Consider the following 138,696-nt stretch of genomic DNA (forward strand, 5'->3'; position numbering starts at 1 on the left):
CACTATAATGACTTAGAATGTGTTTGACAATAATTTTAAAAAATATTTTTAATTTTTTTAATAATTAAAAAATAAAGTTTTTTAAATATATAAAGATTAGAAACACTTTTTAAAATTACTATCAAATACATTTTTACAATTAAATTTCAATAGCACTCAACTTTGGAGTTTGATCCGATAGATGATAGCTTAGCATTTTTCAAAGTAATATATTGTTTTAAAGAGGCCCCCCTTTGGTCATCTTTTTGGGTGTGGATTTGTATCCATGCCTCATTTGTATCATGGCATCTTATCGACATTAAATTTTTATATAAATAAACTTAAGAACAAAAACGAATAAAATAAGAAGCGATACTTCTCTGAAAAGCAAACAATAGTAGATGGGTTTGAGGAGGGCCTACAAGAGTTGTTACAGGGTGGGTGTCTGATGTATATAATAAAACTGGACTATAGTTTCTGCTTTCTTCTAAATCTTAAATCAAAATCGAGGATTCGAGCGCAATGGAGAAAAAAGGAGGAGACAGGGGACATGGGAAAGTAAACCAAAACCCATGTGTGTCTGTTGCTGAGTGGCACAGAGAGGGTCCAATCAGCGACTTGCTGGCTACTACTACCAAGTACTCATCTAGTCACCCTCTAAAAGCATAATCACCATACAGGGCCCATCCCCGTGTAACTGTGCCCACTTTTTCCTTGGATCCAAACATTAATATCTCACCCTCTCCCATTCCTGTGATAGTGGTGAATCATTTTCCATGATTCAGATGAGAATGTCTCGTTAGTGGATCAAGGATGAAGGCACATTCATTTTCATTTTCATGGTTATGGCGATCTGATGTCCCAAAAATCCAAATCATGGAGTCAACTGGCGCAAGGGAGGTCAAGGGGGTCAACCACTAGAGATGACTGAGACGGGGTTGCATGGGGGAGGTGAGCCCCATCGCCGTCTCTCAATGTCTATTAGTTCCTTTTGGCTGCTCCAATTCTACCATTATCCATATTCCATCCTACACCATCCAAAGTTGGTATTGGCATGAAGACCAGAGGTCAATCTCTTTACACACTTGCAGAATAATAAAAGGAAGCAAAATCATTGGAATCTACCAAGTTGGAGTCAACATGAAAATCTGTTTATACAGCCATCAATAGGCAGAGCAACAGCAGCAGTGGCAGCCGTGATTTTATTAGCAGATATACCAGTCCTTCTAACCCATATCCTAATTTTCAAACAATTGGAATATGCAAACTGTGAAGAAGAGATCAAATTAGTTCTCAGTAATAGGCAAATGGTAAAATCTTTGCTAACAATTAACTCATGCTTATACTTCAAAACTGTTCTCCAACGTTATGAGATACATTATACTGTATCCTTGACTATGCAGCTAGTTTTCTATTTTGTAAATTTTTTTTTAGCTTAGAGAGAGCAAGGAATTTTCTGGCAGCTTGTAGTTCCTCTTAGAAACAAAATGAAGAACTTCACCACCCAAACAAAATGAGTAGCAAAAAAAACGAAAACAAACTTCACCCTGTTGTCACGAGTATTTTGATTGTTGATTTCATGAGAGTTTGTGCAGTCCAATGTTCAGATCAGAAGATATCGAAATGAGAAGGGGGAGAGAATGGTGCCATATAGCTTTGAAGACTCGTTTTTGATGAGCTTTAATTGATTGTGAAGGTTTGTGAGCATAAGACCTTATATCAAAGATATGGATCACAGGGTCTACTGAACCAGAGGTGATGTATAAACCATCAGGAGACCATGTCTGATTTATCAGGGCTGACAGGGAGTCACTGCTTTCTTGTTTCCACCCAAATGCATGGAGTTCTGTTTGCCTCAATCTAATATCAAACAATCGGAGCTGCTTCCCAGGAGTCCTGCACAAGCGACATGTTATAACTAGAAAACTTGAGCAGTAAACCTGGATTAAGAAACTACAAACAGAAGGAAAGATCATGTGTTCATTGAGAATAATCAAAATATAGTAATGAACAAAAGAAACCATAAATTGAAAAACTTATCCATCCTATAATCAAATTCAGCTCCCATCTCAAGCAGTAAAATCTAAAATTACATATCAGCTATCGTTCTGAAGAATTACCTTATGCACCTTCCAAAGCCATGTGTCATGGACTTAGGTGTTTCCTAAGTACCTGTATGACAGATAATTCAAGACACTTAAAGTTGCTAGGTGACCCTTTCCTGAACTTAACTTTTTACTATAGCTACACAACACAGAAGATAGCAATTAACAAAACAAGCAACACTTGGAATTGAAAAAATGGAAGCTTTATTAATCAAGAACACTTTACAATGCTCTCTCAAGTACTTGGAGCCTTCGCCAAATGAGGTCATCACAGATTTAGTCACTAAGAGAACTCTCAAAGGATTGATGGTTCTCCACAAATCTAGTATATTCTATGTACAACCTATGTATAAGTCCTTTCACCAGAGTTCTCAAAAGCTTTCTAGAATACTCCATAAAACTCCATTATTTCTCATTCATTTATGGAGTTCATTCATGGAGATGTGTAGATGTCTCTAAAGGCTTCCTGCCCCCGGTGAGGGATCATTTGATTAGGGTGTGACACATAAGATACATAATTGCCACTTAGTTGTCAAACTTACATTTCAATTACCAAAATCCTATAACCACTATTTTTTATTGTCTTTTGCAGCTTGAAGCAGAGTCCTTGCAGCATGATTTTGTAGAATCAGAATTATTCATGTGATTCAGGTTCCGTCCAACACAAAGAGAAAAAGAAAAGAAAAGAGAAATCTCTTGGAGAACATGTAAGAGTTTGATTTGTCAGTAAATGCTATGTGTATCCAAGACAAATAGTTGCTATGTAGCAACTTTACAATTCTAGAATAACATATGCTTTTTTAACTTTCTTATCCTGATATAGTGTCAATAAAAGGCAAATATAGTTAATAAAAGAGAATTGAGGAGCAATACTGATAATCATGGCAAGCAGATTCCGGCTGCAAATTCTAAATGTTTCTTACCCTGCCTGAACCATATATAAATTGAAATCACATGGATTAGGGACAATGCTCATGCATTTGCTATCAATCTGATGCTTGAAATCTGTTCTTCCTGTATGTAAATCAAGCCCAATAATTCTCTTGTCCGCACCAACAGACAATACAATCTGCTTTTGCTGCATCCCAGCAACTCCCATGACAGCAGAAGAGTGCATATTCCTGTGCAACGCCTTTGGTTTCCATAATTTCTCCTCGTCTTTCTCATTCCAAAGTACAACAGCGTGATCACTACCACCAGTAACAAAACATGGATTTTCCCAGGGCATGAAACTTATACTGTTGATGATGCCTTTAACATGAGGCTTCTCCTCTAGGAAAGTCACGCGTGCTCCCTGCTGGTGCACAAAAACAAAAATCATAATAAATGTTGTCTAAAATGTTCACTCCTTTAGACATGAAGACATATACTAGTGCAGTAAAATACAAAAATTATCATCTAAAGATGACCACTACTTTAAACATGGAAGAAGTATACTGGTGTGATAAGATTCATGGAGAGTGTAACTATAGTTTGCTGGCATGGCACCAGGACATGTTACTGGCATGAGAGGAAATTTTTGTTATTGTAATCTTCACAAATTATTGGGCACCTTTAATGGGCAGAAGACACGTGTGATGCGCAGCAAGCAAAGAAAATTAATGTGCAACTACTCCACAGCAGTTTTAGCTAAAGGTGGTTGATTCAAATAATCACTTTCACCACTCCTTGAGAGAAACAAAAGTACAAAACTGCTAAGAAATTTGCTGGTTCTCTTCTTAAATACTAGAAAATAACTAAGAAAGGGCTCTGAAATAAGCACAGGTTCAATTTGACAAAAGACTGCACTATTCTTCTTATGATGTTGTTTTAAGAAATTTAATAAGAAAATAAACGTCTAATTAAGTGTCCTTTGGATACACTTCCTCTCATTTGTTTTAAAAATCAGAAACTTCAATATAAAAGTAGAACATCTTGTAAAAAAAATATAGATTTACCTTACATCTTTAAGAATCACTTCCAAAAATTTTAAAATTTGAGGTATAAATTTTTTTTTTTTGATATCTCAACTTTTTTAAACAAATTTTAAAACCATTACTTTTTCAATGTAAGCCTCTAAGAATTCTTGTTTCTTATATAAAAGTTACTACTATTTTTTAGTTATAAAACAGAAAACAGAAACTATATCCAAATGGACACTGAGCTTGTTACTTAATGCAGACAAAATTTCCCCTTTTTGTTTCACTATCAGAAAATGAACCTAAAACTTCAGCTAAAAGAGTTGGACAAAATTTATTTTTTTTGATAGGCAAACAATAAAATTGTATGAAAAGCACCTGTACAAAAATTTACAATAATTCTTAGCTATATTTTCAGTAAACATTTGAATATTTTAATATAATCAAACTAGATATAGATAACATGCATCCATGCCCCACTCCAGGGGTGCTCCAAGGAAAGACTTTTTTTTTTTTCTTTTTTTCTAAAGGCTGTCCCAAAGAAAACCTTCCTAGCTCTGCCCTTGTACATGCATAAATATATACCTAAAACATATATACAAGAATCAGAATAAAGTGGCAATTATTTATTAATCTCCAGTAATCAATTTCAAGCAAAGCCCTTACCCCTTTTGTTCTATTCAGATTTAGGACTGATATCTGAGAATCCCCATCATCAGCGTTGTATACAGAAAATATGCTGTTTCCTTCTGGGTGCCAGGCCATATCTTCTGGCCATCTCCTTTGCTTTTGTGATAAACAATCAGTAGCACTAAGTAGAGAGGCCCCTGATCTGCAATTTCAGTATCAGAAGCAGAGGCACAAAAGTTGAGCAACTTTAAATCACAAAGATGAAAATGACCTATTGAAACTCAACTAATGAAAAAGAAACAAATTTGTCTTTTCAAATATGATCAGAAGGGTTGGTAACTGAGCATCCTTTCTTTTGAAGACTTAAACATTCAATATATTCTCACTTCCTTTATCAAAGAGTTGGAAAGTGTACTCAATTTCCATATTCCTTTCCAAACATTCTATTGCTAATGGGGAACACAAAACAAAATAGTACATGGAGGACTGTTATACCTTGTAACATTCTTAAAGACTAAACCGGTTAAACTTTGACAGGATATTAACACCTCAAACATCAACATGTTACCTATTCAATGCTGATTTACATGCCAGGCACCATTCTCAGCCTTACTGTTCTCCTTTCTTTCATTCTGGTAACAGAAGTGCAGAGGAAGTTTAAGGCTGATAAATCCCCTATGTTCCACTATTTGATATGTAAGTGTATTTAGTTCTTACCTTTGTCATGCAGGATATCGCATCAATGTATATTTCGTATGTTTGCCAGTCTCTTGACTGTAGGTAGAAACACAGACCTAGACATATTAAAAAGTAGTCACTAGTTTGTGTATTAATTTCTGAAGAGGGAGAAATCAGAAAGGTTAACAGTGCAAGGGTTGCATAATTTTCTTCAGTTGAAGAGAGATGGAGATTGTATTGTGGGATCCAATCCTACATATTCTCTCAAACTTCAACAAGGGACCAATTCATCACACAAGACAGTGCCCACCACATGACTCAGAAACTAGAAAGGTTTGAAAGTGTTCAATTGATTCATTCTGTCCTTAAGAAACCAAAAGAGTTTGAAACGTAGCTTTTTCATCAAGAAAAGCCAAAACGATACTACAGATGCTATCCCTTCTCTGATAGTGGCTATAGATTTTCCAACACCAAGCTTGGACCAAACTGTTTATAGGTGAAAGCTCGATATCAATAGTTGATTTTATCGATTGGTTGGGTTCAGTTTGAGGGAGGGAGTAGTTTTTTGTTTTCCCTTTCCTTTTCGTGGCCCATATTGGCAGCTACTGTATACATTGTGTGCACTTCAGTGCGCCCCTTTTGGCGCTTCTCAATACTAATTTTATTTACTTACCAAAAAAAAAAAGAACAAAAAAAAAGGAATTTCCAACACCAAGACCAATGACTAACAGCATCGGGCACTGCACATGAGTGTTATTTATGAATATCATGAACATAAAAAACAAGAGGTTAAATTTTTCATGAGTGCATCTTTTAAGCAGAATACTGCTTCAACAAATTCAACCAGAACGTCCAGTAATTCTTTGGCACTTCACAGAGGGAAGAGAAGGGGATGTGGAAAAAAATTATTTGGCAATTAAATTCTGCTGAGACAGTCCTGTCTTTGTATTTTCTTTCTAGTGGTTGATATGCAATCTACAGTTTAATTACTCACAAGGTGGAAAAGATTAGTAATTGAGCCATTTTTACCCCTATTCTTACAGGAAGTTTCAATGAGTGGGCAACTGACAACAAATGCACTTCATTTTGTTAATGCAAACCCTAATTTCTGTCAGTCTTACCCCTGAATGTGGAACTTGATTCTTAATAAAATTTTAAGGTGGTCCCAGATTTAGCATAACAAGTAACAATATCCCTATACATCAGCTAAGCTCATAAGATGAGGTTTACTGTGCAAAATTTGTGAGCTCTGTGAGAACATTAAGGAGCAGTTATGGACCAGAAGTGAATTAAAGGGCATCTAACAAAAGGGAGTACAACCCATGTACACCGGAAGTATACAATGAGCCCCATAAAGAAAAGAAAAAGGAAAACGGAACCAAACAAGACAAGGGTTATCCTAACCTGACCCCAAGATATCAACAAAATCCAACAGGGAGCAGTTCACAATTCTTAAGGGAACCCTAGAGTCTAGACCAATCTAAGAGAGACTTGAGAAAGAACTCCTTCAAATTTTGATAAAAAAATTCCTCTCTAAAAACTCAATCATTCCACACTATCTCCAGATGCACCAAACTGAAGTCATCTTCCATACTTTATCTGCTGTTTGAACAAACCTGATCATGCCACCCTAGCAGAAGTTCCTTAAAAGACCAAGGAAATACCCACTAGAATCCAAATAGGGTTAGCAAGAGATCCTGCAACACCCAAGCTTTGGCACAACAAATAAAAACCTTTTCATGTGTTGGTCTATCATTTAGAATCTTTTCCAAACAATTTCCAAAGCCAAAGAACACACTCATAGAAGAGCACTAGAACCTCTCACCTCCTTAGCAGGAAACTAAATCAAACCCACAGATGATAGGGAGTCATAAAAAGACGTTACCAAGAAGTGTCCCTTCTTCAATCTCACACGACCATGTCCTCATCCTCCACTTGCAAACAAATTGAGTCAATGCACTTCATGAAACCTATTCCCAATCTCAAGTTTCAACCTCCCAATCATAGAAAGCTTTTTGAAAAAAACGATTCTGGTGCCCCTGATTTCCCTCCACCATAAATCTTCCACTCTAGCGGATTTTAATGTAACAAGGTTAACAAATGGAGGAATACTTTTTTCTAAGGTCATCCCCACACCAACTATCCAACCAAAACTTTGTCTTGAGTCCTTTCCCACTGCTATGTAGGTTCTGAGTTTGAACTCCTATCCCATGAAACTCCATAACATAGGCCTCCACCACCTCTCCCATCCATCCCAAACTTAACCCTAATGACCCTCCTCCAAAGGTTGTCTTGCTGACCAGAAAACCTCCACAACCATTTGCCAAGCAGAGCTCTATTTAAGATGGAAAGCCTCCTAATACCAAAACCAAAGCACCATAAGTTTTATCCAAGCACACAGACAACCAATTCATAAAATGCATCTTCTTTCCTTCTTTGAAATACATCATAAAGTGTCTTTTTAAAATTTAAATCTTTTCCAAGATCATAATTTTCCCAAGAATAACAAAGACATGAAAAACATCAAAAAATATTGATTTTGATAGGAATAGTCTTCCACCCATAGGCAAATTTTGAATCTTCCAAGAACCCAACCTTCTCTAGATCCTCGCCCTTATTGAGTCCCATACAGAACATGATTTAAAAGAAGCACCAAATGATAGGCCTAAATGTGTAGGTGGCACGCAACCCTCTCTGCAACATAACAAAAAATTCAATCGATCCACCTCCATCACCTATCATACCAGTAGATAAGAAGTCATCTAAGCACATGGTGGACCACATTCTCATCATTCAGTTTCGGTACCACAGGTGTGGGCCATTGATAAAGGGTCTGTATTAACCAATGATGTGCACACACGAATATCTCTGATAAGCATGCTTTATATGATGTGACCATTTGGTAATCAACGAACTACCTAATAGAGAAATGCATCAACCATGTTTTACCATACACCAGGCTTGGCATAACTCTATCAAACAATGCAATGCATATACTTCTGTACATCCTAAGTTAAGTTGTATGGCACGATCTGTTATTCACTTTACACCACAATGTCATTCACCGAAATTTCATGCAAGAAAAATATGGAAAACAAGTAAATAGGAAGGGATAATATGTAAATGTACCCTCTGGCCTGAATTTGCCACAAGTTGACTATTCCATCCAAAGCACTGCAAAATGTTTCATTGGAGTAGCAAGAGTTAGATCTTGTAAAAGCTATATTAGACAAATAATTAGTTGATTGTTTCAGTATGTTAAAAAGTGGAACGATAAAAGAAGATCGTGGAACAACAAAAAATATCTGAGTATAAAAGGTTTCAGCTTGATCTAATTTTCTCTCCATGGCCTGCAACAAATATGTGCATCTTGTTTCCATAAGTTCATTTCTAACTGATTCATTAGTGACATAGTGACATAAATAAAACCAAAAACAGTGAGGATAAGCATCCCTGAGTAAAATATATATTTTGAGGCATCACATGCAACAGTACTTAGAAACAATAGTTCCTAATAAATATTTTTCACTTTTAAAAAAGAAAACTTTAAACTGATGCCGATGAATCATATATTCAGACACAGCCACAATTGGGTAGAGATTGTTGGTTAAGATGCTTTGACCATGTGTAATAAATATCAATATGAAAGGAGTAAATTTACAAAGACAAGGGAAGTTAAACTTGGATCTTTCACCAAAACAACAGCGTCCATGCCAAAACAATATGAAATATGAGGATTTTTTTTTTTAACTGTCTATAGTTTTTGATAACAAATTTTTAGGTTGATTAGGAATATATGCCCATCTGAAATCTATGGGTCATCTAAAAATGGTTAGAAGACAGAGCTAATATTCTTTCATAAAATTCCAAATATACATGAACTTTTATGCTATTGTCTTTCAAGCTTATCATTCCCTGTTTATCTTTTTATGAGTCAACATTTACTATATTAGCTATGATAATGGAACACATCAGGATATACATGCTCATATCTCTGCATGACAACTCTGAAACAAATTGACATGCTACACTCAATTCTTGTGCCAGGCATGCTAATTTAGATAAGAAAAACACTATGACCAAGAATTGCCAAAACTATTTTCTGTGAATACAGACATGAGTGTTTCATTTTGATATCAACACCAGGCGTCAAGCACAGTAACTGTGGAAAATCTAGAACGACATTGTGACATATTTGTATTTCTTTCAATTCATCATACTGAATACATTTGTACATGTTTGAGCTTAGAAATCTATGTGCCAGAACCATGGAAAGTCAAATAATAAAGAATGCAATCACTTTATATCAGTTTCTCTAGCATAAAGCTGTAACATACTTGTTCTTCTTTAAATTATTGAAATTGAGGATGCTTTTATAAGTGTCAGGTGTTGGGCACAGGAGACAACAGTGTGTGACAACAATTGTCTGGCAGACCAAATTTCATTACAGACAAGTGTCCTCAATTTTTATTTTTTATTTTTTGATAAGTAAAAATTACATTTCTTTTTTTGGAAAATTCTTTTTTTTTTTTTTTTAAGTGACAAGTGTCCTCAATATCATCAGTGATGGGCTTAATATAATCAGACAAGAATAGGATGCGAAGTAGCCCAGGACATGCTAGCTTATGGTTAAAAAAAAAGAGGTACGGAATGAAACCATTACATAGGAAAGTGTTACAGGACTTGCCTTTTAAAGGTTCAAAGGCTCAAAGCTTGAAGGAAGCATAAATAAACACATATGGACACACATAATAAAAAGGCTTATCACATGACAACTCAGTGAAAATACCAATGAATATTTGTAAGAAAAAAATCTCAAATAGAAACTATAAATGTAGAAAAACAATTATGTTTTATGTGAAGAATAGTTACATGACAACTCTTTTTCTCAAGGTATCAAAAGTTGAACAAGAAAGGAATTATTTTATTTTTCTCATGCTGAATTTTGGTTTCTTACACCTCTTTCTTTCCCTTAATTTAAACCACTCATAAGAAAAGAACAAAATGAGCTTCTTGATACCTTCTTTTAATCTCAAGTTAGTTCAAGATTCTATCATGATATTATGGGGATATAGAAAAGGGACTGCACATCTTACATCAGGCCCCCAAAAAAGTGCAAAGTCACATGAATTCAATATAGGGCAGATTTCACCACAAAGCCAAAGAAGACAAAATTGGAAAAGTAAAGGAAAGATAGAATTCTGGAATACAATGGAAAAAACCTTAAAAAATAGTTAAGCGAGGAACATTTGATTCTTTCACATCTTTGTATTGTTATTGTGTCTCTTAGTTGTGGTTCTAAGAACCCCGAAACCCTGATTTCTAGATTTTGTGCAGATGTTCCATTTCTTCTTTTTTTTTAACTTGAATTATACATCATATGAATCTTATCCATATGTTTAAAAGGGTGAAAGAGAGAGAGAGAGAGAGAGAGAGAGAGAGAGAGAGAGAGAGAGATAGACTGCATTTGTCATTTAAGAAATACAAGAAAATGGTTTTATAGAACAACTTTCTCAAACTCAGAGCAAAAGGAAACCCACTGGATAGTCTAAATTCTCCAAGATAAAATAATTGGATTCCATTTTTTTCTTAATCTGCCTATGGGTGATTCATCTATCAAATATTATGCATTACCTAATAACAGCATACCACAATACCATCATAATGCACCACTGCTCATCCAATGTAAACAGAAATCGTTTTCCAGATTTTATTTTCCATTAGCAAACATTCTACACAAAAAATACATACATACCCACTAACAAGAATTCGGTAATATTTAAAAACCTTTTTCGGGTAATAGCAACATTTATGAACCACAGTGTTTCCTTATAAGGCTGTGTAGGTGAGCATGCTATTACCAGCACCCACCAAGGAAACCTAATTCCCTCTCCTACAGTACCCTGTTTTACTTGCCTGTGTTCCTGAAAGTAAATATGCTAATAATTCAGTCCAAGACCAGGCTCATATTACTTTCCAACAAAAAGATGATTACAAACATCTTAATCTCACAAGAAGGGAAGGGAAGGGAAGGCATCTAAATTGAAATCTCCATTTCATTTGAGTACTGTGACTGCCTCCTCCAATGTGCATGTGTGATTGTGTATTAGTTCCATTGATCAGCAATGCTTATCTACCACGATCATTTCATCATCAAGGTTCTGCCAAGGGGTTCAACAGCTGCTTAACTATAAAAATATATAATTTTCAAAAATTGGTGAAAACCTAGGAGCAGTATGTTGAAATCATAAGCCAGAAACTCCGTAAATCATGCCACGGAAACATGAATTTCAATAGTTGATGGAAGAAATGTCTCTCTGAGAAATCCAACATGGGAAAGCTACCTGGTAGCGAAAAGCTGATTGTTAACTGGACACAGAACAAGACTTCTCAACTTTCTCTTATGCTGACTGGAGATGTGAGAGCTCGAATAACAGCGGACAATAACTGGAGAAGAAGAGGTAGCTATGGATGTAATCAATTCTTTGTGCTCTTTTGGTTCTGAAATACACAGAGAACAATGATGAGTTGATGTCTAATAAGCCCCGACAACAATAAAAGGATCCATGACTACGAGAAAATAAACACACTTACATGATGCAAAATGCAGTGGCAAGCATGTTCTTTACACACACAACATCAGAAGAAAAAAAAAACTAAACAATGGCAGTCTGTTCAACAGGTGAGAAAGTTACCAAACTTCCTTTTTGTCCCTTTATCTTGCACTTCAACCATTTCCCGCTCAGATGAGCTTCCATGAGACTTTTCCCATTTCACTTTTCCCACACTATGAGCATGATTGGGAGTCGGTGATCTAGCTCGAGTGCCAGCATCCGCCAATTTTACAGGTTGGGAAATTTTTGGATTCACAGCAGGAATTAAAAGTTCTGGCCTTGATTGAAGTTGCAGAGGACTAGTTGATCTACGCTCCACTTTCACTTTTTTAGTTCCATTATCCAGAGGGCTCCTAGACGATACCAGATTGTCTTTTGATCGCAGTCGACCCAACTGAGCTTGTGAATCAAGTAACTTCTTTTCTGCTTCTTGAAGCTGGTTACCATTTCCAATGATCCAATTAGCATATAAATTCTCAACAAAATCAATCAAAAAATCAAATTATTAGATAAAAACCATTTCCCATGCATATCTTACTAAATTGTAAAATCCAGCATGCAAATCAACAAAAGAGCAACCGATACTCATCCTCCTATACACAACTTCTCACTTTGTCAAGAGTCATAAAAATATACCAAAGACAAATTCCCCTTTCCAGATTCATAGAACACAATCCATCACTCGGTCAAAAATGAACCGCAAGCGAAAATCCTCATCTTTACCAAGCTCGTTCACTATAACCGAATCTGAACTACACTCAAATCGATGTTCACTTATACATGAACTAATGCATCGAAAAAAAATAGAAGTAGAAGTACTGGAGCAACGGAAAAAATAAAATCGTAAGCAAAAGGACCTCAAGAAAGAAGAAAAAAATGAGTAGTTTTAATTTAGGGGAATAGTATGAAAAGAGAAAGAATTGAGAGAAGAGTAAGGAGAAGAAGGAGGAGACCTGAGATTGGTAATAGGTTATGCGCTTGCGGATATGTTCGACTTCTTTGGTGCGGTGCTCGATCAGAGCCACCAATGCTTCTTCTTGCTCGTCTCTGGAGTTTTCTTCGCCGTCCTCTTCCGTCGTGATCCGATCATCTACCTCCACCTTGGGCTTCCTCGCATTCATTTCTCTCTGTGCGTTTGTGTATTTGTGTTCGTTCTGCGTCTCCGTCGAGCTGTTGAGGGCAAATGAAAGAAATCGACAGGAGGACTGAAGCGTCCTTTCACATGAACTCTTGGCTAATTTTAATTAGTTTTAGAAATTAAATTTATAGTAACCATTATTGTTAAAGCCCTCTCGGAGTATTTTAATTTTAGTTAAAATGCTTTTAATTTATTTTTTTATAGCTAGATATAATTTTTTTTTTTTTTAAAAAAAAGTATTTTGATAGTATGTTTAATATGACAAATAAATGATTTTTGAACCACAAATCACTTCAAGTGATTCTTTAAATTTTCAAAAATGATTTTAAAATTTTCAAATAAGTGGTTTCAAGCATTAGAAAGTATTTCTAATGCTCTTAAAATCACTGGCAAAGGAAATCTGTGCAGAAAAAGGCATTTTTTATGTTAGCTTTTTGGCTTTTATCTCATATTTTCTTCAATTAAAAGTATCTAAATAGAAATTTCAACCGCTCTTCTCTAACACTATTACATGATGAACTCGAATTTTGATGGAGCACGGACACACATTATCCTTCTGCACTGAACAAATAAATTCTTATTTAATTAAAACTTTTACAACTATTATGATTATTTTTCATCTTCAATTAAAAAAAAAAAGGTTATAAAGTTTTTTTTAATTATTAAATGCAATAGTTAAATTGTACTTTAATCAAAAAAAAATATTAGCCTAGGTTTAGGCTCAATCCTTGTCCAAAATCATTTTGGAATGTGAGTTTAGCTAAGGAATTTGATATGCCACTTATCAAGAAAGGAAAGACCCATATTTGTTAATCATAGCCCGGAAACCTTTGTCTTTTCTATTATTGCTATTATTATTTTTTTAAAATCATATTTCTAAATGATTTTGTAGTTTTTAGTTATAACGCTATGGAGACTGTAATGGGAGATGGAATAGACACAAGTTCAAACAATCACTACATTATTCATCCAGACCAAGTAGTGCAAACCTCCAAATCTGGAATTCTATGTGAGAAGAGATCAACAAGCTTAGCTAACTACTGAAGAAAAGATAAATTTTCAAAGCTTAAGAACTCATACCCCAGTTAGCAGTAGGGCTCTAAGAAATCAACCACCAGGCTAACCATAAGTTGTGCTATTCGAGATAGGCGAAGCCATGGAGGCAAATATAATAATAGTTATATAACAACACAATTAAGTAGCTTCAAAGATTCAAGAACTGGCAAGGAACTATGGTAATACCAACAAAAAAGGGTATTCATTTAACAGTAAGCAAGAGCACTTCCAAAATTTCCACGACCAGAACATTTGTCTGCTGTGTAATGTCTCCCTCTCCCCTCTTTCAAGTAATCACACCCCCTTGTCCAGGCCAAAAACAGAAACCCCACCAAGGACTCGAAAACTTTCCCAGAAAAGAAGGAATTACAGAGAATTGTTGTGATTGGGAAAAAAAAAAAAATATTTAAGGCCGAGAAGACCCCCTGAATCTTACCTCCCTCAGAAACTCCTGTACATTGTATATTACTCACAACCCAAAATCCTGAGCCTCTGTTAAGCCAGTCACTGTACTCGTGATCAAACCCAATACAAATTTTTACATAACCGAAGAAAACTGTGAGGTAAACTCCCTTCGATTTTGGTGATGCATTCTGGTCACCAAAATTTTTAATGGGGCATCTCTATAGTGAAAACTATTCCGTCAGGCCACCCCAGAAATACAGAACTGGGATGGATATGATATGATTTTTGTAGTTGATATAGGGTCTTACAGTTAGTGCTCTGGAAAGCAGTTTGCTTAATCTGAGTCCTTGGCAGAACCCAACAAAGTGACTGCTCCATTGGAAGATTCCTCTCCATTTGCAGAAGTTGTTGGGCTCCCTTGATGCTGACTCTCCTCACCCCCACTAGTTCGAGCTTTGCCTGGTCTTGATCGTATATTGCTACCCATGGGGAATGGCTCCTAGCCACACAAGAAAAAGAGGTCAGTTCTGTTTATGTACGATTTTCAGAAAAATTACCAAAAAAGGGAAAAGCATGATCTAGGAGAGTCTTTGGCCTATAAGTTATTAGAACTCAATTGAAACCAAGAAAAATACAAAGTCAATAGCCGGAAAAATATTCCAATTGGCACATCCCAGAATTTACCGGCTTTAACTTTTTACAATCTTGACTCTACATTTTACCACACATTTCTCCTATTTAAATAATGCAATGACAAAAAAAAACTGTCAAGGACAGAATCACAACCAATATAACATTGGCAGGAATGGATATACTCATTCAAAGCAGTCTTAGTCCATCAATTTGGACCCAGTGCCCTTTTTTAGTGGTTACAAACAGATTCAATTAGTGGGCATTAAACTTCAATGATAAAGATGGCACACTCAAGGGGAAACTGAGCCCAGGTCAGTGAGATGATCGCCAATGGAAACCATACCAGCTGAGTGATAGGCATTTGCACATTGTGAATTATAGTAAAAAAATTTAGTCTAACTTAACATCACTGTGCATAATAATATAATATTTTATAAACCTTCCTCAGCAGGGACGATATCAAGGAAAGGAATACAAGTAATCATACATTAATAGTCATTACCAATTAGAATAAAGAATATTCTTAAACAGGTTTACATCCGAGATCCAACAACAAAATAGAGAACATACTTTATGTCAGATGTCCTACCTGATCACCTGCATTTGGACCATCAGTATGAAATAGAATAGGGCGGCAACGTTTATCCTCATTCATCAAGCTCGAGTTTTGGAAATGAGCAATAAGAGCAGTTTTTCCTTGAATTCGAGCATATGCAAGAGATGCCACCTTCTCACTGTTGAACTTCTCCCACTTTTTACCATTGAATGCCTGTGAAATATATGATACATTCTGATTAGCAGTTCTCAGTCCATATCAGTTGCAGACCTTATGAAATTCTGTAGACAAGAAGCTTTCCTTTGAAAGCCGAAAAAAGTATTAAGTATAATTATATTACAATGCATGGATTCTAACCTGATGGAATGGAACAATATGAAGAGGATCAATCATGTTGACAAAAGCATAGCCCACATTGCATTTGTTCTGCAAAACAGAATTTGCAAAAAGGCGAATCAGATATGTGCATATGTCATATGTGATTTTCTTCCCCAAAGAAATTCAATCCATGCAAGATTTACTTACTTTGAAGTCAATTGGCAAATAAATAAAATCATAAGTTCCTCGATGATGTTCATCAATTGCAGCAAGAAGCATTTTTGAAGTATACCTACAATTACCATTATATCAAATCAAAAGGCAGAAATAACAGAGGATGCAACAGGAATCTGAGCAATTATGGTGTGTAAAACCACAAATAGAAATGAATGGGGAAATGGTTATTAACATGAGATGGTATGCGATAAATACTTTGGTTTGGAATGCTAAACTGGAACAAATTGGACAACCAAGAGCACAGAGCATCATACAACCAAACAGCTTGATAAAAATGATCTAAATCATCCTGTCAGGCTGATGTTTGTGCTTAGACACTCAAAAAGCTGACTCCATAATTAAATAGTGAAGTTTCAGGGAAGGAGGGGTAACAAAATCACATTGTAGCAACAAACAGAAAAGGTAAAAACAGCAAGGACAATTATTCACATACTTGTTGGGAATGTTCTTTATCATCAGTGTCGTTCGGCAGTCTTCCCCACGTAATATACGATCAATGTCAAGTTCATACTGTTTCTTATCAGTATGGTTGGAATTGGCTTCAGTTCTACGGTGTGAGAGGTTTCTCACACGCTCCATAGGCAAATCAAAAGAAGAGGGAATTGAAAGCATTGAATTCCTTCCAGGGAATACATGGCAAATCTGCTGAGGAGAGCGCAGCCCGACATTTGCAGATATGTCCATGCAATTTCCACCAACATGGGGAAAGATGTGAGAAGCCATTTCCAAGGGATGCAATGGAGAACTTCCTGGAAAACCCACACTCCCAAGAGAACCCAAGTGAAAACCAGAAGTTTCAGGAGATTCTCCACTGTAGGCATGCCGTCTATCCCAAAGGGAGGGATTAACAGCTGGTGCTGATCCAACATGATGGTGGTGCACAGGTGAAACAATGTTCAGCATATGAGGTGGAGGTCTAGGAAATCCGGGTACTTGTGTGGGCCGTTGAGCATGAACACCATTACTAAATGATGGAGAATTTGGCCAGATCATGGGACTTGAAGAATGATGCTGATACGAGCTGGAGTTTCCCCATGCACGATGAAGTCCATGAACAGGGCAACTCCCATTTCCAGATGAGCCAAAAGCTACAGGATTTTTTCAGTTCCATAATTGCAGAAAAATAAATAAATAAATAAAATTTAAACCAAGTCAATCTACTGAGATCCTAAAAGAACAAGACTTTTTCACTCAAAAGGAGATTTTCAGCGCTATGAAAAACAGTGTGGCTCAGTTCAAACGACATGAGCAAGATTCCCCAAATATCCCAGATCCATGTCCAAAAGGTGTGTGATATACTTTGTGTTGGCCATGAACATACCAAAAGATAATGTAAATGGGAGAGGAACAAAACTCTACCAGGAAAGGAATGGACCTATCCACTAAAAGTACAAGTTTCCAGTTATGTCAACAAAAAATGCAAATAAGAATAAGCCAAAAGTTGAGGCAGGTTAAAAGTTTCATACATGTCAATAGGAACTGAAATGCACAGCACCATCTAATTTGGAGTACTATAGATAGGGTTAGGCTTAGAGGGTGTTTAATAAAACTTAATTCTTAAGTCATTGAATTGATTTAACATACTTAATATGCTTAATAACTTAAACTTAAGTCATTAAGTCAATAAGTTGATTTATCAAACACCATGTTACATATATTCAAATTTAAATTGGACTGTTGATGTATCAAAACACATGATTTCTCCACCCTATTAGTAAAAGATTTACCAATTGTCATGAAAATTTTCTCCATTGCTTCATTTAGTGTTTTCAAACATATTTCCATTGGATCACTAGACTATTAGAGCATGATGGCTTACACTTTAAGAGTACACATAAGTTGTTCTAATTGATACTAGTATTTGGGAGTTGATGTTAGGTTCCATCCTGCTAACTAAAAGAATGCAAAAACAGCTAATTCAAAATCCAAAAAAAGCATTTAAACATATTCGCTAATCATTTTAGGAAAGAGAATAAAAAGAAGACAAATTTTTCCAATGTCTACATTTAATGTACAAGAACAAAATGCAATTGAAACTTAGAGATCTTTACCACAGACAGCAAAATAGCGGCTGTTTTTCATGATGACCCAGCTTCAAACCACATAACAATCAGAGAAAGATAATTAAGACCAATTTTATGATTCCTGTTTAGTCCATAAACCTTAATCTGAATGGTTCACCATGTATATTCAAACGTCAAAATTTGTAGTTCAGACCTTCAGATAGGAATAAATGATTGAAATATTTGTGAAGCCTAATGAGTATTTATACTTTCTTATAATAGTAGGCACTAAATGCATAATACTGTAATTAAACAGCCCATGATCAACATTGACCTGAACCTTAAATACTCACTTCAAAATATGTTCAGCTACCTAATGACATATCCTAATGGCAATCAATCAGTTCTCACTTCTAAAAGAAATGGAAGGAAAGCAAAAGGAGTTGAACAGGATAACTGCAGAAAATGATCCACTACACTTACCCCCTCCATTAAGTTCAATCGGGTGCCCATTTGAACCCACTCTGTGGATGTGCCTGTTGTCAATTCCCTCTGTTATTCTCGGACCAACATGACCAGTCATGTCCCCAATTGTGCTAGAAGAGTTGTATCTAATAGCATTGGCTAAATTATCATGATACTCAGGGAGGGAATGAGGATGGTAATTAGGAAAACTTTGGTTGCCAAACTTCATCTGATCCAATGTGTTGCTGGTTTCACCAAGACCAAATTCATTGATGATGGATACCACTCTCATCGGTGAGGGCAAGGTGTTTGGAACACTAGAACTCCCATGGGAAGTGGCATTTTCAACAAATGAACCAATAGGCATTCGAACTGCAGAATGCAAGTCCTGGATAGATACATTATCCATGCAGCTAGATGTCTTTATTCCAGGAGAAACCGCTGTTGCAAAAGTTTTCATGTAAGGATAGGAAAAGCATTTTGTACTACTGAGATGACAACATGCTAATTTAATATGCAGAAATTTTTGTCAGGCAGAAACATACCCATGCAACCAGATGATAAGTTGTCATCAGGGCTTTGACACAAAATGGATTCATCTTGCTCCAGTTCAGAAGAGCACAGTTGCATCAAACTATCAAAAAAAATCTACATAAGATTACTAGTAACAAGGGAGAAAGATCAAACATGATATGTTGACATTCAGACACTGGAGCAAGGTGAATCATAAACACAGTGCCACTCATGAACCATGGTGGTCAAAAATTGAAAGCAATAACTCCATTCATTTTGGTTTAGATTATATTGCCACAATTAAGAAAAAGCACCCCAGAGAAAAGGAAAAGGAATAGGTTTCTGATCTCAGTCAGAAGTTAATGTCCATCTTAATCAGGCCAGTAACAACTAGAAGGAAATGAATGTGCATGGACATACCACCGTCTTGAACCCCCTGGACGGCTTGGTTCAAGCTTGATCCGTTTCCCAGCAATATCACTCCTGTTCAATGCACGAAGAGCAGCTTCTGCAGCTCTAACATCAAAAAATTCAATGAATTTGTGATGCCGCTTGTGTGGAGTTTCCCGGATCTGTAAGCCATCAATAAGAGTTATGTAATTTGTAATGTTTCACACATCTGTTCAGTAAGTACAGAGTACAATAAACAGCTTACTTCCTTAATTTCTCCATAAATGCCAAAAATTTGACGAAGATCATCATTGGAAACAGATGAATCAAGGTTAAATACCACAAGGGTACCCTGGTTGATATCTTTCTCCGAAGGATTGTCCTAACATAACACCGAGTTAAAAAGAACATCAAACAACAAAGCATCACCTTGACATGCAGAACCATTTCAATAAACACAAACCCAAATAGCATCCAAAGCATTGTCAATGATAATGCTAACACAAAACACTGAATATGATAACTGTAAAACAATATCATGTGTGCAGCAAGATTTTTTGAACATGCTCAACATACCTTTGGAATTGAATAATGAATATCAAGTTTCCTCCGTCTCAGTGGCTTATTCTGAAGGGCTCTCATTGCATTTCTGGCTGCCCTTATATCATAATAAGAAATCATAACAAACCCGCGATGCTTGCAAGCTGTGTAAAGTGTTCGGATGTCTCCATATTGCTGAAAGAATGGAACATATGTGTTAATTGAACTTCCAAGAAGCTTTGATGACAAGCTTGCAGAGACTCCCAAGTCAAACACTTCAAGGGATAAAGAAATAATATACGTACCTCAAAAAGATCCCTTAATTCTGAATCTTCAACATTGCTGTTGATATTTCGCACAAAAAGTGTTCTGGAAGGGTGTTCACCATAAGGGTGTTCACTTGCAAGTGAGCCATTAGAACCTCCTTGACTGTTGGGAATTCCCCCATTAAAATCAGAATGTCTTTGGCTGATACACAAATGATCATCCCCTTCTAGTTCCATGCCTCCACCACTGCTAAACAGATCAAAATCTTCAAAATCATCACCATTATTTGCATGAGCATTATACCCCATGTCATCAACCACTCCCGAAAATAGCTCATCTTCATCAGGAAGGAGATTTCCGAGGGTTTGAACCTCAATTTCTTCAAGGGATTTAAAGAGCTTCTCTTCCTCAGAGTGAGGAGCAACAGTGCCAGCAGACTGATGAGATAGAACATCACTGGTCGATACTCTCACTGTGCAGGAAATGCCAAAGGTTAGAGGGGAAAATAAAACTTGTGCAGAATCCAATAAAAAATAAAAAATAAAATTATGCAAATGCTTCAGTAACTAGCAAAAACAACAACAACAATAATAATAAAGTGAAAAATAGCAGAAAAAAATGTGAAACATGCAGGTAAAACTAGTTAAAGAAAATTGTGGACCGAGTTAATAAACAAGTGGCATTTTTCTGCCAAATTGAAAAACCAACTTTTATAGGTGTGCTTAGCATGATCTATGACAAATTAATGCAACCATCAATCCAGTTATAGTGTGGCACAGTAATTTAAGCATTCATCAGTCTAGCAAAACAGATGGCAAAGATACATACATGCAAATATGGATGAGCATCTTGATTAAGAAATGAAAACTTACACTTCCTATTAAATATTTCAGACAATGAGCTTGAAAAGAGACTGCTCTCATATAGGGCTCCATTGATACTAGTCTTTTTTACTTCCACGTAAGAGGAAGCAGGCTGCACGTACAAATTTGACCATGTTTTTGAATTGTGATCCACAGTTCTCCATGGAGTCCTAGACAAATTAGCAGTTCCCTCTTCTCTGTTTACCTGCAGTTTTTCTTTCTGGTCTCTAGCCAGATAGGACTCTGGTCCTTCCGAGTAATCCACTGACTTTGATCCAACTGGTAAAAGTTTTTCCAAGGGCGATGAAGTAACCGACTTGCTGCCAGGTATTCGTGCTACTCCATCTCCTTCTGCTGAAGGACAACATTTACTCATCAATAAGATAAAAGATTCACCCCTCATTTACATCTTGCAATCAATTTATCAACTCTGTACAACATTACAAATGGTGCAATAAAAAAAGTAGACAAGGAGATCATGATGCTCAAGATGCGCAAAAAAGCACTAAGCATGTTTTAGTTTACTTGAATTTGAATCTAAAGACAAATAAATATTAATCAAGAAGCACTCCAGTAAAAAAACAACCATTCTAAACCAGCTAGAGAACTGCAAGTTACACATAGGAAATATAAAACATAATAAACCCTTAGTGCCACCATATAACAATAACGATATCATGCAAAATGACATGCAAGGGGTAATATAAGTATGTTAAGAAAATTAACGACAATAAAAAAGACAATTTTTACCAGGGAATAAAGTTATTATTTCAAGAGAACTACCTATTCACTCGTTTCTCTAGATAAAAGGAACTTTAATTTCTAGTTGGCCAGTTGTTGAATATGCCATATTAACTAAATCAAGATCTTGTGGGTGCTAAAAACAAATGGTTTGGCTGTGCTGGATTCTGTACAAATGTTTTCAACCGGTAGCTCATTTGTGATGATAATTCATGGTAAATATCAACTGGTAAACCCTTGCTAATAACTAAGGTGCCCCTGCCATTCTGGTGATGAGACCTCAGGGACATTGGCAGATCATTCATATCTGTAATACTTCTAGAAATTACAACCACATTTGGTACAATATTTTCAAAGAAATATATTACTAAAGAGTCGTAAACCATTAATGAGGAAGCAATTTGTGTGGAAGATTTGTCTAAACAAGATCATTTAGCAGAAAGCATCAGTTCAGATTAGGCACAAATTGAACGTTGACTTAGTAGACTAAATTAAACATATTCCAATGCTTTACTAGCTGGGATTTGAGGAGATTTGGACATCCTGGCACACTTTTTTATAAAATAAATGAAAAAAATAAAACCCTCGATGTATAAAAATAAAGATGCTCACCATGGTGATCAGACATGATTTTGGGCTTCCAAAATCCAACTTGTCTCTGTCCAATGGAGGGGCACAGCAAATCAAAAAATATGATCAATATTTAGAAAAAACAAAAAAAAAAGACATGAAAACTTGATATCATACAGTGCCTTTCCAAACCATAAACAAATGATTGAAAAATTTTGAAGGTATGTGGAGGAAAAACACCTCAGCAGGAAAACAGATGTCATCAAACAAGGGGGACGATGCAGATACACCCCTCGGGTCCATGACTTCAAATGGCATTGTGCAACTGGAAAACCCAAATGTCTAAACCGCTAGAAAGAAAGAAAAAAAAAACACTCGAGAGTTTTTCACTGTTGGATCCGTCTAAGCTTCATAGATGACAAACCTTCTGCAGTGAAATCCAAAACCAAACAAAAGAAATTAAAATCAAATGCATTGTAGGAATGTCAGAGTCAGGCGATCAAAAACACTAATTAATGTCGAGGGATCACAAAATCAGAACACCGCAACAGAAAATGTAGGTGGTTTTCGAGATGCATTTGCAACTGAAAGAGGAAAAAAATACAGTAAGATCCTGAATCTGAACGGGCATAACCTGTGCAAGACCTAAGAGGGTTGAGATTAAAAAAAAAGGAATTTTTTTTCCCTTGCCATTTAAAAGACACTGAAATAAAATAGTAGAGTGAAAATGAAAACCAGTGGCTTACCTACCAACGACCAAACAATCAAGGTGCCGTTTGGCAGATGAGTAAACAAAATGATTTTTGAATAATTGTGTTTTACATTACACACAACCTGAGAAAACAAAGAGCACCACCTAACTCAGCCAAACACAACAATTTAGCCCGGCTGGAGCAAGCTTCTCACTGTTTCAGTTTTAATCGGCAACCAAACAGATAAAGACGCTAAGAAAACCAAAGAATGGACTGAAACCGGATCAAAAAGGAAAAAAAAAAACGCATTCCTGGAACTCAATTCGGAACTGGAAAGCTCCAGAAGGCTTATTCCAGATCGATTGAAGAGGATCAACAGAGAGAACAAGTACAAACATCTAAATCGAAAAACCGACAAAGATCGGCGCGAAACAGAAGCACAAAAAAAAAGGCACAATTCAACAATCCGATCTTCTCCAACGCCACAAAATTGAACGAAACACCGTCAAGAGCTAAAATCACACCTTTTGAAGGATCATAAACCTACAGCGAACCTCGCTCATTCCAAAAGCTGGGCAATTTTACAATGATTGGGGAGGATAAGGAGATGGAGGAGGAGGCATTTAAGAAGAAGAGAAAAGGGAATGAATTAGGAGAGAAGGCATGGGGGAAGAGAAAGGGATCTCAGAATATGTGCCTTGTAGCCAGCTGCCTACCAAGCTTCGATACCCTCTCTCCCCTTTTCCCTGCATTGCAAGCTATGAAACTTTCAGAAATGGAGAGAGAGAGAGAATATTTTCCTTTTGTTAGCTTTTTTTTTTTATTTATCAAAAGAGAAAAAGACAAAGAGCGATAGGTGCTGGTGGTGGTCGTGTCGGAAGTGGGTGGCTCTCCCGGCCGGCGATCATGGCATGTGACGGAGGAGCGAGATGCCGCTGGGGTGTCGCTCGCTCCTCTGAGAGAAAAAGAGAGAAAGGGACAGAGAAGATAGAGAGAGAAAGGTAAGTTCGGTTGGAGGCTTTGAAAAGAGAGAGACATGGAAGAAATAGGCGGGGTTTCTGGATTAACGGTTGCGATTTACCATCATTTCTATCAAATTTTTTATCAAATATTCGATGTTATCGTAATTATTAATTATATTATAAAACAAAATTTTTACTAAATATATTTTATTTTTAAAAAAAAATCCATTCTAATACGAAATTATACTGAAATCTCCTTAAAATTTTCATAAAAGTCTTTTTTTTTTTTTTCTCGGAATGATTCTTTGTCGAGGATAAAAGCAGTGTTTAAAACACTTTATACGGCACTTTATTCATCTTTAATAAACAAAAAAAAAACAAGAAAACACGTATAATTTTTTAAGGTAAATTATAAGAATGATACTTTTAAGATTAAGAACTTATTTCTTAAATTTGTTTTTAAATAATTCATTTTGTTTTAAAGTCTGTAGAAAATGTTTTTATTCTAAAAAAATATGAAAAACCATTTTATAATATTGAAAATCACTTTTAGAGTGGTATGAAGAATCATTTAACAAATAATTCTCTTATTATATGGATGTTTTTTTATCAAAATTTGAGAGAGAAAAGAAAAAATGAATGAAAGAGGAGGGGGGGTGTGGCGAAAAATGGGTGGATTTGGTATAATAGCTAAGAAAGGCATTAGGTGCGTGAAAGAAATCGGTGATGAGAGCAAGGGCTTAGGGGGGGCTGCGGAGGGAGGGAGTGTGTCTCGAGATGGGTGTCGTGTACGAAAGGTGTATGGATTTGTGAACAATCCATTCCTCCTCACTCCTCTCCTATTTATTACAATATTAATTATTTCTATGGATAAGATTTTGTTTAAAAACTTAAATCTAAAAGATAGCTTTTTTTTACCTATTTTTGGTAAACATACTCATATGCGTATGATATAAATATTTTTAAAACATTCTTCTTATTCTCCATTTAAAAAATATCCAAAAATAACTCAAATTTAAAAAATCACAATTAATTACTATGATTTTAAACTTAAATTTAAAACTAAAGTCATCAACTACAATTTTATGTTTAAAAGGATTTCAAAACCATAATTACTAACAACATTTTTGTAACAAAAAATTAAAAATCTTAGACCACATGGATGATGTCTGAGATACATCAGTTTAAAAATTAATTTGATACGAGGTTTAGTTTGTGGATTTTATTTTTTAAATGTATTATATTTATAAAAAAAATAGATAAGAAGAAATACAAATCATTCTTGTTATAAAAAAATTTATATTATACATAAAAAAATAACATGAAATAACCTATAAAAATACTTTAATTCTTTAATAGGAAAACAATATTTAATAAAAAATAATTGAAGGGCATTGATTAAAAAACCATGGTGATTTGTATGCGACTTGTAATCAGTGAGTGGTTGTGGTCTTATCACACATTATAAATTTTTTATTAGGGCATTGGATCATTTTCCCTTATTTTTGAATTTTTATAAGCTTGAGCTCCCATCAATGATCAACCCCTCGCCCACTAAAGCCAAGCTTTGGAAAAATAAAATATGCAAGTATGGGTCCAAATGAAAGGTTTATTGAATATCATCACTGAATTATGAGGTCCACATTGACCACCTTTTTAATATATATATTGCTGGGGTAAATTACATGGTTGAATCTTGTCTGTAACCCCCCGATTGATTCATCCTATAAAAGCTTTCTTCCTTTTTTTTGGTGCAATTATCATCAATTCCCAATAATGCCAGACTAAAAACACGTTGGGACAGCCAAAGTCTCTAATATGGAAAGCTTGAAACACGTTGGATACAAACCTCCTCAGATTTCCCCAATATCAATTAAATTATTTTATAATATAAAAAAAAAAGGTGTTATTTTGCAAAACGAGCATATAAAAAAAATAAAAAAATCGATATATAATAATAAATTTATGATATATGAATAGATAATCCTTCTTCGAGAAGAACTTTTGCAGATAGAACTCAGTGAAGGTCCAACATTTTGAAGTACTTGCATATAAATTAAAATGAAAACAACATTCTAATATTATCATTAATAGTACATTACATAATAAAAATAATAGTTGAAATAATGAACTTTTAAAGTGATTGCTCAAGTATTTTCATATTTTCAAAAAGATTTCAAATACTTAAATTTTGTAAGAGATTACTTTAAATATCGAGGGATATTTTAAACTTATAATTATCATTATAAAAAGATGAAAAAAAAAAAACTAAAAGTAGGAATATATGTATTTATTTATTGGTTAAATACTTAAATCAAGTCTTAACTTAGAATTTTGGTTAATGTGAAAGAAGCATTTAAGTGGAGGAAGACACTTCCAAGCTTTTAGGGCCACCCATTGAGATACCATTCATACCAAAGCCCCTAAACGAGCTTTTACATATTTCAAATAACCAGTAGATTATTTATTTATTTTGTGGGGGAGGAATTCAGTGGAGACACCATATGATTAAGATACTGGTTCTTGCTTTTCTCAATGTAATCATTGCAAACCCTCTTTGGCAATGATTCATATAAATGTAAATTAAGATTTTTGGCAACCCCAACATATGATAACTCCGAGACTTAATAAAAATGGCATGACACCTTCATTTTATTCATGATTTCGTTATTTTATATATTAATTTTATTTTTTATATGTTCCAAATATCATCATATATTGGAATCATTGATATTTCCAAATAATCACCCATGTAATAAATCCAAAGGTATTTGTAGAGTCTAGACCCCAGATTGATAAGAGGGCATGCATGCATCATCTGCCATGTGACCCCACAAAGTAAATCCAAAGGACAGCTAAAGATAAATCACTTAAAAAAAAAAGAAGGTGATGTGGCATATTGGGTATTAGATAATTTCGGATAATTTTACTTCGGATAGAGGCATTCAAGGGGTTCCATTTTTTAGTAAACAACGACTTAGGGGACACTTTTTGTCATATTCTTTTTAAAATTTCACATATTCTCAAGTTAAAAAAATATATTTAACAATTTTTTTAAGATACCAAAATCATAATGTTTTTAGGAATCAATTTGAGCTATTTTTTCTATTTTTATTTAAAGTACTTTAAAAAACAATTAATAAATAGAAGGAAAAAAAAAAAAGGAAAAAAGGGATTTGCACTAGTGAAAAGGGTGTGGGAGGGTTCTTTGGAAAAGGAAACGGGGGGAGGTGGAGATGGAGACGGAGACGGTTGAGGATAAAGGTTCACGTGGTTAAGGTGGAGGCTAGGCCGTTGGATTCACAGTTGTTGTATGTGAGACAGCGACTGGGAATGGGGCTTTATTTATGTGGCATCGACAACAGCACAATTTTTTTTACAACTCTCTTTATTTTTTAGCTACGTGTCATGCCTTTAAAGCTCCAAAGACCAAGAAAGAGGTATGGGTCATGGTTCAAACTCCCAACTTCATACTCATCCACTGCCACAACTGCTAGTTACTCAGACAAAAATGCTGAGACAATACGTCCATTATCCATTTCTTTTCCCTGAATTTAAAAAATAATTTGTTTGAAATTACTAATTTTTTTCAATGATATTAATGACAGAAGGACAAACCCAAATTCAACTAAGTAATTAATTCATGACCAGGATTTCAGAAAAAGTAAGCATCATTTCATTTGATTTCAAGTGAGGAATGATGAGAACAGACCTCGGACAATGCAGACATTACAGAGAGATGTAAATACTAAATAGTCATTCAAGTGAACATCTAACCTAAAGGAATAAGAGGGACTAAGAACCCATTGTAATTTGGGGTGATGTCCTGTTTCTAAATTGTTTTTCAATGTAGAAAACAGATTTTTGTTTTTAAAAATAGAAATTCACATTATTTATTTTTAATATTTTATAAAACAAAAATCTATTCAAAAATTTAAAATATTTGTAATGTTTATATACATATACTTATTATTTTTTTAGAATAAATTTTAAATAGTTTTAGTTATTTTTTTTATGGAGTATTTTGAATAACATATGAAAATAATTATGATATTTAAATTTTTAGTAAAAAAAAGATATATAGTATAGACTAAAACAATTAACTATTTTATTTTTATATTTAAGTTACTAAATATAAAAGAAAAACAATTGAAATGGACCATCTTTAAATTTAAGAAAGGGTTAATTTCATTAATCTTGCTTGAGATTTTGATTATATACCGTAATTTGAGCTTTGGTCAAATATATGTGTTTAATGAAATTTCAAGTAGGGTAGCAAATATGTGTTGAATGAAGTTTCAAAAAGGGATGGGGTGAAATTAATTCAGTTCAGAAAACGATGGAAGAGAGACACCAAGGATATGAGGCCCCATTTGAAGGTGGAAATCATAATGGAGAGAGAAGGTAAATGGAGTTGGAACTTGGAAGAAGGTAGCTGAGGCTGCACAATCCGTGGAGCATTGAGCATTCCCAATGGTTGCTACAAATCCCACTACACCTTGTTGCACACCTGAATCCAAGTAAAGCCAAAAAGCTCCCATTCTTTCATATTGGTTCAAAGTCCAACAACCCCTTATCCATAGCCAGTTCGGCACAAGGCAGTGAAGACCCACCCTCAATCCTCATCCCTAATCCCTAATGCCTAATCCATGGAAGGAATAGACCCATCATATGGGCCATGTGGTAGTGGATGGTTGAATGCCCGGCAACTGGGTCCCTACCTGTCACCACCTCAAGAAATTCAACCCCCAATTATTTACTTTCCAAAACTCCCTCTCTAGATTAAAGGCTCTTAGTTTTTGTGCAGTGGGTATATATGGATTGATATTTTTTTTTTCTTTATAGAAAGCCAGACATCATTGGAATATGGGTGCGCTTTTGAAACATTTATTCAATTTACTATATGATAATCCTTTGTTTTTTTAATTAATTTAAGACCCATTTGAAAGATACGGTTTTTGTGAAGTCCTAACAAAAAAAAAAAAAAAAGGAAAACAATCCTAGTTTTCAAACATAGTTTTTGTATACATGCTAAAACTTCAGTTTGAAAATATGATTTCTAGATTTATCAAAACTAGTTTTTTTTTGCAAATCAAAATATAATTACATAAGAAAAAAAAATGCTATTTTGATCCATTGATTCAAAAGACACCCAACTCATATATTTTGATGACCAAAAGAGGGAATTTGACCGAATGGAGGAGGTTGAGACTTGAGACAGAGGTGGGAGGGGCAGGGAGTGAGAGAAAGGGGGTTCACAAAACTCCAATGTGGGGGTGGTGGGACCCTATCGGGCCTATTGTATTCCCCTGACTGAATCTACTCTCATCTAAGAACCTGACAACACAAAAGGTAACCCAGAATTTCATCATCCTTGTCCTTGTCCCACCCATAATATTCCAAGGAAAAGGAAAAAAAAAAGGGCCAATTCTCAAAAGAAATCAAAACACACCTTCCCGCCCTTTTTTTACCTCTGGAGTAAGTAATACACTCTCAGACTATGTTCCCAAAGGCACCTCTCTCACCCAAACTCTAATCCACTCCAAGTTTGTTGTACTTGTACCATATAATGAAATTTTCATGGGGGAGCAGTTCACAGTTCACACCACCTATTTACCCTTGGAATACCTCATTTGCTTTATTGGACAAATCTATGGTAGAGGTATTTGTTGAAATTTTTTGTTTGTATCATTCAAAGTATATGATAAAATCTGGATCATTAAATAATTATATAAATATATAAGATAATGATACGAGTAAATGACATCAAGTTACACAATAATAAGATTAAAATACAAAACAATAAAATCAAGAATAAAATAATAAGACCTTGGTAACATGTATCACACTCTCCGATGAGTATAGAAAAGAAACCCTTCATTACCATGACCGGACCTCTCCCAGAAAGATCATCTCACAACCTTTCTCCACTTCCCTCAAGTTAGTTGTACCATAAAATAAAATTTTCATCTGGAAATACCTCTGGGGGAGCAGTTCAAACTTCAAACAACCTCAGCTTTGGTTCCCTCATTTTCTTAATCTAATGATTGAGCCCCTTGGCCCTTTCTAATAACAAATCACAAAAACTAATTGCCCTCCAAAAGGTATCATCACATGTGCCCAACTTTTACTCCCACTAGTAAAATAGAAATTACCCAATACGTCTCTACCTAAAGTAAGTCCACTTTTTATCACTTTTGCACCCTTTCGTCACTTTTTCAGCACCCCCCTCTTGATTGAAAAATTTTCAACTGTTTCACCCAGGCTTTGCTTACTAAGGATCGGTCTCCAGGGACTTTCACGTGAAAGTTGAAGCTCCCCATGAAATTTGAGACGGTGGGAGAATGGGCCTCTGAATAAAAGCACTCTCAAATCTCAATGCAGAGTCTTTAACTTCCAATCCATAATACCAAACCAACCAAGGGAAAGCAAGAGTCTCCATGAAAGTCGGTGATATACTCCCCTAACACTCACCTAACTAGATGGAAACTCAATGAAAGAAGAAAAAAAGAAACAACTTTCCACTTGCCAAACTAATGCCCAACATGCCTCATTCCCTCTCAACACTCTTCTGTAGTTTAGAAAAAAGCCTTGGCACCTCTCATCCTCACCACCCCCATCCTAATCACAACCCTACTGTTTACAATTTGCACTGACTCAGTTATTTCTCTTTCTTCTTTTTAGTTGGTTTGTTTTAGAAGGCAACACTAGGCTAAAGGAAGATACAGAGGACATTTTCCTGTCTTTCATTCATTAAGCTCTACAAAGCACTGATTAAGACTTGCCCAAATTGATTGAGCCCAAAAGTCTATCAGATTCAGATCCTTGTTGAATCTTCAAATCCAAATCTGATGTCAAGTTCACATTTATCAAAATAAGTTTTGGGTCGCAATCCAAACATTAACAACCCAACTTTTTAGTATCCAAATCAATTCTCTCACATGCCAGTGTCAGAACCCAGAACAACCTCAACCACATAGCAGCTTTACCTGGAAAACTAACATGGATATCAAAATCACAAAGAAACATGCACGAAAAACCGGCAATTTATTAAAAGAACAATCAACTCCTGATGCATCCAGCATTATAAAGCTGGTTTTGATAGCCCATATGGCAGCAGCGATAGAATAAAAGTTAATTCAAGCCCTGGCCAGATATACACATTTTTTTTACAAACCTATTAGCTCGAATATATGGAAAGGAACCAAGCTTCATACTAGAAAAATCAATAACTTAAACCTATTAGATCCCCACTTGGTACAGGTCACCAGGTATTGGATTGAGCTGATGAAAAATACTCACTCAAAGGCCAAATTGGGCTGGACAACATTGTGAAATGAGGTCGGGTCAGATATGGATCCCAATATAAGTATGTACTGTTCCATGTCTTCTTGGGATTGAGTGGTTGTTTTGAGTCTTGACATAGATTTCCATCACTTTTAGGAGTTATTCAGTGTCACCGTTTTAATTTCTGCACCCAGCCTATTGAAGAAACAGATCAACAAAAAATGTGATCTGAATCCGGAACTTGGTCTGAATTGGAAACTCTGACTTTCACTGGTATTAGCCCTCTGAAACAATTTGTCAGTGCCACACATGGAGATTTAAAATGAAAGTAGATATAAAGAAGCAACAAGACAGCGTAATTTGGTGTAACTGAAATACTCATTCAACTTCAGCATGAGTTATCTAGGTTATGCATTTAATGAGGATTGTTTGGTAGTCAAGCATTGCAGGGAAAGTGTTGGCTCCGACCCCCTTATACTGTACAATTTACCAAAAGGTGATCCTGAAATCTGTATAATAATAGGAAGTCGAATTGAATATTAGTTTTCCCTCAATTATCAATATTTAATTTGCCTTGAGTACTCATTAGGCAATGGCCATGGGGAAACCCTCAGTTAGAGATCTGGAATATGGACCACGCTGGTGGAAGCTTTGTCCTCCTTTCTTGATGCTTTCTTCCGCTTCCTCTCAGATGGGATTTCTTTTGCTTTGAGATCATTGCAGAAGGACCTCAAGGAGGAGGCTAAATGTTTGTTTCTATGTGCTGAAACCAAATGGAAGGAATTTTATACTGCCAACCTAAAAGTTTGAAATGGAACAATATGTCTCATGCAATAACAAGACTAGTCATGGAGGGATTAAGCCCATGTACAAGTGGATGCAAAGAATCATATCTATTCATCTTAATATATCACAATGTAAGACAAACCTTACTGCTGGTCAAAATCAGAGATATAGAAGCAAGAATTAATCTGCAATAGATGATTATTTAAAAAAAAAAAAAAGAATCGCCCTGCATGGACTATAAATTACTTGGCAAGCTTTAGAGCCCCAACTCCAGCTGAAGATGCTAAAGACAGGTACCAGACATAAGAAAATGATAATATCATTTGGTTTCAGAGATGTTGATAGTCCTTGGAAACTCAAATGATGATATAAACTCACCAGAGAGGATGACATCTTCCATGTTGACAGTCTTACGACCCGCATGCTGAGAAAATAACTCAAGGTCCTTTGCCAACTGTTCTGCTTTTCAAAATATTAACATTTTTCAGCAGTTCAACACTCTTTACCAAACTAAAACCAATAGTCCAGCAGGGAGAAACAAAACTAGAAATGAAAAGAATTGTGCATATTACACTATGAACCTAAAATTTCCAGCATTAAGCAGGCTCACAGTAAACTAAACTGTTAATTCTATTCAGACAGCATATTGTTGTTTTTGCAATTTCACTTCAGTAGTTGCTTGCTTTCATGTCAAATGTTGTGATAGTTGGAGGACAAAATTCAACAAACAGAAAATTTCTTCAATCCTTGTTTCTCTTTACCTATTTGTTTCTCCATTAACAAAATCAAGTAAATTGACCCTCAAACCAACAGAAATCTAAATGTAATTTAATTGATCAGTACTGGTACATGTTCAATTGTTGAATTTTGAGTAAATAGAACAACTCAACATCTCCTAGAATTGAGGTTTTTTCCCCTGCCGCAATTACACATGTAGGTATAAAAAAGGGTGGTAAACCTGTAACCAATCAGAAAGCTAAAAATGATGCTTTCCAACTCACTCTTGGGTGGACCAAGAACTTCTTTGCCCCTCTCATTTTTCAATCAAAATCCTACTTTCACGGTAGGATGGCAGATTGGCACCCATAATGCTATTGGTACGAAATTTGAAAAGGAAAAATGTTAAGGCCCCACAAAAACCCTTTTTCAAAAAATTTAGAGAGAATGGGATGAACTTTTGCGGGAATTCATTTTTCGACTAAATTCCTCTAGAATTCAATCACGAAGCAAGCGCAGCAATATGTACTAGGTTTTTTTTTTTTTTGGGTTGTGTGTACATAAACCTGAGCTCCCAATTTTCTTTTGATGTGCATTTTTTATAACTTCTAAATGTTTTTCATAATCTTTTAACCAAAACTGCTAAAGACCGAACAAACTGCATAATAAAAAAATTTAACAATCTCATCCACTAGTTTAATACTTAAATTCAAGTGTAAGAAGCACAGCTCCGCTGAATTCCACTCAGATGTAAAATCACGAAAAAAAAAGAAAAATCAGAAGTCTGAGTAATTCAAATGCTGTGGAATTACCTGTATACTTGAAGGCCAAATCGGAAATGCAGGCCACAATCGGCTCCGAGATTTCCATATCGCTTTTCTTCGCTGCTCAATCAATCAATAGAACGCAACCGTTAAAATTGATATTCAATGTCCTTATTTTCTCGGTATCCAAACAGAGGAAAGGATGGAACCTTGAGCTTCCACAATTGAGATGGTGGAGAGTCGGAATCGGTCCCTTAGAAGCTCGGTAGCCTCTTCATCTTCTTCTCTCTCCAATTCGCTTCTCGCTTCTTCCATTACCAAAACTCGCCTAGGGTTCTCTTTAGTCCTTTTCTTCGATCAAAAACAATAAAATCGCGCGGGAAAAATATATCACTTTTCTTTTTCCCTTTCCTTCTCTCCCCGTTCCGCAGGGAAAATATATATTTAAAAATAAAAATAAAGCTTTAAAAGCGGGCCCTCACAAATGGGCCCTGAGGGTGATACATACAACTATACAAGTGAACCAAAATCAACGTCCCATCTAGATTTAAAGCCAGGCCCGAGAGCAGTCTATTGAGATACAGCTAGTTGAGACTTGAGATGTGAATTAGAGAGATGATGTTTATTTATTATTATTTTTTATATTATTATTTATTTTTTTCTCAACTTGATTAGGTAGAAAAACCCAATTAGGCCAAAGACTTAATTAATTAATAATTTAAGAAAGATAAGCCATGAACATTAAGAGAGGTGACCCATCACCTACTATGTGCTGGATCTGTCCATTCTATTATTTTTATACCATAGTCCAAACCCTAATATACTTTGGAACCCCTACCCAAAGTCTCACCATTTTAATTAAACCAAAGAAAAATCTATGGTATCAATTCGATATCATATCAATCTTTTGATTCAAATGTATTGTGAAATTAATACGGTTGAATGATGATAGAAAATATATATATATATATGAGAGATATAAAGCTATAAGGGTTGGATATAAAGGAATGAGATAAAGCTGTATACATGACACCGTTTGATTGATGGAAAGTTTTCTATATAATATCAAAAAGATTTAGTTTAGTGAGATAGTTTTTACCCTCAAAACTAAATCTATAAATTAAAACCAAAAGATTTTGACAGCTTTTGGGTTGATTTTTACCACTTGGGCCTTTGACCCCATATAGATACCATAATCCCAAATTCATTGCTCATAACCTTCTATATCCCAAATTAAGTATATCTGAGGGGAACATACCCTATATATTCTCATATTCCTTCTGAATTCTCATTGCTTCAAATCCAAAAGCCCCATGGTGCCCAAAAGGGCCAAAACTTAATGGGTGATTCTAGGAGTTCCTAATACAGCAGAATGGGAGCTGTCATATCTAATTCATTGCTGAGTTTAGGGCTGAAGAGGGTAAGAATGCTTGATCTTGCACCCAAAGAAATGGCCTGGTTTGGACACTTGAGAGGAGGGTGGGGTACCCTTGTATGGAAAAATGGAAGAGAGCCCTTAAAATGAAGAAGGAGATTTTTTCTTTTCTTTTTAAATTTTTTATGGGGTTTTGATTTTAGAGTCTGAAAGGAGAAAGTGATGCCTTTGTTTGGACACTCTATTACATATGGTAGGAAAAAAAACTTGGTACACACATAGTATGAACAACACATCAAATGGCCCCTCAAAAGACCATTGGAGATTAGGCTCTAAACCAATGCTCAGCCAGACACTCATTTTCCCATTTCCTCTCCCTCTTTCTTCGTCTTTGTCATCTCATGCAATGTGTTGATGGCGCCGGAGCATAGCGACGTGCATGAGAATGCTGTGGGGGTGGGGGTGGGGGTGTCCAATGGGATTGATGGAGGTGATGATAAGAATAAAGTAGCCAGGCATCCTCGGTGGACCAGACAGGAAACGTTTGTCCTCATTCAAGGGAAGAAGATTGCAGAGAATCGGGTTAGGAGGGGGAGGAGATCCTCTTCTGCTTTTGGGTCCGACCAGGTGGAACCCAAGTGGGATTCAGTCTCATCTTATTGCAGAAGGCATGGTGTCAACAGGGGTCCTGTCCAGTGCCGGAAGAGGTGGAGCAATCTCGTTGGGGACTTCAAGAAGATCAAAACATGGGAGTCTGAGGTCAGGGAGGATGCTGAATCGTTCTGGGTGTTGAGGAATGATTTGAGGAGGGAGAGGAAGTTGCCGGGCTTCTTTGATAGGGAGGTTTACGATGTCTTGGATGGAAGGGCGTTTAGTGCAACAGCCTTCCCGCTGGCGCTGGTCTCTGCAATGCCAGATGTGAAGAGCAGCGATGGAATGGAGCCTGTGGCAGTGGCTGTGGAGGCAGAGGAGGAGGAGGGGGAGGAGGAAGAGGAGGAGGAGGAAGCAGTTTTCGACAGCGGTAGACAGGCTGCAGCAGAAGACGGTCTGTTTTCGGATTCTGAACAGTTGGGGCAGGAGGAAGCCAGTGGGAGTTTGGAGAAGGAAACCACTGCTGCTACAGAGAGTCCTACACAGACAACCCCTATACCATTGCCTATTTCAGGTAATCGAAGTTTCACATTGACGCTCTCTTTTCCTATTTCCTTCTTGTCAGCATGATCCTGGACATTTGGGTTCACATAGAATTTTCCTTGAATTTTCCCTCTTCACTTTTTTTTTTCCTTGCTGGTAATGTTCTAAGACATTGTTTGCATCTGTGACTTCACGTTTAATATGCAGAGAGGAAGTTTCAAAAGTTCTATCAGGGATGCACCTCTCAAGGTAAGGCCAATCTGTCTGAACCTGCAAATAATTTGAATTCTTTTACGCTTTCGTTTGATCCAGTCCATTGAGTTTCCAAGATCAAATCTGAGATGTTTTCTTGGTGCGAAGTAATTGGATTTGGTTACTAGTTCTAGATTTAATATGTTTCAGGAGTTCATTGAGGTGCTATACCAAACGAATCTTTGATATTTTGCAGCCAGAAGGGCTGAGAACACCCTAAGGACCTACTTCTTTTCCCTCTATCATGCAGGAAAACAGAAAGGAAAACAACACTGCTCAGATGCTTGGACAGGACCTATGTCTGAGGAGAGGTGGAAGCGAAGGCGGGTTTCGGTGGACGGGTGTGCGGAAACTAACATGGAAGAGCAGCTGATCAAAGTTCTGGAAAGAAATAGTAAAAGGCTCAATGCACAACTTGAAGCTCAGAATGTAAACTCTCAACTGGATAGGGATCAGAGGAAGGATCATGCCAACAGTTTAGTTGCTGCTCTGAGTAAGCTCACAGATGCTATAGTAAGAATTGCTGATAAATTATAGCCAAGGACCATGGGAATCTAGAAGATCATGGAGAATTAGCAAGGAATTTAGCAGGTAAGAGTTTATATGACAGATGTCACACCTCATACTTCCTCTCAACCCATTTACAGATAAGCAGCATTGATGCTGCCTTTATAGTCTTTCACTTAGGTGATATATTGCGATTGAACATTTAATCTGCTCAAATAAAAGTTTCAGATGTCTTGTAGTCATATTTTGTTGTCATTTCATTGTTCACATGCCAACCCCAGGTGATCTTTTAGCCCTAAGATTTCACTGTTATATAATGCCCCGTTCAATCAATGAATCTGGGATCATTGGGACTGATGGTTGTGTTTGTTTACCTGGAAAAAGGCTACCATTCTAGGGCATGAAATCTTGCCCTGGGATCAACAAAATGGAACAGGGAAATGACTAACCATTAAATGATATCAAGGACATATAATGGAAGTTTGAAGTAAACAGCCAACAAAATTTCGCTTGAAAATTAGGAATTCAATACATTAACACCTAATATAGACTATATACTGATCACAACATAGAGTGGCAGCAATGTAGGTAAAAAAGAAAAAATTAAGGCTTCACAGAATCCGAGAAACTTTCCAACCATATCTGGAAGCAGTGAGAATCAGGCAAAAATCCGAAGCTAAACTCTCTTCTTCTCTAAGCAGGGACAGCCTCAACTAGCTTTGCAAAGTAAAACTGTGTAGTGATTAGGCCTCTCTTCCTTATCCTCCAACCCACCTTCTGCAACGCCCTCTCCACGTCTGCCTCAGCATGGAGATAAGCCCTCGTTGCCTTTGAAGGCCCTGGGAACAACTCGCCTACCCTCTTCAACAGATCATAATAGAATGTCTTGGGTGCAAAGCTTAGAATTAGCCGCTTCTCAGCCAAGGAAGCAAGGTGTGCGATCATCCCATCAGCCTTACTCTGTGGATAATGAATCAAAACATCCAGGCAAACAACTGTGTGGTATTTCCCATCCAAACTTTCTAAATCCTTCACTTCAAATTTTGGCATCACTGGTGCTGGCAGGCCATCATCCCTCCCACTAAGAAGCTCTTCCCTAGCCTGCATAAAATTTACAACACAACTAAGTTCATAAATTCTACACAAATTGAATATTGTATTGAATCCATGGCATTTGTTTGATCAAATTTTAAGGGTTACGCCTAAGTTAGATCAGTTTGCTTGATTTAGTTGTAAGTTGTGAAGCATTACTGAATGGGAGAAAAAAGAAACTGTAAGCTTTAGAAGTATCTAAAGCTACAATCACCTAAATTCACGCTTCTTTTTGGCAGAATTGGGATTGTAATTCAAACCAAACATGGGAAGATGAATGCTACTTTGTTTTGCTCTACATACTTCAATGGTGTGCTTTCAAAATGCCCAAAAAATGGCAGAAATCTTCACATTTGTTAAATTTCTCAGGTCAATTTCCTTTTCTTCCATTCATGATACTAAAACAAAATTGCTAGGAATACAAGTTCCTTTCCCTTGAAACCCATGTCTTCATCAATCTTAGGGTTGAAATAGGATGGAATGAAGGTGAATTATGATACCAAGTAGAGCAGAGGAATTGGGAATGAAGGTAAATTATGATACCGTGTAGAAGTAAACAATCTAAACACATTTAAAAAATGAATTCATTTCCCATTCTCATTCTCTATTCTATCTATTCTATCACTCCAAACATCCATGCAATTTCCCACGCACCAAACACATCCCTATAGTCTTTATCCCAAGAATTCACATTTCAAACAAGAACGCCAACCAAAGCAATTTGCTTTGGCAAGCCGTTATGACAGTTAAGACGGCAGTTAGGAGTAAAGCTGACCTGTTTCTCAGCTTCAGCAACCATGGCAGCAGAGATATCACTGGCCGTCACAATGGCACCCTGTTTGGCCAAAGGAATAGAGAGACAGCCCGTGCCACACCCAGCGTCACATACAGTAACCCCTTCGAGCGACCTTTCGTCCGTCAACATCTTCATCACATTCTCCACAGTCTTGGAGTGGCCTAGCCGAATATCCAGCTGAACCTTGTTCACATCGTCGGTTTCTCCATAGATCTTCTTCCACCTCTGAAACCCCGAGTTGTTGAAATACTCCTTCACAACCTCCTTGTCCCCGCCTCCCACCTCCTCCGCCTGCAGCTGCCGCCGCCTCTCCGGGTCAGTGAGCGACAGAACCGCGGCGAGGGCGGCCACCGAGCCGCCTCCGATGACTGCAAGAGTGGTTCCATCAAATGGCACGGCCACAGCGGAGAGGTCGGCCGCGGTGGAGATTGGGGGAATAGCGGAGAGGGTTTGGGTTGGGGTCTTGGTAGTGGGTTTGTGGAATTTGGGGGTGTTTGGAGAGAACGTAGTGTTTTTCTTGAAACAAACAGGGGGTGAGAAAGTCGGAGACAGCGCCATGCTCGGAGGTTTGAGCCGGCAAAGAGAGCGTGGTGCTGATATCGTAATCTAGGATAAGATAGAATACTGGTGCTTTGATTCTCCTGGGTCCCACCCCCTTTGAGGCCTGTTTGGTTGCTTCAACTTTTAATTGACTCGGGTGTGACTTGTTGTATTATTTATAATCTCCATAAACTTGAATTTGTCTCAAATTAATTTTTATTTAAATAAAATAAAATATTTAGAATAAAGCTTAATTTAAAAGACAACACTTATTTACATTTTTATCTCTAATATATTAATGATTGATTTAGATTTAATTTTGACACAAATTGGAAGAAGCCTTTGCTAAAAGTTGTAAAAGCACAATATGACATGCATACAATTTGTTAAGATGTTTTGAATACTATAAAAATTTGAAATAATTTTAATATAGAAGTTAAAAAAATGTCGTGATGATGAAAATATATAAGAATAAGGCATTATACGTATTAATGACATAATATTTTGTGATAGGTTGACACCTTTTCAATCAAAAATGTGTTTTTAATTAGAAATTCATCAAATTAAATGCATTAAATACAATAAATTAAAAAAATATTATCATTAAATAATTTTCTTGAAAAACTATCCGTTGCTTGTTTAGCGGTCAATCGCTGAGACTTGAGAGCGGAGTGGCAGCTGGCAGAGTGTGGATGATATTATCAATAGACAACGTGCAAACGTGGAATAGGCAAAAGAGATTTGGTTTACATATTTACCGCTATGTTCCAACAATTAGGAAAGAAAAATAGTTAAACTCTTTTCTATATATCTTCATGAAAACGCAAACAGTTTATTTATTTATTTTTTAATTATTCTGAAAATAAATTATTTAAAAATTTTAAATTATTTTTCATTTTAAAAATAATCAAAATATGAATAATATTTTATTAACTTAGTTATTATATATATTTGAAAAATCCTTTAATAACTTCTAAATATTTTTAAAGGAATATTTTTAATATTATAAAAATGGGGCGAAACACAAGTTTCCCTTCTGAAAACATGTTTCTAATGACAAAAGCGCTTAAGAACGACTTCGAATGGGTTAATCAAAAAAATTTTTAATAGTATTTATTTATTCATACGAAGGTCTTATATTCCGTACTTAAATTTCACTGTATAAATGTAATTTCATTATTGAATGGTGGATATTTAAAGCTGGTTAGACTGATGCTTTAGATTTTATCTAGTCATCTTAATTTGCCCCATTTTTTTTCGGACAACCAATCCAAATGCCCGAACTTCCAAAGATCTTTTGCCATTAACACGATCCCGTGATTCTGGATTGATTTCTTCTCACCACGTGGGAATAAATTTTATTCAAGGAAAATGAATCTTTTCAGTATATCCAAACACTCAGCATCGGGCCAATTCATGTCTGCTTTTCTTCAATTTTCTCACTGAATCACATCCCATTCCCAAGTCCACCCATCTCCATGGCTGCACATCCACTGTCTCTGCTGCTGATTCTGTTACTGGGTGTTCTTCTTCCATGTGGGGATTCCAAGTTCATTGCCTACAACACGTCCCATGGCGTTGTTCCAGGGAAGCTCAACGTCCATCTGGTTCCTCACAGCCACGATGATGTGGGATGGTTGAAGACTATTGATCAGTACTACGTTGGCTCCAACAACTCCATCCAAGGGGCCTGTGTGGAGAATGTGCTTGATTCTCTCGTCACTGCCTTGCTCTCTAACCCCGACCGCAAATTCATCTACGTTGAGCAGGTCCCCCTCCTTCTCTATTTTTTTCCCCAGAAAATATGGATGGTGGTTTGATTTGATTTGATTTTATTTGAATTCCTCTGTCAATGCAGGCGTTTTTCCAGCGGTGGTGGGGAGACCAGAGCGAGATAATCCAGGGTCTGGTTAGAAAGTTTATCAGCTCTGGTCAGCTAGAGCTCATGTACCAATGCCAAATCACATCTAAAACTCTTTTTCATTCAATTGGGTGTCTCAAGAAACCATTCCCCAATGGCTTTAAGCTCCCAAAATTTTCTTTCTTTTGATTATTTGATTGAGTATTCATCTGGGCTTGATTGTGGAATGCAGAAATGGGGGTATGTGTATGCATGATGAGGCCACCTCGCATTACATCGACATGATCGATCAGACAACTCTTGGGCACCGGTTTATCAAGAATGAATTCAATCTCACCCCCAGAATTGGCTGGCAAATCGACCCCTTTGGCCATTCTGCAGTTCAGGCCTACCTGTTGGGGGCAGAGGTCTGATCTCAAGAACAAACTGCTAATCTTCCTACCTACCCAAATCAATCAAAATTTATTCAAACACTCCCATTTCAGGTTGGGTTTGACTCCATTTTCTTTGCACGAATCGACTACCAAGATCGAGCTAAGCGAAAGGATGAGAAGAGCCTCGAGGTTATCTGGCAGGGGTCCAGGACTTTTGGCTCCTCCTCACAGGTAATGTTTCTGTTTGGCAGTCCATACAATTGTAGCTTTCATTTTGCTCGATTCGTCAGCTGACCAACTTGTTTTTGTAGATTTTTGCTGGTGCATTCCCGGAGAATTACGAACCACCCCCTGGTGGTTTCTACTATGAAGTTAATGATGATTCCCCTATTGTCCAGGTAAACCCTTGATCAGAAATTAGTACCATGCTTTCAAATGTTTCTTCATGTTTTATGATTATGTCTCCGTTATGAATTGAAGGACAACATCAAGTTGTTTGACTACAATGTCCCTGATCGAGTTAACGCTTTTGTAGAAGCTGCAATAGCACAAGTAAGCTGAGTATTACTATTTGGAGTCACCTTGTTTTCATACTGGATCATGAATGATTCTATTGATGTTAAATTTCATTATTTTTCTCCCGTTTTCCAGGCTAACATAACTCGCACAAATCATATAATGTGGACAATGGGGACAGACTTCAAGTATCAATATGCAAATTCATGGTTCCGGCAGATGGACAAACTTATTCATTATGTCAATCTAGTTAGTGTCCTCCAAAATCATAATTACACAAGCTTTTGCAGCTAATATTGTATTACTTTTCTGTCCATGTGAACTTTCCGTAGGAATCTCATTATAATTTTCTTGCATTCAAATTTCTTGTGGTTTCTCTGTTAATGTAAGTCTCGTCTGGAATGCTTATAGGATGGGCGTGTCAACGCCTTGTACTCGACTCCGTCGATTTACACTGATGCAAAGCATGCAGCAAGTGAGTCATGGCCACTCAAAACCGACGACTACTTCCCGTGAGTCTAGATGTTTTTGCAAATTGGAATTTGAACTCATGTTATTCCTCTTAAGATCTTCCCTTTTCTAAGAATTGATTTATGCTTGTATCAGATATGCAGACCGTATCAATGCCTACTGGACAGGATATTTTACAAGTAGAGCAGGCTTAAAAGGCTATGTTAGGATGATGAGCAGTTACTATTTGGTAAACATGATGTGTTTGTTAGATTCTTAGCAGAATTTCAAATTTGTTGATGCTCATTGAACCCCACTGCATGATCAGGCAGCAAGGCAATTGGAATTCTTTAAAGGGAGAAATGAATCAGGGCCGACTACAGACTCTTTGGCTGATGCTTTGGCGATTGTTCAGCATCATGATGCAGTTACTGGTACGGAGAAGCAGCATGTGTCTGATGATTATGCAAAACGGCTGTCCATAGGATACAAGGAGGTGTGCATTTGATCTTGGTGCAGTCACCTTCCCTTATGCTAGCATGCTAGCCTTGGTTTCTTCCAATTAACCTAATATTTCTTGCAGGCTGAGGAAGTAGTTGCAGCTTCAATCTCTTGCATCACAGGGTCAGGTTGTGGAAGTTCAATAACGAAGTTTGAACAGGCAAAAAATCATCAACCTTTATGCTAAATTTCTGTTTTTTTGTTTGATTTGTTTCCTTACTTTTTCCTTGCTTTTACCTTGTTTTTTCTCAGTGCCCACTTCTGAATATAAGTTACTGTCCTCCATCAGAAATTGATCTGTCCCAAGGGAAAAACCTGGTATGGAGCATTCTACCATAACGCTTCATCTCTTGTTTGTTATGCAGAAATGTAGTGAATAAAAATTTCATTCCACCCAATATAGATTATTTTGGGATGTTCATTTATGTAGGTTGTCGTAGTCTACAATTCTCTGGGATGGAAAAGAGAGGATGTAGTAAGAATTCCTGTGAGTATATTTCATATGTTTTTTCCATGATCTTCATCAAAGGGTCATATAGACATTTTGTCACTGCTACATCATCTCTCATTACCAAACTTGCTACAGGTTCTCAGTGAGAATGTTGTTGTTCGGGATTCCAGTGGAAAAGAAATTGAGTCACAGATTCTACCTTTAGCTAATGCCTATGTGGGCATAAGAAACTATTATGTCATGGCACATTTGGGTAAAATTCCAGCTGTGACTCCTCAGTATTGGCTTGCATTTTCAGCATCTGTACCGCCTCTTGGTCTCAGCACTTACTTCATCTCAAAAGCCAATCGAAAAGGTTATCCATATAATTTCTATATCTTGAAAAATATTGATGGAAACTGGGGTGTTGACACAGATTTGTATGTTTATGTTCTACTTTACACTTGCAGCTTCCACCTCAATGCAAACATTGTTCAAGGCAACCGGGTCTGCAACTGATACAATAGCAGTTGGGCCGGGAAATCTGAAACTTATTTATTCTGAGAATGAAGGAAAACTTGTTGGCTACATTAACACCAGAAGCAGGGTATGGTAGTTGTCTGATAACATTCCCCCCCCCCCCCACCCCCCCACCTTTTTTTTATCCATCTCTACAAGTTCTTTTTTTCCATCTAATTTGGTATTTGTTGAAATTTGAAGATCAATGCATCTATGGAACAATCATATAGGTATTATACTGGAAATGATGGAAGTGCAGACAAAAAAGTAATTCCTCAGGTATGGCCTTTTCTTTTTCATATGATTTCATTTTCCCATCATTTTCTCACCATATGGGAAAATAATAAAAGAAATGCATTTCTCTTGAAGGCCTCTGGAGCTTATGTCTTTCGGCCAAATGGTTCATACCCCATTAAATCTGAAGAACAGGTATGTATCATCCTCCAAGACCCCTAACTCATCCATGATTTATTACCAATGGGCAACAGAAAATAAGGAGCTGTTACTATAAATTGCAGGGTGCTTTTACTGTTTTGCGTGGACCGGTATTGGATGAAGTACATCAAAGAATCAATTCATGGATATCTCAGGTGCTTTACCATACCTATTATTGTTTAAGTCTTCCATTGTTTGAGGCATCACTGACCTACCATTGATTTCATGCTTGAGCAGATCACCAGAGTATACAAGGGAAAAGAGCATGCTGAAGTTGAGTTTACAGTAAGTTCATCACTTCTGTTTTGAGTTTACAGTAAGTTCATCACTTCTGTTTTTGTTCCTCTGTGAGCTTAATTGGAGCTGTGTTTCTCAATGGCATACTGGATTTCAGATCGGGCCGATACCTATTGATGATGGGCAGGGCAAAGAAGTTGTAGCTGATATCACAACCGCCATGAAGAGCAACAAAACATTTTATACAGATTCCAGCGGGCGGGATTTCATTGAGAGGGTATGTTGCATGCTTGTGTGAGTTTTAGTTTTACATTGTCCTAAACAATGTATTATATCTGCAGATTCGAGATTATAGAAAGGACTGGCACCTGGAAGTGAACCAACCTGTGGCAGGAAATTACTACCCAGTATGTCTTACTTTTTCTTTTCTTTTTTTCAAGTCTTTTTTCTCTTGTTTAGGCCTCACATTGGAAAATCTGATTTGCTTCTGTTGCAGCTTAATCTTGGGATTTTTATGAAAGACGACAGCACAGAGCTCTCAATGTTGGTTGACCGAGCTGTGGGAGGATCCAGCATTGTGGATGGCCAACTGGAGCTCATGCTCCACCGGTTTGTTCCTTTTCCCTTTTTCTAGTTTGTTTGCTCCATGTCACATAGCTTCAAAATACATTACATGGATTTCCCTTGTGGTATAGGAGGTTGGTTCATGATGACTCTAGAGGTGTTGCAGAGGCACTAAACGAAACTGTTTGTGCATTTGATAAATGCGCAGGATTGACTGTAAGCCCATACAGAATGAGTCTTTTTGTTAGACATTTTCCATATTCTGACATATCTTTTACAGGTCCAAGGAAAGTTTTTCCTAAGAATTGATCCATTGGGAGAGGGTGCTAAATGGCGTCGGTCATTTGGGCAGGAGATATACTCTCCTTTCCTCTTAGCCTTCACTGAGCAGGTGAAAGAAAGACCTTGAGCTATCGCTGTTGTCGATGAAGTCAACCCCATTGGCCTTAATTTCTCAGTTACCTTCTCTGCAGGATGGAAAGGAATGGACAAGCCCACGTGTGTCCACCTTCTCAGGGTTGGATCCCTCCTACAGTTTACCTGATAATGTTGCAATGATAACCCTTCAGGAGCTGGAAGATGGGAAAGTTCTGCTTCGTTTGGCTCACCTCTACGAGGTATTCTCCATGTTTCCTCTTCAAATTTATTGACTTTAAAGAGTTGTTTAAGCCTTTTTCATGTTAGGATTAACTCATGAAATGGCATTTCTGCTTGGTATTTGGCTGCCAGGTTGGTGAGGACAAGGATCTCTCAGTTATGGCAAGTGTGGAACTGAAAAAACTCTTCCCAAATAAGAAGGTAAAGGCCCTATAATCTCTATGGTAACGAACCGTCTCCTAATTATTATAACCAATCAATTGCTCATATCACTTGTCCGGCTGTCCATGCCATTCAGATAAGTAGTGCAGAGGAGATGTCCCTATCTGCCAATCAAGGAAGAGCCGAGATGGAGAAGAAAAGACTGGTGTGGAAAGCAGAAGGCTCTCCCCAAGGAGCCAAGGCGGCAAGGGGAGGAGCTGTTGATCCAGCAGGGCTGGTGGTGGAACTCGGCCCTATGGAAATTCGTACCTTTGTTATCAGCTTCCTTTAACTTCCGATCTCTGACAGGTAAAGAAATGCAGTTGAAGCTCTTGTGTGTTTGAAAAACCTTCTGATTTGTTCCTCTCATGGTTTTGATCCTGCAGCCAGCTACCCGCCTACATGAATAAAAACCTTGTTTCTCATAATAAAATGCCAGAAAGCTTCTCTCGCAGTCTGCTCAAAATAAAGATCATCAGAATTCGGGCACATCATCCCACCAACTTGGATTTTCAATTCATGAGATACCATTTTTTGACTTGATTCTTAGTTTTTCACTCTGTGGTACATGACTTTGCAATGTTTTTGTATGGTCAAGCTACATGCCTACAAGAAGTTCATTACTAGTCACTTGGGAGCATATATATATGCATTGTCGATCCAAATTCCAAAAATTAGTAACTCAATATGTATAAGAAATCTGGTTAATTAGAGATATGATTTTGTCTCCCACCATTACTGTCTGGTAGTGGCGGGCGGAGGTAGGAAATGAACCGTGGGAGGGACTAGGGAGGAATACAAGAATGAATATATTTGGGAGAGGCATAGATGAATGATATTTTTTTCCGTTCCTTAGTTAAGTGGTTCAAATACAAATTTTGGTAATAATATTTCTAGTCACGTGCTCTCACAGCCAAATATGTGAGTAGAAATGAATATAGGTAATGGAATCAGTATTCTCAACTCAAAGGTCTAATATTCTTTTCTACTACAATTTGTTTGGGAAGAATTTAAGCATATGAGAGCAAATATGTAAAAATCATTTAATTTCTTTTTTTCATTTTCCCTCTTTGAAGACATTAAAATTGTTGAATAATCAATTTTTTAAAAAACATTGGGTTCACGAAAGAGGGAAACAAACGTGCAAATTATGCTGCAAGGGAATTGCAAAGAGGGAAGAGAAACCAAATGAGAAAATAAACATGCAAATTGCATCAAGTTTTGATACCATATTAAATAACCAATTTTTCTAAATCCTTAACCTTATACTATTTAAATTTAATATGCATATCATATTGCTTAAAATAATAATAATAATGATTTATTTATTTTCATATGATTAAAGTTAAAAAAAAAACTTAAATTGGTGAGATTAACCGATGGATGCCCCTCCTCAACAAGGATTTTTAGAGCTAACGCAAGATACAGTGTTAATACTCGTATAATATTATTTATTTATCTCATAAAATGATACTTTTTATAAAAAGATGATGAAATATAATTAGTATTTTTTTCAACTTTTAATTATAACTTGTTAGTGGGTTTATTATTTTCATTTAGTTGTTAAGTTAATTTTTTAATATTGAAACTTTAGTTTGGAGTAACTATTTATGTGAACTTAGCAATATATTTTATAAATTTAATATAATTGTTTTATTTATTTGCATATGCTATTTCTAATTACGGTTTAAAATATTGGTTTTTCCTTTTTTGTATTTGGATAATTGATTTAGCGATGTTTTATTAGGAAAAAACAAAAGAAAAAGAACGAACGACAGATAACGTGGACGCAGGCTAATGGGGTTGGGTAAAAATTCATTCTGGCCCATTCCTAGTGGGCCAGACCAAACCCAACTCTGCCCTACCCAAAAAAAAAACGAACGACTGCATCCTGCGCACTGCCTTGGCGGCGTCTCATCTTCTACCTCTGCTTCGGCCCAGCCGCTTCGGTGAACTCGCCGGAATATTCCTCTATTCTCCCAAACCCTAAATCCAGGTATGTGCAGAACTCTTTTGTTATGCAGATTCATAGATCTATTCTGAATCGTACTCTCTATTGATTAACGATGATGATCTGGTCTCCTTCAGGACTAATGGGGAAAGAAAACCAAGTGTCTGATATGCAAATCGACGATCAAAAATCGAATTCCGATCATGCCAACCCCAAATTCTCAATCAATGGTTTTCTTTTTTTTCTCGAACTTTTGTTTTCTTTGTATCGTTCTGGTTGGTTGGTGAGAAGTGAGGGAAAGAATGGGATTTGAAGTTTTGCGTTTTTATGATGTTTTGGTCTGTTAAGAATTTGAGATTTGAAAATTTAGCTTATTTCTTCTCCCTCATTTTCTCAGCTGCCAAACACACTTTGAATTTTTTAATTTTGGGTACTTTTTTATATTGTTGGCCTTTTGTGCGTCCAGTGCTGCAGCTCTTGAAGTCTGCGCAAATGCAGCATGGATTACGACATGGTGATTACACGCGCTACCGGTAAATTCATTTATACATATTTTTTAATAATGTTTTTAAAATTTGATTGATTCTTATCATTCAAACTTTGAAGTTCTGCAAAAGATAAAATGAGGGAAAGGAAAAAATAGCTTGAGAATCCTCTCAATTGGCTCTATCTTTTCCAAGATCAAGACAGAGGATCAATGTATTGTGATATAGTGTTGAGTGAATTGAGCTGAACCTTTAAAGTTTTTGAATTCAGGAGGTATTGCACTGCTCGATTGAGGCGGTTGTACAAGTCTCTGAAATTTACTCATGGTCGTGGTAAATACACCCGAAGATCCATTACCGAATCTACTGTGACAGAAGTGAGGTGTGTTTCTTGCTCATTATCCCTCTTGTTTTGTTACTTTGTGTAGAATGGAAATGTGTTGAATCCACATACTTCAAGCTTTTAAATTTGCGTCTGCATGTCAATATCATATTCCCTCATACAGATCGTTTTCTTTCTGCACTCTTCATTTGATTGCTAGTAAAAACGTGGCAGAAGGGAAAAAAAAATTTAAAGTCTTGGATAGACTTCTCATTATATGGAGCCCAGAAAAGGCAAATCCTCCATTTTCACTAAACTTAGAGTGCGTTTGGCAATGATTCTCAGAAGTGTTTTTAATATTTCAAACACTTGAAAATATTTATTTTTCAAGTATTAAAAATGTTAGAAACACTTCCCATAATCACTGCCAAACACACTATTAATACCACTAGTAACTTGGTTGAGGTGAGGATTTGTTTTTAGAAACCCAAACAACATAAAACATAAATTATAAGAGTTTACCTGTATTTTCCTCTATTTTCAAATTGATATTTTGAAGTTCTTGTGAGTTTAGGAAGCAAAGAAGTTACCAAAAACGTATCTCTGAACTTCACATCAGAACTAGGAAGTAAAAGATGCCTCTTCTGTTACCCCTATAAATGAGGAATTTATTTTGAAATCTTAATATCGGACTTATTGATTGCTGATTTTATTATGACTAGGAATCCCTTTCTCTTTGATTGTTAACATATATAGATTTCCAGTACTGAAGAAACTAGTGAGATTCACGTTCCTCATAATCTGTCACAATTTTAACCTTTTCGATTTGTATTTGGATCCAAAGCAGGTTTCTGCATCTCATTCTATATACAGCAGAAAGAGCTTGGAGCCATGCCATGGAGAAAAGACAGCTTCCAGATGGTCCAAATGCACGTCAACGGATCTACCTGATTGGTAGGCTGAGGAAGGCAGTAAAATGGGCTACTCTATTTTCACAATTGTGTGCAATTAAGGGAGATTCCAAAACATCTTTAGAAGCTGAGGTTGGGTCTCTTATTATGGTGTGGATGTTGCTTTTCATATCTATAGGGCCTCTTTGGTAGTGGAAAAGAAAATTGGTTCCTTTAGATACATTTTAATTTTTATAAATGAAAAAATATTTCACAAAACTTTTTTTTTTTTTCATATTCTACACTTTATCATTTTTTTTTAAAAAAAAAAAAAAATCTATTATGATTATCTAATATGTATATTATTAAAACCAAGCGTATTGGCTCCTAGGATACTCTTCATCTTTTTTGTTTTATTTTATTTTATTTTTTTGTAGTTTTTTATCAGAAGGCTACTCGTTATCTGTTACTGAATGAATTTCTACATAACTTGTTCCATTTTCAATTTCCAATTTGTAGGCCTATGCCTCCTATATGAAAGGGACTTTGTTGTTTGAACAAGACCAGAATTGGGATATGGCACTAAAACTTTTTAAGAGTTCCAGGTACTTCCTAGTTTCTTTATTGCAGTGTTGTTTATAGCTACTCAGTGTATCTCTTTAATCATTAAATTGCCTAGTTAGTTGTTTGTGTTGGGAAGTAAACTTGATTTTTTCCTCCTCCTTTTGACTATGTCAATATTGTGAGTACTAACCATGTGAATGCTGTAGAGCTGTCTATGAGGAACTTGGGAAATACGGAGACCTGGAGAATCAAGTTTTGTGCCGTGAACGTGTTGAGGAGCTAGAACCAAGTATTCGATATTGCCTCCATAAAATAGGTGCATCAAATTCACTAACTCCTGAACTCCTACACATGGAAGGGCCTGCACTGGATCTTTTCAGAGCTAAATTGGAGGTGAGTTAGATTTCAAACAATAATCCAGGCATGCAATATGAAGCGGAAAAAAGTGATCAGATTTGCTGTCTGCCGCTTTATTAAGGAAAACCAACACCTTCAAACAACATTCTAGCATTGCATTATATGATGTAGGAAGATTGCGTGCAAATGTGTTTCTAACTTGCTTTTTGTCTGAAAACTTAATCGATTTTGATAAGAATGTTGCCTCATGATCGATCAAGCTTCTATTTTTCTATCAGTCCAAACAAACGGATCCTGCATCATATTTCAATCATGCAATATGGACTTGCATTATTTTTTTTTTGATAAGTAAAAGAAGTATATTAAACGAAAAGAGGAAACACCAAAAACCGGTGCCCTCTAAGTATACAGGGAGTATACACACCACCTTCCCTAACTAGGAGCCTATCCAGTCTACAAAACTTACAAGAGAATAATGACTCTCTGCTAGGGAACCCCTGACCCAAAACCAAAGATTACATACAAAAGAATATTTCAACCTTTGAAGCGAAAGGTCCTCATCCCCAAACGCTAACCTATTTCTCTTCTTCCAAACTGACCAAAAAATACATAAAGGCGCCATTTGCCAAGCCTTCTTGCGTCTTTTTCTCACAAACCCTCTATTATTATTATTATTATTATTTAGTTTTATTTTGTATTTCAGTATAAATTTGGATTCAAGATTTTGTTACTTCTTGATTTGCAGGCTGTTATGGCAGAGGCAAGGTCTCAACAGGCTGCATCTATGACAGAGTTTCATTGGCTTGGTCACAGATTTCCAATTTCTAATGCGAAAACTCGGGTTTCCATTTTGAAAGGTCAGTGGTCAATCTTTTAATACGAGAACAAACAGGTCATATATCCATCATAAATCAATATATTGTTAACCATTTATGAACATCTCTTGTGACTTTGTCCTCATTGAATGCATTTGTTTCATGTGGTAGTACCTCAGATTTTCTGATTGGTTGTTTATGCTAACAGCTGCACATCTCTCTCTTGCTCTCACACACAAAACTAGGATTGCTTGCAAGTTTTTAAGTCTAGTTGAGCAGCTTGTGATCTTTCAGTTAAAAGTTACAGTTCAGAGGACATAGTGACTTTGTGGATGCTGATTTAGGCAAAGCTATAAGCAATAAATCAAGAAAAATTGTGGTCACCAACCCAAATTGTCTTAAAAATAGACTGAAATGTGTTGTATCTGACATGTAACTACTGCAATAGTGAACTGCTAGAACCACAAGCGGGCTGCATGTGATTTTTGTCAGACTGACTGAAGAAGAAGTGTCTATTCTTCAAGGACAACTTTTGGTGTTGATTCCAATTTGGAAAAAAATATGTACATTGTATGAAGTTGAACCTACCAGTGAATAACTAGTAGGCACCAACTTGGATAGAAGTCTGGCATGGATATGAGGTGGCTAAAACTCACCTGAAGTTCTATGCGACTATGGTTGTGCTGGTGGTTGTCATACAAAATCTTTAGGATTTATTTTTTAAATGCTTTTCTATGTATTGGAACAAGGTTCATGTTGGGGCCCTTTGGGGGTTTTTGGTATTTGTAGTCTTGTGATGCGGCCAGATCATGGACAATTTTTACAAACCTTTGCTAGGCGCTGTTTAATATATGTCTATTTGCCTATCAAAAAATCAGAGAATTTTTTCTTCTTCCTTGGGTTTTGGAATAAACAAAGACATCTGTAATGTGGAAAATTTGTCTGTATTACTATAATGGATCATCATCATCGCTTTCCAGCTGGTTGTCATCTGGGTTCAACCCTGTGGTTAAATTTATATTCTTCCTCATTTTTGTCTGGCATATTAATTCCAGTCATTGGGTTCGGTAATCCATTGAGCCAATAATTGAGTCAATGTCTCAACTTGGCTTTGCAAAAACTCTATTTCACCTTGTGACTGTTGGATTAAGGGTTCAGTTCGAGTAGGCACTTGGAGATGTTTGGAAAGAAGTCTACAAAGTTATGGAATGTAATTTCTAAGTGAAATGCTAGAACTTTCTTTGGCTGTTTAGGTCAGAAGGAATCAGATTTGGTTTCCTTCCTTTCTTGTTGACTGCTGATTCAAAACTAATCTAGGTACCAAATCTGTAAACCATCTAAGGTTCAACTCATAACTACCTGTCATTTAAAAAAAAATAACAATAGTTTCTCAGTTTGTTGTATCCATCCCTTTTCCTCTTTAGTCAAAATAAATGGATCAGAATAAGTTTTATGGTTAGGAAGCATTTCTTGGTATATTCAAGTGCCTTAAAGATTGTGTTATAAATTATTCATGCCTCTTGTGAAATGTAAATCACATTGTCTTCTTTTGACTTGTGTGCATCGGGCTTTTTTGTTCTTTTTCTTTTTACCTTTCTATGAAATTTTTGTGGTTCATTTTTTGCTTGGTCTATGTCATAAATTTGATCAGCTCAAGATTTGGAGAAAGATCTTCATGGTCCAGCAGCAGACTCACTTCCAGCAGAGAAAAAACTTGGCATTTTTGACAAAATTTTTACTGCATATCATGAGGCCAGGAGTTCCATCCGCAATGACTTGGTATGGAGTGTTCTCTGTATAATATGCCTTTCATTTGCATATTTTGACACTGCTGTTCCTGATGTTCTGTGTACTTTAGGTCACTGCAGGCAGTGCTGGAAACATGAAAGATGACTTAAATGGCCTTGATAAGGCTGTTAGTGCTGTCTTAGGCGAAAGAACCATTGAACGGAACCAGTTGTTGATTCGCATTGCTAAAAGTAAACTCACTAAGCAAGAAAAAAATGAGAAAGCGACAAAGCCTGAAGAGCTTGTTCGGTTGTATGATCTTTTATTACAGGTTAAGAATCACTTCATAGTCTTGTGTTTTTTACATGCCTTTCATGTCAGTTTAGATGGAAAAGTTTTAGCAAATACTCTTCTTACTATTGGCAGAATGTTGCTGATCTCTCTGATTTAGTTAGTTCTGGAAGAGACAGAAAACCAGAAGAAGTGTCATTTACTGAGGAGTGTGCTCTTAAAAGTTTAGCTTTCCGAGCAGAAAGGTTGTGTATTTTGTCTTTTCTTTTACTGCATTGTGCCTGTCTTAAAGTGGACAAACAAGAAATGATGATTTGGTTTACTTAACCCATGGGCCTGTCCCATGGCCACAAACACCCAGGAAAAAACAATAAAGGAATGGGGAAAAAAGAAAAGAAAATAAAAGCAAAAACCCACCATGCATACCCACATAAAAATAATAACACTCCTTATTTTTCTAACCATCAGGAGTTAAGGCTACATGAAGAATTGTCCGAAACATAGCTCCATCTTGGATCATGCCTTGCATTTAATTTAAAGACTAAAGCATCTTACATATTTTTCAGCAAACCAACATTTACCTGCATGTCATTTGTGTAGCTTTTCATTTACCATTTGAAATATATTTTGGATGCTGTATTGTTGTACTATGGTTTCTTGTGGTGGCAATTACATTGGTTTGAGATCCTAACAGTTCATGATGTGTTCCTGCTTCTTAAAATGATCACAATAATTCTGGCTTTAAAGATTTCTACTAAATGATGCTATTTCAATTGACATTTAGGTGTAAAGTGGCTATTATCATATTAAATTCATTAAAAAGGGCTTTTTTTTTGTTGGCAGGTGCTTTTACTTGGCAAAGTCATACAGTTTGGCTGGAAAGAGGACAGAAGCATATGCATTATATAGCCATGCCCGCTCTCTTGCAGATGATGCCCTGCAAAAACTTCAAGCTTCAAGTAACAATGATCAGGTGTGTATTAGGCTTCCTTTGTGGCAACTGAGGATTGCTTTGTCTGTAATAGCTGAATGGTTATGCAATCGCGTTCATTTATATTCTTCCTTATTTACATGCTTCTAAGGAATTTACTATCTTTATTTTTCAAATTATTCTTTAATGTCATTATCTCACTCTGCAAATAACCATTTGTACAGGATGCATTCCTGATGATCCTTTGCTTTAAAGTGTATGATAAAAGCTTCTTTCAGGATGAATTAAATTTCCATGCTTGATTTTGACCTTGATAACCTATATAATAATTGAAAAACTGTACTTTGGAGTTTGGACTGCTTCTAACTTTTCTTTGTTTTTCCAGACTCTGATCAAGGGGTTGAAGATGTTATATAATGACTGTAGATCAAACAGTTGTATAGAGCATGCCACGGTGATTATGGAGGAGGAGAAGGCTCCAGAGAATCTCTCACAGAAAATTTCTAATATATCATTGGCTGGAGCTCACAAAAAGGTACTAGTTTGGGTTTTGTATCTGTTCCTGGTAAAATAAACAGAACTCCACATGAGAATCACTTGCATAACTTTCATTGTCAGAGATGCATCTTGAACACAAAACTATTTCATAAACATACATACCATAGAATTGGTGGTGCATCAGTTACAATCATGTGCAGTATCTGCCATTTGGAGGCAATGGCCCTTTCTGTCTTTCCCTTTTTGGTATGCCTTCATATTTTCATTAATCCACGTAAGTAGGATTGTCATTTCCCCAAATCTTTTCCTTGCTCTCCTTGTATACCCCATTGGGTTTGCTTTTTCTTTTTCAGCTTTTCTTTTCTTTCTTTTTTCAAGTTACAATTGCATTACTGCTTTTGGTTTGGACACCCATTTGATCCTTTGATGGAACACACCTTGAAAATGAATCAGAAATGCAAGGCTAAAATAAGATTTAGGATTAAGGAGTAATTTTCTTCCTGCTTTTCTTTTGTTCATCTTGAGCTTATGTGGCATGCTGATTGGATTCATTTCAGGTGGAGACGTCTCTGATGGAGAAACTGGATGTCTACGAGTCTCTGGTGGGTGCATCAAACGTGAAAAGTGTTCCTCGCATTGAAGCCTTCCCACCAGCCTTCCAAACGATCCCTCGCAACCCCATTGTTTTGGACATTGCCTACAATTTTGTTGATTTCCCATCCCTAGAAAACAGGATGAAGAAAGACAAGAAGGGCTTCATTAGTCGGCTTTGGCGATGAGGACTGGCAGTGGGTGGGTATTCACACCTCACGTCCCATACTTCATTATACAGAAATATGAGGAAGTCTTGTAACAGTGTCCATTGATTAGTGCTTGGTATTCGGTTTTTGAATTTTGGATTACTCGTGCTGAGAAAAAAGTAAGAGTAAAATTTACATTTTTCTGGATATAGATAAGCTTTTGGCCTTTTGGCTTTACTATCTTAGTTGTTGAAATGAGCATGCAATAACCTTCCCAGTTGCCACCCAATTTTTATTTATTTATTTTGTTTGTTGCTGAGAATTTGGATGTAGGAGACCAAATTTTTCTTAAGAATGGGATAAAAGAGAAAATAGGGAGCTATGGTGTATCCTCAAAAGTCAAAACCCTCCATAAAGAGAGAGGTTCTCTTTTGCTTTTCGCTTTCCTTTATTTATGGCAATCAAATTCGGTTGATATCGAAAAATGTGATCATGTATACATTCTGTTTCAATTGCTTTGTCAAATTTTATGGTATTACTTTAATTTTATGGTTTTTTTATATAAAATTTTTATTACCATTTTCCATTTTTAAAAATCAAAACAGGCAAAGTGTTTATTTATATTTTTCAAAATAATGGTATCGCTTCAATTATTGGTATGTGGTATGCCAAGTGTCACATTTTTTTACTTGACCAATCCCCATCTATTATGATTGTATGGACACAAATAACTTATGTTGATTGGATTGAAGCTGTTGTGGAATGGTATATTTCTTCTCTAAATTTAAAATAGCCCCCTTCCAAGATCTTATATTAATTTTTTTCTCTAGTCATAAATTATTTTATTAAAATGATATGTTTTTTTTAACAAAAAAATAAATAAAAAATGATACTTATGTTGATACAGTCATTTTATTTATTTTTAACTTAATATTTTCTCAATTTTCATATTTAGGATATAATAATTTTGTACGTTAATGTGTTTAGTTTTTGGAGAATATCATGAAACAAAAAGATATAAAAAATGATTTTAAAAATAAAGAAAAGACACTAATTAGGTAGAGAGAGAGAGAGAGTGTGTTAAATGATGTCTCTGTTCATTTTCCTTAAAGAAAAAAGAAAGGAAAAATATATATTCCTCTTTGATTTAATTTTATTTTCATCCATTTTATATATAAATAAAATTAATTAAAAACTTATATATTTTTTAATTGTTAGATGCGCAAAAATAATTAAAATGAATTTTTTTCAAAAAAAAATATAAAAATATATTTTTTCCCTCCGTCTGCTACATTTTCCCACGGGCCAAACAGTTGGCGGCAACCAAGATGGCTCAAGCTACTTTTACACTCTAAAATTAAAACATCTGCGAAATCCTTTTCTAGCGAAGGAAGTGGAAACAAAAATTGTAATTCTAACGACAGACAAGAAAAATCGCTGAACACCTCCACTACAGTCGTTTACAGCCATTTCCGCCTTCAATTCCGGAACAAACCAACACAAAATTATATTAAAAAAATTAAATGAAAGAAAAAAGGAAAAAGAAAAAGTACCACGAATGGATCATTCCATTTTGACGTACGGAAAATTCACAAGTTGGCGGAGATGAGATTTGATTGAACACAAGGAAAAAAACAGGGAGAGAGAATTTACCCGACACCATATTGTGTTCAGGAAGAAAGCAAAAAATGCAGCTGGCCAAACTTGACGATTCTCCCATGCTTCGCAACCAAGTAGCGTTGATAATATTAATGTTTGGTGTTTTAGGTTGAAGGCCATGTTGGTTTATTGATATGTATTCTTGTGGGGTTGAAACAGATTGAGTGCTTGGAGGAGAATGCTGAGTCATTGAAGGAAAGAACAATGAAGTTCTACAAAGGCTGCCGAAAGTACGCGTATGTCTCCATTTTTACCTTTTCCATCTTTTTCTTAATTCCTCCCCACCCTTTTTTTTTTCCTTTTTGTTAAACTTCCTTGATATATATATTTTTTTGTATGGGTTTGTTGTAATTCTAATGATTATAAGAGAAAGGGGTTTTTCAATAAGGTTGAGTGTCTTGTGATGGATGGGAAGAAAGTTTGAGCAATGGACAATGGGGTTTTGAATATCAAGAATTGTTGGGGAAATAATTCAGGGGATCACGTAGGGGGAGTTATTATTTTGATCTACATTGTTGTTTGATTTTTCAACCGGTAGTGGTGAGAGAATTAGCTTCTGGCATGATAAGTGATATGGGGATTGAACTCTTCAACTAGAGTCTTCAGATTTTTATGCTTTTGTAGTCAACTAATGGGCTTAAATCTCTGAATGTAGACCAATGTCAGGTGGCTCAAGTTTTTGTGGCCTTATCTTTCCAGCATAATCTCCAAAGTTATGAAGTGGACATTTATGGGAATTTAGTGGCTGTTGGGGGTGCAAAAATGCCTTTTAAGTCCGGGATGGGTCATCCAAACAATGACTCTTAGAATAGGACCATAGGGTGTGATTTCGAATGTCATAAAATGTTTGACCAACCTTTATTGAATACTAGTTTGTTTTCAGATGAAATGGTTAAAACTGGACTGGATCGCCCAAATGATGACTCTTAAAACAGGCAAATAAAGATAGAATGTTGACTGTCATAAAATGTTTGACCTACCTTCATTGGATACTAATTGGTTTTTAGATGGAATGATCAAAGCTCGATTCAAGAGTGGCATATTGTATAACTGCTTTACCATATATATTAAATTTGTTTGGAATTTGAAAATGTTTTAAACTCCTTTTGAATCTGTGCATGCATGTGTATTCTTTCTTCTTGGACAAGTTTCATATGGTGGATCTATCACAGCTCTTATATAGGAAATCCAAAATTGACACTTGATCTTATCTTCCATTGGCCTTTTAAATCTTGGACAGATATGGATCATAGGTATTGGAAGCCATGTGTTTTGTTGCTAATTCTTGAGTTGCCTGTAAGGAAATAGATGCATGGAAGGAATATCATGAAATTAGTTCTGTTCCCGTGTGTTTGAGGGTGCCTATTGGCTAAGCACTGTCTTGGATCATCTTCCACTTTTTCGTATTCATTGGAAGTCTCTTTTATGGTGTATCGAGTAATGCTCTTTCTTTTGTGTGGTTTTTTGTACCTCCTTTGATCATGTCATTTTATGTAATCTAGTTTGCCTTGCCCATCAAATAAAATGGATGAAAGACAGATGACACAGTGAGTACACATTCTAGGCAGTTGGGTTTCAAAATTCAACATTACCCAAAATATTCATCTTTCCATTTTCCATCAGTAGGATGAGAGAAAAAATGGATAGAAGTAGTGATTGTTTTTTTTTTTTTTTGGTTTGTATAATCATTGGAAAATGTTAGAATATTTCAACATAAACTATAAGGAGTCAACTCACACTCCTGACCCTTCCACTGACCAAAATCAATTGGAGTGTTTTCATTTGCCTAGTTTTGTTTGAAAGATTTTATATGCTGAACTTTCTTCAATTCTCAGAGAAGGACTTGGAGAGGGATACAATGGAGATGTTGCTTTTGCAAACGCCCTTGAAGCCTTTGGAGGCTGCCATAATGATCCTCTTAGTGTTGCTTTTGGGGGTAAACCTTTTGGCTTCTTTTCCTCTAATCAAAATTTGCAGTTGAAATTTATATTTATTTTGAAGAATCATAATTTAGAGAAATCCAATGGAATTTTTATTCACTTAATGAGATTGTCCATGATACCAGGGTGTTAGAGATGGATTTATTTTGTCTTTCCTTTTCTTTATTGATTTATTTTATTCTTTCTCGTGCCATTATGGCAGGTACTATTAGAAAGGTGAAAGGCTTTTTTCAGTGGGATCTGGTTGACCTTTCTGCTTTTATAATTGCACATACCCCTGTATTTGAAACAGTGGCTTATGATATTAACTATACAATTCTTCACCATTTCAGTTTTGACGTATAATTGAGGAAGAAAACCACCAGAAGGGAATACCTTATATTGATCTGGATACTTTGGCTCAATTTTCCATATGAAATGTATATCCCCATATATTTGTGTACGCAAGAACATGGTAATAGTATTTTTCATTAGAGGGAGTCAATGAACAAAGTGTAGCCTAGCAGAATAGCTAGCTGACGCTCAAATGAATATTCGAGTTCGGATGGAACTTGAGTGCAGCTTAGTGAAAAAATTGAGCTCGGTTGGGCTCATCTCATTTGATCAGCATCTTATTCAGCTTCCAAAGGGTCTTGAATTCAAAATATTTGGTTTCCAGTGAGTATTGATAGGAGTGTTTAGTTTGTTGGTTTTCAAGGGCATTACAATTTACAAGAATAATTCCCACAAAATAAATTAGAAGCATAAAAAATATGATAAATTAGGATGACAAATTGAGCTGAGCCTAACTGAATCATGCTTTTGTTGCTTGAGCTAGCTTCCTTAAGCAAGTGAGCTTGTGGATTTTGGCTTGGTCTTGGCATGTTATGGTTGGTTCATGAGCTTTGAGGAGCTCTTAAAGTTGTAGTTGCTCCTTCTCAATTTGGCTTTTGCATCCTCATTTAAGAGAAATCCTCCAATATAATATAATAAATAGTCCAACATGTTTGTTTTGTGTCAATATAGATAAAATTTATCTTTGTTTCTCAGACTCTGTTGTCAAAAAATTCACAGGTGCTTTGAGAGAAATTGGGACATACAAGGAAACCCTTCGGGCAGAGGTGAAAATTCTCTTACTGTTGCAACCATAATGCTGTACCTATGTTTCTATATTGTTGGGTATCCTGCATCAAAGTACAGCCTTTTGATGTGAACCATTTTGTTCATGTTGTAAATATTTCTCTCCTTAAAAATGCTAAGTCCATTTGGCAATTGTATGATATTTTATTTCAGTAGTTTCACTGCACAATGACATATGCACATTGCTGCTTAAGTGATATGTTTGGGTTTTCTGTTGCATTAGGGCTTGTAACTGGTTTCCTCTGCTGACTTTATCTAATTGGTTTTATCAGGTAGAGCACGTTCTAACTGATAGGTTGCTACACTTTGTTGATGTTGATCTGCATGATGTCAAGGTACTGTGTATTGCTAACAAATTTTGTCTAGCTGTCTTGCTAGTGTTGCAGAGCATGAAGTGTTTTTAGAAACAATATCTGATACTGGAACTTTGCTTCTAGTTTACATTTTGAAACCACAATACCATAGGTTGAATTTGTTTCTATTTGTTTTGCTTTCATCATTTTTCACCATTTCTTGATTTTCAAAATTGACATTGAATGGTGGATATTTTACTTACATTTCCCACCCATTTATATGTTTCTGTTTTGTTTTATTTTTCATATATGAGTAACTTCCATTTTTCTGCTGAAAGGAATCTTCTGTTGGTGTAGGAAGCCCGAAAACGTTTTGACAAGGCTATCCCTATGTATGACCAGGTGAGATTCAAAATTTAACTTTTACATCTCATAATGTTTCATTCTTCCATATTGAGAATAACGTCACCTCAAAGTTTCCCTATCCATTGTTTAGTACTTGTACTTACACATTCATCTTTCAGTAAAGCTTCAACAAACTGTTGCATTATCCAAAACCTATGTAGCCTAGCATAACTATCTATGTTTTTTTGCCATCATATGTTATATCGTGTCCCAACAAATTCTAAAAAATCAATTTGAGGGAAGGAATACAGCATATGTTGCATAGTACATGAAATTAGAAAAAGAAAGTGTTACTGGGGATACTAGTTGATTTGATTTGTCAGAACATATGTTAACATCTCCTTAATGTTAAGGATCTCAACAATATGTTGATTAAGTATCCATATATACTCCTGACTATTGGATATGCCAACAGATTCAACATTTTGATAGACACTTTCACATTGGTCACTCATCAGAATGAAAGGAGAGTAAGAAAGATAGACACATTTCTGATCCAAATCTCTCTCTGTATTCTTTTGCATTAAGGAATAGAATGGCTTGATTTCTAACCCACTTGTGTCCAGAAAATTACAAAATGAATTTAATGTTATCTGAAGTTTTAAAAAGTATCCTCGTGATAGTGACATGGAATGTCAATGGCTGTTCTTTGCTGCAGGCACGTGAGAAATTTCTATCATTAAGGAAAAGTACTAGAATGGATATAGCTCAAGCCACAGAGGAGGTATATCCTATAGTAGTTATGCTCTAACTTGAACTGGTGTTTATTCTGGTGGATAAATTGATTAGAGAATGTGTTGTGGGTATTTTTTAAATTCTAATTTGGTAGAGAGACGTTCCAGGAACTTCACAATGCAAGGTCCATATTTGAGCAAGCCCGGTTCAATCTGGTAAGTTAATACCATGAGGATATATCAATTCAGATAAAAAGCAATAATGTAACAGTTAGGCTTTCAAAATTTGGCACACGTTTCCTTCCAGGTCAGTGCTATCTCTAATGTCGAGGCAAAAAAGAGGTTTGAGTTTTTGGAGGCTGTCAGTGTAACAATGGCTGCACATCTTCGTTTCTTCAGACAGGTATATAATATAATAATAACTCATAAAATTTCCAGCTTACCATACTGGATTATGCTGCTCCTGATTTTTTTCTTGATGCAGGGATATGAGCTATTGAATCAGATGGAGCCTTATATTAACCAGGTTTGTCAGTGTCACTCTTATTTTAGTCTGGCAGTAAATAAGGTTCAGTTTCCTAGGTCCTCTCACAAAGAGCTATAACCAACATTTCATACCCCAACCATGAACAAACAAGGGCCACATTTCCAAAGCAGACAACAAATGCATGAGAAGATGTTTTTCTGAATCTTCAGCTAAGCAACATCTGATACACTTTTAAGACTAAGCCAATCCACCTTAAGGACTCCTCTCCAGAATTGCTGTGCCCACAAAGAAAGAGAGTTTAGAAGAGGCATGTGGACCATCAAGACTGGGAAAACCTCATACAAACTTCACTCCCTGGTTGGGAATCCACATCTTGCCAAGTTTCTTCTGTATTTAAGAAACCAATGACAAGTACTTGAAGCTTGTAACTTATCGTAATCATCTAAATGTTGACATTATCTGTAAATGGCTTAGGACCCCCTACTGCACTGCTAATAAAACCCTAGGATGAGCATCTGAACATTATCCACCAACTGGGTGGGCCTATATTCAGTTTTTACTATTGATTGTTGAAACCAGGAACCACCTAGAATGAGATGCATTTGAAATCTGAAGCATGCTGATTGGTTCCTTTCCCAAAGAATTATTCTATCCAAAGTGTTCCATGTTTTGTGATGATAATACTGTGCTTCAAGTTACAGGATTTCAAAACAGACTACAGAAAATAATTTGATGGATGCCACACCCCCTCTCTAGGAGGAGAAAAAATCAGTTAAATTTCATCAGGCTCACTCTCTTTTTATCCCTATGTAAATCTCTTAATTTCTTCTTCAGCCTGTTGGCTCATAAAATTTAATTTGGAAGATCTGCTAAATTACATTTTATTGGAGTATCCTCTGAAGAAGCTTGTTCTTGCATCTTCCAGGGTGTCTCCTCCCCTACAAAAACATTATCACATAAATGATTTGACAAACAACTACCGCAATAGAAGACCTAACTATGTAGCTGTAAAACCTCCAGGCCCAACAACCTAAATCCTTAGGAAAGAGAGTATCTTCGAGTCAAGCCCTTATTGACATTTGCAACACTCTTTAGCAATGCTAAGTTGAGCCAGGAAACGAACTGAAAACATTTCCAATAAAGCAGCTAGATAGAGGAGCATATCAAAAGATTAAAGTATTGTCTTCAACCAAACTAGGAATGGAATGTCCTTTGGGAGCCTATTGGAAAGCTCAAAACAAATCCCCCTTAACTGCTTATTCAAGCATCCTCATCATATAGATTCACTGGAGACTTCCTGAAAAATAAATTCCCATCTTGCATCTAAACCCAGCCCCTAAAGTATGTTGTTCAAGAAACTTTAACTAATGTGATAAGTTTTTTCTACATTAGTACTTCAAATACTGCAAATGCTTTCTCCATATGTAGAATCCAAGCAGCCATCAGGTCTGTTGTTGTGTTACAGGTCTTGGGTTATGCACAACAGTCAAGGGAAAGTTCCAACTATGAGCAAGCATCTCTTATTGAAAAAATGCAAGACTACATAAGGCAAATTGATTACAAAAGTAAACTGGCTCTAAATGGATCTTATGCTTCTCCCAATGATGTTGGTATGCAACCTTTCAATAGAAAATCGCATAAAGAGATAGAAGCAGTTATGCAATCTGCTGCAAAGGGAAAGGTAATGGTTGAGATGACCACCTTTCCTTTCTAGTGACTCTAGGAATCTAAATTTCTTCCTTTCTAGCATCCCTCATTCTTTTTTAAGCAGTATTAATTTAAATATATGTAGCTAAGACAGCACTAGTGCAGGTTCAAACCATTCGACAAGGATATCTTTCAAAACGTTCCTCAAATTTGAGGGGTGACTGGAAGAGAAGGTTCTTTGTTCTTGATAGCCGAGGCATGTTGTACTACTATCGCAAACAATGGAACAGGTCATTTGTAAGTCATTATCTGGAAGACATTTTGTAATATTGTGAGCTTAAAATGCATTCTTTTTCTTGTCACCAACCACTGCTTAGTAAGTGTTGAGCATATTATCTCAGGCAGGTGGGAGTCAACATTCCAATGAGCCTGGTTCTGGGCTGCTGAGTCGCTGGCTATCTTCTCATTACCATGGTGGTGTACATGATGAGAAATCTGTCACACAGCACACTGTGAACTTACTGACAGCAACAATAAAGCTTGATGCAGATCAGTCAGATTTGAGGTTCTGCTTCAGGATCATTTCACCAACAAAGAACTATACTTTGCAGGTACAAAATCAAAGGTTAGATCAAAAATATAAATTTGGGTTTTCATTCATGTTTTTAGACTATACTTATATGAAGCTCAGCATTATCAGCCCAAATACTTGTCCAGTACTAATGCTGGGGATTATGTCAGTACCTAGAGCAGATTCTCTCAACTTTATATTAACACTTGAATGCAGGCAGAGAATGCACTGGATCAAATGGACTGGGTTGAAAAGATAACTGGAGTAATAGCTTCTTTGTTGAGTTCCGACGCACTTGAAAGGGTAAATACTAAGAAAGTCTACATTTGTATGTTGCCATTGATTCATATATTTGTTGTGATGATTGAACCCAATTCTATGTCAGCGTCTCTCTGGTTCTTCAACTGGAAGCAGCGATCAACAGCCTGCTAACCAAAGTTGTTCACCAGGAAGTTCATCTCATTTGGATCAGACTGTAATTGAAGAGCATGCGTCTAAGAATCTTACTTCTGGAAACTATGCGCGTGCATCTAGAAGTCTGCAACAGCGAAAATGCAGTGGAAAAAATGAGAAGCCAATTGATGTGTTGAGAAGAGTACGTGGGAATGACAAATGTGCTGATTGTGGTGCACCTGAACCTGATTGGGCATCCTTAAATCTGGGTGTTCTTATCTGCATCGAATGCTCTGGCATTCACCGTAATCTTGGTGTGCATATATCAAAGGTAAGTTATCTAGGTTTGAATTGGGCACCTTAGCTCTTTTCATTTGTAAGATTGATCCACTTGGGTGTTTTAAGATAAAAGAACAAGAACAGGCATTAGGACCTCATATGCTTGAGGTTTAAACCTCATGGAGATTCTCATTTTAAAAATAAGAACACATCAAAATTAAAGAAATCCAGAGAAGGATTTCATTAAGAAAGTATGTTTGTTATGATTGTTACTGACGATTATTACTATGTTACTGCTATTATGCTCTGTGCTTCTGTTTAATCATTCATGCAGCTCTCATTGTTGATCTTGGATGCAGGTTAGATCACTGGTACTTGATGTAAAAGTGTGGGAACCTTCTGTTCTGACATTGTTCCTGGCACTGGGTAATAACTACGCAAATTCAATCTGGGAGGACTTGTTGAATCCTGATGATACGCCTGTGGAGTAAGTAACAGTTTACTGGATATGATTGAAAGTGTATTTGTTTCTAGGCTAATTATTTTTTAGTTCTTGTGATGTAGTTCCCCGACATCTGATAAATCCAAGCTGTCGCTTATGAGCAAACCTGGTCATGATGATCCTATTTCAGTAAAGGAGATTTTCATTCATGCAAAGGTATTGATCTAAGTAATTCTGTTTCTCCCTTTTGGTATATCCCCTTAAATTTTCCTCTTGCAAATTGAACTGATGCAACAAGCTTACAAGATATTATTTTCTAAATTATTTCTTTCTTTCTTTCATTTATTTGGTAAGTAAAAATTTATTGAAACCAGAGGCATACTTTAGAACATTCTCTCTCACCTCCTTTGGTAGTCCTCTCAAAAAATAAATTTCTTTCCTATTCAGAGTGGTAACAAGACTAGATATAAATTTAGCTGCTAAGATTAATTCTCTATATAAATGGAAACGCTGCCAAGGATTAGATGTGGAAGCTAAATGAATATTTCTCCAAAGGAGACGGATACGCTGGGTTGTAAAACATTAGGCAAAACCATTGAACAAAATCATCAATTTTTTGGGCAGTGAGGTCAACAAGGGCTCTCTACGTTATGTTAAAGACATTAGGGACATGTAGGAAGTCTCATTTATTGCTTGCAATTTGACATAGTGTTGCATATACCACCAGTGGATGAAGATAGCGTATGTATGCACCTATTGGAGGTTGCATTTAAGAGTGTTCACCAAAAAATTTGCCTAGAAATAGGGATGGCAACAGGTGGGTTTTGGATAAGGTGTCCTACTGCAACATCACCCTGCGCAAGTCCCTCCTAAACATGAGTTGTTAAGGATGGAACGACCAAAGAATATGGACAGAACCAGGTCAGTGGAGAGAGATTTGAGAGTTCACATGTTTATCCCCAGTAAAAAAGAAAAAGGAAAGAATGGGAGGGAAATTACCTTGTTTATTCAAATGTTCCCATCTGGCAAGACTCTTTTTTAGATATATGTAGGGTCCCTTCTTTTAAAATTGGGATTTAGCTACCACAACTAAAGTTCCACATATTTTTGTTATAAGAATATTTTTGTATGCATGTGTGTTTACTCTTCACAGCCAACCTATCTAGAAGGGCTCTTTTGTTATTTTTTATCATGGCTTATTAGAGTAAGTCCTAATCACATGCATGTTGGGCAAGGGGGCTCTGATGGAACTCCCCTAGCCTGGATAAAGAAAGCCCCTTCCCTTTACTTTGACTTTCGAGCAGGGGAGTCAAATTGAGTCTTGAAGGCCCCATTCTAAGCTTCTAAAAGCAGTCATGATTTCTATAATTTGGGAGGATCTATATTAATATTAGCCAGAGACAATATTCGGGTGACTGGTGCTGACATCAGTGTCACTTAGAATCTAGTACATCATGGTAGACAAAAGCAAATTATGCAGATCCATCAAAGCAAAATGTTTTTTGGATTGTTTTGCACCCATGCAAAAACCAAAGATCAACTTACCAACATTTTCGACAAAGGGAGCTTCTAGTTCATGATTCATTTTATCTTTGGCAAGTTGATCATGTGTAAGAATCTGAGATATGCGCACCAAATCGAGGGCGAATATTGAGAAAATCGTGTATCAAAGGGATTGTAGTTGACCCCCAACTCCAATTGTCATGGATGCTCCTCTTGTTGTGAGAAAAATGACCATGGGCAAAAGGAAAGAAAAAGAGAATTGGAAGAGAGAATCAGACAAGTTTTATGTGTTTCCTTCAAACTTGGAAGTACGGTCACTGATCACACTGATTCCACCATGCTTGCGGCAGAAAGAAAACAGGATACAACACAATAATCTTCTCGAATCTACTGCTGATCTATGCCCTGCAATGGTTAGGATCAATGTGGATTAAAATAAATGCCCAAAACACCCTGGAGGTTGTGAACATGGTCTCTTCCCTGATTCCATGATATGCAATTTACTGACAGGTACCATCAGGCTTCTCATACTGCAGTTCTTTTTGGCTCTTCCTTTGGCTTTTTATCTTTTCCTTCTTTCCTTGACTTTAAATCCTGAACCCTGAAGTCGAGTATACAGTTGCGAATCAGTACATGAGGATTACAATTTTGTATATGCATCTAACTATTATTATATGATGAACTGGTTACTATGTTAATCCTTATATAGTTTAGTTGTAAAGCTCTCTCGAGAAATGCATTACTTGGTAGGAAATTCACTTCTGATAAATAGGTTTGCCATTTGGGACCTTGAAGAGATGTTTTCCCCTTATTTCAGTATGCAGAAAAACGTTTTGTTCGCAAGATAAAGGACAGTCAGCATCTTCATTCAATTGCACAAAAAATGTGCAGAAGTGTGCGTTATAATGACACGAAAGCAGTTTACCGCAATATTGTCAGTTCTGAAGTTGATGTCAATGCTATCCATGGGAAAGCATCATCTAACACGTTCTTAACTCTAGCTGAAGTAATGAAGTTGCAAGAGCAGGTCAGCGTCGATAATAAATTTGATTTCTTAGTAGATAGTTCTTTGGGTAAGGCGTCCTCAAGCTCTTCAGACAAACCCAGTACAACCGAAGATCAGTCCATGGAGGGGTGTCATGATGGTTGTTCGCTACTTCACCTTGCATGCCAAGCTGCAGACATTGGTATGGTGGAGCTACTTCTACAGTATGGAGCAGACATAAATGCTTCTGATTCTATGGGTCAGACCCCTCTGCATCATTGCATCATCAGAGGGAGAACTGCAATTGCAAAAATACTGCTGAAAAGGTGATTTTTCACCCCTTTTTTCTTCTGGAATTTAGTACCAGAGATGGTTTTTTTCTTATATATTTGCTTTTTTGTTCCTTCACATTTCATGTGGAATGCATACTTCCAGATTTTTGTAAGAAATTATTTAGGCTTTGGTAGACTCAACTGGAGTATATTTCATCAGTCACTGAGGGGTCATTAGATTACTAGATCCTCCTACTCCACATACATCTAGGTGTGTGCTATCATGAGGAGAGTTGCGTAATTGTAATTTGGTTATACCAAAATTCGGTATCATGACTAAAACAACCACCTTTGTTCACAATCTCCTTTCAGAATAAAGGGACGGAACATTAATTTGTAGATTGTGGATCTTAAATTTGTTCACTTGACACTGTAGATCATAGGATCCCTCATATGATGTTTGATTTACTTCAATTCTCTGACCGCTGTAAAAAGGATCTAAGTGGTTACTAATCTGGTTGTAGGGGAGCTGATCCACAAGCTGTAGACAAGGAAGGTAAAACCCCTCTTCGGCTCGTAGCTGAATCAACCATTGATGACAGCGAGGTCCTAGCACTCTTAAAGCAAACAAACAGATGACATTCTGAACAAGGATCACTGGAAAGGCCAACAATATCTGCATTTTGAAGACGATGCAAGAGCCTTGTATTATATTTCAGAAAATTGCAGCCAATTCCTTGTCTCCTATAAGTAAATCCTCATGCAGGCAGATTAACTGAGTCATGCACCCCTTTTCACCATGGACCTTGAAAGCGTACATATCCATGGAAGGCTCCATTCTTCAGGACTCCATGAAGCAAGGTGCTGTATCTGTGTTCATCCTTTCCCCAACTTTTTGATTTGATTTTTGTTCCTATGAGGATTCTTAGGAGGTTACAGTGTATAATATCACAGCTCAACTCTATCGCATCCCCAACCCCATGCTGCCCTTTTGCCATTAGAGATAAGGCCAGGAACCACCATCTTCCCGTATTTGCTAACCATTTTGATCCTGTGTTCCCATGAAAGCATGGTATTCAGTATTCACCTCTCAAGTTAGTCCGAATTGACTTGGTTTTAAGCCAAGTTGTAACTCAACCTATGTTTTTTGAACTTTTCACAAGAGATGAATCTATGTAAATTTAGAGAAAGCATCAATAAAATGAATACAATAACGGTAGCCACTCAAAGATTGAGAGTAGTTGAGTATACTGACTGACAGACAAAGAAACTGGCAACTAATCTTGTTGCTCCTAGTCAAGAAATTCTGTGTTCGCTTTTCCTGAAGCTTCATCAGCGTCACTCAAAAAACTTCATAGCACCAGCATTCACATCATGGATGAATTTCCTTTAAAATTGTTTCTGATTCTTCAACTCTACCTTGACAGGCGTTACTTTAAGAAGAGTATAGGTAATAGTATTTGGTTTCAAACCCTCTCCAACCATGATCTCCAAAATATCCTTAGCTCGTTCGAGAGCTCCACAAAGGCACAGCCCATTGATTATCACAATGCAAGTGAACACTGTGGGTGTCATGTTCCTTTTCTTCATCTCAACCGTATTATGCTCTCGATAATAACCCTGAATCAATGAATTATATGTCCAGGCGTCAAGTTTTATGCCCATTTCAATCATCTCCCTCAAGAGATCTTTTGCCTTGTCTGTTTTACAGACCTTGCATAGTCCACCAACAAGTGCATTGTATGTAACATGATTTACCCAAATTCCATGACCAACCATGTCATCCCTGATTCTAAGAGCCTCTTCTACTTCACCTTGTTTCATGAACCCAGAAATCAAAGCAGTGTAGATGACAGGGGCCAGGAGTTAAACCCAAGCTTAACATCTCTGCCAATGCCGCCTCTTTTAATCTCTTCTGTTTGCAAAGCTCATCAACAAGGATGGTATAACTATAGCTATCTGGGACCAACCCCTTCTCAGCCATCATCTTCTTTAGCTCAAAGGCTTCATCAACACACCCAAATCTGCATAAACTTCCAATAACCAGATTACATGTTACCGCACCAGGACTATACCCCTTCAGCCCCATTTCAAAGAGAACCCAACCTTCTGGCCTCCCCAACTTTCCCAACCTTACAGAGAGATCTGATTAAACTGGAGCAAGTATAAACATCAGGGATTATCTTAGCCTCTCTCATTCCACCATAAACCTTCCAACACACGGAATGACAGCGCACCAAACTAGGCAAAATGACAAAGAAGAACAGCTAGAATTGCCAAGGAATTCAAGCTTTGAGGGGTGCCCATTTGAGAATGGGACCAGCAGAAGAAACTGAGAAGGTGCTTGGGGTCACTCGCCTGGTTATGGTAGAAAAGGGATAGCATCACATCTGGGTTGAGTTTCTTGGTTATGTCTAAGGACCCCATGAGAAATTCCAGTTGGGGTGTTTGAGAATTGTTGAGATTTCTTCAACTGCCTGGTCGTTTTGCTTGGTGGTTCGTCTAGCGCGGAATTTAGCAGATTTGAGGGAGAAATTTCTTGTTTTTTGTGATAACATCTCGATTTCCATCTGTGAATAAGAGCAGCTTGTGGGGTGATATTCGACCCACTGCGGAATGTTATGAATCATAATATGGTTCATCAAAGGAAAGGGCAGATTTGTAACCCTCAATCTAGCGTCATCTTCTCCCTTCTGTCTCCATCGGTTGGTTTGGATGGGCAAAAGATCAATCGGACATAAAACTCATTTGCCTAATCCAATTGGAGGTTCTACCCAACCCAAACCCGCCAAGCCCAAACCAATTTTATATGTACATATTCATTGATTTTTTATTTTTTTTAATGGTCAAGTACTCTCTGTGCGGAGCTAAACTTTGGGATATTAATCATCTCACAACAATTAACACCAAGTAAATTTAAGGAATCATCAATGATATGATTCAAACCTAAGACCATGTGTCACTTATTTACTGAATTTTTGAAAAAAAAAATGAATGCAAGCAATAGAAGAATCAAACAAGAAAAAAAAGAAACGTAAAAGGAATTCTATTAAAATGTTAATTATGATAATATAAGGAAATAGAAAGAGAATGAAATTGATTATTATTATAAGTTTTAAGTCAATAATATAATGATAATTTAACTTAAAATCAACTATAATAAATCTTAGTTTTTATGGTTTGATGGCCACATGACTTTAAAACAACATATTTGTTTATAAGGACGAGAAGTCGATTGTATCAACTTTTCTTTGGATGTCAAGACCAAGCCTAGTTCCATGTATATGAATATTTAAAAGATATTTGATTAAAAGGGATAGGATAATACTCATATTTGAAAAGATAACATTTATATATTAAAAACCGTACATATACTCTGGTTTTGATATTTTTGGCTAAAAAACGTTTGATAAAAAAATTATTGAAGGGTTTCTTTTTTTTTAACAATAAGGTTAAATTTCATGTTTTAAAAAAGATGAAGATGATTTAAAATAAAGCTACATCCCAGTTCTATTTGTTGAAGAGTCCAGTATGATTGGTATTCTGGGTGAAGGGCTGCCAATGCAGCCCATTTTCTAGAAATGTCTTTCGTTTTTCTTTCCTTCCAATCACTACACTTGAAGAACATTTCCAAGGCATTATTTTCCTTATCACCAAATGGTAGGCGCAAGAGTAGATAAGTTGATTTTCATAGCTTGTGGATTGGTCCCCAGTGAGGAGTTCTATCAATGGAGAGGACACCATGCCACGCGTTCCCCGATACAAAGCACCACAGAGCATATGATGCCCAGGAAGATAAAAAAGAAGTTACATTCAATTTTTTTTTCTTTTTTTCTTTTTTTTTAAAAAAGGCACAAAAAGGGAAAAATGGTGTTTTCCAATCAGCTAGAGCCAAGAGGACACAAGTTAAAAAGGATGGAGAAGTGGCCCTCTCCATTAATTGCCCACGTTAGGCATAGAGAAGAGGCATGAGTGTTGTTTGGACCAGTAGTTGATGTTGAAATCAAAAGGGAGAATGGTCATGAGGGCATGCCCATTGTGGACAACACTGTTCCATCACCATGTCAATGTGATTAATGTTTGATGTGGGGTTCATACTGCACTTCAATGCCGTGTTTGAACAACATTCTGGATATATAGATTAGTACCCATTGTGTAACAACTCACACTCAATCACGCGTGTACATATTGTTCACTTTGAACATAAATGAGTCTTTATGACTTTAAAACGCGTTTACATGATTAAAAGGAGTTCATATTTCGTCATGAACTTTCTACTCTATTCGATATAAGACATTACAAACACTCCCCATATAAACACAACGTCCTCGTTGTGTCTTATGAGATTGTAAGATCAAATAGACAAATACTCCCTATGGGGCCAAACAAACTACACATTGGGATTAAAGATCGACTTTGATACAAGTTTGTAACAACTCACACCCAACCACTCATGTAGATATTGTCTGTTCTTGACCCAAATGGGCTTTCACGACTTTAAAACATGTCTACATGATTAAGAGAAGTCTAAATTTATATTTAAATAAAAATGAACGAATCATTACAAATAATATGAGTTAATCTATAACCTTGATGGATAAACGTTTGAAGGTTGTCACAAATGGTATAAGAGTCACTTTATAACCTTAATATGAGACCATTTGAGAATTTGTTTGCCGAACTTCTAATTTTATGGGATAGGACAAGGATGTCTTGTATGCATAGAGAGTGATTATGATATCTCATAATTGATGAAGTTGAATTTTTTTTTTTTACATTATATATATAGTGGATTTTTTTAAACTATGTAATTGTATTTTAAAGTTATCAAAATTGATACTTGGAGAAGGCGATATAGTGGATTTCTCTTAATTATGCAGATGTATTTTAAAGTCATCAAGATCGATACCTAGAGAAAATGATATGATGGATTTCTCTTAATTATATAGATATATTTTAAAGTCATTGGGATCAATACTTACAAAAGACGATATTTACAAGAAAAAGAGTAAGTGATTATAAATGATTATAGCTTTACTAGGACGCTTGAAGATCACATGGGTGGACATTGATAAGTTTGTCACAACTAGTACTTGCCACTACTAGTCCTTGGCACCCAAAAATGAATTGGGGGTGGGAACCATACAAACATATTCCCAATTACGGGGGAGGGCCAAAGTTTTTAGAAAAGGATGTGGTCCGCAGTGATGGGAATGAAGAAAATTTAAACAGCATAGGATCATATGTTGACATTTAAGCATGCATTGAACGGCAAAAACGAAAACGTTCACCTTGGTTAATTCCGTGAAAGGTCATTTCTTGCTCTTTTCTGGTATTCAGGAAGCTCCTCCAGTGCTTGATGGTGCGAGAATTACAGGTCAATGAGCTCTTCCCTTCTACACTCAGATTCAGTGCAAAATGAGAGTGCGTGCTCTCTTTCAGCCAAAGGAGGAAGGAGCAGGGAGCCAGCCCGCAGAAAAAAGCCCCCTTTTTATTCTTTTATATATATATATATATATATATATATATATATATATATATATATATCACACACATTATTTGGACCACCACTTGACTTAATGGGCCAGTCAAGTGAAATAGGTTGAGCCCATAAAAAATCAAGTAACAATATGTGTCCAATCCCATTATGGACCACAATGTAAAAATAAATAACACTCATTTATGACATTATTAAATTAATTATGTAATTCCACACATAAAAATTCCAACAGGGAACATTTGTCAATTTATTCAAGGAGATACACATACATATATATATATATTTACTAATCTCATACACACACGTACTGCTTCCTAGGTGAATGGGCAGTGAGCCCCCCCTCAAGACTTTTGTCATGGCAGGCCATGGTTAGGAAGCCAGACAATTCACCATAATGGTCAACGATAGAGGTCATGTGTGTGAGTGGTTGTTGAGGTCTTTGTGTGGAAGTGCTTATCATGGCCCTGGCTCTCTGATTGGCGAATAAGGACTTGGCTCTATAAATTTCTCATTCAACAGTACAAATCAGAGTCTTGGTCTTCCAATGAGGATTAGGGAACAAAAGCACTTAAGTGGCTCAACTGTCCCTTTCTTTTTCCATTAAGATAAGTGCTTTTCTGTAAGCAGCTGTTGAAGCTATTCAGTAAAAGCGTAGGCCATTTTTTCTGTTCTCCATAAAGCATGAAGAAGAATTAAACTGATTTGTCAAACTATGAGTAGGGGCTAGGTTTCCATATTTGTTAAATTGTAGTATTGGGCCACACACACTGTTCCCCCCATTATACTATTATTAGGTTGGCAAGCAACCTTCTCAAGAGTTATACTTATTCCTCTTGCTTTAACAACCACACAAAGACATTTCCACCCATGTGTGATGTGTGAGCCTTTTGGAAACTTTAATTTCAACTATATCATGGGTCTTCCTACAGTGTAGAAAATCCATTTTTCAATAAATGCTGAAATCCTCCTTTCATTAAATAAGAAAAACCTTTTTCCTTTTTACTTTGAAAATGGTTTCATTGCTTTATATGTAAGCCCAATTTTTTTTTATATTTGATGTAGGAGTAAAAGGTACGATTTTAAATTTCAATACAAACCCTCTGAAAAACTAGTTCGATCAAGGGAATTCATGGATACCAATTAGCAAGTTGAGATATAGACGTCGCCTGAAAAATTAATCTTAAAAAATAGTATATGATAAGTTAGATCATCGACACTCCTTGAAGATAAATCTTAAAAATAATTTGCAATAGGTTGAATAGTAAAAAAGTATGATCTTTTATGAGGAGAGCTCTCCACATTTTGATTTTAAATTTAAACACAAACCCCTTGAAAAACTAGTCTAATATAGGGAATCAAAGATGCCAAATAGCAAGTCTGGGTGCAAACACCGCCTAAAAAAGTGAATTCTAGCAAGTAGTATATGGCATCAGTAACACTACTTGAAAACAAATCATAAAAATAGCATATAATATGTCGGAGTAGTAGAAAAGCATAACCTTTTACCATGAGAGCTCTCCACATTTTGAGTTTAAATCTAAAGATAAATCTCCTTGAAGACTAGTTTGATCAAGGGAATCCAAAGATATCAAAATGTAGGTCAAGGTGTAGACACCACCTAAAGAAATGAATCCTAAAAAATAACAAATAGCAAATTAGATCACAAATGATACTTTATTCAACAGTTGGGATATACTCGTACACTTGAAAAAAAACTTTAGATTTCAACTTCAATATCATACTTATTAGCTGTCATAACATTTTCTTTATATTATTTGAACTAGCAATACTTTTTTCTACGTCGGTGGGATGAGCAAATCATGGGGAAATTTTAAAGACCTAGTGATGATATGAGGTTTAAAAAAATGGGGTGACATATGGATGGTGTTTTCTGGTATACTTAATCTTGAAAACCATCAAGCGTGGCCCATGATTCAGTGAAGGGATGGAGTCTTTTGTGTAGGGTACAAGGAAGCGTATGGTGTATTATTCAAAATAAATTTGTTAGTGAATTATATTATGTAGGTGAAGCCCCTCAACCACCAAGAAGGGGGAGAGCGTGGTGTGTTTGTCTTGAAGTATATATACATTACATGGAGGAAAAGCAACATAAGGTGTACTTGTATGTATTAGACTATGGACCTCTTTATTGATAATGGTTTTGTCTCCATCACAATGGGCTCCTTCCCTCCTTCACGTCTCTAACAAACCAATTATATGGCTTCATCTTTTTCCATCAAAATATGCAACCTCCTCCCCTGTATAGAGAGCAAAAAGCCAAACCCAAGAACCCTAAAGCACAAAAGCTTTCATATTAGATTGGTTTCGATTTTGGATCTTGATGCCTTGTGTAGGGCAATTTCTTGTTTTCGGTTTTAATTGAAGCAAGAAATTGAAATTTAAAAACATAATTAATAGAGTTCATTTGAGATTTAATTATACTTAAAACGCTCTTATTTGCAATGCTTTGTTTACGGGTTTTTATTAAAAAAGCTTTTAAAGAAAATTATTTTATATTTGAATATTTAAAGAAAAACTTTATTAGTATTTTTTATGATGTGTTATTTATATAAAATAAAATAAAATAAAATTGGAGCATCATGCATCGAGTGATTATGTGAGATAATTCTCTTCTCTTCAAAATGTAATTTTCAAGAATAAAAAGTAATTTTTAAAAAATTCTAGATAATTTATTCGTATTTTTTTTTAAAAAATTATAAAATATTTATTTCAAATTTGAATACACTTTCTATTTTTTATTTTTAAAATTAAAAAATAGTAACAAATTTACATAAAAATATAACCTCTTCTACAAAAATATAGATTTATCTTATATTTTTAATAATCACCTTTAAAATTTTTTAAATTTGAGGTAATAAAAATTCTTTGATATCTCAAATTTTTAAAATAAATTTTAAAGCCATTACATTTTCACTGCAGAAATTTTTTTTTGATATCATAATGTTTTTAAACAATTTTTAAAATTATTATTTTTTAAATATAAGTCTTTAAGAATTCTTATATATTATATAAATTATATAAAAAAAAAAGGGGAAATTAAAGTGTATGAGTGTATCCAAACCAATACTTTATTTTTATATATATAAAAAAAAATTACAAAGCATTAGAAAGTGCTTTTAATCCCAAAAAACCTCCAATGAGTTCTTAATTAAAAAAGTATATAAACTCTTATTAAATGTGAATGGCTAAGATTGTATATTTGTAGGAGAAGGGAGTGACATGTGGATGATTAATGTAAGATCGAAATGTGAAATTAAAACTTGGACTAGATGATTGAAAATAAAATTGGAGGTTTGACCAGGGGACACGTGACAATGAGAGGATGATTTGACCAAGAATGGGATAAATACATGATTGGTTTAATAAATTCAAATTTGAGGACTTCCATGTAAGCATATTTTCATTTTCTTAAGAATACAAGTAGACAGCTGTGTATTCACTATTCACCAACACAGGGGATTGAAATCATTGAGTGTCACTCACTATTTTAAATTCACTTGGTTCAGATTTTTAAATTTTTTTTTCCAAAAATAAAAAATAAAATAAAATTCTCATAAGAGTCGCTTTCAAGTCAACTGAATTTGAGGAACCTTGTCCAGCACAATCAACTGTACCATAAGGAAACATTGATTTTTTTATTTTACATATATTTTTTTATATAATATAAATAAATGAGATAAAAATAAAAAATATACAGACATAGAAATTGCTGGAAGTACGGCGAGATCTGAATTTTCAATTTCAAATTCCATTTTTGGACCACAAAATTGAAGTAGCTTTCATGAACTCTAAGAAAATAAATATTTAGCAGTCAACAAAAAGCGTGGGAAATTAATGTAGGGTGGGCACCCTAATGTTATAGGGTAGAAATTTCCCAAAGTCTTGCATGACGATCCTCATTTAAAGCCCTTACCCCCCCACCCACCCACACAGAATTGAGGGCCCCATTACCTAACCCATGCCCCAAACGTGCAACCCAAAGGACCTTAATCTAATCCTCTAAAGTCTATGCCCCATTATTATTATTATTATTATGATTAAAAAAAATATCTAACTGTCCTCAAACCCTTTTACATCGCTCATTAATAATTAATTAATTAAAATGAATGTGTATTTTTGTGGGTGACGTCATAAGACGCCATTGAGTGAAACGTTCCATCCCACCTAACCGAGAGCCACGCAACCAGCGTGACACGATGTAACCAATCTTCTGGCAGTATGCGGTTAGCCCACGTGTCTGCGTAACTGAATTTGCGGCCACGTGGCGGGAAGTCTCTTTCATATGATTTGGAGGGTTTTTATTTTTTGCTTTCAGATCCGGGATAACGTTATATAATAACGTTTGAAATCCGGGGCGAGGAAACTGGAAAAGAAAGAGTTGGGACTTGGGAGTTGGGAGGAGATAATTATTTATTATGACTTATGAGGAGGATTAGCAAAAGAAGAAAATGTGATGAGAGAGAAAAATGGAGGGTTTGGTCTGGAGGTTAGGGGTCAGGGGAGGAGAGATTAGGAGATTGTCCAAATGCTGAGGAGAGAGGAGGCAGGGGAAGGCGTGAGCCCACATCTTCGATTAATGTCCGCTCTCAAGCGGACACTTGGTGGGTCCGCTTTCTTTTAAGTATTGGGGGGATTTGGCCTGATTTCTCGAGCCACTTCCCCCAATCCACCGACGCTATTCCCATTACTTTCTTATGCGCTCTCTCTTTTTTTTTATACATATTCTTTGCCGCTACCCTACCCTCCAGTCTCCATACATGCCTCCTGTTTCTCCTTCTCCAACCTCCCTTTTCAATTCAAAGTTTGGTATCATTTATTTTTTCATTTTTCAATGCAAATGTCTTATTCATTCATGTATCAACTTAATGCATTCACACATGACACATTTTGCTGGGAATATGATTAATTTATGTTTTTTTTTTTCATACAATATTAGTTGGTATGAGATGCTGAATAGTTTTAAAATTTTCAATCAATTTTTTAAAAATTCACTCGTAGAAAATATGAATCTATCTAAATTACAATAAATTTGTAAATATTTTGTCATATATATCTCAAGAGAAAAAGAAATATAATGGTTTTTATTAATTAATTAAAAAAATTATTATACTTTTTTTAATATAAAATCTTGTATTTTTAAAAGTGAATATTACAAATTGCATGTAAAAATATATCTAATGTAGATTGGAGTGAGAGGATATTTCGTCACATGCACTATGGTTGAGTCATGGGACATGTGAGCTGTTTGACAGAAAGATACCTCCATCCAAATAAAAAGATTTTGTAATTTTCTTTTTATTGGTACGACATATTTCAATTTTTGAAAGAGCTTTCAAGCTTTCTTTTTTATAGATATCAAAATAAAATTTGTGCAATTCTAATAAGGTTTTTTTTTTCTTTTTTTAAATAAACAATCATGCAACTCTTATACCAAATATTAATTAATTAATTTTTTATATAATTTTATTCTTCCATTCACAAATATTTATTTTAAGAAATTTGAGAAACACGTGTTTTGAAAAGTCAATCATGTTTATGGTGTTGGATACCAAAATTAGGATCGGTGAATCCAAATCTTTGAACCAATCTTGATTAACTCTTTCAGAAAGTAAAGTATCATCCATTATTCGCATATTAATTATTAATTAATATATAAAAGAGAATAAAGTTTCTACTTTAAAGGGTCAAATACTTATCTTGGATATATTTTTTAATTAAATAAATTATCTTTGGTAGAGAATAATACATTGCAAATCTAGATTAAATATACAAACCACTAAAATGTTTTTATTTGAAATTATTAGCTCAATATTAATTGCAAATGTTTTATAATTAATTTTCTAATTGTGGTGGATGCATAAAGGGAAGCACAAGGTGTGAGAGAATGGTGGTGGTGGGAGACCATCAGAATTTCAAAATAAAAACGGTTGGAAAAATAAAAAAAGAAAAAGAAATTAAAAAAATGAGAAAAAAGGAAAAAAATAATGAAAATATATTGGTGGGACAAAGATTCCACAATTTGTTGCTTTAGACCATACACAACTGCAATTAGACAATGCAGGTTGGACCCACCACGGCCCCACCCTCTTCTTCTCCCTTACAGTCTTACTTCATCTACGCTTCCCACACCTACACGTGACTTCCCCACGTCATTCTCTCTCCCTCTTTTTCTCCTCATTTTCTCTCCTCCATCACCATCGTCTTCTTTTTCCCTGACCTATTACAAAAAAAAAAAAATCAACCAAGAATATGATTTGTTTTAATTTGCTTTTTAAATGTTAGACTAAAAAGAAGATGATGGTGATGATGGAATATTACGTATATTATATAATTTTTTATAAATATTTATCATATTACTATTGTAATAAAAGCTTTAGAAAATTTAAAATCTATTCTAAAAAATTAATTTTATTAGAAATTTGTTAAATAGAATTTTTGAATTAAAAAATAAAAAATAATTTTAAAAACGGTTTCAAACATGTAATATTTTTTTATTTTGGATATGTACCTGATGGCACGTCTCCTAAATATTATTCAAATAAACTTTCTTAAAATGATTAAATAAATATAGCACAACACGTGTCGCTTAAAATGATTGATTGAGACATCCGCCCAATGCTTTCCCTCGGTCAAATGAGAGCTAAGTTGAATTTATCAGAACCATATTCTCGCGATAAATTGGTGGACGATAACAGCTGTTTGTAATTGTGGCCTCTGGGTATCGTACCGCCCCAGCGCACCAAAGGCGCTACTCAAAAACGTACACCAATATTAATTAAAAATAAAATAAAATAAATAAAGTAACCATGGTTAAGAGTAGAGTAGAGTAGAGTTAAGGTTAACCCAACACCACCCCCTCACAGCCATCCAACCCTGCCAGTTAATAGCACGACAAAGCCACTTCCCCATAAAAACACAGCAACTTTCCACTAACGTCAAGACAAACGCCGTCCACTGCTCAACCAGTGCTGGGTAGACACGTGCTCACGCCGTTTCTACTCTAGCCGCCTTTATTTCCATTTCACTAGGGTGGGCAACTGGGAGTGGCCGGTGAGAAAGAGGAGGGTGACCGAGAGTTCCAGGTGGCGAAGGCTGGTTAGAAATTGACCGCGGTTGAAATGATTGCAGGCTGTTTTGACCCCTGTGATTAGTCGGGAGGGAGACGAAGGGAGGACTGCGTACGATTGGTGTGGCAGCAGCAGCAGCTTCAATCCTTTTGGGCTGAGACGGACCCTGCATCCATTGCGGCAGACGACAGTGCATGCATGCTTAAATCGACGCAATTGGTTTCTGATTCAGGCGCAGTATAGTCATTTCCACGGGTTTCTTTTGCTGAATTGGTTGTGGTTTTTGAGGAGAAGGTTGGTGGTGGAGAAGTGAAGGTTTTGTGTTAGGAGTTTGGGGGGTTAGGGTTTGTGTTGAGGCCAGAATCGGGTTGTGAAGCGTGGGATGAGAGATCTGAGCTGATACCAGCTCGAAATGGCGTCGTCGGAGGTCTCGATAAAGGGGAATTGCGGGCACGGAAGGGGAGAGAGCTTCACGTCGGGGTACAGCGAGCCTAACGATGGTGGAGTGTCGAGGAGCGTTGCGGAAGGGCAGAAAGGTCATTCCAGTGTTTCCGGTGCCGGAAAAGGTAATTCGTCTGCATCTCCGGCGGATTTCGACCGATGATCTGGTTGTGATTGTTGTTTTTTTTTTGCCTGTAGATTTTGAAACCGCGCTTTATACGGAGCTATGGCATGCTTGTGCCGGCCCTCTGGTGACTGTGCCTCGTGAGCGAGAGCGAGTTTTCTATTTCCCTCAGGGGCACATCGAGCAGGTGAGTCCGTTCTTAGCATCCATTTTCAGGGTCTTTTGCTCTTAGACATGAAGTTCCATATCATTTTTTTTGTTTGCATTTATTATTCTTATTTTTCATTTTATTCATGTTTATTTCCATTTCTGCTGAACTTATATTCTTCAAAAATGGATTAGCACTTAAAGGTTGCTGGCTTTTGCCATTAATGACCATTTTCGAGGGTTTCTTCTCTACAGATTTGAGATTATCTCTAGTTTTTTGTTTTTCCATTTTTGATTCTTTGTGTTTCCTTATTTGCGTTCCAAGCTCGGCCTAATTTAATGGAAGTGTAGAGGGTTTAGTGGGTTTTAGGGCTTTTGGTTGGGTTTTTTTGCGTTGCTTTTGTTTCTCCGTTTGTTTGAACCTGTATTCATTTTCAAACTAGGTTGAGGCATCGACCAATCAGGTGTCGGACCAGCAGATGCCAGTTTATGATCTTCCATCCAAGATCCTTTGTCGGGTGATCAACGTCCAATTGAAGGTGTTGTGTTTGACCCACAAGAGCGATGATTTAGGGTTTTAAAGTTCATGGGTTTCCCCACTTGCTAATGCCGATTTATTTTAATTATTATTTAATACAGGCTGAACCAGACACTGATGAGGTGTTTGCGCAAGTTACTTTGCTTCCTGAGCCAAACGTGAGTTTTTCGATTGCAAGGCTGTTTGGTTTTAGAGTTAATGGAACCCTAACAATGTGATTTGCTTGCAGCAAGACGAGACCGCACAAGAGAAGGAACCTCTGCCACCGCCTCCACCGAGGTTCCATGTGCATTCATTCTGCAAGACCTTGACAGCCTCTGATACAAGCACCCATGGAGGATTTTCAGTGCTGAGGCGCCATGCAGATGAATGCCTTCCACAACTGGTTAGGGTCCATAAGCTCATATCCAGAATACCTGTTTATTTGCATTTTGAAGCTAGGTTACTAAGTGGTTCTCTTGTTGGTTAACAGGACATGTCCCGGCAGCCTCCAACACAGGAGTTGGTTGCCAAGGATTTGCATGGAAATGAGTGGCGTTTCCGGCATATCTTTAGGGGTATTGGTTTACTTTTTATTTTTTATTTTTATTTTTTATAAATTTATTTTATTCAGCTATTTTTGGGCGTGCATGTGTAATAATTGGACATCAATATAGGAAATGCATCACCTTATGGTCATAGCCTGTAATTATCTCTTCCAGTTCATGCTTACCTGTGAATTGGTTTTGCATGATTAAGATGCCACAAATTGGGTTGATGTCTGGTTGAAAGCATTAATGTTACCCACACCATTTTAATCTTTTTACTTGTTTGCATGGTAAGCCACATGTTTTCAACTAGCATGATGTTTTATTGTCCTCATCTACCTTAACCCACATGGTTCCTTATTTGGTGATGCTGTTTTTTTTTTTTTTTTTTTTTTTTAAATTTTCTGTTATTGTTTGGTTTATCTGATCATTGGAGTGCCAGGTCAACCTCGGAGGCACTTACTTCAAAGTGGTTGGAGCGTCTTTGTTAGCTCCAAAAGGCTTGTTGCCGGGGATGCCTTTATATTTCTCAGGTCCCTTTCTCTTTAATGTTCATCAGATTTGATGTGCCCACTAATTTTAATTCACATCTGAAATTGGAATCCCTTGAAACTTCCAGGGGTGAGAATGGAGAACTTCGTGTTGGAGTGAGGCGTGCTATGAGGCAACAGGGCAATGTTCCATCATCGGTTATATCTAGTCACAGCATGCATCTTGGTGTCCTTGCAACAGCATGGCATGCCAAATCAACTGGAACCATGTTCACTGTTTATTACAAACCTAGGTGTGTAATGTGTTATATGTATTTGCTGTATTAGTTCAAATTTTTTGGTTAAATGGTTAGAATTGTTTATGTGATTTAATTCATGATGATGCAAGGTAAGAATGCTGGAAAATCACTCTTTTAATGTGGGATTGAAGGTGAAGTGTGTCATAATTTCTTGAGGAGGGAATGCCGACAAACCTTTGGACGTTGTTATAGTCAAAATCCTAAATCATTACACATATCAAACTGCAATCCATACATATACTATGTCCAAGCTAATTGACCTAATTCAAATTATCACATAATCTACTTTATTAGTGTTATAATACACCAATAATTATACAAACATTAGATTGTTTTTATATCATCTGGGGTCGTGGCTACTTCTTAAACTTGATTGCATCCTGTTATTTATGATAGAGTGCCAGAGAAATTTACCTGCTTTATAGTAATATTTCCTTGTCACACCTCTTCTTGACCTAAGCCACAATTTAAATATTTGTTACAGGACAAGCCCTGCAGAGTTTATTGTTCCCTTTGATCAATACATGGAATCCGTCAAGAACAATTATTCAATAGGGATGAGGTTCAAAATGAGATTTGAAGGTGAAGAAGCTCCAGAGCAGAGGTATGGCGATTCTTTCACTGTGCTTGTTTGCTGGAATTATTGAATTTCTCTCCAGTTCTAGGTTTTCTGGCACCAAGTTGTTGCTTCATGGCACATCCTTAAAATCATCCCTTCAAAGGAATTTGCTCATCTCACAGGTTTACGGGCACCATAGTTGGGATTGAAGATGCTGATCCCAAAAGGTGGCGAGATTCGAAGTGGAGATGTCTAAAGGTGGTGTTTTTATCTTTTTGAGATTCTGCATTAATGTTATTTAGCATGCTGAAGTGTACCATCTCATGTTTCTTTTAGGTGAGATGGGATGAAACTTCTACTATCCCACGTCCAGATAGAGTTTCCCCCTGGAAAATAGAACCCGCTGTGACTCCACCTGCATTGAATCCCCTTCCAGTGCCCAGACCAAAAAGACCCCGATCAAACATGGTGCCTTCATCTCCTGATTCATCTGTCCTCACAAGGGAAGGTATTAAACTACCTGCCATATCACAGCATTATTCTAAATGTTTCTTTGTTAAGCTACATATGGCTAACAGACGTACACATTTTCTTTGTCTTGGTGATTTGCATAGGTTCATCTAAAGTAACTGTAGACCCTTCACCAGCAAGTGGCTTTTCAAGGGTCTTGCAAGGTCAAGAATTCTCGACCTTGAGAGGCACTTTTGCTGAGAGTAATGAATCAGACACTGCTGAAAAGTCTGTTGTGTGGCCTCCTTTGCTAGATGATGAAAAGATTGATGTGGTTTCCACATCCCGAAGATTTGGATCAGACAACTGGATGCATTTAGTGAGACATGAACCAACTTGCACGGATCTACTATCTGGGTTTGGGGCTCGGACTGATTCCTCACATGGGTTCTCTTCATTTGTTGATCAAAATGATGTTGCTGCCAACACGATGAAAAAACATCTAGAACATGAAAGCAAGTTTAACTTGCTGGCAGGCCCATGGTCCATGATGCCTTCTGGCCTCTCTCTTAATTTGCTGGAGTCTAGCATTAAGGTACCTGTACAAGGCAGTGACATGCCTTACCAAACACGGGGGGATGCTAGGTTTGGTGGGTTCAGTGAGTATCCCACACTACATGGTCATAGAGTTGAGCTACAGCAAGGAAACTGGTTGATGCCTCCACCGGCTCAATCACATTTTGAGAATTTTGCTCATTCAAGAGAGCTAATGCCGAAACCTATTTTGGTTCAGAAGCAAGAGGCTGTGAAACCCAAGGATGGAAACTGCAAGCTCTTTGGCATTCCTCTAATTGGTAATCCTGTTATATCAGAACCAGCAATGTCATACAGAAGCATGACAAATGAGCCAGCAGGTCATTTACATCTTGCGCCTAGTGCATTTGATTCTGATCAAAAGTCTGAACAGTCAAAAGGTGCTAAATCAACCGATAATCCTCTGGCTGTTAGTGAGCAGGAGAAACCATGCCAAACTTCTCTCCCTCTTTCAAGAGATGTTCAGGGAAAAGTTCAGAGTGTTTCAACAAGGAGTTGCACCAAGGTTTGCATACATTCATTGGATGGTTGTTGGTTTCTTAATAATGAGTATGAAATTTGGAAAATGCTTGCTGGATATAAGATTGTTCCACAAATTTGTTTCATTGCTGTCAGTTGCTTAATGAGTATAGGAAATTTGGTAAGAAATTCTCAACAAAAAAAACATGGTGTTTTCAGGTTCACAAGCAGGGAATTGCTCTTGGTAGATCTGTGGACCTTACTAAATTCAACAACTATGATGAATTGATTGCTGAATTGGATCAGTTGTTCGAATTCGGGGGCGAGTTAATGGCTCCCAAGAAGAATTGGCTGATTGTGTATACTGATGATGAGGGTGATATGATGCTTGTTGGAGATGATCCATGGCAGTAAGGATTCCTTTTATGTAAATTAATTCTGTGTTTGTATTTCATTTTCAACTTTTACAAGTTGAATTTATATCTTTAATTGCCATCTGAGTCACTCATGCAGCTTTCTTCTCAGCCAAGGTTTATCATTAACTGAGCAATTTTGTATTTTTTTTCAAAATAGGGAATTTTGTGGCATGGTTCGGAAGATCTACATTTACACCAGAGAGGAGGTGCAAAGGATGAATCCAGGGACCTTAAATTCAAAGAATGACGATAATCCATCAGTTGCAGAAGGCATGGATGCAAAAGAAGTGAAACGTCAGCCGGTTCCTTTGACATCAAACCTAGAGAATTGCTAGATTTAACTCCCATGGTTCTAGGTAATATTGCTGGACATATTTAAGTTGCCTTACCCCCTCATTCAATTGGCTTGTTTGTCCTTTTTCCCCTTTGCATAATTCAGCAAGTTTTAGATTGTTATAAGAAACTTAAAAACACATGGATCTTTTGTCAGGTTTTTGTGCATTGATCAGAGAAGCTTGCTATGGTTGTTTTAGTAGGAAGGGCAATTGAACTAATTGAGATGCACAAGAGTCTCTTACCTCTTTTAGACAGGTTTGTCTATCCGAATAGGAGGCATTTTTATATTCCCAATTTTGGACATGTTGTGGAGTTAGTACACTCTATGATATCCAGTTATATATTTTATATATAATATGTACACGAGTAATTTCGGCAAGGCAATGATCTGGCCTTGCTATCTGAATCAAATTCCTCCCTGTACAGAGCTCTGTTTTATCAATTGTCTGAACCTGTTCATGTAATTAAGAAGTAATACATCAAGTAATGTTCATTTTGTTGGTTTCCATCTTTTCTTCGAATTACTGCAATAACACCACATTCTTGGGGGTGCATTTTTCACAAGGATATCAGCATTGTGGTTGCCCTTTTTTTTTTTTTTTTAAATCTTGTATGCACGATGAATTGGAATCATTCCGATGTGGGTATATGCCATCTCTGGAATTTGAAGTTGAGATTGAGTCAACTTTCATTGGTTAGGTTTTTGAATGGTTGTACATTCGGGTGGTTCTTGTTCTCTGGACTCTGGGAGGCCCCAGTTGATGATGGGTTTTAGTCCATGGCATGTGAGTTGTAGGCTGTGTACCCCATTGGTGGGTGTCGTGTGCTTCAGGGATGGAGCCCAGAAAACGTATGCCATTCGAGAGGGAACTGTGTTAAAATAAAGTCACCAGAGCCAGCTCATTCTGTGTTTATCTGACAAGGTCAATCCTTGGGTTTTTGAAGCCTTTAACAGGTCTGCGAGTAGGATATTTGATGCGTGGGGTTGAGTTGGGTGTTTTAGGCTATGGCGGGGGAAATGTTTCGGAAACAGTTTCTACATATGGTTTTTGAAAATTATTGTGTTTGAACATAAGTTTGTTGGGAACTGAAAATGTTTTTTTAATTTGTTTTGTATATTCCTAAATGTGTTTTAAAAATGATTTTTATATTTTAGTGATTTATTTTAGATTATTTTGTATATTTAAAAAAAGTGAAAATAATTAAATCATGTTTTGAACAAATATATTGTTTTATGTTTTGAAGAATAGAGAATTGTTTATTTGATTTTTTTATTGACAAATGTGTTTATTTTTATTTTTTCTGTAAAGCAGAAAAGTGTTTTGATGAACAGGACCAGCCTCAGTTGCATGTTATTACCCAATCCCAAAGATTTAGCTTGTGGTCGCCCCCACTCCAAATGCTTATTTGTGTTGTCTGGGTATTGGTGCATCAAGTAATTTACTGGGCAGAGATCCAACTTATATATTCCTAGAGATTTCAAATAGTTGGATGAAGAATTACTTCAAAGCAAAGAGATGACTTGGGCTTAGCCTTATTGGGACAGGGATTGTGGGTCTAAGCTTTGATAGGCTTGGTTCTTTACGTTATCGGACAGCCTAAAGCAAAGGATGTCATGAATCTGTGGGTATTTTCTGTCGTTCGTGTACACTTACCAGATCAAATCAAATCGGTTGAAAGTCTTCTTTCTAGGATATCACGTTCACCCTCTTATGCAGCCATGATATGGATGCCACTGCACTTCACATCCCAAAGGGTTCAGCTTAACTGAGATTATATTTTTGCCTGGGCTTCCTCTATAATAGTGTATGGAACTACGCCTACCAAGCTTTTAGGAAAATTAGGGGTTTAATTTGAGCAGGTTTGGTTCAGGATATTTGGTGGGCTTAGACATTCATTTTTAATTCTCAAGTTGGGCTTTGGTCAGGTCTTTTTAACCAAGCTCAATTTGGATTGGGCTTTGATTTGAATAATCCAAACTTGATTTAATGTTTCTATAATATATACTATCCTATATAATAAGGTACATTTTCCATTTAGATCTTACGAAAATATCAAATTATATTATTATATCATAAACCTCCTCAGTTTTTAGAAGAATATATAAATTTATTTTTACCTTTTTTTTTTTTCTTTTTTTTATGTAGTAGTTATCTTGAAATCGTGTCCTCTTTTACCATTTGAAATTTTATATAAATATATAGAAAAAAGTTCGATCAATCCAAACTCAATGTGAGTTGGAGGTCAAGTTGGGTTGAGCTCAAACTGATTGTTTCTTAATTTGAGTTGGGTTTGGTTAGATATTAACCTGCCCAATCCGCCCACGTTTCAGGCCTAAGGAAAATTGGTACTTTTTAACAATTTTTTTCTTACTTCCATCCGATTCTTGAGGCTTTGGAGACATTGCAGTGAAGCTCATAGCTAATTCACAGAACAAGGAATAAAGTCATAACTCAAATCCAAACTTTATTTTAAAGCAGAAAAAGACTGAGGTTACAGGCTTCGAAGCGTTTCTGATTTCCTACTAACAGGAGCTAAAGAAACCTGTCGAGGCTGCTATTCCTTACATCTGAATCATGGCCTGTAAAACCTACCTGATCATCCATCAGAGAAAACCTACATCATGCCATGGAAACCTGCTGAATCTAAGAGCACTGCTTTGATTTGCTCAGGATGGACGTCCTGCCCTTCCTTGCTTTGCTGAAAATACAAAGAAATCAGTCATGTTGAGATCATCACTTTCATCTAGACTGGTAGTGTATGTAAAACCATTGTCATTCCTTGGAAAGTTTAGGATGTAGCAACAAGAAAGTTTTTATTGAAAGTACAATGTCAGAGTAACACAGTTCTATCTATTTGGGGTTCGTTTGGTATGCGGGAAATAAGGCATGAAAATAAGAAATTCATTTTCATTTTCTATTCATTACCGTGCTCCAATTATTAGTTAGAAATGATAATGTGAATCAAAAATCAATATCATGAATACTAAAACAGTCTTGTAGGGATTTAAATTCCTCTCTTCTACATAATATTCTGATATACTTTCATTCCTACTCTCACTCCCATTCTTATTCCCACATACCAAACACATCCTAAAATCATACATGTAGAAACATGCAAAATATGGCATGAACTATAGCTTCTTCCAAAAAAACAAATACACTAATTGGATGGATGAATTACTGATAATTATAGGATAGATAGAAATGAACTAAAATAAGACCCATCAAAAAGTGATACCTAGCTCCTTGGATTGACATCAAATTTTCCTATAAATAGAACTAAGTATGATTTACACTTAATACCTTAACGTTCTTATATTAGATAAGTACCTCAGCTCGAAAAATATCCAAAGCAAACCCATTGAAACAGCTGATAACAGCTTGCTGAATGTCTAGCCCAAGGCTGTCCAGAGCCCTCATGGTGGAGAGCAATAGACCTGGTCTGCGGCCACAGAACATGTGGATGTTTACAGCTCTTCCCTCTCTTGCCCTAACTTCAACCTACAGCACAACCGTATAAGATGCCACCTCAGACAGATATATCACTCAATGCATAGACATACCGCCAATAGATAAAGTGCATACAAATGAACGATGAATACAATGAGGTCATGAACAAAACTGCACCTAAAGTTTTCAGCGGTAGAAACAGAATGAGGAACAAGAAAGCGAGTCTTACCCTTGCAGGTTGACCATTCGGGCTTGATAATGAGCTTGGGCAAAGTTCTTCCTTGATACGGCAGGGAAGGGTAGGAGGGGTTGGTGTCAAAGGGTGGAAGCTTGTGGTAGGTGTCAGTGACGAGCCAGGAGGGGTGGACTCCAGTTCATTATGGAGGTTGTTGATCCTTTGCAGAAGTTCCTTCAAGTACTCAATTGCATCCCCAAGGATTGAAGCCCTATCCATCTGTCAAGAAGCCAATACAACTCATATTATGCCATTTTCATAAGGCACTGCTAAAATTTTCAAGCTTCAAAAACATCTTATTAATGGATTCCACCCAGCAGTAGCATGATCTCTCTTTCTTCCAAGCCAGCTTGAACCCTGATCATATTTTTTTTGATAAGTAGCTCAAATCCTAATTCGATATTTCTAGTAATAGTCTTCAAGACAAAGGATGATAAAATATAGAAAAAGAACTTAATGCTGAATTTTGACAAGCATCTTCACTCTACTCCCAGTCAAAGTGCCCTATGTTGCCTGGTTTTGATATGAAGTTACCCCCAATTCTCAATGAACCTCATAGAACTGAACCTGTGTCCTCTTGGAGGAAAACTCACAAAATCACACCTCTCACTAGAAACCCTACACTCAAAGATCCACGTTACAAATAAATAAATAAATAAATAAATATATATATATATATATATATATATATATATATATATATCTGAAAGATCTATTACCCCAGGCAGGGCAAAACCAAAGTTAAAGCATAAAAGGAGTGAGTAAAGTCAAGTGATAGATCCAAGAATGGATGGGGCCTCACACAGCAAAGACAGAAGTCAAACAACAAAAAGGAAGAGAAGAGAACCAAGTACAGTATATCACTGAAAAGCAAAAGAAAAAAACAAAATTCAATTCGACATTTCATAGGGTTATACCATAAAGTTGAACAAAAGAAGGAGCTTTCATAATCCACTTTAACCTTCAAAGGTGTTAAATAATAGAATTTCATTTCCATGCCTGTGGTCCAAGAAATTCTGGTGAAATTTAAAACCACTCCACCAAAGACCATGTGAATGGATTTAATGCCAACTTTCATATTTAATTCACAGAGATTTTGGAACACATTTTGAAACAAAAGATGCCACTTATTGAACAAAAAAGTGTAAAAGGAATGCTGCATGATTCATGAAATGAAAAACACAAAATATGACTGTAATTCATACCGGATGGCCCTGAAAATGAAGAGAATAATAGTAATTTGTAATTGAATTCATTGGAACAGAACAGCTCATTACCTTGCTAATTTTTGGGACAACAGATCGCAGCATGTACAGCCTATCATTGAGCTTCTTCCGGCGGCGCCTCTCTGCCATTAAATTTTTAGCAGGGAGACCCTTCTTCTTCCCCTTGTGATCTCCACCAGTAACAGTGCTATTTGCATTTGAGTTGTTCCCACTGTTCTTGCCATTCTCCTCCATCTTGTTATTCTCTGTAAGCTCATCCGAATCATAATTCAAACCCGACGCATCAATGCTGGCATCCTCAATATCTTCTGCATTGCTGTTTCTCCACTTCCTATCATTTTCTTCACCCATTTCCCTCTTTCCCTTATCATCCTCAACCCCACTCAAAACCTGACCACCTTCAGGCCCCAAACCCCCCAAAATGCTGCCATTATCAGCTAAATTCTTCCTCAAAGCTGCTCTCTTCTGAAAGAGAGTGGGCTGTGCACCCACTGAAGGGAAAGTTTCGAGAGGCCTCAGCAACTTAGACCTATTCACAAACAAAGAGTTCATAGAACCCTCCTCAAAACCTCGAATCCCCGATGAACTGAACCCGGCGCCAATAGGAGCACTGTTTTCGGTCAGTTGGAGCACCCGGGTGATTCCAAATTGAGGCTCAGAGATCAGATTAGGAGTGTTCATCTGGGCATGCGAGCCCATATCGGCGAAATGGGGCAAAACCTCACCTCCCCGATTAACCAAAGTCTGGGAATTTGGAGCTTGAGTCTCCAAGAACCCCTGCTCGCAACCCATATCAAAGCTATGCTCTAAAGGGTTGTTGGAAATGAGGTTGAGGAGTGAAGATAAGGTGGGTTTTGGAGGCAAGAAGAACTGCACCTGAGATGGGTCGAGATTGTTGAACACTGAAGACGACGGAGAACACGAAGACGACGAGTCCACTGGGTGCAGCAGCAAATTATCAGCTCCAGCCAGGTTAGTAGAGAAGGAAATATCTCTAATTTCCTGGTGATTCTGACCGGCATTGCCAGTAAAGTACCACTCATCATCAACATCAAGCATGGATTTGAAGGTAGAAAGAGAACCCATATCATCTTTACTACTGTCCACCACTCCACAGCTGCTGCCGCCGCCGTTGTTGTTATTGCTGTTTCTGATCCATGAAGCAGCCTCCTCCTCCTCTTCTCTCCCCTCCATCCACACCACGCCGTTCACCCCCGACAACATTTCAATACTTTTCTCCACCCTTTTTCCCTTGTGGGCAATTTTCCGGGAAAAAGCGAGGGAAAGCGCAACCTGGGTTGAAGAAAAGAGAAAGGGTAGAGCCCCAGGGGAGTTATATACTTATAGGGAGCAGGTGGAGAAGGGGAAAAAGGGGGCATTACCCTTTTTCAGATGTCCATTTTGGGAATCTTCCACAGCTTCGCTCGCAACGTTACATTCACCTACTGGTTCAAATCTCAATCGCCCCTCTCCACTGCTCCCTTGTATTCGTTATCATTCATAGGATTGTCTCATTAATGGAAAATACACACAGGGTCCCCTCCATACCTCATGGGTCTACTACACCTATTGAAACAGGCAAAGTGTAAAAATGGTAGAAGAAAAATTCCTTGTATAAATAAAAATTCCTACATTTCTAACTAAAACCCAAAAGAAAAAAAGGGAAAATGAGACATTCATTAGTGAATATTTGGTCCAATTAGTCGTTAAAAGATCTTGATGGTTTGTATATTTAGCCCCAATGATTTAGATTTAGTCTCCTCTATTTCAAGGTTTCACATCTTAAAATTGAACGTAACAAAACAAGATTAATATCCAAAATATTATTATTAATTTGTAAAAATATTTTTATATGTGAAAAGGTATATCATACCTTAGGGGTCTCGAGTTTGAGATTTAATTTGATGAGACAGCCGAGCATCTGCAAGTAGTTGGTGATGCCCTGTTTTAGAAAGTAGAATCAAGGGAAGAGGGTTGAACCCAAATGAGATAATGATGACTTACTAGCAAATTATGGTAATGTAATGCCAGCCAATTATGGGAAAATAGGGATTTAGGGGGCTTTCCCATTTGGACTAAGGTTGGTATGAGTCCATTAAAAATGGAGGAACATTTTTATTTTTTCATGAGTTGTACAAAGAGCCATTTTAGGAATCATGACGAAAATGTACTCTTAGCTACCAAATAATAGCTAAAAATATCATTACAAATATAATGGGGCCTCCCGTTTGGTGTCCTTCTTGCCTCAATCAGTCTTGTCTCCTTGGGTATTTTGGAGGATGTGCAATGCCCCCACAGTTTGACACATGACTCATGATGATGAATTATGTTGACCATAACTAGAATGCAAATGGTTCAAAATGAAGACAAATTGATATTACCGTATTTTAGGTATCTCTAATTTAACTTTTTAGAAATTTGAATTCAGATGAATGTGAAAAAAGAAAAAAAATAATTTAACTTTTTAGAAATTTGAATTCAGATGAATGTGAAAAAAGAAAAAAAAAAAAAAAAAGGAATTCGAATGGCATAGTGTAGAAACCCAATTGGATTGAAAGACTGAAGAGGCCAAGTTTCTCGTGAAGGCTCTCTGTTCGCTGCACCTAACACCCAATCGCAGCCTTAACCTCCTCCTCTCTCTCTCTCTCTCTCTCTTCCCTCTTCCTCTGAGGAATCAGGATATGGTCCCTCCAACGGTCACTTATTTCCCTCATCGATCTACACTTGTCAGCCATCTCCCTCACTCTTTCCTAGATTTCTTCAAGTCAATTTTGTGTTCTTTAACATTTAAAACAATTTTCTACCTCACCAAACAAATTTATGAACTTTTTCATAGAATCCTTCTACAATTTAAAGTATTTTTAGTTATTTTTTATAAAGAATAATGGATACAATGGAGTATATACAATTGCATCTTTATTTAATAAGGCTTCTAATATAAGAACTCTTTTTAATATTTAATTTATTTGTTTCCAACTGTTTGTAGAAACTAATTTTTAATTACTATTTTCAAATATAGTGCCCTTATTGGCATTTTGTTTTGTTTCCTCTCTTTTCTAAGGCACCCCAAATGGCCTTAAAGAATAAAGCCCATAAAAAGGCACAGAAACTCAGGATTCTTGATTGTAGTCATGGGAGTTAAACAGTTGACACCACTACTTTCATTTATGAATGTAAATGTTGGCTTTTACGGTACCCCAATCTGAAACGAATGGAACAGTGGTAGGTGGCAAATTCTTATGCTATGGGCCCAATGAATATATTATGTAGCAATGCATTCAAGTTGCTGCAACAAATGCCCAAGAGTAAGAAATTGAGAATGACAAGAATCTTAAATAGTTTGCAGCTTGGCTGCTATGGCTTCGATGGGAAATGGGTCTTTAATGTTCTTTGTGTAAACCTCGTGAGCTTGGATATTCAAGGTTGCCTTCTTTTGTGGGCTCATTCTATAACATTCTCATCTCTCAAATGAGTTGAAGTCAAGTCTTATTTTGAAAGTTTTTTTTTTTTCAAAAGGCTAAAAGTGGCATTTGAAGGTCGAATATAACATTTAATAATATTTTAATTGAACCATCAAATGTTATTTTTTAAAAAAGTACAAAAATGTTCGCTTAGCCCGTAGAAGGAAAACTTTAAGGTTACCTTTGACTCAAGAGATATAATAAAATATGTATATTTTAAGATATTATATCTTATTGAATATAAAAAAAACATATTTTAAGTAATATGGTATCTTATAATAAACAATCTTATGGACATCATATTTTAAAGTAACATATTTAATGAAATATGTTTACATTTAGTTTGTGAAATGAATGAAAAATAATATGAAATATATATATTATTTTCAATGGTTAAAACAAAAATTATTTCACATTCCAATATTTATTTTAAAAAATGAAACTTTCTTATATTTAACAATATTATAATTAAAATATTTAAACTTTATAAATAAAGATTTTAAATTATGTTATTTAATGTATAAATTATATTTATATATTATATATTAATATTATTTTATAAATATTTTTTTAGTTTTCCTTTTTTAACCATAAATTTATTTTATAATATAAAAAATTATTTTTCAAAATGAGTATATTAAAAAAAACAAAAAATTGATAAAAATAAATAAATTTATAATATATGTGATATGTATATCCTACATCTTAGTTGAACATAGAATATGATAAGTAATGAGATAATCAAACATGACTTGAGAGTATTACAAGTACCAAATTCCTACTTACCTTTTTCTAAGTGAACCCCACAGAACCTACATTTGAAGTGATATTTGGTTAATTGAATTTTTAACAATGTTAAAGCATTTGTTATTTTTCAAAATATTAAATCAAGTGCAATAGTAAAAATAGTTGCTTCTACTTGTACAATAATTAAAGGTAGAAGTTACATGTTGTCCTAGCAAGCTCTAACTCTTCTCCATAACTATTTTTACTAGTGATAGTGTGTTGGATTATTCTAAATGCTTTGGTCATTAAAGGGTTTGATTACAATATTGATTCAATATGTATCCGAAAAAAACTAACTAACCAATTAAATCATACAAGACATATATTTAGACGTTATTACTTTGTATTGAATTTAATCTCATTATTTTGTATTTTGATCTCATTGTTTTATATCTTAGTTTTATTATTTATATCAAATCTTTTTTTTTTGTACCTTAGTCTTATTATTTGTATCATTATCCAATTTACCATATGTCATAACAGTTGAAATGAAAAGTTCGATAAATACTTATCATATGAATTATCCCACCCTAATCTTTGTGAACTCAGTGACTAACATAAGAAGTAGAGTCTAAGTTTTCTCGAAAAGAACCAAACTTACCATTTGATTAATGGGCCTTTGCCTCTCATTTTAGCCTGATTTAATATTAGACCATTTTGATACTTGACCTGATCATCTTAATATCTTATAGCTACCTAACCCTACCTTGCAGTGCTCTCAAAAAGGGAAATGTTTGCTTGTTTATAAATCAAGATCTCTTATTCTTCCTTTTCTCCCATTTTTGCGATTATAGTAAGCAAAAGGCTAAAGGGGTATAACTTAGTGAATGCTTCACAAAATTGATATTGACTAAGGAAGATATTCTTTTCATGATTTGCAGGGAAAGGGAGCACAAATTGTCATGTCGATTCAATATTACAAGTACTTGCAATGCCTCTTTAGCCCACCTATTTATGTCCACTCAATATGATAAGGACGTAATTACAACACATGATAAAAATAAAAAAGCGCATGATAGAATATTCATATTTATTTTTGATGTGGACTTTTTTAATTTTTTTTTCTTTTTTTAATAATATGGATACACGGTTTTTTTATTTTATATATATTTCTTTAGCATGCCATGTTTAGGTAGCATTGAATGTTATTTTATTTAGAGCACTTCATGTAGCCATGTGAAACATAGGCTCCAAAGGTTCTAAAACAAAATAGGAAAAAAAATGGAAAATGGAAAATGTTAAAAAATTAATAATTCTTTTTATTTCCCCTGAAAAATATATGGAAATTTAGATAAAATACATTTATCATAAACTTATTTTTTTCTATATAATAATTTTTTCTTATATATGTACATATATATATATATATATATATATATATATATTTTTTTTTTTTTTTCTCTCTTTTTTTTTTTTATATTTCTTTTCCTTTAAATTTTGGGAAATCAAATTTAGAGTTAGTAATTGGTGCCTTTAATCTTGTTCCCACTATGATGGGATCAAGTGTGGCATCCCATAAAAAAAATTGTTGGGTTGTATTGTGTTCTTGATGTGGGGAGATTGAAGCGAACACTTGAGTTTTGATTCAATTGGTTAGTTATTGGTTTTTAGCCAATTTCCAAACTTTAAATACTTTTTTCGTACATTTTTACTCTAATCAAAATCATTTTGATGCTAAAAAGTATATCCTCGACATCCCAAACTCTTATATCAATGAAAGTTTTATATGTATCAAAAACTCAATATTATTAGGATGGTAATGGCATGCTTGTGTCATCTTGTTCCAATCTCATTTCATTTATTTAAATTAATTCCTAATCCTGTTAACAAAAAAAAAATAGTAAAATAAGTAGTGTAGGTATAAGAATTGATTTTCTTTTTCAAAAAATTTAATTCTTTTTTATGTTTAAAATATTAAATTCTATTAAAAATAAACACAATTGATAGCTAAATAACTATTATAAATATTTATAGTTTATTTTTTATGAGAAAATAATATTATCTCTCTCTCTCTCTATATATATATATATATATTAAAAAAGTTGAAAATAAAAAAAAATCAATTAAAATAATTTTTTTATTTAATATTATATATAATTGGGTGGGGTGGGACAAACTCACATCTAAACCCACCCAGGTTTTAAAAAAAATTTCAAATATTTCCCAAACTCATTTATATTTATCCCAATTCAATATTAGAGATAGATGTATCAAATACTCGAAAAAAAACTCATCCTATTGCATTTCCTAAACATTATTCAAAATCATGACATTAAAATATTTAAAAATGATCGATTCAAATTTAATAACGACATAACCCATTTGATTTAAAAGTTTAAAATAATAGATAATATTTTGTATCCTTATTCATGACCTATTTTATCACAAACTTTCAATGTTCCAAATCAAAAGTTTGGTGTGATACTAAATCAATACCATAATTTTTTTTTAAATTTAATTATTAATAAAATAAATTCAATTAGTTTATTTTTGGATTAAAGAAACTTAGATAAATAAACATATAATATCTTATATGCAAATTGAAATTGATTTGCTTCTAAAAGTATTTATTTTTTAATAAAAAAAATTAGATAAATAAACAATCAAACATGATGGCTGTTGCAAATCCATTAGAATTCCAAAATGTGGCCATATACAGCTTCAAAAAAAAAAAGAAAAAAAAAGCCCACTCCAGTTCGTGAATCCAAAAGCCCATTTACAAAAGCACCAACAAAACAGGCCTTTGTTTAATCATAAGATGACTTGAGAGGGCCCATGTTAACCTTCCAATTGAGGCCCAAAAAGGCCCACAAAGGGAAAAACACAGACAAGGAAGAGAGTATAACTGGTGGCAGCGTTGACAACAAGGCCGCAGACTGACGCCGACCCAATTGGGCCAATTCTACTAGATATTTTCACTCAAAGTGTCTCAGTAAAAATTTCCAAAACTCCAGGCCCATCTATGCTAATAAAATTCGTGCATTTCGTTAAATAGCCTCATAATCAGTGACCTTCATCGAGATTTCCGGTTTGCACGAAACCCCTCGCAAAAAAGAAGAATCTCCAGACATCCGTGTACGTCTACTCTGCCGTGACATTGACCGACGGATATTACCTAAATATTTAAGTTAATCAAACGGTTGAAATCCCCCCGGACGCATCATCAACGGTCCACAGGCGTCGGGAGAGGTTATAATATAAGTGAGAGTGCAGGAGGGGTTAGGATGGAGAAGCAGATAGAGTAGAGAAAAGCGAGAGACGAGGGAGATATATTGGGATTATCTTCGACCACATCTCTATAAATCGAATCCTTTCAACGCGGCCGACCTTGTATCGGCTATAAGGTCTCCCTTCTTCTGCTGAAGGAAGTCCTTACTGCTTCCCTTTTTCTCTTTTCTTCAGATTTTTCCTATCTCCAAACAAAGATTTAGAAGTTTGTTGCTTCTCAGTCTCAGGTTTGTTTGTTTGTTTTTCTTTTTTAACATGAGGGTTTTGTTTATATCAGTTCAAATAAGTTGTTTCTTCCCAATCTCGGATTTATTTGTTTTTTTCTTCTTTTTTTTCCCAATTATGATTTTTTTTTTTAATATCATTTGTTAAATCTTTAGGGGTGTGAGATTTTGAGGTTATAGGTGTTATTGTGATTTTGAATTAGGGTTTCTTTTTTCTAAATTAAGGTTGCTTAATTTTGAATGTGGGTTTGTTAGTGGTTTTATTGTGTGAAAAGGCGTGGATGGAGCTGATATTCTTTACTTTATGGTCGTGTTTGGTGCCTGCCCGTTGTTCGTTGTCTTTTGATTAGTTTGTCCAAATATCCTGTTTTTTTTAAATGGTTGGATTTGGGAGACTTGCTTCCTGATATGCAGGTTTGATCAATTAGGGTTTTTGTTTGGGTGGGGTGTGGGGGGTTTCTGGTCTTTTAATCTGAAAATATATCTTGTGCGATTAATGTGAAAATAGATTTTGTTTTATTGGATATTTTGTGGTGAAGATCAGGTAAAATTTGTTCAGTTAGTACCTATCAAAAAAAAAAATTGTTCAGTTAGAGCTAAATTGATTATGTGTTTATTTTAATAGGTGATTATGCAATTATCTCTGAACAGCAAAGTAGTGAAATTATAATGAGGCATTGTTGGTTTCATGTGGTGGTTTTATGGCTTAGCTAACCTAAACAAGGGCGTTATGGTTTTATGGCTTTCAACCTAACAATGTTAATTCTGTCCTCTTGTGTCTTTCTTTCTTTTTAACATTATTGTCCTGATGGATGCAAATTCAAAATCTAATTTTTTGGTCTTGAAAGTTCATATTCTGAATCCTAGTGTCAATTCCTTACCTATGGATTTTTGTTGTTTAATTGTGTTTGGCAGCAGTCATGGCTAGGGCTCTGGTTCAGTCAACCAATATCTTTGCTTCAGTTGCTGATGGGAAGCATGGAAAGTTTCAAGGGTCTGAGAGAACCAAAAAGTCTGTCAAAATGATGTGTAATGTCCAAGCACCTGGATTGAGGATCAGAGGCTTCTCAGGATTGCGAGGAGCCAATGCTTTAGATAATTTGGTGAGATCAGGCCATGATTTCCATTCCAGAGTGGCAGCTGCTATTTCTGTTCGGGGAGGAAAGGCTAGTCGATGTGTAGCTAGAGCTATGTTTGAGCGCTTCACTGAGAAAGCAATTAAAGTTATTATGCTTGCACAAGAGGAAGCAAGAAGACTTGGTCACAATTTTGTTGGCACTGAGCAGATTCTGTTGGGTCTTATTGGGGAAGGCACTGGTATTGCTGCTAAGGTCCTTAAATCCATGGGAATCAATCTGAAAGATGCCCGTGTGGAAGTGGAAAAGATAATTGGAAGGGGCAGTGGATTTGTTGCTGTCGAGATTCCATTTACGCCTCGAGCAAAGCGTGTTTTGGAACTTTCGCTGGAGGAAGCTCGGCAACTTGGTGAGGTTTCTTTGGTTTTTTTGGTTGGGTAATGGGGATTAGAACTAACTCGGTAGTCTCAGAATCAATGATAGGGACAGAAGAACCCATCCATCCACAATATTTTGGATGAGGAATATGTATTAGAATAATGATGAGAATGGGTTGTGTTGTGGCAGAGCTGGACATAACCTGACCTAGGACTGGTCTATTTATGTTTGAAATTGAAATATCTGAGGCTGGCACAGGATCCATAATTATAGGACAACCTGAATCCAGGCTCCCCAGACCAATCTTATTAGTAAATGTGATTAAAAAAAGTTGTGAATTGATAGAATATTTTAAAAGCTAATGATTGGATGGCTTTGATCGGTGAGTAGCTTCTCTTGAAGCTTAATTTGTGTTTAATAGGACTGAATTTGGGCTGGTTTTATGACTCCATAAGAGACTCGCTTTTCTTTGTGTGCATACCTGAAACTATGCATTGTAATTTGCTAAGGGCTTTCCTTTCAGCATTTCGCCAGGAACAACTTTGTATTCCTATTACTTGGAGTGCCAATCTAAGGACACATTAATCATTAACTGTCCCAGGATCAACTTTGACATCTTTTTAAATGAAGAAATCAACGAATGAGTTGACTAATTACTAAGTAGTCATTTCATAATACTTGTATGTATCAGGCCATAACTATATTGGATCGGAGCACTTGCTTCTGGGACTACTTCGTGAAGGCGAAGGTGTAGCTGCCCGTGTTCTTGAGAATTTAGGTGCTGACCCTAGTAATATTCGCACTCAGGCAAGCAGTACCACCTTGTCATACTTGCAGACAATTATTTTCTTGCTTAGGGCATTCTTTTCCAGATAAAAAAAAAAAAAAACTCATTAAAAAAAAATCTCTCATTGGAATGAATAGGTCATTCGTATGGTGGGTGAGAGTACAGAAGCTGTTGGTGCTGGTGTTGGAGGAGGAACCACTGGCAATAAGATGCCAACGTTGGAGGAGTATGGTACCAATTTAACAAAGCTGGCAGAGGAGGTAGTTAATAAATCTTTTACCTCTTTTGTGGCATTTTTCTCAAGAATCATCTCTTACAGTGATGTTATTGTCTTTTCAGGGTAAATTGGACCCTGTTGTTGGAAGGCAGCAACAAATAGAGCGTGTAACCCAAATTTTGGGTCGACGGACTAAAAATAACCCATGCCTCATTGGAGAACCTGGCGTTGGAAAAACAGCAATTGCAGAAGGCCTTGCACAAAGAATTGCAAATGGTGATGTTCCAGAAACGATTGAGGGGAAGAAGGTTGGTATATGTGCTTGTAGATTCTAATAAGGTACACAGGGCGCAATAACAAAACTAGTGGTATGAGGCTATGTTGCACGGGTTTAAGAGTGGGTTAGTTGTGTTTGGTTGCACAACGCTAATCCACTATCTTAATATTTTAGGTATCTTGGCTAATGTTTGAGGATTTTAATACTTCTCTAATCTTGAATATTTGACCTACAAAAATGGCTTTCTACTTCATAGATGTCCCTTCTGTATATGGGTTACTGAGATGGCTGTCAAAGGTATTCATCCTGGAGGCTTGGGAAACTATTGGTTAGTTCCCCCAGTTGAGAAATGATGCAGTGACCAAGTTGTTTGAATAGCCAACCATGAATGTCAAGCAGTTGCATTTTTTTTCTTTTTTTTTTTTCTTTTCTTCCCTGGTTTGGGGGTTGGGGCTGTGATTGTTACATGGTTACAGACCAAAATATGACCGGAACCAAGTTATTTTGGTGATTCAGGTTATAACATTGGATATGGGTCTCCTTGTTGCTGGAACAAAATATCGCGGAGAGTTTGAGGAAAGATTGAAGAAGCTAATGGAAGAAATCAAACAAAGTGATGAGATAATACTCTTCATTGATGAGGTACACACCTTAATTGGAGCAGGAGCAGCAGAGGGGGCGATTGATGCTGCTAACATCTTGAAGCCAGCTCTTGCAAGGGGTGAACTGCAGGTAATCTAATCCCAAGAGATGCCCTAAAAACATACTCCCTTTTTTTGTTATTTTTGTCCTAGATGTTGAGTCAGGAATTGAGTTGGGCTCTATGGTGGTGGTAGTTAATTTATAGGGGGATGTAGCTATATAGTGGTTTAAATTTTACATCTTGTCCATCTTTATGTCTTGACCTTTTGTTTCCCACCTCATATTTTTCAATAGAGAGACTGAATATTATAATGATATTTTGCCAATCGTTTTTATCTTGTGATTTACTCATTTTAGAAGAATGTTAATGTAAGTCATAAGATTAAATGGTTTAAATCTGGATCATGATTATTTTTAGTCCTCTTGCAACATTAAAAATATGCTTTGGATTTTTGGAGTGCTTAGCCCTTGTATTGCCTCATAAATGCTCCAAAGCCATTCAATGACAGTATAAGGTATAGCACTTACGGATTAAGCATGCTCAAAGCTGAGTATGCATCTGTAGAGTCTAATTCGGTGGTGGTGATGCTTTCTTTTTGTATATAGTGAAAATATCTTTTTTTGATTTATCTCCATTGGTGCAGTGTATCGGAGCCACAACACTGGATGAATACAGGAAGCACATTGAGAAAGACCCTGCCTTGGAAAGGAGATTCCAGCCAGTCAAAGTGCCTGAACCATCTGTGGATGAAACCATACAAATTTTGAAAGGGCTTCGGGAGCGGTATGAGATCCATCACAAGCTCCGGTATACGGATGAAGCTTTGGTATCTGCTGCCCGACTGTCATACCAGTACATTAGGTATGTGCTTTGTATTTTAATTTGAAGGTGATATCCTCATTACATGCGCTATAGATGGTACATACATATATATTGATTAGTAGAATCATAGTTTTTATATTTCCCAAAAAAAAATAAAAAAATGATGGGAAACAAATTTTAATAGTGAACATTAAGTGGTGAGAAGTGAGAACTTGTTCTCCAGAAAAAAGGAATAAAAGAAAAAGGTCCATTTTAGCATATCTTGTAAGCAGTTTTGCAAATATCTGAACCAGCAAGTTCACTGGTGGACAGCCAATAGCTTGTTTGACTTGAGGCCAATATCTAAATTCCTTTAACAAATCTGAGCTGGTAGCCTATTACATAAACTTCCATCAGTTGGTTCTGGAATACAATAGTGACCAGTTTTACTTCCTGCATATTACAGTGATCGATTTCTTCCTGATAAGGCAATTGACTTGATCGACGAAGCTGGTTCTCGGGTTCGACTTCGTCATGCACAGGTATGTGCTCCTTCCTATTCCTGTCCTATGACTCTTATTGCTCTTCCACTCATTGGCTCACATTCCTTTTCTTTGCAGCTTCCAGAGGAAGCAAGAGAGCTTGAGAAAGAGCTCAGACAGATCACTAAAGAGAAGAATGAAGCAGTACGAAGCCAAGATTTTGAGAAGGTATGTTAGTTTTTCAAGTTGTCTCTTGGCTGTTGCATTCCTTTGAAATTAAAACATAATATTTGGTTGCTTCCAAGTAGTTTAAGATGACATGTATAGTGTTCCTGTTTCTTGTCTCTAGTGCTTTTTATCTAGTAATTGACAATATTTTAAAATGTTTTGAACAGGCCGGTGAATTACGTGATAGAGAAATGGATCTAAAGGCACAGATCTCAACCCTCATAGACAAAGGCAAGGAGATGACCAAGGCAGAGACTGAGGCAGGAGATATAGGTCCTATGGTGACAGAAGTGGACATTCAGCACATTGTATCTGCTTGGACTGGCATCCCTGTTGAGAAAGTGTCAACTGATGAATCTGATCGTCTCCTCAAGATGGAGGAGACCCTCCACAGACGAGTCATTGGTCAGGATGAAGCTGTTAAAGCCATCAGCCGTGCTATTCGCCGAGCTCGTGTTGGACTCAAGAATCCCAACCGTCCAATTGCCAGCTTCATCTTTTCTGGTCCAACTGGTGTAGGAAAGTCAGAATTGGCAAAAGCACTAGCTGCTTACTATTTTGGTTCTGAAGAAGCCATGATCCGTCTTGATATGAGTGAGTTCATGGAGAGACACACAGTCTCCAAACTGATTGGTTCACCTCCTGGTTATGTTGGTTATACTGAGGGTGGTCAGTTGACTGAGGCTGTTAGACGCCGACCTTATACAGTGGTTCTCTTTGATGAAATTGAGAAGGCTCACCCTGATGTCTTCAACATGATGCTTCAGATTCTTGAGGATGGCAGGTTGACAGACAGCAAGGGCCGAACTGTGGACTTCAAGAATACTCTTTTGATAATGACATCCAATGTTGGAAGCAGTGTGATCGAGAAGGGAGGCCGCAGGATAGGATTTGATCTCGATTACGATGAAAAGGATAGCAGTTACAACCGAATTAAGAGCTTGGTGACAGAGGAACTGAAACAATATTTCAGGCCAGAGTTCTTGAATAGATTGGATGAGATGATTGTTTTCCGACAGCTCACTAAGCTGGAGGTGAAGGACATTGCTGATATAATGCTGAAGGAGGTGTTTGAAAGGCTGAAGGCCAAGGACATAGAACTTCAGGTGACCGAGAGGTTTAGAGATAGAGTGGTGGATGAAGGGTACAACCCCAGTTATGGTGCAAGGCCACTGAGAAGAGCCATAATGAGACTTTTGGAGGACAGCATGGCTGAGAAGATGCTTGCAAGGGAAATCAAAGAAGGCGATTCGGTAATTGTGGATGTTGATTCTGATGGAAATGTCACTGTGCTCAATGGCAGCAGTGGTGCTCCACCTGAGTCATTACCAGAGGCAATGCCTGTGTAAACAGTCTTCCCTTCAAACTTTTACAGATCTATTGTTAGTACTTTTACCTTTTTATTTAAAGTGGGCTTTAGTTGTAGTCTCTTTTCTTTTAAAGACTACTTGGAAGTTAGAATATTGGAAGCCATTTTATGAATTGGTTTTATTTCCTGGTACTTGTGGATATTTCATAGATGAATCCATATATGACTGAAATAGTTCCATGCCATTTTTTTTTTCTTGGGTTCAAACTTCAAACCATTCTTTCAGGATTGCATTTTCTGGAGCACATCTACCATGTGATACCTACAATCGAAACCTAAAATACAGGCTATAAGCAGTTGATCGACTTTGTTTTTTTGGCATCACCTTCAGGTTCATTTGCTTCAATTTGTGTTCCATGGGAACTGGACCTCTTATCAAACTAGTTCAGCTTGGAGTCATAACGAGTCTAGCTTTGGCTAGGACCATCCATAGTTTCATACTAAAATTTCTTGTATACAATCTGCAGCGGTGAAATGCATACATAGCTGAAAGGATGTGATCAATTGTTACATCTATTTCAAAAAATAGTTGCAACAAAGCAACATATTGTATCCAACAGATGCAAATTGAATTCAACCTGGTGTTCAGGAGAACACAAAATAAACCATCCTTTCTTCTCTTAAAGTGCTGCTGCAGGTATTTTGCAGTTGTGAGACACAGAATGTTTGTTACTGAGAAACTCATTAACCAGAATATCTGGCAGGCCCACCTCGTTAGGCAAACAGCATGGAGGCTTCATCTCTTCCAGATGACTCACAAGTTACCTGCTGCAAAGCAATTGAAGATTCTCCAGGCAATATCGACCTTAATGTTGGAGGGGGTTCAAGCCATAGAAATGATATTGTCACAGTTTCCTTGCATTCATAAATGAAAAAAGGTCCCTGTTCCTATTCATCCATGACTGAATTAGACTGCCTCTGTGTAGGGCTGACACTCCCACCTCGGCTAATCTTGAGAGCACTTATAGCCTTTTGGATCTCCATAGTCATAGCACTGTCCACGCTCCCTGATGATAGCTTCTTGTGTGATTTCTGCAAATGAAGCTTAAGCGAGCTGCTGCTCAAGCCAGCATTTTTCCCACAGATGGGGCAAACTTTCATTGGCGGTTTTCGCTGATGCCACTCCATTGAAACCTTTCCATGCAGTTTGCGGTCCAGGTCCAGGAGGGTCCTGGCAAACCCATCATTGGGCTGCGCTCGGCGGTGTACTCGTTTTAGGGCATTCCATGCTTCTAATAGAGTGAAGTTCCTGCATGAAAAAAAAGAGGTTCAATACCACCTTTCAAATTTTTGTTGTGAATTGACAATCATTTAGTAGTTCACACGTGACAAAAAAAAAACTTCAATGCATATATATGGGATTGGGGTATCATCACATCCTTCAGATCTCCAACCAATCTCAAACTCCACTCAAGTGGGAGCTGTGATGCCTGATGTCATGAACTTAGGGTGGGTCTTAAGATCCAGAATGAAATGTGGGCTAAGGTACCAAGGAAAATAAATGAAGGGAAACTAGGCTTGAAAACCCCAATGCTAAACTCCATGCCTCTCGGTCGTGGACCACACGGACACTCTATGATCCATGATCTAGGATAACAGTTGAGTGAGGTTTAAGGTCTACAATGCGTGGGTCCAATGACAGCATGAAAACAATATAAAACTTTCGGTTTTGCTTGCCAGTATGTAATTTGTTTTATTTTACTTACTTCCTGAGCATCAAGTAAGCAAGAACTAACGTAGCACTTCTACTTCTCCCTTCAAAGCAATGAACCAGAACCCTCCCGCCAGTTTGTTCAACATGATCAATGAACACAGAAGCTTCTTCAAATATGCTGCTGATGTTTGTGTCTTCACTGTCAGAAATCTGTCCAAATATGCAGGTAGTGTAATCAGTACAAAATAGTTCGCAAACATATTTCCAGGAAATTCATAATTAATACATTGAAAAAGTCCAGCACAGTGAAGTGATTAGGTAATTCTTCCAACAAGGAATTCTGTCTGAATTTGCTAATATTGGAATCCTGAAAAGTTAGCACCCCAATGATGGATGTCAAATGTTTTTCTGATGGAAAGACTATTTTCATGGGACCTTTCAATAATGACACTGGAAATGATTGTTTCTCTTGCAACCAAGGACGCCTCCGTCAACACACTGCCCAATTCCCAATTTAGGTTTGAAGCAACGACAGTGAGCAGCAACATGGGTCAACACCGAAGTTCGAAACTATGACTTATGGAGTTGATCCTCTGAACAGCTTCCTAAGCACATAACTTCAATGACACCAAGCAGTGACATGGAGCAAATGCTAACGTTCTATCTACTTCTCTTGATGGCCCTTTGAATAACTCTTCTAACCAGACAGTTCTGTAACCTTCACTTGATCTCTATTAAACAGACTACTTTGACAATCTGAGGACAAAAATTCCTAGATAGAATGCAGTGATTGAATGACATTCCCCTTCACGTTAACTAGCAGAGCAATGAGTTAAGTCTTCAGTTAAAAAATTGCAGCAAGGCTTGCACTCAATTCAAGGCCTATGCAATAGCCTCCCTTGAAAATTGTATATAATTTATGGCTATTGGGTTCTGTCAAATTAACTATACACCAATCTAGAGTCTAGAAAAAAGATCCATAGGAATAATGACTCCTATGGGGAAAGAATAAAATTAAAAAGAAAAAAAAGGAAGCTGAATAAGAAACACCTGCGCAAGGATTTCAGAAGGTTCAGAAAGCTGTGGGATCAGAGAAGAAGAAAGTTGATCAAGGGACTTCAGATGGTACATGGACGACTATAGCTTAAGGGAGCTAGGAAATGATCCACATGAATGTAAATACAGAAACAAGCTGTGTGTATGCCTCTGTTTTAAGCCACAAGAATGAACCATCCATAATAACAGGAGCAAGTACTTACAGAAAAATTTTTGTACTCAAATAGGTCAGGATACTGAGAATCTGACTGTCCAATCTCATTGGAGCACAAGCACAATATGTGTGTAATTCCTAAATGTTGTAGTGTGTACACAGATCTTGCAGCAAGGGCCCCACCAATGAAGAGACTCGCTGTAATTGAAGATGGTCGCTCTGTATTTGCAGCATCAGATATCAATGCTATCCTCTCAAGAATGTGCTCAAGCCTGACCTGTAAGATCAAAAAACATGGAAAGAAAAGGAATAATTTGGGCTCTGTAAAAATTCAGCAGAAAAGTTAGATCACAAGAGTTGACAGAAAATCTTACCTTCAACTCATAAGCATCAACAACACCATTATTATCATTACCCTCGAAGAAACCTGAATTGAAATTGTTCTCTTGGCATAATTTAACTGCATCATTTCTTAGCATTTCATTCCATTGTTCCAACTCTTTGCTTGATTCTGCATCAACCTGAGGATAATATTAATACTAACAAGCAAACAATAAAACTCAAGGTAGAAGCATAACTTTGTTTGGAGAGAAAAAAAAAAAAAAAGGAACTGCTCTCCCTAAATCAAGTATACATAGTATAAAGCTTCAATGATATTGATATCTATAACTTTCAAAATATGACAAGATAACTTCTCCACGCACATCTTTGAAAAACCTCACTCATTCAATTCCGGGTGTTTTTCTCTGGTCATGTTTAGGATTACCAAATATAACTAACATGACTAGACATAGTACATTTCATGATATGAAAGCAACCATTCAATTCATTCAACCTAAAATATGTCATGGTCTAGGTTTAAACAGGAAAATGGTAACCTTTGGTATCAGTATCAACCATTCTGGTCAATTTTTAACTAAACATCCCAAACTTCTAGGTACTTTCAGTCGTTTGCAAGAGAAGCCAGTTTATTAGTATGCTAATGATCATTTTTTCCATTATTATGAAATCTATCAGATGAAACAGCTCGTTGTTTTAGACAGCAATGCCATCTCCCCTTCTGCAACAAATATGCATATATACATATAGAGAAACAAATGTGTGTGCTTATCTTCTAAAAACACATGATGTATCTTTTGTAGCTGTTGGTCCCACATATTTCCAGTAAGAAATATATCAAAGAGTCAGCATTTCCTTACACATAATTTTTAAAAGGTTATTTTGACTTAATAATTTTTTAAATAGCTTTTGTCAAACCAAAAGATGCAAGATGCACTGGATTTCCTTGGAAAGGAGGTGATCCAGCTGCATTTTCTTTAAGAATATTGCATACCTTGGCAAATCTGTGAAAGTCACGGAGCTTCGTTGTCAATCGCAGGCTTCGGAGTGACTCCACACTCCCTCTGCTGAACTTCCCATGCCAAGCTTCTCGAGAGATGGGAGAACTAGAGTCTGAGCTTTCTCTAACTCCAGAAGATGATAACCTAGGAGCTGCTCTCTGTACCTCTGGGTCACTCAAATCTGGATGATTATCATTAATAACCCGTTCCTTACTTGGTGGAGAGGGACAATGACCTATTACAGGAGCCTGCGACTGTGCCTCAGAGGCCCCCAAATCCTCTCTGTCAAAATCAACACAGGAATTTCTATTTACAATATTCAGAAATACTCGTAAGAGGCCATCCAGTTTTTGGTGGAGTGTGAGTAGGAATATATGGAAACCCTGCAAGTCTCTTAGTGCAGCTCGAAACCCACGACGAAATTCATGAACAACTGAAGCCATCTCAGTCAAAAGTATATCAGTTGCTGTTTCAGTATCATCTGAAGCAAATCCTAACTTCCCTCCTGTTATCTCATGTAATAGATTCAAGGAATACTTGGAGCTGTTGAGCATGAGCTCAACCAGTTTTGGATAATTTGCCTGGTCATTTGCACGTTTTCCTGCTGGTGGTCTGCGAGGAACTCCAGAGTCGATTGCCACAATATGAAAATCTGAAAGACCTGACTGATTCAAAGCTTGACCCTCCAGACTAGTGTTGCTCGATGATGGTGATCCTATGGCATCAGAAAGATCAGAACTCTGTGATACCAATCCTGAATTATGAGGGCTCAATCTGCTGTCAACTGATGTCGCCCTTCTTTCTTTCTGAAGAGCCCTAATTACCCTAGGCCTATATCGCTTGATTGCAGAATCAAATGCTTCCTCCAATGCATCCATGTCAGTAGAGGCCATTTTGTCGGCCAACAATAGATTTGCGGGATTTCCACGCCATCTGAGCTGACGACAAGGAAGTCTATCTTCATTTCTAATGACAAGGTCCAACATCAAGACCCTGCCAAGGGCTGCTGCTGTCTTTTCTGCAGCTTCTCGTGAGTCAAATGCACTTGAGCTTTCCAAGAGAGGAGATCCATGTACATAACTGCAAACAATAAAATCTTTTGCATTCAGAAGGCCATACAAAAAATTTAATTATAACTTCTGTATTTTATAGTGCTTTTGCATCATGAAATTTCATGTTTCCTCCTCTAATTGCTGTCATGTTTAAGGGTATATGAATTGATCTAGAAGAGTAAGGGTGAAAGTAAATGAAAATGGAAAATGCCCTAACAATCAAAACAAACTTTCCCATGGCTCAACCAGCTATCATCCATGTTCTGCACAAACAAATAACTGAATATGAACCAGTTGGTCCTTTCTGGGAGTTACCTGCCCATAAGATATGGTCTAATTTGATTATAAACTTGAACATGGTGGGTTTTCATGGTTCCATATTTGATTTAATTGGAGAAATTACAGCAGTATGAACCATTCAGCCATCTGCGCTAAAGATGATCCCTTAGAAAATTGGTCAGTCAGATCATTTGACCCAAACCATCTAAACAAACAGAATTTTGAACCAAGTAATAAAATAGGTGGCAAACTAATTGACTTCTCTCGTCCTCACAGAATATCTGGTGAGGAGACGGCAAGTGGTGAAGGGAGCATGGATATTTCACTACTGCATTATAACACTTTATTCACAATAAAACCAGGTTCAGTTTGTACTTCATCAGAAAGAGGCATCGGCTAAGTTCAAGAGCTTCTAAAAGCTCTGAACATGTGACTTCACCAACTTCATCTCCTTCTGAAATTGCTGCATCTCTTGCTTTTTCTGCAGCTTCCTTAATCTGAAGCCACTCCGTACTAGAATTGTGAATGACTCTAGCCTAGAAGATATTTTTGGGAAAGGGTTAGATTAATGGCATAAGATGGTAACAATTAAACAACTAATGGAGTGAGAAAGTACAACCTGTGGAGTTCGAACTCCTAGCCACTTTGCGAATTCGTAACCAAGACGTTCTGATTGTGTGGCCACTCTTGAAGATGAAAACTTTATAACTGCTGCTCCCTCCTTCAGGAAATAATCATCATTCTCAGGCCAGTTGAATAGAGCAAAGAAGACAACCCCTCCAGAATTCACGGTGACCTGTATCCGCACAACTGGAGAGAAGTTAAGGCAGCAGATAAGACAATAAATAATGTTGCACAACTTTCTATTTTTGATTTCTTGAAATGAAAAAGAAAAAAAAAGTATAAAGAAAGATACTGCAAATTTATGAAATGAATACACTTAAAAATATTAATTGGTTTGATTTTTTTCTGAGACAGGAGCAAATAGTGTTTCCAGCAATAAAAATATAACCAAAGGCTACAAATATTGCATGATGATTAAGAATAAAAGCACTAGTAGTTTAACTCTTTTCTTGTTTATGAACTTCCAAAATCCTCTCTTCCCATGAATATACAGAATAGTTACCACCATGAGTTGATTGAACCAATTAGGAGGCAGAAACATTACTGCAAACTTCAATACCTAACATAAATTTGAAGAAGTATATATCCTTCCAAAAACAATAGCTAAGATAGATTGTGCACCTCAAGAGCTTTACTCATTTCATCCTCAGAATGATCATTGCTACTACTATGTTCAGTATGGTGAAGTGAGGAAAGCATGTCCCAAGAAAAAGAACATGATTCAATATCCATCATAGCAGCTTTACCAAGTCTTTCCCACAAACTTATTTCTGTAGCTTGCTCAACAGGCAAAGAACTTCTGGAATCAACAGTTGATTCTCCTGAACTGCATACAAACATGTAACAAACAGGTACAATGTTATCCTACAAAATTTTGGCATCTCAGCTTGAATTTCATCAAAGAGAAAAAAAAGTCTTAAGGAAGAAAATTGAGAGGATAGAACCCAAGATATCATTGTAAAAAACACATCAAGTGTTGGATACTGAATGCAATATATGAAAAAAAAAATGGAATGACCCAATATCCATGAAGATGAAAAGGACCAAAATCATCATACATGCATTTCCACTGTCATATCACATCTAAAGGATGATGGTAAGAAACTTCAATAGTAGACAGCTGATCACATCATTAGTTACATAGAATAAGGCCCATCTTAATAAGTTCTAAACCCAGAACAGATAATATAACCGGCCTTGATGAAGGCACCATTCATGAGATGATTGCTTACATGAGGCACTACATTGAAGGTACAAATTTAAATTTGAACTCCCCACAAGAATCGAAACCAAAATCATATTTCCTTTTTATAACACTTCCTGGTTGACACCAAGAATTTCTCATCCTATCAAATGGGACTTCCCAACATCTATTTTGCCAATGGCAAACATACAAAACTACTCTGAAACACTAGTACACAGAAACTGAACTAGTTACTGTTGTAGCACTCAGCAATTAATGAGCAAGGCAATACTTTACTTTGTATTAATTCAGTAGTAGATTGCCCCACTGCTCAAGCCAAATGGCCAAAATCTATTTTCCAAATATGAAAATCAATAAGATTTCATAAATTCCCATCTAATTACACACGCATTCCTAGTTTAGAATTTTCCACCAAGCCAGTAATCACAATTCAAACAACATCACTCTCATAAAGGCAAAACATTAAAGAGGGATACAGCATTGCAATTGTAGTATAGTAATGGGAAAATGGAGAAAAAAGGATAACCAGAATGGCATAGTATCGATTCTGGGCGGGCGGTTAGGGAAACCAGAGGAGCGATATTTGCCACTGCGCTTACGAACCAGTTCCAGCCATTGTGTGAACCGATAAGCCGGACCTGCCGCTATGTCTCCTAACATATACAACACCTACAAAAGAAACAACCCACCATCATCATCATCATCATCATCATCATCATCAGCAACATCTTCATGATCATATAACATACCCATCATCATCATCACCATCTTCATCATTAAATAAGAAACCCCATTTCCCAATCTCCATTACCCAACAGCCCATCATCATCATATGACATACCACATTTCCCGATCCCCATAACCCAACAGCCCATCATCATCATCTTCATCATCATACAGCGTACCCCATTACCCAATCCCCATTACCCAACAGCTTAGACTTCTGGGTCAATTCATATTTCAATAGTTTTCCGAGAAAGTTGAGATGACTTACCCGAGAAGTGACGGTGAGGGGCAATGGGGACTCAAGCAAGTCCTCAGATCCGAACTCGGGGTCCTTCTCTTCCTGCAATTCAAGCAAGATCGAGAGAGATGTGAACGAAACAATAATCAGACAAGGAAAAAAAACAAAACCCAAGAATTAGATGGGCAAAAAGATTAAAAAAAAAAAAAAGGAACCTGGTGGGGTGTGGTGTTGGTGATAATTGCAGGCTCCTCCTTTTGGTCCTTAACCATATTTTCTCTTTTTGAATTTGATTTCAAAACTTGGGAGTGCCAAAACGTTTGAAAGAGAGACTGCGATAGAAATTGCAGTTGCTTTTTTTGCGGTCTCCCACTTTTTCTTCTCTGGCTAGTTGCTTTGTGCTTTGCAATCATCACATGCACACACCCTCTCATTAATTACATTTTTCGCTCCTTTCTTTTATCTACTTCACTAAATGAAATAGTATTAAAAATACCATATTAAACTGTAAAAGATTTTGATATTAGATAGTCAACCTTAAATCGGGTGTATTAGCACTTACACTAAACGGATGGGATGGGAAAAACCCGTTAAGAAGAAAATTTCCATAGCAATCTAAATATAAAATTTTATTTGATATGAGTCCTTATTCCATTTTGGGTCTATGAAAATTTTAGGTGGATATTTTTGTAATCCTCAACAAAAAAAAATACCAAAATATGAAAAATGTAGCAAGAATACATCAATGTCACTCTTTAAAATAAGAGATATGTATTAGTACACTTCTAAACTAGTTTGCCTAATCATACCCTTGTTGATAATCAATTGATTTTTAATAAAATTGCCAAAATTTTAAAGTCTTATAGGTATTATCAAAACTAGATTATGGGTTTAAGTCATAAGAGTATTATAATACGATATAATACCATATGTGTGTATGACTTGGAATGTCTCTAAATGATTATAATATGAAACACCATAAAGAAAGAGCATGGTTACTATAGGTACATATATTTTAGGGTCTCGATTTGGTTTCCCTTCAGGTCCAATAATATTGGATGATAACTACTCAAGTTTCTTCTAATGCTCCAATCTTTTGAGGGAGTTACTTAGAGGATGAACTTTATTTCCTCTAATTATCCAGGGAAGTGTTTTATTTTTATTTTCCTTTTCCAATTCTTTGGGAGAAGGGCTTGGTTTTATTTATTTTTTTATTTTTTTATTTTTTTATCTAAGAATCTTTCTATATGGGTTTTGCCTATTAGACACTAATCAATCGGAAAACAAGTCAACTTTTTCCTTGAGAAAGAACAAATAGGTAGGTCATACCTTAGGAGTTTCACCAACTTAGTCATGGTTAAATTAAGTTTATGTTAGGCAGTGCAAGGTTTCTATTGAAGGGACTAGTGTTTTTCTTGAAATTAATATCTCCATATATGATTGTCATTATAATTTGTTCTTAAGCTAATGGCTTGTGATGGCCTATCAAATGGCTCATGTAATTGTGATATCTCATATTAGATAGAGAAAAAAGTTTATGATATTATAGAAGTATGAACTCCTTTTAACTATGCAGATATGTTTTAAAGTTGTGAGAACTTTTTTAAGCTCAAAGCAAATCATATTTACACAATTAGATATGGTTATTGCAAATAATAACAAAGTCATTCTCAATCCCAATGTAAGAGTTTGTTTTACCTTATAATCTCATGAGATATAATAAGAACATTGTGTTTGCATTGGAGATTATAATATTTCTCATTAGATAAGGGAGAAATTTTTAAGATACTATATAAATATAAACTTTTCTTAACTATGTAAATGCATTTTAAAGTCGTAAAGGTCCCTTTAAACTTAAAGCGAATAATATCTACTAGGTTAAGTACGAATTGTTCAAGTATTGATTTATTTGGTTAAAGACTTTGTGGTTCATTGTTGTCGAGAACTATTTCTTGAGAATGTGAGAGCATTTGGCCCAATAACTCTTCCAAAGTTATCTGGGATGGGATGTTTTCAATCCAAGTCCAAGTACCTCTAGTAAAACTTTTGATAATAGGTATATTTTTCAATTTTGAGGCCAAAGTCTACTCAAAGGCATTTTTGATACTCAACATGAAAATTGAAATCTTCATGTACCTTCAATAGCTTCCATCCAATTCTCAAAGAAAAATTAAACATATAAGTTTTCAAATTCCGCCCACTTATATAATTTTAAGTGATGCTGGGTCTAATAAATATAATCACGCTTTTTAAAAAAATATATGAATAGTGTCAATAGAAGAAGCTACCAAAAAATATGACTTAGAATGTACTGAAAAGGTGAAAAAAAAAGCCACCCTTTTTATCATCATTATTGACAAAACAAAATTACATATTAAAATTCAATTCCAAATATTCAGAAATTGTCTTCTTATTATCAACAATTTACTTTGGTGTTGATGATGTGACAATGAGTGAAGGGCGTTTTAAGTTTCTTACAGTGGCCATGAGAATTTGGTGTAAAGTGTGATTGACAGCAATATGAAAGTGGGAATTCCATACAGCTTCAGCTTGGAATTTGGAAAAGTAGCTCAACCCAGAGGTCCACCACGGCATGCAGCAGCTTTCCTCAAATGGCCAGCTTTGATAAGTGATGAATCGATCTTTTAAGCATCTGGGAAAATCAATATGTATCAGCCCAGACCCCTAGTTCTCACTTGCTTCAATTATTATCTCTTTCAGTCACCTTTTAGCCATTGTTTTCTGCAAACTGCATCATTCTGATTTCTGTATGCACCATTTAAATGATGTTCTCTGTGGGCTTGTAGCATCATCTTTTCAGTATAATATTTAATAACATAGTTGTAGAACAATGCAAAATGATTATTCATATAGTGTGGGCGATATATCTCACATCAGTTAGGAGACAAATTTTTAATATTATACACATTTTGAAGCCATGAGAGTATGACCCAGTGAATGAGTGTTCGGAATACACCCCAATCCCGTGGGACACAACAAGAACAATATCTAATTGTGAAGAGGTGCATCATTGCATATGGCTTTTTGGGTACTTATCCTTTTGTGTTTATATTAATCTTAAGGTGATTCATCATTCATCATTCAGGGGTGGCTTTCTGGGTTCTTTTCCTTTGTGTTTACATTAATCTTAAGGTGGCTCATCATTCAGCAGAAGTTCCTGCCAATTGGTCCTCTTTTCTCTTCTTTTCTCATGCTCATGATGAAGTTCCCACAAGACATTGATTTAATAAAATCTTATTTAACCAACTTATATCACCAAAAAGGCACTTCTTTCTTATAATATCTTTTTACAAAATTTCAGGACCCCAAGAGATTCATCGCATTGACAAAAAACCCAAGAAAACAAGCAAACTTACAATCATTTTCTTCCCCTTTCTTTTTGACAACACTTGTGAATAAGCCCATACGTTTACTTACAACCTCAACTTAATTACTACTAAATCTGACTATTTTTATATCAGAAAAATTCTGGTAGAGGCCTGGCTTCAAGAAATGACTTGAACAACACTAGTGATCTCTCAGGCTGCGAGAAGGGAGCTTCATGAGAAGCACCTCTAATGGTGGCAAATGAGAGGATATTACCATAAACTCTAGTCCATCCACCAACCTGGAAGACACAAACATGAAAAAAGGATTAAGGACATTAGTCTCATTCGTTTTAACAAAAACAATTCTATCTTCTGGAAGATCAATCGTGCTGCATAGTTCTTCTCCTTCTTTCAAAACTATGGCATATTATGAGTATAAAAGTTTTGGGAAGAACCAAAATTTGCTTCCACCTTTTTTGTTTTATGCCAAAGAAAAAATGTTGCGCATGTTGGAAGAGACATGGTATCATGTCTTTGTCTCCAATGACTAAATCATGGAAGGAAAAGCAAAGCTGAATTATTCCCTTTTTCTAAAACCAAAGGATCTTTTTTGACTTGAAGGTGAGATTCAATCCCAGTTGGGAGTTGCCCTGCAGCCCCCTTTTCCTTAGGAAAGGGATTGTTGTCTGAGGTGCAGTCCCTGAGAGAAAGAGGCCTAACTGGCTCTGGGTAGGTAAAAAACAAAGAGTTTAGAAGACCAGCTACATTAGCTTCTTAATTACCTGCTTCCCCTCAAACCAAACTCTGTAAGGCACAGTTGTGTTTAGTCCCAGCTCCTTAGCCAGATTATGAACCAGAGTTCGACTCCCTGTCAATGGTATTACTGAATCTTGATCTCCACTGTCATTAGTTACTATTAGAAACTATGGAAATTTCAAATTTCACTAATCTTATCAAAACCATGAAGAAGCTGGAAACTTTGAGTTTTCATTTACCTATAGACCAAGACTGGAATTCCAGCCTTGATGAGTGATCCCACAATGGAAATCGTAGGTATCTCCAGGTTGAGGAGCTCATAATCCAGAATGCTGTGATCAAAGAAAAGTTCATTTACTGGCACAAGGAAGAAAACCCCCTAATGATTCATTGCAATAGACAAGTTAAAATTAAATTACTCGCTGCAGACGGTCCAACTGCGAATGCCAACAAGCCTGGCATGGAGAGCCTTCTGCACATCTTTTCGGTTTAGATAATTCACAGTTTTATCGTCTATGCACACGTCTATCGTCTCTGCAACTTGCTGCCATGTGAATTAAACAATTATGGATTAAGAAAACAAGGCAGCACTGGAAGGATAAGAAAAGGTTATAATAGAGGCATTTTCCAAAAAGACTCACTTGGGGACTAATGACTTTGGATTGTGAGAGTACTGATGAAAGGCAGACGTCAAGGGTAACATCATACTTGTCCACAAATTTACTGGTTTCTCTGCTTACTTGGGCCATCACCCTTGAACAAACAGATGAAACTGAGTCTCTATAGTATTCACTCACATAGCGAGAATAGTTACAGGCAGAAGTGAACAATCTGTATGTTGAATCCGATATTAGGCCATGAGACCAGAAGTACTCAGCCCTTGAATTGAGGTCAGTGGCGAATTCTAGAACCGGATTACCCAGCTGCAAATGAAACAATTCAATTAAAAAAACCCTTTTTTTTTTATCACAAAAAGCTAATATTTGGTTTGTAATACTCACAGCAATTCCCTTCAAATTGAACAACTTCTCCTTTTTGTTGAACCGAATCATGAGTTCTGCAAGTTGGGGAACATAGTGGCCTATTGACAAGCAAAGATGCGAAAGGAGGATCATCATCATTTCTAGCTCACATTTGAATTACAGGAGATGGAGATTGATGTATACAGTAAAAGCACCTGCATAACTTTCCCCTGTGATAAACAAATCCCTATGCTTGTATTGGGGAAACTTGAGGAACCAGCGCTGCAAGAACGCAAGATTGTCCCTGGCTTAAGAAAATAAGCATGAAAGCAGCTTTAGAACATAGACACAAAAAAGGCGACGGAGCTTCGAGTAAACCCCACTTTCTATATTCCAAAAGAATTGTTCTCTAAAACCCAGCATGGGGAGAATGAACCCATTAAAGCTATACTTGGAGGGAGAATTGAATATTGGGAAATGAGAGCCTTTATACAAAGGTCTTAATAAAGGCTAAATTGAGACTTCAGCATAGAAAAATTTGAAAGAAAAGTTTTCATATGCCAAGGAAAATACCTGTTATCTTATCATCCACTGTGACATAAGGGGTATCAGATGAATAAGAGAATCCCACTCCTACTGGTGTCTCTAGATACAGCATATTTGCTTCTGCAATTTGAAAATAGTAAGAAAACATCAATCTTTTTAGTTGTTTCCAATCTATCATTTCTGCTTAGATGAAGGAGTAACAAACTGGTTTTCAATTCATAAGAGTAGTACTACCTCTGTTCCAGCTATACTCATTCCTCAACAGAAACTCCCCATTTGGTCTGAAAGGTCCATTTTCAGAGAATGCCCCCACCCCAAGTGAAGAACAGCCAGGGCCTTCAAGAAACAGATCAAACACATGAACATCCTATATTGAATTTCATATTTTTTGAAAGGAAAGTTAAAAGAGTTGCAGACCTCCATTCAACCACAAAACCAGTGGTTTTGAAGCTGGGTCTGATTCAGCTTCAACAAAGTAGTAAAAGAGAGCTCTTTGCTTCTTGTCATCCAGACTGACATAACCAGAAAACTGCTGAAAGCCCACCTGGGGTTGTCCAGGAAGCTGGATAATCTTGTCAGGATGAGACAAAGAGGGGTGAGCCTTCAAGAGAAAGCAGAGCTGGAACACAACAGAAACCATTGGGATGGTTTTCCATGTTAGAGAATCCATGCTTTGAGGAATGAAGAGAAGGAATGGCCAGGACAAAGCACCAACAGAGGAGAAGCTGCTTAAAATGCTGCTCAGTGGAGGGCATGAGGAGGATGTGTGTGGGGCACTGAATAGAAAAAAAAAAACAAAGAAAAAAAAATGGCTGGGCTTGTTTTATATTATCATTACAGTGGTAGCTTTTTGCCTGCAGGCCTGGTCTCCTGAAAATGGTGGTGAAAGAGATGTGTGAGGGACTCAATGACAACACACAAAGACCACAGTGAATTGGGTTTGTGGTAACTTGGTCAGTTGAGGCGGATTCTGGGTATGGGATTGGTGTTTTGAAAGTGAAAGGAGAGAATGGAATCACTGAGCTTGCTTTGAGAGCCCTGAATGTCCTCTCAGAAACACAGTTCTGTTGTTGCTTTTGTTTTCTTTTGTTTTTTCCTAAGAGTAATAAACCAACCACTAATACTTTGTATCCTTTTTGACAATAATAACAAGGAAGAGTATATTCCTCAGAAAGTAGCTTTACAGGATTACTTTACATTTCTCAGAAAAATGTGTGAACCTAGACCAGTTACTATAATATTTTTGTTTCTCAAGAAAAACCCCATCTGTATTTTCCTGAGAAAATATCACACTATCACAAGGGCAATTGGTAGGATCAAATCATACTTCCTTTTTGGGTTTCTAAAACAATGGTTTTATCAATCGACTTTTGTTGATCTTCAAGTACAACCCCAAATCTAATTTTTCCAACTTTAATGAGATGAATAGGGACATAAGTCACATAACTTCTGTTAACTGTGAGTACATCTCTGAGAAATGTGTGCCACTTTCTGTATTCAAAGCAACAAGTACCTAAACATCCATAAATGCATCTCAAAATCTAGCATTTCCGAAGAAAACTTTCATGTAAAAACAAGGGTTTTGGTTGATGATTTCCTCAATTTGAGGAATGAAAACAACCCATATTAGGGATTTTTTTAATGAACATGACATGGGTCCTCATCAACAAAGAAAATAAATAATCCAAAGGATCAACAGGGTATCTGCTCTTTTCCAGGTATCTCACACATTTTCTTTATGTACTTATTTGGGATTGAGATTTGTTCTCTTTGACCTCTATAGAAAAAAGGTCTTCTTGTAATAATGAGGCATCCACTTTCTTCTCTGCCTAATTTTTTCTTTCATTTCACATACTCACTCCCAAGTCCCACCATATGGTCCCCATAACCCCATTCCACACCCTCTAAACTCTAAAAAATAATAGCTTTCACATGGTGTGCATCAATTGTTTATATAGTCCAAACACATAAAATTGTATACTAACTCCAAACTCTTAGTCATGTGCATGCTATGCACTGCCATAATCAGGTATGGTTTAGCAAAATGAGGTCTAAATCCGGCGAAAAGCCGGGTTATTAACAAGGTTCAATCAAATTCATTTGAGATGAGGAAAAAAAAAAAAAAGAGGAAAAGAAATGAGACATGAATAGGAGTAGGTAATGGGTTGGGTGGGATTGAGTTTTGAGTTGAGAGTGAAGCACAAAAGGCAAACACATACACTCAATCCTCCTATTCTATTGCAACCAACTCATTAAAAGGTGAGAGAGCATGCTCATAAAGAATTTAAAAGAGAAGGTAGTTGGGTGCAAATTTGAAGGCTCCCATGAGTTTGTTTAATACAAAAGATGGTGGTTGGGAGCATCAGGGTTGGGAAATGTGATGGCCTGATGGGGAGTGGGATGGAGAAGAGAAGGTTGGGGTTTATTTTGGACTCTTGCAAGAGAAGCAAAGCTTCACTTTTCTTTCTTTACTCTTAACTTTGTCACTTTTCATTGTTACTTTAAGATAGGGCTAGGGCATAGTGGGGAAAAGCTTATTAACTTTTTTATTTAATTAATTGTTTCCCCCCTTTTTAGTAGTTAAATGTCACAACAATCATAGTTTGCCATATTGTCATAGAGCAATTGCACCTTGACTTGGAAGCAAACATGTTCACATCCAAATTCCAAAGACATAATAATATGTCATTAAGATATCATCTCCTTTACTAAACCTAATGATTTTATTTTTCTCTCTTTACTTTTTGATTATTAAACAAAAACTTGTCATATGTCGGAAAGAAAATGAATGCTAAAATACCATTCATATGCATAATTAATTAAAAAAAAAGTTATATCTAAATACAAATATTAATAAAGAATGATGAAGGTAAAGCATGAAAAATGTTAATAATTCTTTGGTATTATTTTGTTATGAGTTTAATTTTTGAACGTTATAAATAGGTCAACCAAGCATAGTGGAACATGCTTGGTGGCACACTTATGGGGCCACCATTTGAAAAGACAGAAAGGGGGGAAAGTGGGAGGGGGTCCTTACTCCTTGCTGCAATTGTCAGGACTGGTCCGGGGAGGTCCACTTTTACCCCCTTTTTGTGGCTCACTCCTTCAATTCAACTCTGAGAGCTATTTTTAACTTTTTGTCGGTCCAAAACAAAATAATACCCATAGCATTTCCCATATCAACTTTCGATCGTGTGGTCCTGCTCCTATTCTTGTTGTTATCTCCCTGGTAGAGTCCTGATTTTTAGGAAGTAACCAAAGCTTTTTTCTTTTTTTTTTTGATAAGTAAAGAAAAATTTATTTATAAAGAGACTCCAGAAAAGCCACTAGAGCTATTTTTAGAATGTAATTTTGAAAACAATCTTGAAAAGTTCTTTTTAATAACGGCTTTTTATAGTGGTTTTTTTATAAGCGGATATGCTTTTAAATATGATTTAAAAATAATTTACTACATAATATTTTATTTTTAATCATTATTTGCATTTGTATAATTACTTTTTAAAATAATCCAAAAGTAAAAACAATTAATTTTTTTCTTGTGAAAACGCTACATTTTTCGTATTTAAAAACAAAAGACTACTTTCTATTTTTGGGTCATCAAATATGTTTTCCAATATTTTTATTTTAAAAAACAGAAAAGTATTTTAAAAAATAATTACCAAACAAGACTCAAGCATCTTGAGTCATACTTAGATCTTTTATAAATAAACTTAATATCTTTTAAAACCCCAATTATTCCAAGGAAATCACAAAATTTTATAAAATAAAAGTAATTTTAATTGTTCCAAGCATTTGGCTTTGATTTTGTTCTATATCAAGTCTATCGTACAAACAACATAAATACAATTTCAACAAATCTCCCTAATACTATATGGTGGAGCCTAGGTCCTTTAGTATGAGGGACCGACTATAATACCGGATATGGGAAAAACCGAGCAAGCTCGGTGAAAATTTTGTATGAACAAGGAAAAAAATGACGAGCAACATTTTTGGTTTTTTTTTTTTTTCCCAACACAAACAACATTTCAGGGTGCGCCCGGTCATGGAGTGTAGTCTGATTCTGCAACGGGCTTCTGATTAACAATTGAAACATAAGAAGGCTTGTGATTAACAATTGAGGCGTAAGAAGGCTGGTCGTTTTCCTTGCGAGATGCTTCCCAGAGTTGTTGCTCTATCCCTAGTTTCCTCAGCTCCCTCAGGCCTCGCTCAACTGTCAAGAACATACATCAAAGGGCATTAGATCTTCGAGTTTAATGTATGACGATTGAACATGGCAGTCATAGTCATGCATAACAATAAGGATCTTCAGCAATTTCTCTTCTTCTCATGGTTATGCACATGGCTTCTCCACAACTCTCATTTCCAGTGATGCACGAGGTCCCGAATATATGATGCAGTATGTAGAAAGCATTTCAGAAGCATAACTAAAATTTATTTTCTATCTGATGTCGTAACATGATAGTTTTTAACTCCCAGCCCTTCGGTTATAACCTATGCAAGGAGTGACATTTACATCTAAAGCACATGCCCTAGAAAATATATGAGATCTTCACGGGGGGAAGAACAATTTCATCTGGAGTTTTCTCCCATTAAAAAAGCTCTCAGTAGTTCTGAGGTAGGTCTATTAAAATTGAGAGGGATTTATGTATGTTTTAACATTATTAGAACCAGAAGAAAAAAAGAGAAAGTTACCATCAACAGCGTCATGTGAAGTTGGTGTTTGCCCACTCCGACTGATCCAAAATTGTAGTCTCTCTTCTGCAATATCCTCTTCTACACCATGGACTTTGGCTCTTCTCCAGAAATAAGTAAGCCAAGCCTGCACACGATGAATAGGTTGAAAACTATGAATCTTGACATGATATAAACATTTGGTAGTCAAATGTAGAAAACCCGCCTTCTTGTTGTATCATGTTAAAATGAACTATCCTTCTCTGTTTTTAAGTGAGAGATAAAACTATGATTGACATCAAAATGCAGGTTTTCAGTACCAGAACCTTTCCAATGGACTTATATAGATCTCCTGTAGTTAACATTAACAACAACAAATGCATAATCAAGGGGAAAAAGACGAAGTAATGGGTTTGTAGTTCAACACATGTCAGAATTTTATGCCACCACCGAAATATGAGCAAACTTATACAATAAACCAGCAAAATACCTCTTTGAAGAGAACATCTTCTGCCTCCTCTTGATTTAATTCTGGAAAATAAACAAATAAATAAGTTATAATAATTCAAGTTAGTTCTAAACTAGTCAACCTTAATTTAACACAAATGTTCTGAGAAATTTTCCAATTTAAAAAGTAACGCTACAAGAAATCCACGGTAAAAATATCTTAGGGCCTATACACACTCATGTATGCAACCTCAAAGAATTAAAACCTAGGAAGCCCATATTCAGATATTTTTTATAGCATGGAGGACTGCACCCTCAGGAGGTTGAAACACTTCCAGGTTCCTTACATCCTCCCAAAAATGAAGTTAACATTTTCTTACTTCAATTTGATAAGTGTTAACAGAAGTTTACCCCATGAAAAAAATCCTATTAGAAAGGAAGAAAATCAACTCCATTCCAAAGTGTAAGGTACCATATGATAATTATAGTAGTTGTGGGTGCAGTGTTCAGTGTACATGCAAGAGGGAGTGGCCAATTTCTCCAATAAAGGATATTTAAGCCAACAGGGCCCATTTTTTGAACCAACCTATTTCAGTTTGTTGGTTAAATCACTTCCTATCCACCCAAAAAAATAGAACATATAAAATGAGAATGGAAAAAAAATCAAAACGGAATATGTGCCACCAGCAGTACTGATGTGCAACTGATCTAGTTGGAGTTTCCTCAACCTGAGCATATAGATGTCAAATATGAAAAAACAAAATGTCAGAATATTTCAGTTACCAAATGACTCCATGGACTTGGGATCACCCGGTGATTTATCTGCATTACAAAATCATAAAGGAATGATAAGTATGTGTTGCACATTATCTCATTATCTTAAGTAGCTTCTAAATCTTTTGGAGAAGTAATACTACATCATGGTATCATAAACTTCCCAACAAGATATAAGACACAGCCTTTACGGTAGGCCATAAAACAAACCACATATATAAAAATCAAAAGACAATTCAAAATGATAACCTAATTGATCTGCAGATGGGAAAACTCAGTTTGTTATGTTAGAAAAGGGTTACATCAGGCATGGTATAGACTGGAAATAGAAGCCAAAACAAAAGGAAAAGATTACATACAGTCAGATTGGAAATCCTTTCCTTTAAGTTTTATAAGTTATAATTTCTTAGAAGACAAATGGAAAATGAATTGATCCCATCAAATCAATTATTAGTGCAAAAGGAAATGCAAATTCAACCATTAGAAATGAGAAATAAGGCCTACCTGAGCTGTACTGTCGAACCAAATTTGGACGTCTGTGCAGGGCCAATGCAAGGACAATGGCATCCTCAACCTGGAAATGATGATGATAAAAACAATGACCAAAAATGCAAAGAATGCTTCCAGAGAAATAAAAGAACAAACAGAAAGGTTTGACAGAACACGATGCAAAATGACTGGAAGATATTAAATCGGAGTCCTGAAGAATCCATGTTTACAGAGGTAGAATCCTTCAGGAATCCAAGACCTAATTTTGATAAAACATTCCTTCAGAAAGGATAATCTAATAAAGAAAAAAAAAATAGATGACAAACAACAAAATTTTGTGTTGAATATGAGAGAAAACCTTTAAGGAAGCTAGCTCCCTCAAACCCATTTCAACTGAAAGCATGCTCTCGATATTTCCTTCTCCGGTTAGATCACTCAAATCTCGGACAAGTTTACTCCTATCTGGATCCTCACCACCTGCAGGATGACATAGAATGCATAATGAAATACAAGCGATGAAAAGAAAACTTAAACAACAGTCATGAATAAAGTTGTAAAACCAACAAGTAAACTAACCTCCATTCCAAGACTCTTCCTTGGCCTTTTGTCCAGCTGAAATGACGACTTCAAATGGCAAAGGTGCTAAAGATGACCAATGCTCATGCTTTGATAATGCTATGTCTGCACAGATGGCTGTACAGCAAGAAAGCAACAACAGACAAAACACATCTCAGATATGACTGAATAGATTAGGTATTCATTTCAAAAATAAAAAATAAAACCAAAACAAAATAAATCAATAATAAGATATGACTGAATCAAATAAATAAAGCACTCGTTAAAAACAAAAGCAAATCAACAACAAAATTTTCCAAATCACTAAGCCCTGCAGAATGAAACGAATCTAAAAACCACTGAAATTATTTTGACATCAGATCTCAGGCATGGAATAGTTCAGAATCAAATGATAGCAGCTAACAGGAGATAGGAAGCTGCCATTAGGAGCTATTAGCATCAAGAATTTATCACAATACCAGACCATAGGAGGAGGAGGAGGAGGAGGAGGAAGAAGAAGAAGACCATCAGTCAGCCCTATACTACTTCGATGAAAATACTGGAATAACAAACTACACAAAGAGCACTATGCTTGACCAAATTCTTGCTTCTTATGACAATCAAAACTTATCTCAACCAGACACATAAATTCGAGAGAATTTTTAATCAAGCTCTAAGGATCTCTGGCTGCCTTATAAGAAACGATAAGTAAATTGAAGCAGGCAATAACCAATTGCTTTTATTTTTAAGTAGGACAAGATTTTGGTGTTAAATTACCATGATGTACGGCTAAACCCCAGTATCGAGCAAGCCAACATCTCTTCAGAACAACTTCTTCCTGAAAAATAGATGCAGTTATACAATTAGTGTCTGAACAGTTAGTCATTACTAATACTACCATTTATGGACACACCATCTCCTCCTGAGTCAAAATCATTCTTTTTGTCATGGAGCGAAGAGCTTTTGCTTCAGATTCTGCTTCTTGAAGTTGTTCTATAGCAGTTGTGGCACCATCTTTCAAGTTCTGATTCAAACAAGCAGGGTCAGGCATAAAACTCTAGTATAAATCAGAAAACACTTGATCAAGAATAGCAGTATACTAAAAGTCAACAAAAGTGCTCATTGATGACATAAACCACCTGTATTTCCAAACGAAGGTTTGCAATTTCCTCATCTCTCCCATCCTTGGTTTGTTTTGCCGCCTTTAGAGCAGCCTGTGGCCAAGAATGTTTTAAAATCTAATAAATTCATTTATTCAAAGAAGATATTAGCAGGCTTTAATATAAGACAGGGCAACTCAGACTGTCAATTTAGAACAACAAATTATTTCCCAAGAAACATAACTAAGGTAATGGCCTAATATAAAGCCTTTGACATCCTTCAACACCAATATGAGAAGAGGAACATTAGCAAATTCTTAACCATTAAATATTTATATTTATTCAAAACAAAGTCGACACTCTCTGCTGACCTCTTTTTGACGCAATGCTGCTTCCTTCCTGCAGATAAATCACATAAAAAATCATAACAAGAAAATTAAACATTAATTGGCATAGACAAAGAAACCCAAGTTTACCTGCTCAACAACTTTGCTTCTAGGGATACACCTTCACCAAGAGCAGCAACCTATCAATATAAATTGAACCAAAAAAAAAAATGAATAAACTAAGAATTGTAGCTAGGACCCAAAAATAAGGAATATGAGGGCACATTCGTAGGTTACATATAATTGTAATATGAATTTGAGATAACAAAAGCTGGTAACGAACTTTAATTTGAGGTCACAAGGCATGTATAAGTTGTTAGACATGAGAAACAAATAGCAACCAGACCTATGGTTTTAGCTACACGAATAGTTTATTAACATGCACTTTAATAATTTACAATTAAAATTTTAATAATGCCAATCAAATAGATATGAAAAAAAAAACAAACAAACAAAATCACTTCAACAAGAACAACTGTCTAAAGCCCAACCAATTAGAAATGAAGAATTGCCACCGAGGAAGGACCCAAGAATTAAATTTAGGGAATCAATTTTAATGATAATAAATCTAACAAAATTTATCAATCAATATTTTTTTTATCAGAAACAAACATATATATTAATTAAGAATAGAAACACGAGATGGATGAGGAATCCTCCCCATGATGTACAAAAGGCATATTCTTTAAAATAATTAAAAAAGGTGAAATATGTTAAGCAAACACTGTAAATAAAATAAGTAATTATGATAATAATGTTGAAAAACAATTTAAATAAAAAAATTTAAAAAAACACCAAGAAATGAGTGCAACAAAGTAAATACAGTGCACACAAAAAGCACCACCAAGCAAGCAAAAAGAAGAGGGAAACAAAATTATATGCGCTAGTCACATACAAATTGCAAACAATCAATACAAAATTAAAAGTTCAACATTCTATTAACAAAAAGCATAAATATAAGTAGTTATTAATTTCAGTCATTTAAAAAAAAATCAATAATTTCAATTAGAGCAAAGAAGTATTTATTAATTTCAGTTATTTTAAAAAATCAATAATTCCATTAAATTGTTTTATCAAAAAGTCTTTAAAATATTTTAATAAAAAGTTCAATAATTTAATAATAACTAAAATAAAGCATATTAAAAAGATAAAAGGAAAATTGGATGGATGAAGATATTCGTTAAGAAGTTACCTATGATTCGAAAATAATTTAATAAAAAGTTCAATAATTTAATAATAACTAAAATAAATCATATTAAAAAGATAAAAGGAAAATTGGATGGATGAAGATACTCATTTAGAAGTTACTTATGATTTGTGCAAGTCACTGTGTACTTTTTTTTTAAAAGTAACTAATATCTATTGGCTATTTAGATTTTCATTCTCAAATGTTTTCTAGGAGTCATTCTTAGTGGAATTATTTTCCTCGATTTTAGGAGGGTATGCATTTTTTCAAATTTTTGAGTTTCTTTAGGCAAGTGCCCCTCTAAGTCTGTATTGGCTCCACCAGTGATTGCCACAAAAATATAGGATAATGATAGATGCATAACTCAAATAAAACATTCATTACGATAACACACAGCTCATTTGGAAACCCCTTTACCCCTTGGGTATCATGAATTTTTTTGGATAGGCCCTCATGGTTATCATGAACGCAAATAAAAGGCATGATGACTCAGATGTTTGACCTGTTTCTCAAGCTCCCTAGATCTAGCCTCTGCTTCTTCACGCCTTTCTTCTGCAAGTCGAAGCTGCATACAGATTCAGGCACAAATATTACAAATCACAAATAATAAGGCATTGGAACCATTATTAGATTTACATCTGGTGAGGGGGAAAGGAGCACCTTTTCACGAATATTCTCATTCTCTTCTTGGAGCATATCAAGCTGCAATTTGAGAATATGTTAGTTTCAACATAGTTGCTTCAGGGAGGAGATTTCAAAATAGTAAGGCTTCATTTGGATTTTGGAAAATTTGAGGGAAAAAACAAGGGAAAGAAAACAGTGAGAAAATTTGGAAGAAAAAAATGAAAGAAAATAAAAATAAATTTAAATATAATAATTTTTCTCATGTTTTTTCAAATTTATTTTTCATCTTTTTTCTCCTATATAAAAGATGAAGAATTCGAAAATGTATTAGTTCTAAATTACTTTCATTGTATTTGATCATCCTTCACATTTTCTATGGTAAACCAAAGCAAGAGATTTTGGGTTCCTTCATACTTTTTTTTCCTTTACAAAAAGAGCATGAAGGTCTTGACTAGTATCCTCATTCTAGCCATTTCAATATGAATACGTATCTTGTCTAACCTACATAGCTTTCTTCAATCTGTTTCAGAAATTGGCATAGAAACTATTAACAAGATTTTTTTATTTTTTTATTTTTGATAGGTAAACAAAGTGAATATATTAAAAGTGCTTGGAAAAGACGCACAAAGTACACAACTATTAACAAGATATAGAAATAGATGTCTTAATGGTATACCTCATCATGAAGTGCAGATGCCTCATGCTGATTTTCTGCGCCTTTTAAGTTAATATGCCCCAAATCTAATGTAGACCTGCAAAGTTTTACCAATAATAAAATCCAAACAATCAAATAAATTTGATACATCGTACTGAAAGTTCCCCATAAAATGAAGCTTTCAACTTCCCATTTTAATTAAAAATGTAATGTGTTGATGGAGGCACCTGCAAGCACAGAATATGAATTGAAAAAAAAAACACAAGAATTCATGTGTACAAAGGTTTTGAACCATTATTGAATAGGTTGACAGACAGCACTCATTATGTGATCTTTTAGAATTGCAAAAGGTTTTAGACCTTAAGCTTTTGACTCCCAGCAAAAAAGTTTTAGATCTTAAATTTCAACATAATTTAATCCATGGTTTGGAAAAGAAATTAATGCAATTGCCATATTCCATCAAAGTCGGGAAACACCATCCAGAAGAAATGTGTATTGATTGTCAACATACTAGGTTATCCAGAAAACTCTTTCAAGAACACTTTTTCACCCTCAGATGCAGCATATAAATATAAATATTGTGTGCATACTTTAGTTTGAAACAAGAGCAATTCAAAGCATAGCCTTAAGCTGTCTCTGCTTCAAAATATTAATTGTACCATTTTATTAGCAAAAATAATTAAAAATGCGGGCAAAATACTCCACCTTTTTTCTCTGGGCCTATTTTTGGCAGGAGGTTCCATAGGAGGTATAGAAACGGGATTTCTAAGTGTTGCTCTGCTAGATGGCACTATTGGCATTGCACGAACGGACATTGCTGGCCTTCCAGCTGATGTGGATCGAACTGAAGGAGTATGCTCCACAAAGTTCCGACCTAACTAAATACCACAAATTCCAATTAGCCTTCTAAATAGTAAATATCAACCAAGCAGTCACTAGACTCACTACAACACCGGCAAATCCAAATTCATAATAAATTCATGAATGAACATGGCCTAAATTACTCTACATGCCAATAGATATGGAATTGAATCCCAATTCCGTATTCCCTCTTCCACAAAAAATGACTCCACTGCAACCTAAGGAAAAAGTTTGAAATTCCAAGGAATTGAAACATTCCGAATCAAATCCAATTACGACCGATGATAACTCCAAAAACGGAACTAAAATTCATCAAAAAGAAGCCGAGATTTAGATCTCCGTTACAAAGAAAATATGAAACTCTAAAGCCTAAAATTTGCTTTGGTACTTCAAGCTCTGCAGAATTCAAGCCAACTAAACCATTCTATCACCAGTTCAATCAAAAACATAATAACGATACGTATCATTCGAACTTACTGCAGGTGACGGAGATCTAGTGGCTCTAGCGGACGAAATCGAATGGTTACTATTAATACTGCTGGCATAAGACGACGGAGCAGGAGGCGGCGGAGCACTGTACCGAAACCCTAGATCATCGTCGTCGTCGTCGTCGTCAGCCGTCTGCGACGCCATCACCTGCGCCAGACGCTGTGCCGCAGCTTTTGCCGCAACATTTTGACTCCTCTTGATGGTGGACACTCCACCGGCCCCCGACGCCAGACGCGAGTGAGGGTGCGCCGGCGACATCGCCGGAGAAGACGACCCCGTGCTACTCGACCCTCCACTCCACTGCCGCCCATACACCGGACTCCCCGTTCTCCTCCGATCCATCAATCTAAAGCCAAAACAGCGACAGGAAGAGAGCTAGATTCTCGATAAAATATTTCGCCCTGCGCTAGATTCTCGAGAAAAAAATCGAATCGAGATCGGGAGGTGAGGTTGAGAGAAGGACGGAGTGCTTGAGAATCGGGATCGGAGAGAGAAGTCGAGGCGGAGAACGAATCACGACCGTCGGATCTATGATGAAGAGCGACGCGGCAGTGGCGGGGGAGAATAGAGGAGAAAACAGCGGGACCCAGTCTCTGATGGATCTGAGGAAAAGCTGACGTGAAGTTTTGAATCCGAAATTTTCGGGTCATCGGGTTTGATTGTTGGAACCTACTTGGGTGGGGGTGCTTTCAAGGCTTTTTCCTTTGGGTGTGGGATGAATTTCTTGGAAAGTCAATTACATGTCAACCCTGAAAATTGAATCCATTTTCAACTCTCTGACTTTGATTTTATAGATATATTTTAGGATGCCTTTTTTTTCTTTTAATCTAACCACAACAAAGAAAATAAATAAATAAAATGATTAATTTAGAAGGGGTTCTGTTTGTATTTTCCCAAAAAACAAAACATAAATTAGTTTATTCAAAATTTTTTAGAAAAAAAATAAATTTAAGCCTTCGAAAACATTAAAAGCAGAATAAAATAACATAAAATACCTTATAAAACCCTTGTGTGGACCCCGCATTTCGGCTCAATGCGTTTCCCACCCGATGGCGAAACTCGATTTTGATTTCGAAAAATTGATCTTTATTGATTAAGAAAAATTGACTTGGAGTCGCCACTTATTTTTGTTTTATTTTTAAAGGGTAAACAAAATAAGAAAAAAAAACCCTAAGTGTGACTCCTTGTTTTGGAAAAGGTGGTCTGTGAAAAACCGGATCGGGTTCGGGAGTCAGGTTACTTATCAGGAAGGTACGGTAAAAACCGTAGCACCCTTCTAAGTCCCTAAAAACGGGTCTCTACTAATAAAATGAAGCAATCATGGCAGTGGACGAGTAGATCAATGAGTACCCAGAATAAATCATGCATACATGAGAATCAAAATATGCTTGGACAATTACCAGAGTGAAAGTAGGTGCGTACCTGGGCGACGAGCCACCATGCGCTATCAAGAGAGAGGTTAGTGCACAAGTAAGAAATAATAGCATGCATGTCGGAGAGCAGGATAAATAAATCATGTATGATAGCCGAGTCAATCAATCAAATCAATCAATAGATCATAAGATCATGTATGTGGGGCCCCCACCAAAGCCCGATTAATCTTGCATGAATTAATATCACAAATTCCATTATTTAGGAATTATGAAGATTCATCATTCTTGCTTGTATAAAAATTAAAAGAAATATAACATTATTTAAAAAAATCGGAGTGAAATCAAAATTTGTTCGAGAGAAAATTAGATTTTTGATTATTTGGAAATTGAAGTCTCGAAAATTATTTGAGGACTGGAGTCTTGAGAATTAAATTTAAGAATTAGAATTTTGGATATTAAATTTGAAAGAAATTAGAATTTTGGAAATGGGAAATTAAGTTCAGAAAATTGGAATTTTGAAGAATTGTTTAAAATGGAATTTTGAAATAAATAACTAAAATAATAATAATTAAATAGATTAATGTGAATATCGGAATTTTCAGAAATAACAATTTAATTCGGAAATCGAAAGTTTTAAATGAATTGTTTAAAATGGATTTTTAGAATAAATAAATAAAATAATAATAATTAAATAAATTAATGTGAATATCGGAATTTTCAGGAATAGAAATTTAATTCGAAAATCGGAAGTTTTAAATGAATCGTTTAAAATGGAATTTTAGAATGAATAAATAAAATACTAATGATTAAATAAATTAATGGGATTATGGAAATTTTCGGGATTAGGAATTTTCGGAAAATTAAATTTAAAAAATTGATTATTAGGAAATTAAATTTAGAATTAGAATTTTAGAAAATTATTTCGAAAATGGCATTTTTAAAATAAATAAATAATAAATAATAAATAAATGAATAAATTTGGGACTTTGAAATTTTAAAAGAGTTAATGGAGAATATATATATATATATAAAAGAATAAATAAAATAATCAAAGAAACAAAACTTTTAACATTAAAAATAAAAAAATAAAAAAAAATGATAAAAGATAAAAAAAAAAAAAAAAAAAAAAACCAAAATGATGGCACGTAGGAGAAAAGAGAAAAAAATAATAATAAACCACTTGAAGCCTGCTGGAACCATGCCACTAATGGAGAATAAAAAATAATATAAAAAAAAACTCATATTTTGACTTTTAATCACCAATTTCTTTAAACATGCCATAAAAACAAAAGGGCTTCAGCAAATATTTGCCCGTTATCACTGTTGCTCCAACCTGAACTCAAAGAATAAATTTGAGTTCCCTCTACAGAAACATTAAATAGAGGTTCCCGGTCAAAACTAGGTTCATTAACCAGTCCAAAGAATACTCTCACTGAATAATGCTCCCTGGGGCACTCCATTGATAATGCAGAAATTTTCAGGACCTCCAGATGGAGGAAAATAATGGAGAGTTTTAGGAGGAGGAGAGATGAGACCGGGAATTATTGCATTAATATTTCAAGAACTATCTGAAAAAATGAGACTGTGCTGTTCGGAGACGACAGCACTCCTTCGTCGTCCGCATCCTTGGCAGCCGCGACAGCCACCGGAAACCAGTTCACGTTCCGCGCCCTCTCGGATCCATCTGATGAACTATGTTCAGACATCAGATTATCGGCGAGCCACGGGAAGCGAAACTGCGAAGAAGGATGGTGGCGAGAAACAGGGGGAAATGAAGAAAAACAGAGTATGTGCATAAAAATATAATATCATCAAATCTCACTCCACTTCACCAAGGTAAAAAAAAGGCTTATCAAACAGAATGGTGGGAGGGTTCGGGCGATCTCGACAAACAAGCAAATGGTATAGCCATTACACAGCTCATATATAGCATGGTCATCATACAGCTCACATGGGGAAAACAGGGACCAAACAATACATGGAATGAGGAGCAGATTTAACACATTAAATAATCTGAACAAGCCTCCAAAAAATCATAAAGAGTTAAGGTATGGCTGAAAATAGAACGAAATGGGTTAAAAATGGAGAACCTAAGGTGCGAAATAATCAAACCTGAGCGATTCCTCCCTTGCTCTTCTCTTACAGTTTTCTTGAAAGACTCCTCTCCAGTTGAAATCCGCAAGGAGATTGCTGCGTTTCTCCTCCCCTGTCGAACGCCTCCCCAAGCTGAAGGATCCCCCCTTTCCTTCTTTCTTCTTCTTCCCTTATTTAGCTTCCTTCCCCTGTTTTGAGTCTTCCTCCACAAGCCATCCCCGTACACCATCCCATCTGCCGCCCAAAAAACCGCCCACTTGAGTCCCATCTCTGCCCCAAAAAACCAGCCCTCCCATCATGTCGAGCGGCTCGAGAAGAAAAAGGTAGGAAAAATAAAAATAAATAAATAATAATAATAATAACTAAAAAAAACTGTCTGCCTCCGGGGGGGGGGTCTATAAACATGGGGCATATTGCCTTCATTTAGCCCTGGAGGCGATCGTTCTCTCGCATATCCGTTACAGTTTCCATCACTCGATCGAGATATATTGTATTCGCCTCACTGACCATTATTCCTGAGCTTTTCATCGATATGAGATCTCAACGGAGCATCGTTCGAGATTTGTAGAGTCCCTTTCAGCCATTTCCAGCGGATTGAGCTTTGCAGCGGCATGCCACACTGGGGCACACCCCCATCCTTGAGTTCATCGGATCATTTGCAGATTCTCTCACTACTTGATCTACTTCTTGATCTTCATAGGGCATCCCCCTATTGCCACTGTCTTTACGTTTGGGGCATCCCCCACTGTCTTTTCGTTTGGGGCATCCCCCCACTGTCATTTCGTTTGGGGCATCCCCCCACTGTCATTTACGTTTGGGGCATCCCCCCGCTGTCATTTACGTTTGGGGCATCCCCCCGCTGTCATTTACGTTTGGGGCATCCCCCCCCTGTCATCCCCCCACTGTCATTTACGTTTGGGGCATCCCCCTGCTGTCATTTACGTTTGGGGCATCCCCCCGTTGTCATTTACGTTTGGGGCATCCCCCCACTGTCATTTACGTTTGGAGCATCCCCCCACTGTCAGCTTTGTTTAGGGCATTCCCCTACTGTCGCTTTTGTTTAGGGCATCCCCCTACCTTTAGTTCGTTTAAAGCATCCCTCTATTTTCACTTTGTTTAGGGCATCCTCCTATCTTTACTTCGTTCAGGGCATCCCCCTGCTTTTAGCTCGTTTAGGACATCCCCCTATCGTCACTTTGTTTAGGGCATCCCCCTACTGTCGTTTTTGTTTAGGGCATCCCCCTACCTTTGGTTCGTTTAAAGCATCCCCTTATTTTCAGTTTGTTTAGGGCATCCCCTTTCCTGTCGCCTTGTTTGGGGCATCCCCCTTGTTTACTTTGTTTAAGGCATCCCCCTACTGTTAGTTCACCTGTGGGCCTTCTAGTTTCGCATTTAGAACTAGCTTTTCGGTTTGGCTTCCAGAGCTGTTATTTTCTAATTCAGCTTTTAGAGTTAGTTCCTTGGTTTAGCTTCCAGAGCCATTATTCTTCTAGTTTAGTGTTTAAAGTTAGCTTTTTGATTTGGCTGCCAAAGCTATTATTTTCTCAGTTTCGGCGTTCAGAGCCATCATCACTTTTTAGTTTCGGCGTTCAGAGCCATCGTCGGTTTTCAGATCGATATTCAGAGTTGCATCCTCGGTTTCGGCGTTCAGAGTCGTTACCACTGTTCTCAATTTGACGTTCAGAGTCATCATCATCACTATCTTCAGTTTGGCGTTCAGAGTCATCATCGCTTCTCAGTTTTGGCATTCATAGCCATCACTATTTTCAGTTTGGCGTTCAGAGTCGTTATCACTTCTCAGTCAGCGTTCAGAGCCATCGACATTTCCAGTCTTGGCGTTCAGAGCCACCATCACTTTTTAGTTTCGGCGTTCAGAGCCATCATCATCACTTCCTCAGTTTGACGTTCAGAGCCGCATTCCCGGTTTCGGCGTTCAAAGCCATCACTATTTTTAGTTTGGCGTTTAGAGCCGTTATCATTTCTCAGTATCAGCGTTCAGAGCCATCACCGTCGTCTTGTTTAGGCTTCCAGAGCCATCACTGTCGTCTCATTTAGGCTTCCAGAGCCTTCGCTATCATCTCGTTTTGGCTTCTAGAGCCATTACTGTCATCTTGTTTAGGCTTCCAGAGCCATTTCTATCATCTCGTTTTGGCTTCCAGAGCCATCACTGTCATCTTGTTTAGGCTTCCAAAGCCATCACTGTCATCTCATTTAGGCTTCCAGAGCCATTACCGTCATCCTGCTTAGGCTTCCAGAGCCATTACCGCCATCTGGTTTAGGCTTCTAGAGCTGTTACCTTCTAGTTTAGTGTTTAGAGTTAGCTTTTTGGTTTGGCTTCCAGAGCTGTTACTTTCTAGTTTAGCTTTTAGAGTTAGCTTTTTGGTTTGGCTTCCAAAGCTTTTATTTTCTTGGTTTAAGTATTTAGGGTTAGCTTTTTGGTTTGGCTTCCAGAGCTTTTATTTTCTCAGTTCAGTGTCTAGAGTCGGCCTTGTCATCCAGGGTCACAACTCGTGGCGTTCATATCCACTGGCATTGCGCATCTTACCTTCATGGTTTTACATTATCCCTTGGTTTTTCCTCACTCCGTTATCCTGTGCTTATCGCCTATTCATCTCGTAGTCCACATAGGGTAGTCCCCTTTGGGCGCATTCTTGCTCGTACTCCAGGGTGGTTCGACCGTTACTCATCTTTGACGTTGATCTCTTGGGTCGCTTTTAGAGACATCTTAGAGGGAGTCTGGGTCCTCGATGCAGCTTTAGAGGTGCCTTGAGCCTTTTAGAATTTTAGAGCCTCGAGTGAGTTTGTGTTCTACTTGTATCTTTTGGGTTCGGGGGGTCTTTCTTTGTTCTTCGATAGAGTTCACTTCATTTCACTCACTTTTCACACTCATTTTTCACTCTAGTGTTCACGTTCCTTACATTCGTGAACTCTATCAAAGAGGGGCATATTTATAGACCCCCCCGGAGGCAGACAGTTTTTTTAGTTATTATTATTATTATTTATTTATTTTTATTTTTCCTAACTTTTTCTTCTCAAGCCGCTCGACATGATGGGAGGGCTAGTTTTTTGGGGCAGAGATGGGACTCAAGTGGGCGGTTTTTTGGGCGGCAGATGGGATGGTGTACGGGGATGGCTTGTGGAGGAAGACTCAAAACAGGGGAAGGAAGCTAAATAAGGGAAGAAGAAGAAAGAAGGAAAGGGGGGGTCCTTCAGCTTGGGGAGGCGTTCGACAGGGGAGGAGAAACGCAGCAATCTCCTTGCGGATTTCAACTGGAGAGGAGTCTTTCAAGAAAACTGTAAGAGAAAAGCAAGGGAGGAATCGCTCAGGTTTGATTATTTCGCACCTTAGGTTCTCCATTTTTAACCCATTTCGTTCTATTTTCAGCCATACCTTAACTCTTTATGATTTTTTGGAGGCTTGTTCGGATTATTTAATGTGTTAAATCTGCTCCTCATTCCATGTATTGTTTGGTCCCTGTTTTCCCCATGTGAGCTGTATGATGACCATGCTATATATGAGCTGTGTAATGGCTATACCATTTGCTTGTTTGTCGAGATCGCCCGAACCCTCCCACCATTCTGTTTGATAAGCCTTTTTTTTACCTTGGTGAAGTGGAGTGAGATTTGATGATATTATATTTTTATGCACATACTCTGTTTTTCTTCATTTCCCCCTGTTTCTCGCCACCATCCTTCTTCGCAGTTTCGCTTCCCGTGGCTCGCCGATAATCTGATGTCTGAACATAGTTCATCAGATGGATCCGAGAGGGCGCGGAACGTGAACTGGTTTCCGGTGGCTGTCGC

At 36.4% G+C, this 138,696-nt stretch overlaps 14 protein-coding genes across 31 annotated transcripts; 6 read left to right on the plus strand and 8 right to left on the minus strand.

The window, feature by feature from the left end:
• Window positions 1–1,279: 1,279 nt before the first annotated feature.
• Window positions 1,280–13,134, minus strand: LOC100255948 (uncharacterized). Of its 3 annotated transcripts, XM_010665502.3 has the most exons (8): window positions 12,858–13,134; window positions 11,986–12,340; window positions 11,635–11,791; window positions 8,420–8,464; window positions 4,649–4,814; window positions 3,008–3,381; window positions 2,100–2,151; window positions 1,763–1,875 (listed from the first exon to the last, which is right to left on the minus strand). In XM_010665502.3, exons 1-7 carry the CDS (start codon window positions 13,023–13,025, stop codon window positions 2,133–2,135), a joined length of 1,284 nt encoding a protein of 427 aa, XP_010663804.1. In that variant the 5' UTR covers window positions 13,026–13,134; the 3' UTR covers window positions 1,763–1,875; window positions 2,100–2,132. The 3 variants fall into 3 exon arrangements, with proteins under 3 accessions (XP_002280902.1, XP_010663803.1, XP_010663804.1); XM_002280866.5 differs by lacking the exon at window positions 2,100–2,151 and having other exon boundaries at window positions 1,280–1,875; window positions 3,008–3,378; XM_010665501.3 differs by lacking the exon at window positions 2,100–2,151 and having other exon boundaries at window positions 1,280–1,875.
• Window positions 13,135–14,278: 1,144 nt separating this feature from the next.
• LOC100261030 (protein MEI2-like 4) lies at window positions 14,279–24,345 on the minus strand. 10 transcript variants are annotated; one of them, XM_059733902.1, is made up of 16 exons: window positions 23,816–24,321; window positions 22,840–23,026; window positions 22,642–22,687; window positions 21,494–21,642; window positions 21,298–21,400; window positions 20,464–20,897; window positions 20,195–20,353; window positions 19,884–20,000; window positions 19,649–19,800; window positions 19,261–19,349; window positions 18,734–19,156; window positions 16,681–17,335; window positions 16,218–16,302; window positions 16,050–16,118; window positions 15,726–15,905; window positions 14,279–15,002 (listed from the first exon to the last, which is right to left on the minus strand). In XM_059733902.1, exons 2-16 carry the CDS (start codon window positions 22,915–22,917, stop codon window positions 14,838–14,840), a joined length of 2,904 nt encoding a protein of 967 aa, XP_059589885.1. In that variant the 5' UTR covers window positions 22,918–23,026; window positions 23,816–24,321; the 3' UTR covers window positions 14,279–14,837. The 10 variants fall into 10 exon arrangements, with proteins under 10 accessions (XP_059589885.1, XP_010663802.1, XP_059589883.1 ...); XM_010665500.3 differs by having other exon boundaries at window positions 18,734–19,159; XM_059733900.1 differs by having other exon boundaries at window positions 21,298–21,639; window positions 23,816–24,345.
• A 7,554-nt stretch (window positions 24,346–31,899) lies between these two features.
• LOC100257797 (centromere protein S-like) lies at window positions 31,900–34,386 on the minus strand. 3 transcript variants are annotated; one of them, XM_002284573.4, is made up of 4 exons: window positions 34,017–34,386; window positions 33,856–33,927; window positions 32,705–32,785; window positions 31,900–32,303 (listed from the first exon to the last, which is right to left on the minus strand). In XM_002284573.4, exons 1-4 carry the CDS (start codon window positions 34,120–34,122, stop codon window positions 32,155–32,157), a joined length of 408 nt encoding a protein of 135 aa, XP_002284609.1. In that variant the 5' UTR covers window positions 34,123–34,386; the 3' UTR covers window positions 31,900–32,154. The 3 variants fall into 3 exon arrangements, with proteins under 3 accessions (XP_002284609.1, XP_019082012.1, XP_019082013.1); XM_019226468.2 differs by lacking the exon at window positions 31,900–32,303 and adding an exon at window positions 32,346–32,609 and having other exon boundaries at window positions 34,017–34,304; XM_019226467.2 differs by lacking the exon at window positions 32,705–32,785 and having other exon boundaries at window positions 34,017–34,322.
• A 1,057-nt stretch (window positions 34,387–35,443) lies between these two features.
• Window positions 35,444–37,317, plus strand: LOC100266238 (trihelix transcription factor ASR3). 2 transcript variants are annotated; one of them, XM_010665495.3, is made up of 3 exons: window positions 35,444–36,347; window positions 36,524–36,565; window positions 36,719–36,825. In XM_010665495.3, the coding sequence occupies exons 1-3, from the start codon at window positions 35,597–35,599 to the stop codon at window positions 36,727–36,729; spliced, it is 804 nt and encodes a 267-aa protein (XP_010663797.1). In that variant the 5' UTR covers window positions 35,444–35,596; the 3' UTR covers window positions 36,730–36,825. The 2 variants fall into 2 exon arrangements, with proteins under 2 accessions (XP_010663797.1, XP_002280881.1); XM_002280845.4 differs by having other exon boundaries at window positions 35,446–36,347; window positions 36,819–37,317.
• A 246-nt stretch (window positions 37,318–37,563) lies between these two features.
• LOC100243913 (magnesium protoporphyrin IX methyltransferase, chloroplastic) lies at window positions 37,564–39,637 on the minus strand. The gene is made up of 2 exons (XM_002280836.5): window positions 38,943–39,637; window positions 37,564–38,176 (listed from the first exon to the last, which is right to left on the minus strand). Exons 1-2 carry the CDS (start codon window positions 39,519–39,521, stop codon window positions 37,769–37,771), a joined length of 987 nt encoding a protein of 328 aa, XP_002280872.1. The 5' UTR covers window positions 39,522–39,637; the 3' UTR covers window positions 37,564–37,768.
• A 1,086-nt stretch (window positions 39,638–40,723) lies between these two features.
• LOC100249067 (probable alpha-mannosidase At5g13980) lies at window positions 40,724–46,818 on the plus strand. Its single transcript, XM_002280822.5, has 28 exons — window positions 40,724–41,272; window positions 41,362–41,450; window positions 41,597–41,771; window positions 41,850–41,969; window positions 42,050–42,136; window positions 42,219–42,290; window positions 42,390–42,503; window positions 42,666–42,766; window positions 42,861–42,954; window positions 43,033–43,200; window positions 43,288–43,365; window positions 43,458–43,523; window positions 43,636–43,692; window positions 43,792–44,011; window positions 44,106–44,242; window positions 44,356–44,433; window positions 44,524–44,583; window positions 44,673–44,744; window positions 44,827–44,874; window positions 44,984–45,103; window positions 45,168–45,233; window positions 45,323–45,435; window positions 45,522–45,606; window positions 45,671–45,781; window positions 45,864–46,007; window positions 46,120–46,188; window positions 46,286–46,497; window positions 46,575–46,818. The coding sequence occupies exons 1-27, from the start codon at window positions 40,982–40,984 to the stop codon at window positions 46,478–46,480; spliced, it is 3,030 nt and encodes a 1,009-aa protein (XP_002280858.1). The 5' UTR covers window positions 40,724–40,981; the 3' UTR covers window positions 46,481–46,497; window positions 46,575–46,818.
• A 1,202-nt stretch (window positions 46,819–48,020) lies between these two features.
• On the plus strand, window positions 48,021–56,049 carry LOC100262919 (signal recognition particle 68 kDa protein-like). The gene is made up of 14 exons (XM_002284541.5): window positions 48,021–48,184; window positions 48,277–48,369; window positions 48,606–48,672; window positions 48,896–49,006; window positions 49,794–49,989; window positions 50,356–50,441; window positions 50,607–50,793; window positions 51,503–51,614; window positions 53,224–53,351; window positions 53,431–53,631; window positions 53,727–53,836; window positions 54,435–54,564; window positions 54,908–55,057; window positions 55,578–56,049. Exons 2-14 carry the CDS (start codon window positions 48,282–48,284, stop codon window positions 55,797–55,799), a joined length of 1,788 nt encoding a protein of 595 aa, XP_002284577.1. The 5' UTR covers window positions 48,021–48,184; window positions 48,277–48,281; the 3' UTR covers window positions 55,800–56,049.
• A 1,083-nt stretch (window positions 56,050–57,132) lies between these two features.
• On the plus strand, window positions 57,133–71,080 carry LOC100254173 (ADP-ribosylation factor GTPase-activating protein AGD3). Its single transcript, XM_010665494.3, has 19 exons — window positions 57,133–57,493; window positions 57,579–57,655; window positions 59,255–59,355; window positions 60,413–60,459; window positions 60,751–60,813; window positions 61,129–61,173; window positions 61,835–61,900; window positions 62,019–62,066; window positions 62,158–62,253; window positions 62,335–62,376; window positions 63,803–64,018; window positions 64,150–64,281; window positions 64,386–64,595; window positions 64,772–64,858; window positions 64,941–65,279; window positions 65,587–65,714; window positions 65,792–65,885; window positions 67,990–68,483; window positions 68,954–71,080. The coding sequence occupies exons 1-19, from the start codon at window positions 57,449–57,451 to the stop codon at window positions 69,066–69,068; spliced, it is 2,445 nt and encodes an 814-aa protein (XP_010663796.1). The 5' UTR covers window positions 57,133–57,448; the 3' UTR covers window positions 69,069–71,080.
• A 9,912-nt stretch (window positions 71,081–80,992) lies between these two features.
• Window positions 80,993–86,904, plus strand: LOC100268072 (auxin response factor 2B). Of its 2 annotated transcripts, XM_002284507.5 has the most exons (15): window positions 80,993–81,583; window positions 81,657–81,769; window positions 82,173–82,268; window positions 82,369–82,425; window positions 82,497–82,652; window positions 82,740–82,824; window positions 83,237–83,327; window positions 83,414–83,578; window positions 84,069–84,188; window positions 84,326–84,401; window positions 84,480–84,651; window positions 84,758–85,692; window positions 85,866–86,056; window positions 86,220–86,418; window positions 86,553–86,904. In XM_002284507.5, exons 1-14 carry the CDS (start codon window positions 81,430–81,432, stop codon window positions 86,395–86,397), a joined length of 2,589 nt encoding a protein of 862 aa, XP_002284543.1. In that variant the 5' UTR covers window positions 80,993–81,429; the 3' UTR covers window positions 86,398–86,418; window positions 86,553–86,904. The 2 variants fall into 2 exon arrangements, with proteins under 2 accessions (XP_002284543.1, XP_059589917.1); XM_059733934.1 differs by having other exon boundaries at window positions 80,995–81,583; window positions 86,220–86,904.
• A 1,935-nt stretch (window positions 86,905–88,839) lies between these two features.
• LOC100245749 (transcription factor ICE1) lies at window positions 88,840–92,836 on the minus strand. Its single transcript, XM_002284492.4, has 4 exons — window positions 91,363–92,836; window positions 90,080–90,304; window positions 89,731–89,901; window positions 88,840–89,098 (listed from the first exon to the last, which is right to left on the minus strand). The coding sequence occupies exons 1-4, from the start codon at window positions 92,533–92,535 to the stop codon at window positions 89,015–89,017; spliced, it is 1,653 nt and encodes a 550-aa protein (XP_002284528.1). The 5' UTR covers window positions 92,536–92,836; the 3' UTR covers window positions 88,840–89,014.
• Window positions 92,837–98,562: 5,726 nt separating this feature from the next.
• Window positions 98,563–105,400, plus strand: LOC100250896 (ATP-dependent Clp protease ATP-binding subunit ClpA homolog CD4B, chloroplastic). 3 transcript variants are annotated; one of them, XM_010665493.3, is made up of 10 exons: window positions 98,563–99,013; window positions 99,929–100,495; window positions 101,156–101,271; window positions 101,389–101,511; window positions 101,591–101,776; window positions 102,262–102,477; window positions 103,032–103,249; window positions 103,656–103,731; window positions 103,810–103,899; window positions 104,067–105,400. In XM_010665493.3, the coding sequence occupies exons 2-10, from the start codon at window positions 99,931–99,933 to the stop codon at window positions 105,246–105,248; spliced, it is 2,772 nt and encodes a 923-aa protein (XP_010663795.1). In that variant the 5' UTR covers window positions 98,563–99,013; window positions 99,929–99,930; the 3' UTR covers window positions 105,249–105,400. The 3 variants fall into 3 exon arrangements, with proteins under 3 accessions (XP_010663795.1, XP_010663794.1, XP_019082010.1); XM_010665492.3 differs by having other exon boundaries at window positions 98,714–99,013; window positions 99,926–100,495; XM_019226465.2 differs by having other exon boundaries at window positions 98,789–98,902; window positions 99,926–100,495.
• A 363-nt stretch (window positions 105,401–105,763) lies between these two features.
• Window positions 105,764–114,063, minus strand: LOC100242176 (dual specificity protein phosphatase PHS1). Its single transcript, XM_002280770.4, has 11 exons — window positions 113,811–114,063; window positions 113,626–113,697; window positions 113,158–113,300; window positions 112,049–112,253; window positions 111,423–111,599; window positions 111,179–111,339; window positions 109,466–110,552; window positions 108,507–108,653; window positions 108,182–108,409; window positions 106,975–107,132; window positions 105,764–106,517 (listed from the first exon to the last, which is right to left on the minus strand). Exons 1-11 carry the CDS (start codon window positions 114,027–114,029, stop codon window positions 106,157–106,159), a joined length of 2,958 nt encoding a protein of 985 aa, XP_002280806.4. The 5' UTR covers window positions 114,030–114,063; the 3' UTR covers window positions 105,764–106,156.
• A 2,771-nt stretch (window positions 114,064–116,834) lies between these two features.
• On the minus strand, window positions 116,835–120,236 carry LOC100247312 (serine carboxypeptidase-like 45). Its single transcript, XM_002280760.4, has 10 exons — window positions 119,606–120,236; window positions 119,423–119,524; window positions 119,216–119,308; window positions 118,858–118,950; window positions 118,682–118,761; window positions 118,322–118,603; window positions 118,100–118,224; window positions 117,920–118,012; window positions 117,707–117,824; window positions 116,835–117,223 (listed from the first exon to the last, which is right to left on the minus strand). The coding sequence occupies exons 1-10, from the start codon at window positions 119,856–119,858 to the stop codon at window positions 117,074–117,076; spliced, it is 1,389 nt and encodes a 462-aa protein (XP_002280796.2). The 5' UTR covers window positions 119,859–120,236; the 3' UTR covers window positions 116,835–117,073.
• A 2,687-nt stretch (window positions 120,237–122,923) lies between these two features.
• On the minus strand, window positions 122,924–132,091 carry LOC100256039 (coiled-coil domain-containing protein SCD2). The gene is made up of 17 exons (XM_002284456.5): window positions 131,414–132,091; window positions 130,781–130,953; window positions 130,097–130,172; window positions 129,457–129,498; window positions 129,299–129,361; window positions 127,701–127,750; window positions 127,596–127,623; window positions 127,264–127,338; window positions 127,038–127,148; window positions 126,902–126,962; window positions 126,146–126,262; window positions 125,928–126,046; window positions 125,585–125,654; window positions 125,090–125,128; window positions 124,350–124,390; window positions 123,881–124,007; window positions 122,924–123,398 (listed from the first exon to the last, which is right to left on the minus strand). The coding sequence occupies exons 1-17, from the start codon at window positions 131,765–131,767 to the stop codon at window positions 123,229–123,231; spliced, it is 1,716 nt and encodes a 571-aa protein (XP_002284492.1). The 5' UTR covers window positions 131,768–132,091; the 3' UTR covers window positions 122,924–123,228.
• Window positions 132,092–138,696: the final 6,605 nt, after the last annotated feature.

The sequence above is a fragment of the Vitis vinifera genome, chromosome 17 (genome assembly GCF_030704535.1).
Source record: "Vitis vinifera cultivar Pinot Noir 40024 chromosome 17, ASM3070453v1".
In the NCBI taxonomy this organism is placed as follows: Eukaryota; Viridiplantae; Streptophyta; class Magnoliopsida; order Vitales; family Vitaceae; genus Vitis; species Vitis vinifera.

Bases quoted from the DNA above. Each gene is read 5' to 3' on its own strand.
- LOC100255948 (XM_010665501.3), bottom strand. From the start codon at position 13,025: ATGAATGCGAGGAAGCCCAAGGTGGAGGTAGATGATCGGATCACGACG. The intron at 11,792-11,985 runs GTAACTTTCTCA...TGTGTATTTCAG, and splicing joins AGGGACAAAAAGGAAGTTTG to AACCAAAAGAGCACAAAGAA. The intron at 3,382-4,648 runs GTAAGGGCTTTG...TTTGTGCACCAG, and splicing joins ATCTGAATAGAACAAAAGGG to CAGGGAGCACGCGTGACTTT.
- LOC100261030 (XM_010665496.3), bottom strand. From the start codon at position 22,917: ATGCCATTTGAAGTCATGGACCCGAGGGGTGTATCTGCATCGTCCCCC. The intron at 20,898-21,297 runs GTAAGTTTTCAT...TTTCCTGCACAG, and splicing joins TGAAATATTTAATAGGAAGT to TGAGAGTATCGACCAGTGAT. The intron at 15,906-16,049 runs GTTAGAATCCAT...TATATTTCACAG, and splicing joins ATATTGTTCCATTCCATCAG to GCATTCAATGGTAAAAAGTG.
- LOC100257797 (XM_002284573.4), bottom strand. From the start codon at position 34,122: ATGGAAGAAGCGAGAAGCGAATTGGAGAGAGAAGAAGATGAAGAGGCT. The intron at 33,928-34,016 runs GTTCCATCCTTT...TTGATTGAGCAG, and splicing joins CTCAATTGTGGAAGCTCAAG to CGAAGAAAAGCGATATGGAA. The intron at 32,786-33,855 runs GTAATTCCACAG...TTTGAAAAGCAG, and splicing joins TTTGGCCTTCAAGTATACAG to AACAGTTGGCAAAGGACCTT.
- LOC100266238 (XM_002280845.4), top strand. From the start codon at position 35,597: ATGGCGCCGGAGCATAGCGACGTGCATGAGAATGCTGTGGGGGTGGGG. The intron at 36,348-36,523 runs GTAATCGAAGTT...TTTAATATGCAG, and splicing joins TATACCATTGCCTATTTCAG to AGAGGAAGTTTCAAAAGTTC. The intron at 36,566-36,818 runs GTAAGGCCAATC...TCTATCATGCAG, and splicing joins TCAGGGATGCACCTCTCAAG to GAAAACAGAAAGGAAAACAA.
- LOC100243913 (XM_002280836.5), bottom strand. From the start codon at position 39,521: ATGGCGCTGTCTCCGACTTTCTCACCCCCTGTTTGTTTCAAGAAAAAC. The intron at 38,177-38,942 runs GTCAGCTTTACT...AATTTTATGCAG, and splicing joins TTGCTGAAGCTGAGAAACAG to GCTAGGGAAGAGCTTCTTAG.
- LOC100249067 (XM_002280822.5), top strand. From the start codon at position 40,982: ATGGCTGCACATCCACTGTCTCTGCTGCTGATTCTGTTACTGGGTGTT. The intron at 42,291-42,389 runs GTAAGCTGAGTA...CCCGTTTTCCAG, and splicing joins TAGAAGCTGCAATAGCACAA to GCTAACATAACTCGCACAAA. The intron at 44,745-44,826 runs GTGCTTTACCAT...ATGCTTGAGCAG, and splicing joins TCAATTCATGGATATCTCAG to ATCACCAGAGTATACAAGGG.
- LOC100262919 (XM_002284541.5), top strand. From the start codon at position 48,282: ATGGGGAAAGAAAACCAAGTGTCTGATATGCAAATCGACGATCAAAAA. The intron at 49,007-49,793 runs GTGTGTTTCTTG...GATCCAAAGCAG, and splicing joins TCTACTGTGACAGAAGTGAG to GTTTCTGCATCTCATTCTAT. The intron at 50,794-51,502 runs GTGAGTTAGATT...CTTGATTTGCAG, and splicing joins TTTTCAGAGCTAAATTGGAG to GCTGTTATGGCAGAGGCAAG.
- LOC100254173 (XM_010665494.3), top strand. From the start codon at position 57,449: ATGCAGCTGGCCAAACTTGACGATTCTCCCATGCTTCGCAACCAA. The intron at 59,356-60,412 runs GTAAACCTTTTG...AAAAATTCACAG, and splicing joins TCTTAGTGTTGCTTTTGGGG to GTGCTTTGAGAGAAATTGGG. The intron at 60,460-60,750 runs GTGAAAATTCTC...TGGTTTTATCAG, and splicing joins AGGAAACCCTTCGGGCAGAG to GTAGAGCACGTTCTAACTGA.
- LOC100268072 (XM_002284507.5), top strand. From the start codon at position 81,430: ATGGCGTCGTCGGAGGTCTCGATAAAGGGGAATTGCGGGCACGGAAGG. The intron at 81,584-81,656 runs GTAATTCGTCTG...TTTTGCCTGTAG, and splicing joins TGTTTCCGGTGCCGGAAAAG to ATTTTGAAACCGCGCTTTAT. The intron at 84,189-84,325 runs GTATGGCGATTC...CTCATCTCACAG, and splicing joins GAAGAAGCTCCAGAGCAGAG to GTTTACGGGCACCATAGTTG.
- LOC100245749 (XM_002284492.4), bottom strand. From the start codon at position 92,535: ATGTTGTCGGGGGTGAACGGCGTGGTGTGGATGGAGGGGAGAGAAGAG. The intron at 90,305-91,362 runs GTAATGAGCTGT...GCTTCTTGACAG, and splicing joins TTGTCCCAAAAATTAGCAAG to ATGGATAGGGCTTCAATCCT. The intron at 89,902-90,079 runs GTAAGACTCGCT...GTTGTGCTGTAG, and splicing joins CGAATGGTCAACCTGCAAGG to GTTGAAGTTAGGGCAAGAGA.
- LOC100250896 (XM_010665493.3), top strand. From the start codon at position 99,931: ATGGCTAGGGCTCTGGTTCAGTCAACCAATATCTTTGCTTCAGTTGCT. The intron at 101,512-101,590 runs GTAGTTAATAAA...TTGTCTTTTCAG, and splicing joins TAACAAAGCTGGCAGAGGAG to GGTAAATTGGACCCTGTTGT. The intron at 102,478-103,031 runs GTAATCTAATCC...CCATTGGTGCAG, and splicing joins TTGCAAGGGGTGAACTGCAG to TGTATCGGAGCCACAACACT.
- LOC100242176 (XM_002280770.4), bottom strand. From the start codon at position 114,029: ATGAGAGGGTGTGTGCATGTGATGATTGCAAAGCACAAAGCAACTAGC. The intron at 110,553-111,178 runs GTACAAACTGAA...TATTGTTTGCAG, and splicing joins CGATGCCTCTTTCTGATGAA to TTATGTACATGGATCTCCTC. The intron at 106,518-106,974 runs GTAAGTAAAATA...TTTTTCATGCAG, and splicing joins GCTTACTTGATGCTCAGGAA to GAACTTCACTCTATTAGAAG.
- LOC100247312 (XM_002280760.4), bottom strand. From the start codon at position 119,858: ATGGATTCTCTAACATGGAAAACCATCCCAATGGTTTCTGTTGTGTTC. The intron at 118,762-118,857 runs GTGCTTTTACTG...GCTTGTCAATAG, and splicing joins CACAGGGGAAAGTTATGCAG to GCCACTATGTTCCCCAACTT. The intron at 118,013-118,099 runs GTAATTTAATTT...CTTTGATCACAG, and splicing joins AGTTGGACCGTCTGCAGCGA to CATTCTGGATTATGAGCTCC.
- LOC100256039 (XM_002284456.5), bottom strand. From the start codon at position 131,767: ATGGATCGGAGGAGAACGGGGAGTCCGGTGTATGGGCGGCAGTGGAGT. The intron at 125,655-125,927 runs GTTTTCTCTCAT...CATCATTTCCAG, and splicing joins GGGAGCTAGCTTCCTTAAAG to GTTGAGGATGCCATTGTCCT. The intron at 125,129-125,584 runs GTAGGCCTTATT...TTTGTAATGCAG, and splicing joins GGTTCGACAGTACAGCTCAG to ATAAATCACCGGGTGATCCC.